This window comes from Armigeres subalbatus, chromosome 1 (assembly GCF_024139115.2).
Source record: "Armigeres subalbatus isolate Guangzhou_Male chromosome 1, GZ_Asu_2, whole genome shotgun sequence".
NCBI lineage: Eukaryota > Metazoa > Arthropoda > Insecta > Diptera > Culicidae > Armigeres > Armigeres subalbatus.
Window position 1 is genome coordinate 146,719,623 of NC_085139.1, and position 137,846 is coordinate 146,857,468.

At 37.9% G+C, this 137,846-nt stretch overlaps 1 protein-coding gene across 3 annotated transcripts; it reads right to left on the reverse strand.

The window, feature by feature from the left end:
- Positions 1 to 3,650: 3,650 nt before the first annotated feature.
- Positions 3,651 to 121,411, reverse strand: LOC134205216 (uncharacterized). Of its 3 annotated transcripts, XM_062680265.1 has the most exons (7): positions 121,127 to 121,411; positions 120,446 to 120,951; positions 36,730 to 37,013; positions 28,551 to 28,840; positions 28,202 to 28,456; positions 15,528 to 18,019; positions 3,651 to 6,551 (listed from the first exon to the last, which is right to left on the reverse strand). In XM_062680265.1, the coding sequence occupies exons 2-7, from the start codon at positions 120,741 to 120,743 to the stop codon at positions 5,014 to 5,016; spliced, it is 5,157 nt and encodes a 1,718-aa protein (XP_062536249.1). In that variant the 5' UTR covers positions 120,744 to 120,951; positions 121,127 to 121,411; the 3' UTR covers positions 3,651 to 5,013. The 3 variants fall into 3 exon arrangements, with proteins under 3 accessions (XP_062536249.1, XP_062536248.1, XP_062536251.1); XM_062680264.1 differs by having other exon boundaries at positions 120,446 to 121,411; XM_062680267.1 differs by lacking the exons at positions 120,446 to 120,951; positions 121,127 to 121,411 and adding an exon at positions 37,097 to 37,343.
- Between the last annotated feature and the right edge of the window lie 16,435 nt (positions 121,412 to 137,846).

Consider the following 137,846-nt stretch of genomic DNA (forward strand, 5'->3'; position numbering starts at 1 on the left):
GAATGATGATACCATAATGTCTGTTAAGTACATTCTCCTATAGTATACAATTATGTGGCACGGCAAATGCTGGGTAAAGCGTACCATTGGTACTTCGCGTACCTGAAGGAACAAAATAGACCCCATCTCGCGGTCCTTAGCCTCTTACCCAGCAACTCCTATCCCTACCTCCCCGCGGTGCTGGCCGGGATACGAGCAACCTTAGGGAAGATCGGGTAACCAACCCCGGTGGGAACTATGGTCGTATGCTGACAGGGAAGGGGGGGTTTGCTCCTCTCCGGAGGTGCAAATCTTATTGAGCGTCTGTTCTCCATGTCAGGATCGGCTCACAACAGCGTCTGTTCTCCATGTTAGGGGCGGCTGATCATCGTTCGAGTGCCAGCGAGGGACTCTAAGTGAAACTGTGCACCATGGTCCACCGGAAATAAGGAGGAATGGTCCTCCGGAAATTTAGGGGGTTTGGTGTCAGGCCCTGCAAGCCAGCCTTTAAAAAATCATAAGCAACGAACAATAAACAAGACAGTACGTTCCGGAACCATCGGCGAAGACCACTGCGACGAAAAGGGACTAGCGATTGGAAACTCGGTTCGTGGAACTGCAAATCTCTCAACTTCATCGGGAGCACAGAGCACACGCATACTCGCCGATGTGCTCAAGGACCGTGGATTCGGCATCGTAGCGCTGCAGGAGGTTTGTTGGAAGGGATCAATGGTGCGAACGTTTAGAGGTAATCATACCATCTACCAGAGCTGCGGCAACACACACGAGCTGGGAACAGCTTTCATAGTGATGGGCGATATGCAAAGGCGCGTGATCGGGTGGTGGCCGATCAATGAAAGAATGTGCAGGTTGAGGATCAAAGGCCGGTTCTTCAACTTCAGCATAATCAACGTCCATAGCCCACACTCCGGAAGCACTGATGATGATAAGGACGCATTCTACGCGCAGCTGGAACGTGAGTACGACAGCTGTCCAAGCCACGACGTCAAAATCATCATAGGAGATTTGAACGCTCAGGTTGGCCAAGAGGAGGAGTTTAGACCGACTATTGGAAAGTTCAGCGCTCACCGGCTGACGAACGAAAACGGCCTACGACTAATTGATTTCGCCGCCTCCAAGAATATGGCCATTCGCAGCACCTACTTCCAACACAGCCTCCCGTATCGGTACACCTGGAGATCACCACTGCAGACAGAATCACAAATCGACCACGTTCTGATTGATGAACGGCACTTCTCCGACATTATCGACGTCAGGACATATCGTGGCGCTAACATCGACTCTGACCACTATCTGGTGATGGTTAAACTGCGCCCAAAACTATCCGTCATCAACAATGTTCGGTACCGACGACCGCCGCGGTACGACCTAGAGCGACTGAAGCAACCTGATGTCGCCACTGCATACGCGCAGCATCTCGAGGCAGCATTGCCGGAAGAGGGTGAGCTCGATGGGGCCCCCTTGAGGACTGCTGGAGTACAGTTAAAGCAGCCATTAACGACGCAGCGGAGAACAACGTCGGGTATATGGGTCGAAGTCGATGGAACGATTGGTTCGACGAAGAGTGCAGACAGATTCTGGAGGAGAAGGACGCAGCGCGGGCGGTCGCGCTGCAGCAAGGCCCGGCAGAACGTGGAACGTTATAAACGGAAGCGGAGACAGCAGACCCGCCTTTTTCAGGAGAAGAAACGCCGCCTGGAAGAAGCGGAGTGCGAGGAGATGGAACAGCTGTGCCGTTCTCAAGATACACGCAAGTTCTATCAGAAGCTCAACGCATCCCGCAAAGGCTTCGTGCCGCGAGCCTAAATGTGCCGGGATAAGGATGGGAGCATCTTGACGGACGAACGTGTGGTGATCGAAAGGTGGAAGCAGCACTACGAGGAACATCTGAATGGCGCTGAGAGTACAGGCAGTGAAAGTCAAGGCAGCGGAGGAGATGACTACGTCAGTTCAGCGGACGATGGAAGCCAACCAGCCCCCACCTTGAGGGAAGTTAAGGATGCCATTCAACAGCTAAAGACCAATAAAGCAGCTGGTAAGGATGGTATCGGAGCTGAGCTCATCAAGATGGGCCCGGAAAAGCTGGCCACTTGCCTGCACAAACTGATAGTCAGAATCTGGGAAACCGAACAGCTACCGGAGGAGTGGAAGGAAGGGATTATATGCCCCATCTACAAGAAAGGCGACAAACTGGTGTGTGAGAACTTTCGAGCGATCACCATCCTTAACGCCGCCTACAAAGTGATATCCCAGATCATCTTCCGTCGTATGTCACCATTAGTGAACGAGTTCGTGGGAAGTTATCAAGCCGGCTTCGTTGACGGCCACTCGACAACGGACCAGATCTTTACTGTACGGCAAATCCTTCAATAATGCCGTGAATACCAGGTCCCAACGCACCATCTGTTCGTTGATTTCAAGGCAGCATACGACAGTATAGACCGCGTAGAGCTATGGAAAATTATGGACGAGAACAGCTTCCCTGGGAAGCTTACCAGACTGATCAAAGCAACGGTGGATGGTGTGCAAAACTGTGTGAAGATTTCGGGCGAACACTCCAGTTCGTTCGAATCGCGCCGGGGACTAAGACAAGGTGATGGACTTTCGTGCCTGTTGTTCAACATTGCGCTAGAAGGTGTTATGCGGAGAGCCGGGTGTAACAGCCGGGGTACGATTTTCAACAGATCCAGTCAATTTATTTGCTTCGCGGATGACATGGACATTGTCGGCCGAACATTTGCAATGGTGGCAGAACTGTACACCCGCCTGAAACGTGAAGCAACAAAAGTTGGACTGGTGGTGAATGCGTCAAAGACAAAGTACATGCTTGTGGGCGGAACCGAGCGCGACAGGGCCCGCCTGGGAAGCAGTGTTACGATAGACGGGGATACCTTCGAGGTGGTCGAGGAATTCGTCTACTTCGGATCCTTGCTAACGGCTGACAACAACGTTAGTCGTGAAATACGAAGGTGCATCATCTGTGGAAGTCGGGCCTTCTACGGGCTCCAGAAGAAACTGCGGTCGAAAAAGATTCGCCACCGCACCAAATGTGTCATGTACAAGACGTTAATAAGACCGGTTGTCCTCTACGGACATGAAACATGGACAATGCTCGAGGAGGACTTGCAAGCACTCGGAGTATTCGAGAGACGGGTGCTTAGGACCATCTTTGGCGGTGTGCAAGAAGACGGTGTGTGGCGGCGAAGAATGAACCATGAGCTCGCCCAACTCTACGGCGAACCCAGTGTCCAGAAGGTAGCTAAAACCAAGCAAGTACAGAGGACTCATCGGCTTTCATCCCAGCGAGAATAATGTCATCAAATTCTTCCCAATCTCGTATTGACCTTCATTCGGATACGACCGACGTCAGTAATCAGTTGCGCTCTCAACATTCGACTCGGCTCAAGAAACCTGCTTTCGCATATCGCTGACTATAGGATCTCTAGGTATGAGTTGCCAGCGGCGGAGTCAAGGTTGGCCAAACATTCTTGAGCGTTGAGTCGTGATTGAAGAAAGTCTTTTTCCCTTTTTTAATTTACAGAAACTTACCTATATAACAAAAAGGATCTGCTGTATTTATGAAGTGAGTGTTGTACATGTCAGATCTTAACATTTTAGGATTTCGGATACAGTAGTTTCAAAAGGACATGTATTATCGCTTGTATTTATTTTTCTTTCGGATCCTAAAGCACAATTCAAGCCTTCTTCTAACAAAAAATATAACATGTTCGATCGAGAATAAATAAATTATGTTGGGATGAAATGCAACTCAATAGATACAGGGGAAACAATATGAGCATAAATAGTGAGAATGAACATTACGTTTAGCGTCTAAATCTGTTCGAAATGAACGAAAACCTGGCCGATCTCTGGCAATTGGACGAAATCTGAATACTAAACTTTATAGGAGTCGATCAGTCATCGATTGTTAGATGTGTTACGAATAACCTAACGAATAAGGGTCGCTTTCTTGATGATAGATTTTCTTATAATATTAACAACACACCTTCATAGAAATCTAGCTTCTTTCCTCCACTACTTTGTATAATATATGTAGTGTAATGATTATTGATATAAATATAATTTAGCAATTTGATAATATATTAAATTATTACTTTCCTGTTTCAATAAATTTTACTTCAATCACTGTCTTTCGTAATGGATGTACTTACAATCCTTAATCAATAAAAATAGGAATTAAATAGAAAATAAATAATAATAATCAACAAAATGAAAAGAGGGATTCTTATTGTCTATAGAAGGATAAAATTGTTGGATGAAGATAATTGATTTGTTAAATATTCCATGGAGTTTTAATTATATTAAACCGCAACTATGTCGTTAGACTGGGCGCAATAGAATTAAAACAACACGGAATTATAGTTACTATTCATCGACTTAAGGCATAATTTTTTTCACAGATTGAAAATGTAGCAATGCTTGATACACCACTTTAAACTCAAATTTGCTAAAATTAAGCTATTCCAGTTGATGCATGTTTGGAAGGCGATGCTTTAACAAATGCTGTAAAATTTTCAAAATGTCCCTTTATTCAGTTTTTTTATGCCAACAAGCGATCATTGGATTACTAAGCGATAGACGTTCGACAACATATAAGATCACCCACAGTACATTTTGGAAAACTGAGTGTAAAACATAGCAAAAATGCTGATAGACACGTTACGATTAATGCCATTAATGCTCAAATCGTTTTCAGACTAGTTTGCTTACTTTTCATTAAATATTATTTGGAACCATAGATTGTTTATAGAAATCTTCTGATACATGTCTGAATAAAATTGATAGTTGGTCTCAGAGTTCTTCATGGATTGAATGTTATATATGTCTCAACTACCAAATAAAGCGTCTTAAGTATTGCATGTCAAATTATACAAATCTTTACGGGTTGCATACGTTTTTCAATGTTCAGAGACATGTTGTTTTGTCCTCCTAACTAATGAAAATAACGTATTGATTGCGCCGTGTTTCAAATTTGGCAATCGAAGGAATAGTTTAAAGAGCAGTTTCTAATGACGGTGCTGCTAGTTTATCTTTCGCTGTGGTTGGCTCGGTATAATTGACATCGTTATTTATCTTCGGTGGAGTGGTTATGTCGAAACTGCTGATTCCCATGTAGCGTCCATCCTTGAAGGTAGCCGAATTGATATGATTGTTATTGCTCAGAAACATTGCTCTTTGAGCTTGCAATTGAGCACGAGTTGTAGCGGGCGATGTGGTTTTCTGTGCAAGCCCCGGTACCTCCCCCTTCATGAAGTTGTTCTCATCCTCCTGCAGGAAAATATTCTCGCGGATATTGGAGAGTTTGTCTTCGATGATTTTATTTTCAACTATCTCCTGTGGGGAACTACCTTCTTTTCTAGTGGCCGTGGGAGTTGTGTTTCGGCTTTGCGAGTGGGAACGACTGACTGAGGCCGAAGTACTGGGACTAGAGTTGTCTTCTTCGCTGTGGACTTCCGGTATTGCAGTGGACATGAGCTCACTTCGCATGTTGTTGTACCGCCTGCCACCCCTCGATGAAAGTTTAGATGGATTTCCAATCTTGGATGGTGAACCGTTTCCAAAGTTTCCTTGACGAATCATGCGCCGCGTAGCGAAGGCCTTTGGAGATCCTGAAAGATCCAAAATGTTCAAACTGCTGTTGGCAGACGTTTTCGCTACCGGGGAAATAGGATTTGGTGGAGCATTGTTTTTTGATTTTTTTAGTAGTTCAACGGCAGAGATTTTGCTGCCACACGTTATGTTGGATTTGGATCCGTGAGCAAGGAGAAGTTTTTTGAAATCCATAAGGCTTGTTTTTGGTGTTCCCAGTCGATCGGAGCATGTCTGTGGAATGTCGGTGCTGTTGGAAGCCCAGCTGTGCCGTCCGCGTGGAGGCTGTGCTTCGAGTACATTTTTTGGCGTTGAACGTCCCGAGCTAACGGGAGAATTTCCGTGTGAACGAACTCCCACCTGTTGCAGTCTTAATTTATATCGTAGCTCATCGGTCAGTGATCGTGTCGGCGAGAGTGATATTTCGTGTGCCTTCGAGGGAGTGGACGTTTTGAACGGAGCCGTGTTGCGTGGATCAATCGGAGAAATCTTAAAGCTACTGTCTGGTTCGTCGCTTAGCTCAACTGCCATGTTACTCTTCGCGATCGGAGAAAAATACGTGGCGAACCCGGTTGGAGTGGTTTTTAGGGCGTTTGATTTGATTTTGTTAGGTGTTGAGTACAGTTCTTCGATTGGTCTCGCATATTGCTGGGGGATCTTCGAATCATCTCGCAAGGCCAGCTGTTCCATTTGATTTGGTCTACGACGAGTTTGTAAGGTCCAATACATGTCGTTAGTCCGTTGGAAAGGACTTGCATTACTGCCCACTTGTTGGCCATAGTCGTAGATATGTTTGGATGCTATTGGAATTTCTGTTGGGATGACATTTCCATGAGAGCGTTCCATAGATTGCTGCACCAATGGGCGCCTAGGAAGTGTGTACGTATGGATTTGGGGCCTGTAAAGCTGGTCATACTCATCAGGGGACGAATGAAGATAACCTGTTGATGAATAGGAGAAAATTTGCTTCTTGAGAAATAAATCTTATTAATTGCTGTTGAAGAAGAATTGAGGATAGTTGTGAAGATATTGTAAGACTAGGACTACAAATTTTGGTAAGCATAGGCACATACAATCACAGAAGAATAAAATGAAGATATAATCTAAATTCATCCAACATGGTTTTTAAAATCAACTTGAAAAAATCCAAAAAGGTGCGAGGAAAGTTATTAAGAAGTTAAAATCAACAGAACATAGCAATAAACCAGAGGTAGATAGTCAATTGAAAGAATGATTCGATACTTACTTTTTCATATTTTAAAAATCAAGACAATTTCCAAATTCCATTGCGAATTGTGAAACCAAAATGTGCACATTTAAAAGAGTGGTAGGTATTTCGAGAATGTAACAAAATGAATGATAACAAAAACATGAGAATTTTCAATTAGGGACATGAAAGCAAATAACATCAATTTTTTTTTCAATTTAAGTTACATCATTTGTCTGGGGTCCACAATCAGCTCAAACATCGGTGCACCATGGTTTAAGATAGGTAAGATAAAGCCTGTCCACGTTAATTTGGTAAATTTTGTCGCCATTTCAACTTGAATGAGAGCTCAAACATATTGGAAGCAGCACATAAAGCAAAGAAATTTAGTTGTCATGTAAATGGATAACTTTTAAAAACCGTTATGGAAGATGAATGTCCGAAATTTAAAGTGGACAGGCTTTAAACTATTCTCATTTTAAAGTTATCACTAATTAGAAAAAAAAACTATATCTTTACTTACCTGTTTTGCAATATCTCAAGTAAAGCTCGATTGTCTGATAAACGATTGTGGTGGTTAATTTTTAGTTGAATCAGACAAATAATTGTGCTACGCATCATTAACAAGGATTGAATTCAAATCGAAATGTTTTTTTTTTTCAATTGTAATCTCTGTACACTCACGATATAGGCTTCACCATTAACTCTGCGAATTGGGCCTTCTACGGTCCTACGGATTACGTAACCAGCTTAGGCCCTGCAACATGCAGACGGAAACGAAACTTGCTCTATAAAAAAAACTCTGATTCCATCAGTGGCCCTTCATGGACATGAAGCATGGACGTTAAAAGAGGCGGAAAGCGACCGGAGACCTTTCGAGGTTTTTGAGCGAAATGTGCTGCTCACAATACTCGAAGGGAAACTAGAAAATGTGGCACATACGCATGAATCATGACCTGTATCAAGTATACAAATATGAAAATATGTATTGTGAATCGTATAAAATACGGCAGACTTCAGTGGGCTGAAACAGGAGGAACATCGTCCTAGACCGACGATTTTGGAGCTCTACAATACGCCAGGCAACAAAGTATCCAGGTAGGTATAACCTACTAGAACGGAACGAAAAGTCATCAAAGGGACTGGTTTTGAAAACGCAGAAGACAAGTGCGGAAAAGGAAGCCAGGACACTTTAAGGTGAGCGCTGGACACCATAACGTAAAGGCAAAGCAGGCGACAAAGATGGAAGAAAGGCGTCTTTTGAGCTGTGATTTACCCAGGAACCAGATATCTTATAATATAAGGATATGAGGCTTTTGTCCATGTTCCAGGCGTTAAGTGTTACACAATGGAAAGCAATGCGAAGCAGCGTATCTTCGTCGGGTACGATAGTGGAGTTAAGGTTTACCGTTTCCTGGAACAGGGAGAATAATAAAATTATTGTCAGTGGGGATGACAAATCTTTGGAGCTAGGGATTGCATGGGTGCTACTTCATCAATATGTTTGTTCAAATATTGACAGGCTCACCTTGTGAACTGCGTACTCGTCCTGAGCACCGTTGTGTTATGAGATGAGGAACTGTTCGATCCAGACGAGATGGACGTGGTTGTGTGAGGCAATTACCACCGCTACAGTTCCACATTGTAATCCAAATAATTCTATGGGTTACACTCCTAGCCCAGAGTAAGCTCAACGACGTTGCCTAACATTCCTTTCCGGTCCGGACCACTTCCAACTTCACGCTGTGCACCTCGCCTTCTTGTTCCCGTCGGATCGTTGTCGAGAACCATTTTCACCAGATTACTGTTCGACATTCCGGCTACGTGCCCGGCCCACCGCAGTCTTCCGATTTTCTCGAAGTGAACGATGGATAGTTCTCCCAAGTACACGAATTCTTCAACCACCTCGATTTCGTTACCAACGATACAAACTCGCGGTGGGTGGCTTGCGTTGTCCTCTATTGAGCCTCTTCCTATCATGTACTTCATCTTCGACGTGTTAATGACTAGTCCAATCCGTTTAGCTTTGCTTTTCAGTCTGATGTAGGCTTCCTCCATCCTCTCAAAGTTACGTGCCATAATATCAATGTCGTCGGTGAAACCAAATAACTGGACGGGCTTCGTGAAATCGTACCACTTGTGTCAATCCCTGCCCTTCGTATTACACCCTCCAAAGCGATGTTGAATAGCAGACACGAAAGACCATCACCTTGCCGTAACCCTCTGCGCGTTTCGGAGGAATTCGAGAATGCCCCTGAAACTCGAACTACGCACATCACCCTATCAGATTATCCGGAAAACCCGTTTTCGTGCATTAGCTGCCATAGCTGGTCCCAATCGATTGTATCATATGCGGCTTTGAAATCGATCAGCGGCATTTCTGCAATACCTGACTTACGGGGAACACCTGATCTGTGATAGAGCGTTCACCCATAAATCCCGCCTTGTACTGCCCCACGAACTCTCTTGCGATTGGTGTTATTCGGCGGCATACACTTCGGGAGAGTACCTTGTGATTGCGCGGTAGTTGTTACAATCCAGCTTATCGTCTTGTAGATGGGCCACACGACACCTTCCATCCACTCCTGCGGCAGATTCTTATCCTCGCAAACCTTGGTAATTACCCAGTGCAGCGCTCTAGCCAGTGCATCACCACCGTATTTAAACAGCTCAATTGGTAGTTGGTCAACTACAGGGGCTTTGTTGTTTTTTAGCCGGCCGATCTCCTGCTTGATTTCCTGGAGATTCGGAGCCGGAAGTCGTATGTCCTGCGCGCGCTCCGGGTTTGTATCGTGCCTCGTTCGCCCTCATGCGGTATTGCGGCAATCTCGCCCATGATGCATTCTTCTCCTCAACTAACTGGTCTCATTCGCCGTCATACCAGTCGTTTCTCTTATCTGGGGGCACCTTTCTTAGTGCAGCGGTTGCAGTGCTTCCAATGACGGATCGTATATCTCTCCAGTTATCTTCAAGAGACGCTGCGCCTAGCTGCTCTTCCGTTGGGAGTGCCACGAAGAAGAATTCACCGTTGATTAGAACGTGGTCGATTTGGTTTTCCGTTTCTTGATTAGGTGATTTCCATGTGGCCTTGTGGATATTCTTGCAGGGGAAGAAAGTGCTTCGGACTACCATTCCGCGGGTGGCTGCAAAGTTTATGCATCGTTGGCCGTGGTCGTTCGATACGGTATGCATTTTCTCCCTTCCTACCTGAGCGTTCATGTCGCCGACGACGATTTTGACGTCCCGCAGTGGGCATCCATCGTATGTCTGCTCCAGCTGTGCATAGAACGCTTCTTTCTTGTCGTCGGGTCTCCCTTCGTGTGAGCAGTGCACGTTGATGATGTTATAGTTAAAAAACGGCCTTTTATCCTCAGCTTGCACATCCTTGCGTTGATCGGCTGCCACACAATCACGCATTGGCATTTTGCCCAAAACTATGAAGTCGGTTCCCAGCTCGTTAGTGGCTCCACAGCTTTGGTAGAAGGTAGCCGCTCGATGCCCGCTTTTCCACACTTTCTGTCCTGTCCAGCAGATTCCTGCAGCGCTACGACGTCGAAGTTGCGGGATGTAATTCATCATTGATTATCCTGACGCATCCTGCGAAGCCTAGCGACTTGCAGTTCCATGTTCCAAGCTTCCAATCATGATGCTTTATTCGTCGCCTAGGTCGTTGCAGATTATATCGAGTCGTATTATCTTCTGTGGCGTTCGTAATGGTTGTTTTAAGGGCAGCTAATTGGGCCTGCGCAAACCTCCTGTCTCGTCGGAAGGCCGTCGTGTCAGGTCTGTTTAGCGTCCCACCCAACACCAGGACTTGGGCTTGTACTCTTTGAGCAGCACACGGTCGCTTTGGTAGAGCCTGCTTGCGGATACATGCAGCTTTTTAAAAAAAAGTTTAACAGAGCCCACTGTCAATCCCCACCACATCCTAGGCAGCCACCACAACTCGCAGATGGCCTGGGCAGGGATCGTCAAGGCCTTGGACATAGTCCCTGCTGCTATACACTAGTGAAACATTATGTGTATCAGTAGAGAACAGGCAATGGCTTCATCTACATTTGCCTGCGGTCCATAATTACTATCAGGTGAGCTCACAATTGGGCCTCAAACTCGGAGCACCATTGTTATTGTTACCATAGAGGCCAATTGGCCTCCTTAGCCGTGCGGTAAGACGCGCGGCTACAAAGCAAGACCATGCTGAGGGTGGCTGGGTTCGATTCCCGGTGCCGGTCTAGGCGATTTTCGGATTGGAAATTGTCTCGACTTCCCTGGGCATAAAAGTATCATCGTGTTAGCCTCACGATATACGAATGCAAAAATGGTAACTTGGCTTAGAAACCTCGCAGTTAATAACTGTGGAAGTGCTTAATGAACACTAATCTGCGAGGCGACTCTGTCCCAGTGCTTGGATGTAATGCCAATAAGAAGAAGAAGATAGAGGCCAATAACGAAATATGTTAACAAGTATTATACTCGAACCCAGCCAAGAACAAGTATTAGACTCGAACTCAGAGGCAGGCCCAGAGGCTTTTGGCGGCGAAGTCTCCATAATGAAATCAAAAAGGCTGACCGAAATCTAACCTGGCAATAGCTGCACAACACCTAGGATGAAGAGCTTTCGTGTTCACCACTCGGGGTGCACAGGACCCATAAATAACTCAACGCAAGAACTTTAAGCAATAAAAACAATATTGTTATCACTGCGTGTGTTTGTGAGGCGCAATTAATTTGCAAATGCTAAAACAAGGAGACTATATCAAGAGTGTTATGATAAATAGAAAACTATTTTAGAACTTGTATAGCGGAATTTCTTCGCTTGCTATTAAGTCTTACAATATTAAGTTTAACCTTTTCGGTGTGCTGTAATTAAATAGAATATGGCATCTTATAATAAACACACTGTTGGTAGAATCATATTCATATCGATTCTGTCTTCAGTACACAAATGTCTTCTATAGAGCAAAGCAATACAAAACTCTGTCTTTAATAGGAGTGTCACACTTTTTGTCATCATCACAATTTCATCAAAACTAGGATCATTTGAGTTCTCAACGTGAACATTCTAGTATTTTTAAAATTATTTTGTACGCCAGAGTCTGACGCACAGCTAACAGATATTGAGGCTGGCATCCGATACGTGTGTAAACATCCGCAACCGTTAATTCAAATTCAAATGTATTTCAACTTGGGACCGCGTTTGGCAATCGATTGGAGATGGCGCAAGGATCATTGTCATTAAAAACGCAGCCCGAATGCGGCTGTCAAATATATTGGCTGCGTTCGCTGGTTGCTTATCAGCTGTGTTCGTATGTACTGCCGCAATCAGTTGAGTAGATGGCAGTAGTGGGCCAACGTATATCAATTCAAAAATTTACACAGGATTTCCAATAAAATTTGTTCTAGCCTTAATATCTGTTATCTGTGGTCTGACGTATAGTTGTTTTTTGCTCAGAGATGTCCTACACAGTGGCAAAAAATCCGGCGTGTATTTACTGTGCGCGCGTCCGCGTGGCTCCAGCGTGTATTATTTTGAAGGGACATTTAGAAAACTCATATAGCCATATTTTATCTCACTGAATAATACTTATTTGATTGTTAAAAATTGTGAAAAATAAAAGAGCAGATTTTTTGCCAACTGTGTAGGACATCTTTGTTTTTGCTAGTGAAGATTAACATCGGAATGAATAACTGGGCTGTCGTCATTACGATATGATGTCAACACATTTTGATTCTGATCAATCCCCATAAATATTACGTCTTCATTTGACACTTTTTAGAGCACAGTAAATCGTTTATGGTTGATAAATGAAAATATAGATTTACACAATTTACTTCTTACAATTAAAATGGAGACAATTGAACTTTCAGTGAAAGTTGAAACAAGCTCTTTGATAACCAATAAAAATTGTCTGGAAACATTTGATATCGAGGTTTAAATAACGTACAACAAAAATTCAAATGGAAGAGATGATCAGGCAAGAAAGCAACAAACAATTGGTTTTCAGTATTCAAAACGTATTATATACGAATAGCATCTACATACAAAAATCGCTATATGTTATTGTTTCAAAGTCCAAATGTTATAATATTATCTAAATATGAGTTCCAGAAAAAAACCAGCATTAAACTTATTTAGATTATGTTTATCGAAAATTAAAAATAAGTCGAAAACAGTATTTTCAAATCACTTTTCATTTGCCGACTGGAATGTTTTTAAAATCTGTTCCTGGGCAATAGTACAAACAATAAAACTTATTTATTTTAATTAAAGTTTACAATATTCTTAGCGATTGTTGAATGAGTTTGCATTACTTACACAAATGAAAATGAGAATTGGTGCAATTAGGAGTAACAGAGAAATAAAACTAAACAACAAAACAAGCGAATTGTTAGAAAATAATACATTTATTTATTTTGTTTTCGGTTTCGAAGCGTAAACGCAAATAATATAAAAATTGAACATTTTAAGACACACACATAGACAATGTTATTTATATACACCGTGGATTGATTAGTATGTGCAATTTTATTAACCGTTCGCATATCCATATGCTGTTAGTTGTTGTCGTCATAATCAGGTCATAAACTTTTTATTTCGTCTCTTTTTTCACTTTGTGTTAGTAATGCTTAGAGCTATTTTTTGTTACAAAAAAGTATTCATTCTCTATGGTTTTGTACATTGTTTGGAATGTTGAAAAAGTGAGTATTCGTTTATCGGTATCGTGCGATATGATGTAATTATTTTAACATATTTGCATAAATAAAATTTGAATAAGAAGGTTGTAATATTTGTACTATACATAAAGCGTCTTAACTAATTGTGCGATTTGTGCAAATAATAGGTGTGAAACAATTGGTGCAAAGAAGGTACCTACCTAAGAAATGATGAAACTGATGCACGGAATACTTAACCATAAAATAAAATGATTTGTACTTTGTTTCTATTCGTATACAACAAAACTTTTGCATTTAAATTGATAGCAACAAGAACACCTTTTTATAACTTGTCAGTTATTACAAGTCAGTCAGCAGAATTCACCCTTCGCATTACATTTAGACTCATTTTTGGTAACCCTTATGTTGGAAAAGTCTATTTCCAATTTTCCAATTGCACCGAAGTATCTACTACTTTTCAATGTTCTACAAGTAAATAGGTTTTAACCGGGGGAAATGATAAACTTTTATTATTCTTGATATTTTTTTTAACATTGTCAAAAAATGTTATTTTATTAATTCTTCGAGAACTCTTTTTTAAGTAATTTTCAATTCATGATTTTAAATGTTCCTAATTCCTATATGTTTGCCTGAAAGGACATCACTCGAAACCAAATTTTACGGAGTGAAAGTCAACATTTCTATCAAATCCCGCCTCTTGACATTGTGGTGATTTCGTTCTCAAATCCTACATTTTATATTTGAAGCAATGTTCTGTTAGACAAAGTTATAGGACCATTCGGTTCATCAATAGTTATGAATCGAGAATCACTTCAATAATATCTGAAACAATCTGTTAAATTGTAAGGCGTTCTAAGATACTGGATTTTCCTTTTTTTACTTTACACTAAATTTATGAAAAGGCTATGGAACCATTTCGAAAACGATGTTTTATAGGAAGCTCAAAATGTTATGGCCAAAATATCGATTTTATAATGCACAAGAAAGCACCATTACCGCTAGGTGAATTAATCAATTCATTTTATCTGAGAAATGGAACACATTAGAATATATCTTAACTTGGATCAATCTTTTGTAGGGTGTTGAACCCAAATATGAAAACTTTGTTTTTCAGATAACTCTAGCCAAAGCCAATAACTCATCCATACAGAAATAGCTTCTAAGAGCATTCTTGAATAAATAATAATTTGTTGTTGAAGGGCCAAAGTTCTGGTATTTAAAAATAACCATTTATGTCACGATACAGCGAATGGTTTCATTTATTACTCCATCTACCAGATATCGGTGGAATTGTCATTGCTGGTGGCACTGAAGCTAAGCACCCTTGCCCGATGTTGCACACCGTCCAATGGGATCGTCAACTTGCTCGGCGTCAACGGAATTGCAAAGCTTCGTCTACAACCGGTCGGAGTGGAAGGCATTAGATCACGTAACACAACTTCCAGCTCCTCGTCATTGCTTTCCACCGTACTGTTATCTAACTCAGCCAAACTGCTTTGCGTCAGTATGCTGGGCTGGGTGCTATTCAGCTTTTGAAGCCCAAACACTTCGTCGGATAGATTGAGTAACCTTTCGAAGGAGCGCGCAATAGATTTGCTATCATCATCCAAGTCTATGTCGCTGTTTTCTTCGTAGCCATCGTCCTTGTCACTGCTTTGGTCAAGGGCCCGACTGTACTTGCTAACAGAATCGCCATCATTATTCATCAGAATAGTGGATAACATTTCATCTGGTTTGTTTACATTTTCTTCCACGAAACCATCTAAGCACGCAGCATCGCTATCGATTTTAAATGAGTTTGCATTTCTATAACTATTCCTACGTTTGACGGTGAGATTGCTATCTGGGTCAATGTTCTGATTAGATCTATCGAGATGAGAGTCATTTGTATTGCGAAAGCCAGAATTCTGCATCTTGATCGAAAGAGGTGAGGGTGTTCGAGTGGAATAGCGTCGTGGAGAGGGAAATATTACGTTCCTAACCTTGGGCGAAGCACCAACTATTCTGGTAATCTTTTGCGATTTGGGATGCTTACCTGTAGGTGGATACTGTAAAGCTGTAGTTTCCATATAATGCATCGATTGTTGAGGCTTCGAAGACGGTGGTTTTGATTCCTGCACATTGACGTATGCACCCTTCAGAACTCCGGAGGACATGATGTGTGATGATGTGGGTTTTTCTATTTCTGGCACTGCGCTGCTATTTGGAAGGACGGTGGCTATTGGAGCCATACGAAGCGATGCTACTCCGTTGTTGTTCTTACTTAATTTACTATTGGTGTTGGCAATTGCTTTCGTTTTCAATGCGGACTGCGATATCACTGGTTTCACTACTATTGGTTTCCTGTTAGCAAGTCCACCACTTAGTAATGGAGATGCAACAACAGCATTTTTAACATTTTCTGTGGATGCTGCTGGTGATGCTGCCCGAGTTGTAGTGTTTGTAGTAGGAATGTTGGACGTCGGAGCTGTATTTACGTCTTTCACAAATGGACCCGGCGCAAAGGTCGTGTGCGCACCCTTTCTCCTCTTCAGACTATCCGAACTGTAGATAACCTTCCCGTGCGCATCCAGTTTGACACGAGCACCCCTCTTCATAGCATGTTCATCGGTTTCTCCTGCAGCAAGCGTTTCCCCTTTCGTACCCGAAACGTTCGCTTTTCCACTTCCGCTAGGAGGGGTGGTATTTTGTGAGAGCACATTGCTCTCGCATCGTATATTGCACGGCAATTCATTCAAGGATACGTATTCGGTTTCCTCGTTGAGATTTCCCGAGAGAACGGTAGCCAAATTGCGTTTTACCACATCGTTTGAATAGTAAACGCCAGCAATGTGTTGAGTCTTTTTTGCATTTTTTACGTCGGCGATGCGAACGTACTCTCCGGTCACATCGTAAACGGGTTCCGCATTGTTTACATTCTCCGACATTGAGGAATCCTTGCTGGGTGATTTTTTCAACACCCCCTTCAACCTACCAAACATGCTGTTCAATGGCTGTAACGCATTTTTCTTACCACTGCTCAAATCCTTTTTCGTTTCAAACGATTCATTCTGCACCATTTCACTTGCCTTGTCTTTCTTTCGTTTTAAGGAACCGTTTTCGTCGTCACTGTTCGTGGGTGTGATAATGCACATCGAAGGTATTCGACTGGTGTTGATTGTCGTCTTTTCTCGGATTCTTTCAATGCGATCAACGCATTCCAGATCCGAGGATTCCGAATATTCAAACTCGGAACAACTTCTTATTCGCTGCGTTGGGCTTGAATTGGCATTCGATTCAATCGGAGACGAGCTTGTATTGTTTCCACTGTCGGGAGATTCAATTCGTGTTTTCTTAGTTTCTTCTTCTTTGTGGATGAGTGCGGCCACCTCCTTCTGCAACAGATGGCCATTTCGTTTGATCGTACCGGTTCTTTCCAGAGTGCTACCAACAGTGCTACTCGAATAACTTCGTTCCAGTGTTCCATTGCTAGCCGAACTATTGCTGCGATTCAGCTTCGTAAGTGAACTTTTTCGTTCTGGTACAGTTGGACCGATTATCGAATTTCGGTGACCATCTGCTAGTACTGTACAAATAGTTCCAGCAGAACTAGTCGTGGTTGACGTTGAACCTCGACCAAACAGTTCGTATTCGTTTTCTGGAGAAATGACGGTTTGATTTCCAGAGCTTTCAAAAGAGGTTGTGCTGGATAGGGCCGTCGTGGAATGCATAGGAGTTACTGGTTCTTCTTCTTTCAATGTCTTCAATCCAGAATCCACGTGGAAAGACGTATAATAGCCTTCAGTATCACAAGAATAGACAGAACTTGTTTCGCCACCTTCGTCGTGGTAGTCGTACATTTGCAGATCAGGCGTAGCGGTGCCTTCACTTGTAACGCTACTCGACGCTGACGTATTCAAGAATCTTCGTCGGCTTATGATGGAACTTGGTGGTCCACTGGAAATTGTGTGATGATTGTGGTTCAGTGATGTACTTGAGGCACTTGATTTCGGGTGAGTGGTGGTGGTTATCTCGCTACCAATAGATGTTCTGCCAGATTCGGAGCTTGCACTCCAATTGCCACTGGACGAGTGCGGTTCATCTTTGTTTCCGAGCGCGGTACGGCGTTGCCTTCGAATTGACGAAGATTCGCGGAGTTTCACAGGGTTTATCGAGGCGGGCATGCTAGTGGTGGCGCCAGTGCTGGAAGCGACGGTTATACTTCTCTCTGATGAAGAATAGGACGGCTTTCGATCGTGCGAAAGTTTTGTATCTTTGTCAGAGATCTTGCGTTTGCTGTTTCTGGTCGTATCAGAGATATTGAAGTCATCAATATCTTGTACTTTGTCTTTTGAGTCGCGGTTTATCATACGTAGTCGGTTGCGGCCCCACTGTTTGAGGGAGTTGAAGTGTGACAATTTTGTCGTGTGTTTGGATGTGTTGTCCGCAGAGCATGCCGTCGGTGAATCTTTCTTGAGTATATCGCTCGATTTGCTTCGAGGCACCAGGTTAGTAGTAGCAGTAGTAGAGGAAGCAGTGACTTCGTCCCTGTTGAAGAGAGTGAGAGAAACGGAAAGGGTGGCATGGATTAGCAAAGAACTCCAGTATAACGATAGTTTGCAGAAATGGAATTACTGTCCTTAATCATAATGCATTCGTGCGTGAAGGAGATAAAGAGATACTGTACATTAAATACTTTAACTAAAAACAAATTATATTCCGCGATAGAAACATTATAAATCACACGAGTTTGAATTTAAGTTCAAGGTCATTTCTACTTGATTGGTTCTTAAAAATGAATTAAAATTACATTTTAATTGTAGTTCGTGCAGAGCACTGTAGCTTATCACTGATATACTAATGCATAGCTGCAAAATGGGCTAATGAAATTAAAAGTAATGCAACAACAACACGAACCATAAACTGATAAGACTTGATATCAATATCAAAAGATATTGGCCATTGAGAACTAGAAGTGAAAGAATCATTCGAATTTTGTAATTTCTATTTGTATTTTTATTTCTAAGTCTTACACATGTAGCCCTCATTTCCACATAGAAGATTGTGGTGAATGTGATTTAGATGGTAAAATAAATTTAGAAGAATAATTTAAAATAATATTTTTTTTATATTTTGTATCTTTTTGATAAATAATACAGTCAATCTTTCATGAGTCGATATTGAAGGGATCGTCGGCTCATGGAAATATCGAGATGTGGAATAGAAAATCATTGAGAAGCATTTTGAAGGGACCATCACAGTAGTTCAGGAAATGTTTTAATGTGGTATAATATGCTGCCATGAGTCGATATCGAGTCATAGAACATCGACTCATGGAGGTTCGAAAGTAAGTAGATTTTGTTCTATATGCAGTGGATTAAACACTTTCATCGAGTGTTGCGAAAAAAATGACAGCTTTTTGTTCGTTTTGTTGGCGAAAGCTCCGGCGAAAACGGAGGAGGCCGACGAGAGCGTGCGGAAAAGTGTCTATCGTTCTCTTTGTGACTGATCTTGACGATGACGGACGTACGTGTGCTGAGAGGTCTTCATTTGGCATAGTTTTCAGTTCGGCCGATTCAATAATATTGTCCAATGCTTGAAAGACGCCATCTTGTTTCCAATCGAACCGTCAAAAGCGGTTCCAATTTCACTTGTTTACTTTTTTCACCCATAAAGCTATCAGTACACTGTTTGTCATAATGACAAATATTTGTCAAGTCATCCTGATATCCATGTCGATTTCTAATCGGTTGGATAGAAGTCCGGATCAACTTGACAAATATTTGTCATTATGACAAGTAGTGGACTGCGGGCTTAAGAGGCCAGCTAAAAGCTCAAGTGATGCCAATATTGTTTTCACGATTTCATACCATTCCATACGTTGCCATTTCGACAGTTTTTCCCGCCGGTCTCTGGTTATAGGGTTGCTAGATCGAATTCGATTCCCATCATTCTCATGTCCATTTGTTGACAAAAAAGAACGGGCAGGACGAGAACAACTTCGAGCTACTTATTGGACAGCCTACACATCGGTCAAGCAGTTTGACCAACATTCACTCCACCTCTTGTTTAGTCAGGCATCTACTATGTTCTACCAACTGCGGCACGAAGACTCATTTTTTTCGATCAACAATATTCTACGTGGATTTCCCTATTGGAACCGACCGTTCAAAATAGTCGCTCCTTGAACAGTCGTTGGAATCGCCGTTTTCACCTTCACACCGGTTTTAATAGTAAAATCTGCCAAAACTGACAAGTCTGCCACGTGCATTTTGCTGTTTCCTTCGGACTTCTCTTTCTTTTTCCAAAAAAACAAGGTAATCTTCCAAACATGTATGTATTGAGTTTGGAAAACCTTGCTGCAAAAGGGAACGTTTGAAATAGGCACGTGTACCGACCCTCGAATCCATTTTGGTCAAGTAAATCCACAATATCGCACACGAACGACCGACGTGCCAACTTAAACACCAACCACCAAAAAATATATGGGGGTTTGTGCGACTTTACTACAAACGCTCAAACATGTTCGGCGAACATTGACTCCGTCCCGGGCAGCTCAAACTAAAATCAAACCGCTTTGATTTTTTTTTTCCATCCGAGCCACCAACTGTCAAATAGTTGTTCAAACAACTTCACACACGATCAAACAAAGTAGCAACCAAAGCATTTTTTCGGGGGCGTAGTTAATGTTGGTCCAACGTGTTTGAGCGTGTATACGCTACTTAATGTGTTGATACAGTTGGTTTAAAATTTTAGTTTTGTTACCACGTGGCGCAGTTGGTAAGTATGAACAAAATAATACTGAAATCTGAAGCGAGATAATAAAATAAATTCCGGAATGATAGGTCACCATGGCGCGATTTTTTTTTAAATTTTATGCTGGAGCAACGGGTCTCAAAAGATAATGCCAGAGCGACAGGTCTTAAAAGCGATTTTTGATTAGTTCGAATTGAGCGATGGTGTTTTTTTTTTTGCTTTATGCCAGAGTGTCAGTTGTCCGAGGATGAATAGCATCTCGAAAGGTCTGCATCCCTACGATTTCTTGATACTTGAAATCAATAAAAAAAAATGAAAAAATGATTTTTTTCTTGTATGTTCATACATTGAGACGACAGATTTGTAGAGCTGTTCACGGAACGTCTGTTTGGGCTGTATTAGGGCTGCATTCTGCGCAAAAAGCCTTTGGAATATATTTGATCGCAAAATAATGATTTCTTAACTTTTTACTAACCTGTATCTTGGGTATGTATTGAGATTTGGATCAAATCTAGATTGGATTGAATTCAGATTCGGTTGTGGTATAATATGCTCAATCTAGTTGAAAACCGGAATCGGGGCTAGCAAAGTTGTATTTTTCTCACAATGCGTACGTTAAACCTAACTTCGGAAGTGGTGCGCTGTTTTCATATCGCAAAGCGCTATTCAATGCACCACTTCCGAAGTTAGGTTTAACGTACGGATTGTGGAAAATTCAACTTCGCTAGCCCCCAATTCCGGGTTTCAACTGGATTAAGTATATAAGACTTATATTGGTTGTGGATTAAAATGACATTGACAATGACAATGAGGGGCATTCTCGAGTCCCTTCGAAACCTGCAGAGGGTTACGGCAAGATGATGGTCTTTCGTGTCTGCTATTCAACATCGCTTTGGAAGGGGTAATACGAAGAGCAGGGATTAACACGAGTGGTACAATTTTCAATAAGTCCGTCCAGCTATTTGGCTTCGCCGACGACACAGATATTATGGCACGTAACTTTGAGAAGATGGAGGAAGCCTACATCTGAAGAGGGAAGCTAAGCGGATCGGACTAGTCATCAACACGTCGAAGACTAAGTACATGATAGGAAGAGGTTCAAGAGACGACAATGTGAGCCACCCACCGCGAGTTTGCATCGGTGGTGACGAAATCGAGGTGGTAGAAGAATTTGTGTACTTGGGCTCACTGGCGACTGCCGAAAATGACACCAGCAGAGAAATTCGGAGACGCATAGTGGCTGGAAATCGTACGTACTTTGGACTCCGCAAGACGCTCCGATCGAATAGAGTTCGCCGCCGTACCAAACTGACAATCTACAAAACGCTCATTATACCGGTAGTCCTCTACGGACACGAGACCTGGACGATGCTCGTGGAGGACCAACGCGCACTTGGAGTTTTCGAAAGGAAAGTGCTGCGTACTATCTATGGTGGGGTGCAGATGGCGGACGGTACGTGGAGGAGGCGAATGAGCCACGAGTTGCATCAGCTGTTGGGAGAATCATCCATCGTTCACACCGCGAAAATCGGACGACTGCGGTGGGCCGGGCACGTAGCCAGAATTTCGGACAGTAACCCGGTGAAAATGGTTCTCGACAGCGATCCGACGGGCACAAGAAGGCGAGGTGCGCAGCGGGCAAGGTGGATCGATCAGGTGGAAGATGACTTGCGGACCCTCCGTAGACTGCGTGGTTGGCGACGTGTAGCCGAATGGAGAAGACTCTTATATACCGCACAGGCCACTTCGGCCTTAGTCTGAATAAATAAATAAAGGATTAAAATGACATGAGCATTTGATTTAAGATTTGGGTCGGATTTTAAATGGTTTCGAATTTGATTTCGAACGAAATTGAGAATTAACAAGCGAGGAGTGAGAGGTGGGAAGTGGAAAGTGAGATGGGAAAAGTGAGAATCGAGAGATAAAAAAAGAAAATGGAAAAATGGAAATAAAGAGTTAGAAAAGAGAAGAGCATAGTGAAAAAAACGAGAATTAAAACTAAAAATCAGAAGTGATGAGTACGAAATGAGCAGGGAAAATGGGAAATGGAAAATTAGGAATAAGGAGTGAGATGTTGGTAGTCAGAAGTAAAGAGTCAGGAATGAGAAGTGTGAGAGAATTCATTTTCCCTTTTTTTCTCTCAATTTTTTTTTCTTCTTATTCCCTTTTATTTCCTCTTGCTTATTTTTTTCCTTTTCTTTTCTTATCTCATCCTTCCTTTATTCTTCTTTTGTTTTCGCTTCATGCTTCTACCTTCATTCTTCTTTCTTCCTTTTTCCTACTACGTTCTTCATTTGTTCTTATTCGATTTTCATTCGTTTTTCATTCTTTTTTTTCCTTTCTTCCTTCCTTCTACCTTATTACTTTTTCCCTCTGCCTTGTCTTTTTGCTTTTTGCCTTCTTGCTTTGTCCTTGGTTACTGCAACATACTTTCATCTTCCTTCTTCTCTATTCTTCTTCTTTTTTTATTCCTAATCCTTTCTTTTTCTTTCATCTTTCTTGCCTATTTTTTTCTCTCTTTTTCCTCTTTTTCGTCTTATCTTATTTCCCGAATTTGCTCCTCTTTTTTCTTCATCCTTCTTAGTTTTGCCTTTTTCGTATACTAAGCCAATATTTTGTAGAGACACTTTTTGGAACTTGGCATTGACTGAATTACTCGCAACAAGTTCCATTCGACGAGAGGAATCTTGCCCCATTATATGTTATCAAAAATTTGCCAGATTGGACTATGGGATCAGAAGTTATGACCAAAATACTTTTTTACGCAAAGTATGCTAAAAACACTCACTCATATTTGGTTTTGCACGAGAAACGCATCAACACCGCTAGGTGGATTAATCAGGATTTTTTTTTCCGTTTTGTTGGTTTTTCATTTTTTATAGTTCCTTGCTCTTTTTTCTACTTTCATTAGGGTGGCTCAAATTAGTATGGAAAAAACTTTGTTCAATTTTTTTGGTGGGCCTGAATGAGTATCATGGTTCTTGATCGTAAATTGTGCCGTCCAACTGCAAATCACTGTTTTTAGATGTTTCTGCATGCATTTTTCCATATAAACTTCCAACGAGTTGAGCACCGCCCAAACGTTGACCGATTTGGCTGAAATTTTGTCCAGAGCATCAGTGCATCAAATAGAACCGAATAAGAGGGCGGCCCATCAAAAAATGTGAAAAAGTGTTTTTTGAGCCACCCTAACTTTCATATTACTTGTGTGTGTATGTGTGCACGCAAAAAAATCTAGTTCACATTTTTGGTAATTATCCTCTACTGCTTTGCCAAAATACTATTTACACGCTTCAGGATTTTTCCTTTAAATTTCCTTCTTCTTTCTTTATTTCTTTCTACTCTCTTTTTGCTTTCTTCGTTTTCACATTTTCATTCTTGCTTCTTCCATCTCTATCTTGTTTCTGTTCAAGCCTTTCTCGTATACTAAGTATACGGGAAGGCTATAGGACCACTCCAAAACTGAACATTTGATTTATTTATTTATTCAAGTATTCACTTTCATCTGACCCATATCTTAATGAAGTAAAAACTGATAGAAGGCTCGGGGACCCATACTGTTATATACCAATCGACTCAGCTCGATGAATTGAGGTTATGTCTGTATCCCGAGCAAAGTTTGAAATCAAATTGAAATCAAAATTTGCTATCATGATGTCACATATTCAATTACTCCAGTTGATCTTGCTTTGTATGGATTAACTATTTGTTGCAGAAATGAGAGCATATTTTTACACTGTGAAATCACACTGAAAAAAAATTTTGCTTCAATGAAATCAACATGATTACTAAATTTAATATAATAAAATTCTTAATTTGATATCAAAATGAGTATTCAATTAGATTATTTTATGAGCATTCATAATAACAACAGCATATTTTGTTTGCAGATTGATTTTAATTTTTGTAAATAACACAGTTTGGATAATCGACAGCATAATTTAATGTAAAGCTGCTATCATTATGATAACTGAGTAATGCATATTGAAAACATGTTGCGATATCAATGTGTATTAATGATCAATTGACAACAATTTTTCTTCAATAAAATCTCAACAGTATTGCTTATTATCAATTTGCTCTCATTTTGTCAACCGACTTTGCTCGGGATGTGTGTATGTATGGGGATTAAACCCACAGAGCACACAAAAAGCTTCCGTTTAGAGGTTGTTGTGATGATTTTGGTGTTTGTAGAGATACTTAGATTTTCTCCAAAATTAAGAATAGCCCAAGAACAGTAAATCAACTTGAGCCACTTCGTAATTTTATCTGAATTAGCTGAAAATTTGACAGGAGGCTCATTTTAGCGTAAGAATTGTGATTCCGGTTTGACTGGTCGAATTTTAGATACTTTTTGAAAACGCCTATTCAGAATAGACATAGGGTAACCGTACCCTTAGTGGAGGTAGCACCAATAGTGGAGGTAGTGGGGTTTTAATGAGATTTATCATATTGATATACGTTACGATGGTTTCAGTTGATGTGTCGTGCTTTAAATATCCTGTTAAATGCAACTTATCTTAAGATTTCGCTTGAAAAACTATTGAAAACAATGATTTTCCTTAACAAAATTAACTCCCTTGCACCTATAGTGGTGCAACTGTACCAATAGTGGCGAGTCTCATAGGAAACCAATGGATAGCACCACTATGGGAACCAAAATTAATTTTTACCGCCACTAAAGGAACAGTGTACCCATAGTGGTGCAACCAATATTTGGTAATTGTTGATGTTAAATGACATCTATCTCATTTTTGTTAGCAAATTTATTAGTTTTTTCATTGAATAAGATATTAAAGCTTTAAATTTCCCATAATTATCAATTTTTAAAAAATATTTTCTTTTGTGGGTCTACTAATACCTCCACTATTGGTACCGTTACCCTATTCAGTCTAATGAGGATGTGTATGTGTACAAAAAATGTAAGGCAAACTTTTTTATTCTTAGCATTATCTGTTTTTCTCGCAACATGTTGCATTCGACGCAGATTGCGGCCTAGTTAGACCCTATTGAAAATTATTTTGATCGGCCATTGCATTCGAGAGTTATTGACAAAACATTGTTTTGCAATGCAATGCATTCAAATGTGTTTTTCTTTCTACATTTTATTATGCGCGAGAAAGGCATCACTATTGCTGGGTGATTTAATCTTGGTTTTTCTTCTTGTTCCTTCTTCCTTTTTCATTCTTCATTCTTTCTTCATTATGCCTCTGTCTGGCTTATCACCACTTACTCGCTTCTCGCTTCTTAATTATCATATCTCACTTCTCACCTTTGCTTCATATTTCTAACTACTCAGTTCTAATTCAATTCACATTTCACACACTTAAAAGGTGTACTGTTTCAAATCCGCACATACTCAAAATGCTCTTTCTTTTGATCCGTTGGGTAAAATTACTTGAAATTTTGCGTAGACATATTTCAATATGTTTTATTTACACTCTGAGAGTTGATGTCATCGGATGCGCCAAAGCTTTCAAAATGGCGACAAAAGAAAAGTGCACTGGATGATCTCGACTGTTTGGATTTAGCACTGGGAATTTTCTGGCTTTGCAGAGCTACATTGACTGCAAAGTCGAAACATCGCCGGCGAAAAAACAATGCAAGCGCGAAAAAGCTTTGCACGAATACTTCGAGAATAAGGATCTGTCGCAATCGGAAAAAAAAAAGTTAGAAATCGCGAATTCCACGGTATCTGGTATCATAAAACGGTTCGAAGAACGTCTGACTGTTGATCGGAAGCAAAGATCCGAAAAAAACCGTCAGGTCAACGAAAATGATTACAATCGCTTGGTTGAGGCCTTCATACGGAACCCGAATGCCTCATTTCGAGATGTGGCTAAAAAGTTGCATGTGAGCAATACTTTCGTGCGGAATACCAAAACTCGAGCTGTACTACGTACGTTTAAGGTTCAGAAGTCACCAAACCGTAATGAGAAATAGTATGCGGTCGGAAAAAGCTGTGCCCGGAAGTTGTGGGACCAGAAGTTACCGAAACCACACTGGCACCGCTGCGTAATGGATGACGAGACATATGTGAAGGCGGACCTCAACCAGATTCCAGGAAACCTGTATGTGCCTGGCAATGATAAGTTTGATGTTCCTGAAAACCTCCGGACACAGATAATGTCGAAGTTCGCCAAGAAGTTCATGATTTGGCAAACGAATTGTACTTGCCGAAAAGGACCTTTCGTTACCGCATTATTTGCATCATTCCACTACATGAAGGACGTGCTAGAGTGATAAAACGAATGTTGTCGATTTCGTGCCGAATGATACGAACCCCTCAAACATTCCGGAACTGTGGAACAAAAATACTAGACTATTATGAAAGAGAAGGAGCACGTCCTAAAACGATTTAATGTGGTGTAGAATGTAGAGGAAATGAAGAAAGAATTGATTAATATGCCATGACGATTCTGAGGTCGTGTAAAACTTCATGGCTGAGGTTAAAGCTAAAGTTCACGCATTTGGATATAAAGGTGAAATAAATTAAATGAGTGATGTCAAAACAAACTTTAATTGTTTCTGTTTACTCCCTGAAAATTTGGTGATGATCGGAATAAAATTACACCCTTTAATAAAGAAACAAACTATTCGGCCAAATGGCGTTCGATCAAACGGACCTTTTGGTCAAATGACTCTAAACCGTGAATATCGAAGAGTACGTTTCGTGGGTTTCTTTGAGTTATTATTGAATCCCCATTGAATGGATTCGTCGAAACACCCATACACAAATTATAACAAGGGGTTTCCTAGTCTAGCAATAAGATGTGCGACTACAACGTAGGACCGTGTTGAAAATGACTGGGTTCGATATCCGTTCCGGTTTAGGAAATGTTCGGGTTGGAAATTTTCTCTCCTTTGGAGCATGAAGTATCGTGTTAGCCTCATGATATACGAATGCAAATAATGTTAACTTGACTTAGAAACTTTGCATTTTATGACTGTAAGGTACTGTAAGGTACAAACAAAGAAGATGATCCTGTACTATATAGAATATTTTTACATATTTGTATGTTTATTATATATGTAGGAACAATTTTTATTTGTTTTACAGTGTTCCATCAATAGACCCAAGAAGAATAACAAAAATGAGAACGAACATTTTCCCACTGTTTTCCATACAACAATCCAGTTAAGAAATGACTACCATAATTCAATCTCACTGTAATGCAAAACACAATCAAACTTACACAACTGAACACTGGAAGTGAAAATACAAATCATTCGAAATACTGGAGTTTTAAAGGCTAACTTATTAAATAGAACGATGCGAACAACATAACGACAAATGCTTATTCATGGCCAATAAACATCGAATATTTATAACATGTCACATGCAATATGAATGAAGTTAAACATACAGGTATATGATTAAGCTCGAACCATGGGAATAAACACAAACGAATGTAGCATATTAAACACGCGCAAACTGCAATGGGTAGTGGTCATGCATTCTTATGGTTTTGGAGACAACACCAAATAACTATAAAGTACGATCTGAACCATCCTGGCATAAATGTTAAAAATGGTTGCCTATCATATAATTTCTCTAAAAAATGGGACTTGAAACTGTGTGAATTTTTCCTTAAATTGATTGCACGTCTTCCTTTAATGAAAAATATCTGACTATAATAGTCAAAATGATAAGTTGAAACCTACACAAGATTTATTCATAGCAATGTTTCATTAGGGATTGATCAATGTTTGATCGAATTGGTCAATTTGATACAGAAACAGAAGCGTGAATCGTCTTAATCGAAATCATGGGAAAGAAAAGGCGATGCGCTGATTTTGATCAAATTATAATCAAATTAAATTTGATCTGCAACGAGCATCGTTCTTCGCTTCAGGCAATGGATAACGTTCAATCATTGCCAAATAGAAAACGAAAGGAGAAAAAACGGGCAACCTAAAGCCATGATTAGACGATTCAAGTGAACCAGGCATTAACGAATGCTTTCGACTTACCCATTGTTAACCACTTCCGCAATTTCCTTCTGGTCCGTTCCAGCGATCGTATTTCTTCGCTTTCCTCGCGATCGTCGTGGTCGAGATCGCCGCCGTATCGTGTCACCATCACTTCCATCTGCCGGCTGACCGCCAGCGGCATTGGCGTCTGCCTGCTCCGACGTTGACACGAAATGGAGTAACGATTTCCTCGTGGCAGACATCCGGTCGAACCTTCTGCCGGAGGTATCCACTTTGACGGTTTCGGCAGGAAATCTGCATTGATTAAAGAAACATAGTTAAGTGATAATAAATACAATTTCGACGTGTGCTGGACATATTGAACGTTATTTAAATCAAAAGATCTTACTTGAGTGCAATCATCTGACACTGCTCCTCCGGTGAAGGTAATCTGTGGTCCAGTGGAGTGTCCTGTTCCCGTACCACGCCTCTCGAGCTGCTGTCCACCATAATGATGTCGTCGGTATCGTCGAACGAAGCACTTGTGCCGGCTTGGTAGGACGGGCTTGCATTTTGGGAAGTATTGCCAAAACTCACAGAACTGTTGCTAGTCAACCGTACCGTGCAGTCGGGAGGAACTGTTGTATCGCCGATGGCTTCAATCGAGGTCCATTTTCTCAAATCCTCAACCGCGGAAGGCTGTAATGAAAGGGAGAAGGGAGCGGTTGTGGTTAATTATAATTCGATCGCAACTCTTTCAATACACTCTGGATAAATATGGCATCCAGTTTAATCTTCATATGTAGACATTTAATTCGCGACTAATCTATAACGTGCGATAATTACTATGAGAGCATGGAATTAAAAACCGAGCACGTCGCCGGTGCTTCAATAATTATCGCACCTTTTTATATGCTGCGTAATAACCGGTTGGTTTTAGCAACACACGTACCAGCCATAAATCGTAACCTATAATGAAATGATTTCCTATTGAGATATTATGTGCAAAACTTTCAGCAGTATGTTTTTAGCTTGCATGTTAAAGCGAAAATTAGATCGAAAGAGAACCGAACATTTTTTTCCTTTTTCGATCTTGGAATAAGACGAGTTAGTACTATTACATTGCATTGCAGCATCTTACTTCTTTTTGTGGATCTAATGTGGATCTAATGTGCTAATAGTAGCTAAAAGTTGAAAAGCAGGCCAAATTCCAGTTGGAATGTAGATCCATTGAAGAAGAAGAATAAGGAGAAGAAGAAGAAGAAGAAGAAGAAGAAGAAGAACGCCATATTCGATTAAGTTTCAGCTAGGAAATACGCCGCACAAGAAAAAGATCCTTTACTGGCGTCGACGATTGTGGTTGGCGACGTGCTGCCATGGACCGAGCTAAATGGAAGAGACTTTCATGTACTACGCCACTCCGAACTTAGTCTGAGTAAACAAATCATAATGAATAGCGTCGACGAAAACGTGCGTATGGCGTGGAAAATAACAACGGGATACGCGAACACGAATCAATCAAATGGGTCGGTATCGGTATCTTCTGATATCATTCGGATTTAGACTTCAACTCCTGTATTAGGATCTTCCTGTGCACCAGGAAAAACTCAGCATTCCAATCGTATCCAACAGTTGCTTCCGACTCGAAGTTGCTTCCAGCAGATACAGCTTTGGCTCTCACGACAGGTCTTCTCTCCTCAGCAGTCGATTGAGTATGTCGATCCTCTGAACGAACCTGAATTTGATGAGACATCTCATCCAAACCGGCGCATGAATCGTAGTGTGCTGCGATTGAGGCCACATGTCAATTATTTTCGCTGCGCGTTTTATTCCTGAATATTTCAATTTTTACGAAATTCGGCTTGATAGTGTGTAATGAATTGTTGTTTGTATTCAGTGACGGGTCATAGATTTTACGAATTTGATGCCGCTCTGGATGGAAGGATTCCGTTTGAAGCAGTGTCAAAATGTGCAAAAACGCGTCGCCGTCTGTTTGGAACTATAATTGGTAACAGAGTTATGCAGAATATGCAGTCATTTGTTGAAATTGTTTCGATTTATTTGTACTCTGATTTCATTTCTAAAACTAAATACGTTTGTTCATGGGTCCATTATTCTATTGATAATGATAGCATGAAGAGGCGAGGCTTATTGTAAGCAAAAATGACCACGGACTGGTCATGGAATACCAGGCAGTTTGAAATGAGTTACTTGAGCTGCAGTAGAGCTAGCACCTTCTATCTCCCGGACTAAATCTGACAGAAAAACAGTCAGCTTTTTTCCATAACATCACTGCCAGCCAGTGTGGGTTAGAATGGACACACACACATCTCCTCCAAACCGGCGTGCAATTCACTTCTCCTATACTCTGAAAACGACCTTAAATGAGATTCTTAGGAGATCCGGTCCTCTGAGGAACATATACGAACTGTTCACGTTTGATTCACCCGGTGTACATCATCTGACTCCAGTAATTGTAAGACGTTGATCTCTGTAAATAACTGTTTCACCGAGTCCTGCAGTGACCGATCAGTTCACACACATGGAAACTGAGGACATGATCGCCATTTTCAGTATATGATCCGTACACCGTCCAACCAAGCCGGGACTTCCCTAGCAGCACCATGTTCCTCATTGGTTTTTGCAACTGATATGTGACCAGATTCAGTCACATTCAAGTTGCTGTAACTATTTTTGTCTGACTTGTGCTGCTCGGGTTCGGTACTCCCCAGACTCCCCAGGTTGTCCTTCAAAGACTTTTAGCATTGTAACATTGTAGTTAAACAGGTACATTGATGTTGCCAATAAGAAACCGGGAAAGAGCGATTTTAAATTCTCTTATCGGCTATCCCTGCAAATACGGGGCTTGTCTGAGATGTGTTTGACAGTGGGCTCTGTTGAACTTCTATGAAATGCTGCAAGTATCCGCAAGCAGGCCCTATCAAAGCGACAGTGTGCCGCTCATAGTGCACTGCTCTAGTCCTGGTGTCGGGTGGGACATTAAACAAGATTGAACCGACTGACCGAGCGTCTGTTTACCAAGCAGGTGCGACTCCAACAGCGTCTATTCTGGAATCCTGCGGCTGTACGAGAAATGCAATTCTCCGGAAGCTTTATCTAATACGGCAGCCTGATCCCGGTGGATAGGGACCTTGGGCCAACAACCTACTGTTCCCGAAACATTAATTTGCTCCAGAATCCGCCAATGAAATAAACAAGGGACACAAATAGGAACATGGTACGTTTTAACCCTAGCCCAGCAGGGTAAATTGGCACAACTTGCCAATGAGGCACGCCATAAAGCTTGAGATCCTTGGACTGAATGAGGTCCGGTGGCCAAATTTCGGAGAACACAGAATGCCATCGAGACAATTTCTGTTATATTCTGGCTCCTCGGCATCGCGGAGTTAACTTCCTACTAAGCACCCAGGCATACTCTGTGCTTATGGTTGTGGTTGGGCTCTTTTTAACCCACCAGCGACGTGAGAAGCTCTTGTTTACCAAAGCAGTTTCGCCCTTTTGAAATGTCGGTGCCGAAATGAGAAGTGAGGAATGGTGAATAAGAAGCACTTATTATTTCTGACCTTTTGCAATCTAGAATAGACTGTTCAACGTTGCTATTAAATTTAAACATTCATATTCCTACTCGAGATCTTCGTTCAAGGTCCTTTATTTTTATCAGGGGAGCCCCAACAAATTACGCCCATAATGAACCCTTCGTAAGCATGTGTCGTATCTTTAATCGATGTTCTACTGCCTTTCCATTTTTTTTTCGTTCTCCACTTCGATAAAAATTGTTTCCTTATATTATCCCCTCCTCGACACACGACACATTGAAAGATAGTGGTTGTATATGATTGTAGTTTGTAAATAGAAGTAGTAATACTAGTTAAGAATAGTAGTACAGTGAACTCTCCCTTACTCGGTATTGAAGGGACCATCGAGTTAGGGAGATATCGAGATAGAGAACACATTTATATTTTTCTTCCAAAATATCAAACACTTTGCATAACATGTAGAAATATGGTTTAAGGTCATTTGACAGAATACCATTTGCCCGAATGCCGTTTGGCCGAATAGTTAAAATTGATTTCCTTATTAAATTAAGTGAGGAGTGAGATGTTCGAAATGAATAGTGAAAAGTGAGAATTGAGAAGTGATAAATGAAATGTTTGAAATCAGCACTTCTCTCTTCTATTTTTTTCCTTTCACTTTTAACCTTTCACTTCTCACTTCGCAGTTCTTACTTCACAAATTTTTCACTTCTCACTTCCCAAGGAAAGCAGGAAGGAAGGAGAAGAATGTAGATTAAGTTAAAAAATGCCAATTTTCACCTCACTTTTCACTTCTCACTACTTGGCCCTCTTACTTCTCAGTTCTCACTTCATTCTTCTCACTTTTCATTTTTCACTTTTCACTACTCACTTTGCACTTCTCTCTTCTCACCGTTAACTTCGCACTTCTCGCTCACTACTTCTCCCTTCTCACTTATCACTTACTTCTTTTTTTAGCTTTCACTTCTCAAACTTTGTACTTCTAACTTCTGACCTCTCACTTTTCATTTTTCACTACTGAATTCTTACTTCTCACTTCACACTTCTTTTTTCTCACTCCTCACTTGAAACGATTTACTTTTCCTTTTTTGTTTTTCTTCCCTCACTTCCCATTTATCAAATCTCAAATCACAATTCTCACTTCTGACTTCTTACTTTTCACTTCTTATTTTTCGCTTTCACTTCCCATTTTTCACTTCTCACTTCTTACATCGCAGTTCTCACTTCTCAAATTTATTAACTTATAACTTCTCACTTTTCAATTCTTGCTTCTCACTACTCTCTTCTCAATTTTTACTTCTAATTTCTCACTTTTTACAATTTACTTTTCACTTTTAACTTTTCTTTTCTCACTTTTCAATTCTCACTTCTCACTTCGAATTTGTCACTTCTTATTTTTCGCTTTTCACTTCTCACTACTCACTTCTCACTTCTTTTCTTTTCACTTCTCATTTTTCAATTTTCACTTCTCACTTCTCAAATTTCTTCCTTCTTACTTCTCACTTTTCACTTCTCACTTGTCTTCTTCTTCTTCTTCTTATTGGCATTACATCCCCACACTGGGACAGAGCCGCCTCGCAGCTTAGTGTTCATTAAGCACTTCCACAGTTATTAACTGCGAGGTTTCTAAGCCATGTTACCATTTTTGCATTTGTATATCATGAGGCTAACACGATGATACTTTTATGCCCAGGAAAGTCGAGACAATTTCCAATCCGAAAATTGTCTAGACCGGCACCGGGAATCGAACCCAGCCACCCTCAGCATGGTCTTGCTTTGTAGCCGCGCGTCTTACCGCATGGCTAAGGAGGGCCCTTCTCACTTTTCACACTTTACTAATTCTGACAACATCGAGTTAACGAAGTGAAAATGCTTTGTGATATTACTTCGAATTAGAGAGTATCGAGTAAGGGAGATATCGACTTACGGAGGTAAAGCATTATGCAAATTCAAGGGACTTTGAATTTCATCGAGTAAGAGAAAATATCGAGTTAGAGAACATCGCGTTAGAGAGAGTTCACTGTATTAAGCTGAATTTGTAAATTATTTTGAAGCATTATTGTATTCTCTGTTGATATGAAAAGAAGAGGAGGTTTTGTGCACATTTGAGAAAGAGCGTAAGGGCTTTACTCAAACGGGCTTTTCCCTGCTCCATACAAATAAACAAATAAACAAATAAACAAAGAAAAGTGCTTGTCATAAGACAAGTTTGTACAATTCTATTTAATTCCACTACTTTATTGTACCTTTGACAGATACGTATTTCAACCTCAACAGTAAGGCCGTCTTCAGTGTCTCGTACTTGACTCGACTGACGACTGACTAAAAGCTTGAAATAATTTTCGTATCAAAGAAAAGTGACTTGCCCTTCTCATTTTTCAATGTGTAACCACACTCATTATTTATATCTTCACACCGCCAAAAGCGAGAAATCAGAAGTAAGAAATGATGAGTGAGAAAGGAGGCGTGAGAAATAAAGAGTGAGAAGTGATAATACGAAGTGAGACGTTTCAGTTCTCACTTCACATTACTTACTTTTCATGAAAAGTGAGAAATGAAGAGTGAGCAGTCCGACGTCTCACTTCTCTCTCCTCACTTATCATTTCTATCTTCTAATTTCTCACTTTGCGTAGTGAATTGAGGCGGCTCGCACTTCTCACTATTCACAGTGAAAAGTGAGGATTGATTCGACTCACTCCTCATTTCTCATTTCGCACTACTCACTTTTCACAGTAAAAAGAGAGATATGAAGTGAGTGAGAAGTGGGGAGTGGGATGTTTCACTTCCTTCTAACTTCCCACTCATCATTTCTAACCTATTGTTTCACACTTCCAATTACTTCTCACTCATTATTTCTTTCTCACACCTCCCCCTCTGGAAAGGCCTCACTCTCGCTCCTTATTCCACACTTTTCACAGTGGTTCTTTTTGCCAAATGGCCATTAAGGCCAAACGGCGTATTCGGTCAAATGACCCATTCAGCCAAACCTATTCGGCTAAATGTCATATAACCAGCCATATGACTTTCGGCCTAATGATCTGTTCGCCTAAACAACATTCAGTTTAGTGTCCTTCGGCTAAACCACCATTTCTCCTCTGGTTTAGGTATTATCAACATCCTGAGAATAAAGCGTTCAAATCTTCAGATGCAAGAACCTCAAAACTGGAAGAAGGTAGAAATGCTGACGGTGATCAAACGCAATAGAAAACTGGATGTACGAGGTCAGATTGCAGCTGGCCCATCATTAAACTAAGTAAGTAATACTAGTTCCAGTTAGCAATTGCAAAGCAGATCAACAGATGAAGACTCCCGTTGGAGGGTACGCAATCAGATCTAAGCGTACATCGAATCCCCGGGGTTGGTGGTTGATGATCGACGATCAGCTGAATTTCAATAGTCACGTGGACTACGCTTGTTAGAAAGCGACAAAGATAATCAGCAAGACATTGAATGTTACCAACGAAGGATCGTAGCGTAGGTAAGTCTTACACTTTTTGCAAAATAAATCTATGTTTTGATTTTTTACCATAATCTCCATTAAGTATGTATGTAAACTGAACTTCTAATAAAATGATTTTTGAATTTTCAAAATTTCATTTTATTCTGCTAAAATATACGCACACCGCACCGGAGCCACGCGGATTCGCGCACATAAAAAACACTGGCGTGACTACACACCCGTGCCATTACTTTCGCATGGATGCATTCCCAAATTGACCAACTCCGTATCATAAAACACCAACTTATATAGCAGTGGATAGACAATTACAAAGCTTGAATTGTCACGCGGTCAGAAGACAATAATTCCTGTACGCCTGGAATGCCGAGTTTCGGCACATGGGTGTGTTCTCTGTGGGTAGTATGAAGGGATGCTGCATTAACAAAAGTAACACCACGCGCCTCTACGGCATTGCTGTTATTCTTGTTGTTAACGATGTTCATTCAGGTTTTGTTTGGGCAAGCTACATGTTCGCTATGGCAAATAAACTCCCCTTTATTGTTGGAAGCAAATTAGTGTTGTTCGTGTTATTGCGTGAACGTGTATACCCAAGTTTACGCATATGAGGCGTTTTGTATTCTTCCGACCGATGTGGTTTTTTCTCCTTGCGTAACAAGTTTCGTGCCAGTGTTCATGGTCTGACATTTTTCATTAATCTCGTTGGCTAGCCGAGCAGTAGGTATCCGTTCTTTTATCAAGGAAACAGTGCGCTTGCCAATTGCTGGCTAAACCAATCTTGTTGGTTACGAGATGAAAAAAAAAGTGACCAGCAAAGTTTTTGGATAATGACAGTGGGAAAATGGCAAGCCCTTCGAGAGTCAGTGATAATTACAATAAGTGGTTTGCTCCTTTCATACACAATTTAATTGCTGGGGAAAAGTAAGATCAGAGAGTTTTTAGTGGACTGCTTTTCTGGGTTCATAACCCGTGTTCATGAGATATGAACTAGTTTCATTTAAAACTATGACATAGGCTAGACGATATCATTTTTTGCGCTGACTCGACGTAAAAATATGAGGTTTCTTATTGATGAGGATTTATTAATGAATAAATTTGAGTTGTAATTATTTCAAAGCTGAGATAAATGATGATCACCTAATTTAATTTTTTTTTGAACAGATTAAGAATCCATTCAAATATCTGCTACGACGATCTAAAATATCCCGTGAATAATTCGTAACGCACAATTGGGGAACAGTCGGTGTGAGTTGTATCCCGTTCACTAAGTGCCATCTATTACCAATGGAAAATTAAACAGATTTTGATATATTAATAAAGTACCCAAATATAATTTAATTTTACTCTCGATTTTTTCAAGGACTTTACATGTGAATATGATCTATTATTTACAAATTAACACCATCAAAATTTTGATGCTGAATGGATGTTGGTACTACCTACGCGTTGTCTTTGCGATGAGAATAAAAATAGGAACGATAGATACTTCAGACGATTTGAAATATTGCATGAAATAATATGCATCTGTTATATGACGCAACGTAACATACACAACACGTGTTTATAACACCACTTACCAGTCTCGTTTCGATGTCCATGTCGACCTTGGCTCGGAGTTTCCGTCGCGTTTGACCCAGAACCGGCGTGCAGAGGAAAGCGTCTGAGCCCCGTCGCTCGTACTCGCTGTAACCGGCGATACGGTCCATTTCGGCGATGGCCGACACCGGCGTCTTGGCCGCTGCATCGTACAGCTCCTGTAGCGTGTCCGAGCGCGTTTCGGCAGTGAACAGGCAGGTATCGATGTGGTACTTTGTACTGTGGTGGTTTTTAATCTGAGCGAAGGCCACCAGATCGCTTTCGGCTGCAAAAGAAAGAAAATAGAGGAGGAAATAGATATTAGCCGTTGTGGAACTAAACTTTTCTATAAACACATTAGTTTCATACGGTCGACATCGTTAATTTTCCTGTTCAACGTCAAGAAAAACCAGCTAAGCATCGGTAGACCAATTTGTATTAGCAGCGTTTACACTCTGCATCTATGGATGCTGACTGAATGTTGGAACGTGGTCTCCAGTCTTTTTAGATTAATTTCACGATGCAGGTTGGCTGACGTGCGAGTTTGCGCTTTCTAGATAGAATAGTTTGGGTTTGACTATTAAAGAAATGGGGAAAATGCGCTAGTAAAAATGTGCAACGATCTTTCCAACTTGAGCCTATGTAGACGAATATACGAATAACAGTTTTGCCATTCTTGCCGTAAAAGTGAACAGTGAATGTAATTGTGAAAAATATTCAATGAGTTATATTTTAAGTAGTTTTAAGTGATATACAAATATTTTGTTCACACGTGCAATCGTTGTTAGTACAGTGTGATCACATTGCGACTTAAAGTTGATTGCAATCATATTGATAAGTTCACTATCAGCGTTTCTGAAGCATATCGTTCAGCGCTGGATTTCGTGGCTATCACTTGAAATTTGTTCCGGTGCAAGTGCAACTGATAGTGAGTGAGCACTATTTAATATATCAGTGGCTCACAACGATGACAATTTATGGGTAAGAGTGATCTCATGATAGACTTATAATTCTTTTGCAAGCATCATGACAGTCTGATCCAAATCATTTTCAAGTTCGATCTAAATCATTTTTTTACTCCACCCATAGTAAGAATTGTTTTCCAACAATTTTATTCTGAGTGATGCTTCAGAAAATACAATGACAAAAAAATGATACAAAGCACGTTGGAAATTGTAAATTGAGAATCTCTGTTTGCTTGTACACGATCGATGGGGGAGAATGGAAAACCGAAAACAACGTGCACTGTTTGTTGTTTTGTCTATTTTGCCGTTGCGCACATTATATGGTGTAACGTGACACCTATCTATCAATATGTAGGACCATTTTTTCTCGGGGAGTTTCTTCGTATTCGGCTGGTTTTCCAAAGAAATGGTCGATGTTATCGCACCGAAGGAGGTGTCTAGAGTGTAAACAAATTATTTTTCTAGATTATGGTGGATTTTGAGTGGTAACAGATTAGAAGACAGCTTTGACGTATGACATGTGATTAATATGCGTAGCATGAATTCAATTCCTACGTACATGAACCCTTTCTTAAAAATGTATGATTAGGACGAAGTTTCTTGCGCTGTAATTCACGCTATTTTTGGATACGTAATGGCACTAATTGAGGGCTCATTAAGGCAGACTAGCGTTGCACTATATGAGCGTTGACGCATCACGAATAGAAGATGTCGTTGGCCTATTTACGGACTTGAATCGCGATAGTTCCTCACTCGATTCCATGATATGATCGCGAGAATGACGTTTTCGATAGCAAAGACGTATGCAGTTTTTTACAGCGACTAGGGTCACATGTTCATCCCAGACTTGACTTTTTATGCTTACTTGTGAAATAAAGGTAAGCACAAATAATAACAATAAATTAATCATGCTTTGGAATGCCTTCTATTTTCGAATGGAAGAAAATTCTGATGAGATCTGATCGGCTGGAAACAACATGCAATCGATTAATCGTCTAGAAAAACCACATAATAGTGGTATTGCTTTTCTCGCATTTAGCCAAGACAGCAATCTTTTTGGTATTGTTCACTACTTTCTTTTGAACGCAATGACCGATTGTTATCAAATTCAATAGCGATCACATTTCAAGAAAATTGGTTAAGTTGGTAAACAAGAGCTTTTCACGTCGCTGTTGGGCTAATTTGAGCCCACCTACGCAATCCTACACCACTGATGGAAGCAGTTATCGTTAAATAGCGCTGGATTGCGTCGGTGGTACTTCCTTCTAGGATTTTTTTTTCATATTACTATTGCGAATTTTTATGCAATAATGAAGTAGAAAACATGCTAGAAAAATCAATAAACAACTTTTCATAAGAGTCCTCAAAATCCTAAGAAAATCCGAGTGGCATTCGGCAGAAGTCAAAGACTAGTTGATCACTATTGGATTTAAAACGGCCGTCCATTGCATTCAACAATAATAAAGAAAATGTTGATTCGAACCGAAAAAGTTCGTGCCTTGGTTATGTGCGAGAAATACACTACCACTTCATTAATTTAGATTTTCATCTCCACAATGGCATAAAAACTCGCAATAGTTATCAGAAAAAATCTGAAAAGTTGTGTACAAGTCACGACCGCTCAACTTAAACTAAGAAAAAGCTTTTGTTGCAATGATAATTGTAGCGTCATGTAAGTATCAGTTTTTTAACGCTTCAGACACCATTCATACGAATACATTTGTTGCAGCGTCCAACGCACGCTTGTTTGTACTATAGCCAAGCAATTATGTTTTTTTACTTTGATCCAACCCTCTTCTGTATAAAATCCTGTTGTCAACCATTTTTTTTTTTTCAATAGTCCAATTTAATTTCAATAAAACGCATTTCCAATCACTAACTTACCAACAAAACAAAAGTCAGAACCTTGCGAGTAAATTTCGCCGCCACTCTTGCGAGAAAATTTCAGTTGATGCCAATAATGTTATACATCCTTTACCATTCTTTCGAATATAATAGTGGTCCTGACAAGCGACGATTTATTTTCAATAATGTGCTTTATCAATCATTATCAGCAACCACTCAATAGTTTGAATCTAGCGATTAAATCTGACTTGAGAGCTGCTTCCTCTTGCAGATGGTACTGCATGGAACCGAACTCCTTGAAATCTCGAACGAAAATGACGTACTTGCGCGAAACACGGCTCTTTTTATGCACACATGAAATTAAGCGGTGGGTCATTATAGCCCCGCCCCAACAGTGAATGTGGAAACGCATAGTCAAAGTGTGCACCAATATCGTTTACCAAAGGGGCGGGGCTTATTATACTTCATTAGATACACTCGCACGTTATTTTGTACGAGTTTTCGTGGCGAGCAGTTTTATCGGTGTGGCGATGTTATGGTGGCGCTCCGGTAGTCTTGCCGTTTAGCGGTAAATCATCGAGAGGTCGGCCAGCAGCATCAATCGAGACGGACGCAATTCTATTGATACGGTAAAATCGAACGCGAACGAAAGTAGTGGCAAAAGAAACAGTCGGTCGTAAAATGTCACAACGGCGAAAAAAGACGGCATCTGCCGATCAATCTGCCAACACCACGGCCAGCACGCCAGACCTCAAATTGCGAAGATCTTTTCGTCCTCGACTCAATCCTGTCTAAAAACCGGTACTCTACCGGGGGCGCAGCAATTAACGACTGCGATCTGGGTGATTTTGATGATGTGCCGGAAAACGAAGAAGAAGGGCAACAGCAGCAGCAACGCTTGACTCTAGAAAAATCCCCCTGCTGATGGTGAAATCTGTCCGCCTGGACAAATTCCAAGCAACAATGAAAGCAATCAGTGTGAGTGCGGTTTACACACTCTGCAGAGACGGCATCAAGGTGGTCCTTGCCTCCAAAAAGGACTATCAGAAAGCCAAAAGTTACCTGAAAAAATGCAAAGCGGAATTTTACATCTTTGACATCCGATCAGAGAAGCCCTTCAAGGCAGTGGTTCGCGGCTGCCCATAATTGACAAGGAAAGCATCAAGGCGGACTTGGAATACCGCTACAAGCTACGGCCGCTGGCAATATTTCCTATGGCTTGACACAATCAGGATGCAGAATACCGCGACTGCCTTTATCTCGTTCACTTTCCCAAAGGCTCAGTGACACTAGGTGCACTCAAGGCTGCTCGTGTGATTCTAGACGTTATCGTCTCATGGGACGCATATCGTGGGGCGAATAAGGATGTCACGAAATGCATACGGGGCCTGAACTACAGACACGGCACACGCAACTGTCGCCTCAGAGCTAGGTGCAACCTATGTTCGCTAGACCACCAGACGGGCTCCTGTCCCTTCAAGGACACTGTGGACTTTGAAGCCAAATGCATCAACTGCGGTGGCAAACATCAGATTGCACTTGCCTGAAGTGTGTAGAGTACAAAACAAATCAGACAACACGCCTCCTCCTCCAACCAACCCGGCAGAAGAAGAGAAAGGACTGCACTCCCCATCTGGAAGACTTCCCTGCTCTACTTCGAAACAGTAGACAGCCGACCCCACCGGCTGTTTGGCAAACGCTTTCATCCAGACACTACACGGCTGCTGATCTGCAGCATATACTGAATGAGATGTGCGACAAGTTTCAGCAATATTCCACCCGATTGGAACAAGTTCGCTTGATTGGTAATCTTGTCCTGACCTATGACTACTAATTATTTGAAGACACTCCTTTGGAACGCCCGTGCTATTGCGCGGAAAAACACCGAGGTGCTAAACTTGATGACAGGTCACAACATTAACATCTTAGTAGCTACTGAAACCCACCTCAAACCGGGCAAAACATTTTACCTACCCGGGTACATCACCATCCGGTTGGACCGCACTCATTCAAACAGGGGGTGGAGTGCTGATCTCTGTTAAACACAACATCAAGTTTACCATCGGGGCGCATTTCAGGACCACCATCATCGAGGCGCTGGGAGTTGAAATCACAACGGACAACGGAGAACTACTCATCGTTGCAGTCTATTGTCCAAAACAGTGTTTATAACTCCAACGGGACTAGCAAACAATTCAAAGAAGAGCTAGTTAAACTAACAAGGATAAGGAAGAAGTTCATCATCGGTTGTGATTTGAATGCCCGCCATGAGGCTTGGTGGAACCACAGGCGTAACAAAAACGGGGAACTACTCTTCAATGATTCACAACTGGGACTCTACATTGTCAATGCACCCCAAAACCCAACATTCTTCTCGCCAGCCGGCGTGCCATCTACATTTGATATTTTCCTGACGAATGATTCCCGCATCGGTGACCCAGTTACCATCCACGAATTGAATTCGGACCACTACCCGGTTGAACTCCAAATCGGTTCTTCATCGACACTCCGGTCAAGCGCAAGCAGAAAAGATTATCACAACGTAAACTGGATCGAGTTTCAACGCAGTGTCGACCATTGCATCGATGCGCAGCCCCGTCTAGAAAGCATCGAAGACGTCGATCGAGTACTAGCGAATCTAAAAGCAGCCATCTCATCTGCCGAAGAAAGATGCATCCGCCAAGTTTCAGCGCATGTAAGTAACTCCTTCAAAATTGACGCAGTAACGAAGATCCTTATTTCCAAACGAAACACAATCAGAAGAAGATGCCAACGGGCAGGTAAACTAAACGACAAAATTCTCGCAGCTCAGTTGTCTGATTTGGTACGTTATACTATCACGTCTAAAAAACCAAAATTTCCAACAAGATTTATATAAATTAGAATCTTGCTCCAAACCATTCTGAAACTTACAAAAATCCTAAAATCCAAACTCTAACAAATTCCTCCGCTTAAAGTGAAAAATCGTTTTCCAATAACTACACTAAGGAATACATCGTGCTATCAATAATAAAAAAAATAACTTTAGACGAATTCAGGTTAGTTCTCAAAAATAGTAAAAATATGAAGGCAATCGGATTCGATTCCATATTTAACCTTGTTTTGAAAAACCTCAGCATCCGTACCCTGCCCCACCTGACTAGCATTCTAAGTAAATGTATGGATCTACAGTACTTCCCGTCCATTTGGAAATGCGCCAAGGTTATTCCTATACAAAAACCAGAAAAAGATCCCACTTCGCCTTCCAGTTACAGACTAATCAGCCTCTTATCGTCAATCAGTAAACTATTTGAATAGCTCATTCTAAATCGGATACTAGAACACATTAGTAATAATAGAATAATCCCAGACCAGCGATTCGGCTTTAGAAAATCCCACTCCACCACGCATCAATTACAATGTGTTGCTCAGTTCAACAAAAAAAAGTGGTGGATCTAAATGGGATTGTACAAACTCGTATGGCAAGTGAAGACATTCCACTAAAAAGCTCAAAATATTTTTTTTAACAAAAAGCTCAAAATAATGTTCTTAAAAAAATAAGACCGAAGCCAAATCAACGTTCATGGTACTACTCGACATTAAGGAGGCCTTTGACAATGCGTGGCACGAAGGCCTTCTTTATAAGCTACACCGTATGAAAATGTTACAGCATATATGATGTAACAAAAAGGCTCCATTCGATTCGACTTATTTTTCCATCATATTTAAAATATAGCTTGTATTCAATATTGCATACAAGAAAAAGTTGGATGTAAAATTGAGGTTATTAGACACAAAAATATCGGTTCAAATATTTCTATGGCGTGTAATATTCAAAATTTTAACCGTGTATATAGATATAATTTTCCAATATACCTCACAAACATTATACAAAATTACCTTGCCGATAGGAGCTTGAGGGTTGTGATAAACAATGTCTCCTCACAGACTCTTTCAATTCCAGCAGGAGTTCCACAAAGAAGCTCATTAGGTCCTGTTTACAATATCTATACATCTGATGTTCCACAACCCCCAGATGATTGCCAAATAGAATTTTATACTGTGTAGGACTCACTTTTCATGAGAAACTTATCTTCCGCTCGCATATAAATAAAATAAGAACAAAATGTCACGTTTTACTTAAAAAATTGTATCCTCTGATAAACAGAAATTCAAAACTCTAAATTATTAACAAGACAGCAGTTTATATACAGATTGTATTACCGGTCATAATGTACGATTCTCCTGTATGGGATGGCTGTGCTAAAACACACAAAAGGAAACTTCAGTTGATTCAAAACAAATTTTTGAGAATAATCTATAATGTATCAAGATTAACCAGAATAACAGTTATTCATGAGATGGCAGAAGCTAAAACAATTGAAGAGCAACTCTTAAGAAAAATTTCACACGAAACAAAAATTTATAGACAAATCCCAAACCGATTTGGCTGTCGGTATCGAAAATTAACATTTTCTTACAAGATTCTGACTTTGGTTTTGATGCTATGAGTGATTTTAAATTTCTGTAGCAAGAGTTTCCAAATCGATCGATAATAAAATGAAAGATAAAGGTACTTTTAGCTTTTGAAATCTCTCCTAATTTCGTGACAGTCTCGTATTTGGAAATTTCCGTTCTACACCCTATATCCGAGCCTTCTCGTTAGACGTCAGTTTACGTCAAAAGTGATGGGAAGCACTCATTTTTTTCCAAAAGATTTTGACGCGAGATGAAATGCGCCGGAGACATTTCACAAAATTAATAAACGATTCGAGTCATCGGTTCGAATTATGGCAGGATTTTTTGTGTTTTCCTTTGTTTAAAACAGATAAAGTGCGAACACAAATGTACCATTTGAAAGAGATGGTGCCACACATTTGTAGAAAAATCAGGCTCGAACATCATTTCTTGCATAACAAACCAAACCTCAACGCCACCCACGTCGACATTCCAAATCACAAACCCGACAACACGATACCGCTGGTAATACTCCTTGAGCTTAACCACGTACACGATCGAGGAACGCATTGCATGAGGCCCGCTGGTGCTCATGTGTCATTTTACCAGATGCCACCAGATGTCGCTTCAGAGCTTGCACAAAAAACAGTTTTAGGCAGACACGGCCTCCACCATATTCCAGACAGTGAAATTCCGGCGAACTCACGGACCGCTCGCAGCTTGAAATGAACCTTAAAAACTTCTTAGTTGGGTTTTCTTCACTTTTTGAGCCGACGTCTAATCCTGTCGTAAGACCCAACTCCTGGTAAATTACGACGAAACCACGGTTTGACGATGTTTTGTAGAACTAGATCCCAATACGTATTTTGTATTATATTATTTTACTCACTTATGTAGCAGTTCAATTGCCAGACACTGTATCTACTCGTAGTTAACTCGTCCTGAGAATCTCCGTAGATTGTGTAGTCAAGTGGCACCACTGCTGTGGGAACAATCATGATCCTTCGCAAGACATGCCAGAACAAGAGCTAACCACAATGGAGGATGGTACTCGGATTCTGATGGCTTTTCCGCCAACATGACTTTTAAGTGGTCTTGTTGTGTATCACGCCTATCTAGAGAGTAGGACGTTGAGGGTTCAAGTCCCTCCAAGACACGTAGATATTTTTTCGCAAATTTCATATCAATTTGACCATTTCGAAACATGTGCTGTGCATATGCACAGGCAAGATATTTATCAAAAAAAATTATTTTCGTACGGCCGAGAACGAGAACGATTTTTTTCGGCTGAGGTGTCGGCTCAGGGCTAAGAACTCATCGACAAAGAAAAAATCCTCTAACTGTACGGAACTAAGTAGAGCAGTGTGAACTAAATTCGAATCTCGAATTTCTTCGCAGAAAATTAATTCTGCATGGAAAGTGTATTGCCATCGTTCTGAGGCTTCATGAATACTTCAAGATAATTGTGACAGAGCCGGAATCTTCGATCGCAGGCCGAAGCAGAAAGGTAGTGGCGGAAAACCGATCTACGACGAAAAAAGAATGTATTCGGGACGCCCATAAAGAAAAGAAAATAGAATCCAGGAGAAAAGGAAATCCAAAAATAAGGTAGGAAGGCAATGAAAACATGAGGACAAACCTCTTAATACCTTTATGTAGAAAATCAAATTTTTGGCTTTTTATTATTTTTGGTGCATTGGTCCCCCAGTTGTATGTGACTTTTCCAGATGTTTGGAAAACATCCTACATCTTTCCAGTCTATAAAAAGGGAGACAAACGCGAAGTTTCAAATTACCGTGGGATCGCTTCTCTCTGCGCAATGGCGAAACTGCTCGAGGTTATTATTCTAGCATTTTTATCACACAGCTGCAGTAATTATATTACTGAATCTCAACATGGATTCATCCCTAAAAGGTCCATATCCACAAACCTCGTATCATACGTATCGTTTATAGCTCGCTCGCTACAGAATCGTCTTCAAGTTGACGCAGTATACACTGATCTATCAGCTGCCTTTGATAAAATTAATCATCAGATTGCGGTGTTCACTTGGTTTTCAGGAAAACATCTTAGATTGGCTCAGTTCCTATCTAGTTGGTCGTAAAATGTCTGTCAAAATCGGAAATAATATATCAACATCTTTCAACGTTACATCAGGCGTACCTCAAGGAAGCCATCTCTGACCATAACTTTTCTTATTATATCTAAATGATGTAAACTTCTCCATCGACTGCTTAAAAGTTTCGTATGTAGATGATTTCAAACTCTATTGTGTAATGCATACCGTAACCGATGCTTTATACCTGCAATCTCAGTTGAACCCATTTGCCGAATGGTGTGTTGCCAACCGGATGGTTTTGAATGCCTCTAAATGTTCTGTTATAAGTTTTGCTCGCAAGCATTCAATCATAAATTTTGACTACAAAATCTTTGACATAACTTTAAGGAAGGATACAACCGTGAAAGACTTAGGGGTTATGCCTGACTGTAAGCTCTCATTCAAGGACCACATAGCGTACATTTCTTCAAAAGTGTCGAAAAGTCTTGGATTTCTATTTCGAGTTACAAAAAATTTCACAAGTGTGTACAGTTTAAAAGCGCTATACTGCTCCTTAGTTAGACCAATATTGGAATATGCAGCTGTAGTGTGGTCCCCGTATTATCAAAATGGCATCCAACGCATTGAGTCTATCCAGCGCAAGTTTGTGCGTTTTGCGCTTCGTCTCTTGCCTTGGGATGATCCTCAAAACCTCCCAAGATACGAGGATCGTTGCCAACTCATTGGACTTGAACCGCTGTATTTACGACGTGATGTCGCTAAAGCTTCATTTATATCTGACCTTCTGCTCTCAAACATTGACTGTGGTTGTTTAGTCCGTCTTATAGATATTGATATTCGTCGTCGTGATCTTCGTTCCCACAATTTTATTCGTCTTCCCGTACAAATTATGGCCAAAATGAACCGATTAGTAGTATTTGTAGAATTTTCAATCAATGTTATAGAGTATTCGATTTTAATTTGTCGCGTTCTACATTGAAAAAAAAAATTGTCGATATTTGTCTAACACTATGTAAGTCAAGTTTTTTGTTATGTTAGTCGTAGTGAAAATGTTCCAATATTGTATCGTTAAAGTTAAGTTTAAAAAAAAACACCAAGAATGTATCATTTGGTTTGTAAACTGTTGATATGAAAAAACAAGAGGTTTTATGCCTACGGGAGAAGGAGTGAAATTCATTCATAACTCCACTCCCGCTGGCTTTTCCCTCTCAATAAAAGATAAAAGACTTAAGTCCGCTTTGGTAATTTGATAATCTGTGACATTTCACCCATATTTGAACAACTGTCCAATTAACTTTGGTAATCGGACCACGTTTTGGGCTCCTGGTTTATTGATTGGAGATTGTCGACTAGAGTGTGGTAGGAATTCGGGAATACGTTGGATCAAAACCGAATAACACGAATTCTGAGCTTTGGATTCCATCGCTAACACTTCAAGTGGCTCATCTACCTACTATATTGGCGGCGACAGAATAGATCTTGAAGTTGGTGTTATGGACATCGGTAAGCAGATGGATCACAAGAACTCATTTTTTAGAGATTGTTTTTCAGCCTTTTCCTGATCATTTTGTATTTTTGTCACGTTTTTTTGAGTTATTCTTATTTTTTTCGATATGCCGGAGTTAACTGCGTTCAAAACTCTGGTTTCGTAGTCGTAGAGTTCGTAGAGTTTTAGACATGATTAACTCCGGCCCGTACGAAGAGTATAAATTCAAAAATGGTAAGCCGCGAGACCCGCTGAACATGATGGTTGAGGAGGCTAATTGCACTAGGCAAAATGTTGCTCGTTTGATGGGAGAAGATACGCTTGAAAGAAGGTTGCATGTCCCTAATTCAAAAGTAGCGTCTTTGTATTGTCTGCCGAAAATACATAAAAATCCGGTAGCAATGCGGCCCATATCTTCAAACATCTGCACCCCAACGGAAAAAATGGCAGCCTGGTTGATAGACGAAATGAGGAAGTATCCGGTTATCCACGGTTTAAACGTCAAAAATTCCGTAGAACTTGTGGACAAATTGAAGAATGTCGAGATGCGACGAGGAGAAATAATGGTTTCATTTGATGTAACTGCGCTGTTTCCAAATGTACCCGTGGCTGAAGCTATTATAAGCTTGCGCAGACACCTAGAGAGAAAACGAGCACCCCCCAATCACATCGCCGCTTACCTAACTGTGGCAGAAGTATGTATGAAGCAAAATTTCTTCATATTCAGGGGTAAGTTTTACAAACAAACGTTTGGTCTCAGCATGGGCAGCAAACTATCACCACTTTTGGCGGATGTGTTCTTGAGTGATTTTGAAGTAGATCTGACAAAAGAAAAACTCTCCCCTCGAATCTGGAGGCGTTACGTGGACGACGTCTTTGCGATAATTAAAGAGCGCTACCTCCCACAAACACTTGATCTGCTGAACTCCAAACATGAAACAATCAAGTTTACGGTTGAGAAGGAACAGAACAGCACCCTCCCTTTCTTGGATCTTCTGATCATCAGAAAAGAGGACAATACGCTGAAGTTTGGTATCTATCGTAAACCAACGTCCACCGATCGATACATAATATCAGAATCCAACCATTTTGGTGCCCAAAAGCAAGCTGCCTTTCATTCGATGGCGCACCGACTATTCAATATTCCAATGGAGGAGATGGAGTTCGAAGCGGAAAAAATGAAGATCCATGAAGCAGCGAAATTGAACGGTTATGATGAAAACTTTATTCGAAAAATTCTTAGAAAACATGAAAGAAAAAAACACCGTCAAAACGCCACTACACTGCAACCTGGAGAAGGAGGAGGTTCGAAGGATAAGTCTACCTTTCTACCCGAAGGTAACAAACGCCGTTCAGCATATCCTCAAGGAACATGGATTTCAAACAGTCTATAAAAGTGGAATACCCTAAAAGATTGTTTATGTGCTTTGAAAGATAAAATCTGAAAGAAGATATGTCAGGCATTTATGAAATTCCTGTAAAATTGCCCTGCAGTGTACATTGGCCAAACGCGCCGGAAATTTAAGGTCCGTCTAAGGGAGCATAGAAACGCAGCGGAGAATGGCTGTTTCACGACTCGAGTGTGGCAGCGCACACCGTCGAACTTGACCACACTATAGATTGGGAACAGGCAAAGTTAAAAAAGTGCGTAAGGAAGTATTCCCAATTAAACGCTTGGGAATCTCTATACATCGCCACTGCCGAACAGCCGCTAATGAATGAAGATGAAGCCCCAATATCATCTTCCCTCTTCCACTTGACGAAACAAAAATAATGTGAAGCTATCTCTTTTCGACGTGTACTGTGCCAAGTACAAAATGTAATCGTCCCTCTTTGTAACCAGTTGGACCACGTCCTGTAGATGGGCAGCATCGAGCCCGAAACCGGTCGACAAAAAGGTAATTTTTAAAAAAATCCTTTTTTCGTTTGTAAGAACCATAAGTGTTGTGTCCAGTCTCGCGTCGCGTTTTATGTATGGATCACAAGAAATTCGCAGTTTTGTGCTTTGTGCGACGTTCAACACTAGCCTCGTCTGTGTGGGCTCCATACCCTAGTTGTCCGAAGGCTCGCGATGTTCGCGTTCTATTAGAAGGTTTGTGGCCCACAGTTTCTCGGTAGTTATTTTTTCGGCATTGCAGCGTCGCACGCACGTAACACTACCGCAGTTAATTTGTACCTATTCAGGTCTAGGGTGTCGGCTTGATGGATATTGGTCCACTTAACGCTGTGACCGCTATGGCCAACCTTATAGTGGACTTCCAAGTGGTTGCTATGTGTGTAACCTTTGCTACATAACGTAACAACGTCAATGATGGACTCCACGTTGTTTCTACGAAATGTACTAAAAAAAGCCAAAGACGAAAAAATAAAAGGTTTAAAGAACAAAAGGTCGAAGGGACATAAGTCTAAAGAGAGCTTTGTAAAATTACGAGTGCAACGAATAAAACAAAGCAAAACTGTAATTTCGTAGAAATATGATTAGATAAACAGAAAACCTTTTTTTCAAGAATGAAATGAAACTACAGCAAGAACTAGAACGATTGTTGGACCTAAACTAACTGCCAGAGGACAGTGACACAGACATTATTTTACTCATGCTTGGTCTACCGAAATAAGGCTCTAAGCTTCTTTCCAAATTAAAAAGAATTTATTTAACTGGTAAGTCCCGGATGTAACCTGCTGGTTTGAAATCCAATTAAACCAAAATGCAAGAAAAATTTTCTTCGACATGTGAGGAAGTCTCAACAATATTTACATTGTAGTCGCTAGATGCAAACATATTATCATATTTATCACTTTAATTTACATGTTGAAAACAAAAGTGAAAGACATGTTTGATGATTCCGTGTAGGATTAAATAGACGTTATTGATAACCATCGCATTATACTAAATTCATGCCTGATCAAAGTGTTTATCTTAAACAACACGATGCCCCCTGATCGCTATCCGCGGGCACGTCAGTGTGCAGCATTGGAAGCTGAAACTGTCCGATGCTGTGAAGCGCACCGAAACGGGACACATTCCGGCATATGCGCGTCTCATGAGAAAGTTACGCGTCGGTGACACATGATTTATCCCGGACCATTATTTTCTCTGCCCTGAAGGTGATATTTTTAGAGAGAAACCCATAGCAGCTAGAAGGCACAAATAATGCTACGCAAAGGCGAGTGGATAACAGCAGATAGGCGAAGTCTTGGGTTTAGTCAAGGAAAAGTGAAATATTGTTTTATCGGGCAGTTGGGGACGCGAATTCAATTCGATTTGGGAATGCTGCGTACTGAATTATTCAGTTGCTAATTTTGACATTGGTATTATCGATCATTACAATTCAGAGAACGTACAAAATTAAACAAAACAAACATTAAAAAAGGTTTGTCGTGCTCTGTTAGTAGTTCGATGGTATCATTATGCCATCTTTGGTCGGTAGAACAGGTTTTCGAAAGGAACCGTAATCTACACATAACTATTTAATTGTGATCTGCCGCTTTGATGCAAGGTAAAAGATAAAACGAAGGCATGAAAATTGAGCACAAACAACAAACAGCAACGAAAAAGACGCACTCTGCCGCCTTATGGTGCCCGAATCGAGCGGCCCTCGGAGCTTGTGGTGCGCCTATATACGGTCAAACCAGCAGTGGAAACCGGCTGGTCGTAGCATAAAAATGGGAATACTTCTTCTCTGCGGCTGCCAGCCTGAGTGAATCGATAATGTTGCAATAGCGTCAGCAAACTGTCAGCCGCAGCCTCAGCCAGGACTGGTCTGGAACCGCACATGAACCAATATGTCGGCTGTCGTTAAATGCGCGAGTACCGACGTGTATTTCTCGCGACATGTATGGTGTAGCACCTTAAAAGTGGGACAATCGGGGCAAAAAATTAGCGGTTCTTTAGTACGAACGAGACTTGTTGTTGCTTGGCATTTTTCTGCCATACATACTTTTAAAATAAAATAAAGAAGTCTTTGAAAAATTTTGTTCGATTTAAAAAATTCAGATAAGTTGTTATATTGTTAAAATATTGTAATAATACCAACAAAAACATTCTGAGGTCGTTATGATCATAACTCATGATTTTGAACTGAACATTCTCGTGTCATCCGCAAACGCGTACGAAAATGACACTACATGTAGAACATGGTATCGGCAGAATGGATCCCGTTCAATGTTTTTTTTTGTGGTGTGCCTCGCATGCCATTATTTCGCCTGTTTGTTATGTTTTCACGCTGTCAATGTGTATCTGGTGCGCCAATGCATGCATGCAGCAATCCCAATCGAGCAGCCCCATAAACAGATTCCTCGTACAACAAGTGCTACGTTACTTCTCATGAAGTTAACGACCTCGTTTGGTTTCGTGATATGGCCACATTCAGGCTATGTTATGTATGAAACAAGCGGGCCGGACATGTCGATGACGGCAACAAGAGCGGTGCGTAGAAAAGAATGATTTACCATCTGATCCTCAAAACTAAATTAACCCATGACTAGGCTAGTGTTTATTTATCTTTACGGTTTGGATTCACTTTAGATAATTCGGAAGAGTGAACGTATGCGCGCCATAGAGAGGCGTATTTGTTTTATTTTTTCATATTCATCCATTCGAACTGAATTTTTGGTCTTATGCTTCCACCCAATCCACAACTTAAAACCAGTGTTCCGCTCTGATGCAACGACACAGGCGACGTTGCTCATTAATTTTACAAATTATGACTTTTTCCTTAAATTTATGACCAATCTTTTTATACTTTCTGTGTTCTTTTTTGTGAATGTAGACTTAGACTTGAGCAGTTAGTTTTTCATGGTTTCGGAAGTTTTACGATACAAAATTGATGGTTATACGCAATCTCTGGATGATTGTCCGTTGTTGCAGGCTAAAAAATCTAGGTTTGACAATTTTTAACAATGATTAACGATCATGATTAATGAATAAAACGTTTGGAGTATGAATAACGATTACCAATCCTGAATAAATATTGACACAATATGTGTATGATTAATGATTGACGATCGATATGATCAATGGTTAATGGTTATGAATAGACAAATTGAATGATTTGCGATGCATAGTGATCAATAATCAATTATTTTTTCTCTAAGGATCTCTATTGGATTATTAAAAGGTATAAAAGTTATATGATTATGTTTAAGGATTAATTAATAAAAGCGTAAGCGATGTATGCAATGATTAATATTGATGATTAATGAATATACTCAAAACAATTATGAGTATGATGAGTGATGAACATGTGAACGTAAATAGAAAATTAAAATCGGTTATAGCAAAAATTAATGAAACTAGAAAAGGATTTTCATCGAGTGGAACTTGTTGCATGTCAACTAGTTGAGCACTGCAAACTTAAAAAACCCTGATTAATCCGCCTAGCGGTGATGGTGCCTTTCTCGTGCATTATGAAAATAGTATTTTGGCCATTACTCTTGAGCCCATAGTCCGATCTGGCCAATTTTCAATAGGAAACAATGATATTCTGTATTCTGTGTCGAATGCTACTTGTTGCGAGTAAATCGGTTAAGGATAAGTGCCTGAAAAATGAGTGACATTTTTTTACTCAATTTTTCTATGAAAAAGTGGTATTTTGGCCATAACTTCCGAGCCCATAGTCCGATTTGACTAATTTTCAATAGGAAACAATGGTAGAGTATCCTGCGTCGAATGCAACTTATTGCGAATAAATTGATTAAGGATAAGTGCCTGAAAAATGAGTGACATTTTTTTACTCATTTTTTCTATAAAAAAAGTGGTATTTTGGCCATAACTTCCGAGCTCATAGTCCGATCCGACCAATTTTCAATAGGAAACAATGGTAGAATACCCTGCGTCGAATGCAACTTGTTGCGAGTAAATCGGTTAAGGATAAGTACCTGAAAAATGAGTGACATTTTTTTTTGTGTGGGTGCGCACAGACACACACACATACACACACACACACACACATACACACAGACATCACCTCAATTCGTCGAGCTGAGTCGATCGGTATATAACACTATGGGTCTCCGGGCCTTCTATAAAAAGTTTGTTTTTGGAGCGATCATATAGCCTTTACGTATACTTAGTATACGAGAAAGGCAAAAAGGTCGGCTTTTTGCGTGAGTGGCAGTATCACTAGTAGGTGAATTAATTTGTTTTTTTTTATCGTCTTTCGATAGTATGCGACGCACGCCATAGCCCTAAATTTTTGCCCCCGTGTTTGACACCTTGTCAAAAGTACACCAATTTTTCCAACATTAATTAATTTGTGCAAATCTCGACCCCTTTCGAGCTGCTCATTACAGCCACAGCCTTGAACCTAATCCCAAGACTATCATTTAAAAGTCAAACTGCATGCGTTCAACCCCGTAGTTCCTGCGCATACATTTTCGTGCTGCCGATCCCACAATCATCACTAATCCTAGGGTGTTTGCTGGCCGCTTTCCCATGGTTGTGGCGTGGTTTGGCATCGAGCACGGGGATGAGCTGAGCAAAGCCGCTTAAAATCAGAGTATATACCCCTTCAACCATTCCCATCCATGTAGAGTTCGCTTTTCTATGCCATCCTACTGTGGAAGAAGGCGATTGGTACCTGTTTAAAATGCTGACACTATCCTAGGTCGCAAATCTTCAAAACCCTGATAGCACTTAACGTCTTCCACTAGATTGAAAAAAGATGCAACTTCATATTATTTGTCTATTTTCTTCACTTCGCAATTCCTCTGCACCATGGGAATAGACGGAATTTCGTTGCAACCCGTATTGAAGCATGTTCCCGAGCAAGATGGTAGTCACAGTGATTTGCTCTTATGTTGTATTTTCTTCGGATGAGTTTTTTTGCCTATTGTACACGTTTCGCAGATTTTTCTTTGGGTTTAGTTTCTCACTGGGTAAGAAAATTGCGGTTATTTTTCTTTCCTGTTAACTCATCATCCAATCTGCACCCCGTCCAGCCGCTATGCTTCAGTCAGTCAACGAGGAGTGATGGTGACTGCGAAAAGTAATCAAGAACCGTCACTTGAGCACACGTTCCGATACCTTCCACCTTCCTGCCACGGGTAGAGGTGGTGGTGGTGGTTGTCGAAGATGTACAGAAAACAAAAGATGGGCACGATGAAATTCCTCTGTTGGTTGGATCAGTGTTTACCCATGGGGGATCGAGTGCCAGAACATGGAATGTTAGACGAGATAATTTTATCCCATTCGTACAGCAATTTTCTCCAAAACGCTACTTTTTAACTGATGAGATAGGAAATTCAATTCGCATTCGTATGACATGATTTGGAAATATCAGAGAGTATACAAAGTATTTAACATTTGGAAACCACTGAATCAAATGGCATCGAGGACTGGGAAGCAATTTTCTGCTGGAAGCGGCACGGTTACGAGGAGCAATTTTTCGTCCATGCATAAGTGACGTTGAATAATTTATTCTCGGAGGAAAAAGAAATTCGGTATTCGCGGTTGTTTTTGTGTCCCTTTTTTCTGATTATCACAGTATGATATTGGCCTCTGGCAGCCAACCTGTTGTTGGTAAACTGTGTTTTATTCATTAAATTTCTGACCCGTACCCGTTAGTTGACTTTGTAGTTGAAAACGGTTTGCCTCAGTTAGGAAGAAACTTCCTCGTCTTGAGAGCTTACTTTCCGGGCACCATAAAAGATTTAATACGAGCACAGCCTTATAAGCCAGCTGGCTATGGCTATAGCCTGCTTCGGAATGTATGAGCATTATCAACCACTTATGACATCAAAGTTTCACAAAGCTAGGTTAGCCAATCGCTTTGGAAAACATGTTTAATATTCAATCCACCATTACAAGGTAGCAGGTGGCTGATGTTAGTCACCTTCATGCGGATGTGTTATTTTCATGTAAACCAAACAATTGGTCGTAAACATTTCGAAGGTTGGTCTGCTCGTAAAATTTTCCTTCAGTAGTCAACCCACAGAGTGTGAGAAAATGAGCAAAATGCTGAATTGTTTACCTTCAGAAGCATTACCAAAGCTGAACCTATGAGGTCTCCAATTTGATATAATAACCTTCATAAATGATTATTGAAAGCTAAAGTGCATGTTTAAAATTGGATTCTTACATTTTTAGCATCCAATAAAGAGCTAAAACCGTTGAATGTTTCGCATAGAACAAACTCAAATACTTTTCCACTGCTTGTGTCAAACTAATAAATCTTCGAAGCGTCTGTTGAAGCTAAAACAGCGTTTGATGCTTTTGGATAATCGTTCATCTCTCATCAGCTATCATCAAATGTTTTGGCAGCTGAAACATAACGTTGTATCGTTCAACAAAGGACTGCATTTTGAATTACTAATTGTTATCGCTTTGTTTCTCACCAACCCCCATATGGGCATTTGTTCGAATTTGACTCCTATCCAGGTCAAAACAGAAATAAACATTAATTTGCAATTCAATTTCACATCACCAGTAGACCGATGTTTCCGTCATTGTACAATGTACTATGGGCGGACGCGCCTGGTGGATATGCCGGCGAATGGTTAAATGTAAGACTAAACTGGAGAAGAGACCGCGTTCTCTCAAGTAGCAGGTCGAGTAGAACGAGTATGCATGATGTAATTATGTTTTCTAAGCAAATGCTCCTGATGGTTGAATAATACTAAACGGAACATTTGTTTGAAACATTGGCCCATCTAATTTGCGGATACCTACCATGAAAGAATGGTGAGATCATCGGTTGGCGGTTTTAATTAACAAATAATTTTAATTAACAAGATGCGCGACTATAAAGCAAGACCATGCTGAGGGCCGCTGGGTTCGATTGGCAATTTTTGGTTTGGAAATTGTCTCGACTTCCCTGGGCATAAAAGTAACATCGTGTTAGCCTCATGATATACGAATGCAAAAATGGTAGCTTGATTTTGAATATTAAAATTTTGAAATTATGAAATTTTGAAATTTTAAAATTTTAAAATTATGAAATATTGAAATTTTTAAATTTTTAAATTTTTAAATTTTTAAATTTTTAAATTTTTAAATTTTTTAAATTTTTAAATTTTTAAATTTTGTAATTTTGAAATTTTGAAATTTTGAAACTTTGAAATTTTGAAACTATGAAACTTTGAAATTTTAAAATTTATAAATTTTGAAATTTTTAAATTTTTGAATCTTTAAATTTTTAATTTTTAAATTTTTCAACTCTTAATTTTTTAAAATTTTAAATTTTTTAAATTTTTAAATTTTTAAATTTTTAAATTTTTCAATTTTTAAATTTTTAAATTTTAAAATTTTAAAATTTTTGAATTTTTAAATTTTCAAATTTAAATTTTTATTTTTTAAATGTTTTAATTCCTAAATTTTTAAATTTTTAAATTTTCAAATTTTTAAATTTTTAAATTTTTAAATTTTTAAATTTTTAAATTTTTAAATTTTTAAATTTTTAAATTTAAATTTTTATTTTTTAAATGTTTTAATTCCTAAATTTAAAAATTTAAAAATTTTAAGATTTAAAAATTGAAAAATTTAAAAATTGAAAGATTTAAAAATTTAAAAATTTAAAAATTTAAAAATTTAAGAGTTTAAAAATTTAAAAATTTAAAAATTTAAAAATTTAAAGATTTAAAAATTTAAAAATTTAAAAATTTAAATCTTTAAAAATTTAAAAATTTAAAAATTTAGAAATTTAAAAATTTAAAAATTTAAAAACTTAGGAATTAAAACATTTAAAAAATAAAAATTTAAATTTGAAAAAAAAATTTAAAAATTCAAAAATTTTAAAATTTAGAAATTTGAAAATTTAAAAATTTAAAAATTTAGGAATTAAAACATTTAAAAAAAATAAAAATTTAAATTTGGAAATTTAAAAATTCAAAAATTTTAAAATTTTAAAATTTAAAAATTTAAAAATTGAAAGATTTAAAAATTTAAAAATCTAAAAATTTAAAAATTTAAAAATTTAAAAATTTAAAAATTTAAAAATTTAAAAATTCAAGAACTTAAAAATTTAAAAATTTAAAAATTTAAAAATTTAAAAATTTTAAAATTTAAAAGTTTAAAAATTTTAAAATTTAAAAATTTAAAAATTCAAAAATTTAAAATTTAAAATTTAAAATTTAAAATTTAAAATTTAAAATTTAAAAATTTAAAATTTAAAAATTTAAAATTTAAAATTTAAAAATTTTAAATTTTTAAATTTTTAAATTTTAAAATTTTTAATTTTAAAATTTTAAATTTTTAAATTTTTAATTTTTAAATTTTAAAATTTTAAAATTTTTAAATTTTTAAATTTTTAAATTTTTAAATCTATAAATTTTTAAATTTTTAAATTTTTAAATTTTTAAATTTTTAAATTTTTAAATCTTAAAATTTTTGAATTTTTAAATTTTTAAATTTTTAAATCTTCAAATTTTCAAATTTTTAAATTTTCAAATTTTTAAATTTTCAAATTTTTAAATTTTAAATTTTTAGATTTCTAGATTTTTAAATTTTTAAATTTTTAGATCTTAAAATTTTAAAATTTTTAAATTTTTAAATTTTTAAATCTTCAAATTTTCAAATTTTTAAATTTTCAAATTTTTAAATTTTCAAATTTTTAAATTTTCAAATTTTTAAATTTTTAAATTTTTAAATTTTTAAATTTTTAAATTTTTAAATTTTTAAATTTTTAAATTTTTAAATTTTTAAATTTTAAAATTTTAAATTTTTAAATTTTTAAATTTTAAATTTTTAAAATTTTAAAATTTTAAAATTCTAAATTTTTAAATTTTTAAAATTTGAGGTTTTTAAATTTTTAAATTTTTAAATGTTATTGCCCGTTATTGCCCGTTATAAATTCGAATCGTCATCGCCAGCAAGGGCTGCCTGGTTTTGCCGAACTGGAACAAGCCGTCAGTGATGGGCGATTTTTCACAGCACTAATCGGCAATATATCAGTGATAAGCAAATTTTATTGTGCTCATGGTGAAGCGTTTATTGTCATTGACTGGATTTTCTGTTTTGGATTTTAAGGAATTCAACAAATCGATTCGTTCACACTTTAAGCGATTTCAATAATTCTGTAACTCAACGATTTAATTATCACCTATTTATGTGATCCATTCCAATCGTTACACGAATCGGAAATAGGCTATTCACTTCTGTTTTAAAAGCCCAGGCACATGTAACACTTCTCAGAACCGAAATAAAGTGCTGAGGGTTTGAATCAAAAGGAGAATCAATTTTTTCACTTATCATGCATGTATACACTATCGATACGTAGCATACCGTGAGAGAAGTTTTTCGGAAGCTGTTACGATAATTAACTGATTCGGGAGGCTATAATCCATGATAAATTTCTTCTAAACATAAACAGCTTCTAAACAGCGAGCGAGAACGGAGCGTTTTATCAAACCCTCCTCTGTGGGGGCTGCCTATCCAAATCAGTTTTTTTTTCAAAAATTGTATACTGCCGTCATACGCATATTTGTCCCATGTTTGCTGGGTTTCCCTATATACATGGGACAGTTATGCGTATAACGGCAGTATACAAGTGTGATAAAACGTCCTATCGTTGTGGTATGTCCTAATGTTGCGGTAATGTTTAAATAGCCCATCTTAGATATAATAGCATCAAAAACAATTGTGGATGCACAAAAACTCTTCGAATCAACCACTAGAACACCTTTTGTTTGACGAAATTATGTTCAAAATGATGAAAAATCAATATTTTTCATTTAAAAATGGCGTCGTTAAAATTTTAAAATTTAAAAAAATTTTAATTTTAAAATTTAAAAATTTTAAAATTTTAAAATTAAAAAATTTTAATATTTTAAAATTTATAAATTTTTTAATTTTTAAATCTTGAAAATTTGAAAATTTTAAAATTTAAAAAAAATCAAAAATTAAAAATATAAAAATTAGAACATTTAAAAATTTAAAAATTTAAAAACCTCAAATTTTAAAAATTTAAAAATTTAGAATTTTTAAATTTTAAAATTTTAAAAATTTAAAATTTAAAAATTTAAAAATTTAAAATTTAAAAATTTAAAAATTTAAAATTTTAAAATTTTAAAATTTTAAAATTTTAAAATTTAAAAATTTAAAAATTTAAAAATTTAAAAATTTAAAAATTTAAAATTTTAAAAATTTGAAAATTTAAAAATTTGAAAATAAAAATTTGAAAATTTGAAGATTTAAAAATTTAAAAATTTAAAAATTTTAAAATTTTAAGATTTAAAAATTTAAAAATCTAGAAATTTAAAAATTTAAAATTTTAAAATTTAAAAATCTGAAAATTTAAAAATTTGAAAATTTAAAAATTTGAAAATTTGAAGATTTAAAAATTTAAAAATTTAAAAATTCAAAAATTTTAAGATTTAAATTTTAAAAATTTAAAATTTTTAAATTTTAAATTTTTAAAATCTTAAATTTTTAAATTTTTAAATTTTTAAATTTTCAAATTTTTAAAATTTTAAATTTTTAAATTTTTAAATTTTTAAATTTTTAAATTTTTAAATTTTTAAATTTTTAAATTTTTAAATTTTTAAATTTTTAAATTTTTAAATTTTTAAATTTTAAAATTTTTAAATCTTAAAATTTTTCAATTTTTAAATTTTTATATTTTAAAATCTTCAAATTTTCAAATTTTTAAATTTTCAAATTTTTAAATTTTCAATTTTTTAAATTTTAAAATTTTAAATTTTTAAATTTCTAGATTTTTAAATTTTTAAATTTTTAAATCTTAAAATTTTAAAATTTTTAAATTTTTAAATTTTCAAATTTTCAAATTTTTAAATTTTCAAATTTTTAAATTTTCAAATTTTTAAATTTTCAAATTTTTAAATTTTTAAATTTTTAAATTTTAAAATTTTAAAATTTTAAAATTTTAAAATTTTAAATTTTTAAATTTTCAAATTTTAAATTTTTAAAATTTTAAAATTTTAAAATTCTAAATTTTTAAATTTTTAAAATTTGAGGTTTTTAAATTTTTAAATTTTTAAATGTTCTAATTTTTATATTTTTAATTTTTAATTTTTTTTAAATTTTAAAATTTTCAAATTTTCAAGATTTAAAAATTAAAAAATTTATAAATTTTAAAATATTAAAATTTTTAAATTTTAAAATTTTTTAATTTTAAAATTTTAAAATTTTTAAATTTTAAAATTCTTAAATTTTAAAATTTTAAAATTTTCAAATTTTAAAATTTTAACGACGCCATTTTTAAATGAAAAATATTGATTTTTCATCATTTTGAACATAATTTCGTCAAGCAAAAGGTGTTCTAGTGGTTGATTCGAAGAGTTTTTGTGCATCCACAATTGTTTTTGATGCCTCCCGAATCAGTTAATTATCGTAACAGCTTCCGAAAAACTTCTCTCACGGTATGCTACGTATCGATAGTGTATACAGGCATGATAAGTGAAAAAATTGATTCTCCTTTTGATTCAAACCCTCAGCACTTTATTTCGGTTCTGAGAAGTGTTACATGTGCCTGGGCTTACAAAACAGAAGTGAATAGCCTATTTCCGATTCGTGTAACGATTGGAATGGATCACATAAATAGGTGATAATTAAATCGTTGAGTTACAGAATTATTGAAATCGCTTAAAGTGTGAACGAATCGATTTGTTGAATTCCTTAAAATCCAAAACAGAAAATCCAGTCAATGACAATAAACGCTTCACCATGAGCACAATAAAATTTGCTTATCACTGATATATTGGCGATTAGTGCTGTGAAAAATCGCCCATCACTGACGGCTTGTTCCAGTTCGGCAAAACCAGGCAGCCCTTGCTGGCGATGACGATTTGAATTTATAACGGGCAATAACGTTCAGTAAAAGCAATTCAATTGCTTTCGGACAGCAGCATCAACCGCTTGGTCGGCGGACAGTGGAAAAAGGTGAAGATGAGTGGCGACAACGAGTCGCGTTTGGAACCGCTTAGGCAGTGCAATGTGGCACTGACGACGGACGATCATCTTTACTTCCCACTAGCCGGCGTGGAAGTTGGAGATAAAAGTGCACGAGAGACACGAATCCCGCCAACGATGTTGTGCTTCTTTTGGATACGGTGAACATTGAAGCTTGGTAGTAGCTTAATCTGTAAGCCTTTGATTATTGCATCGGCAATGGAAGGGTGAATTTTTAATGAACCAAATTTTGAGTTATTTATTTTTGTGAAAGCATGGCAAAATTTTAAGGTTTGAAAAAGTTCCAAAAAATATAAAGACTTGTTTTGAAAGAGTTTAGGAACTGTCTGCTGCTTATAGAAAAAGGCTGTTACAATTTAGTCAAATGCAGTTATTGATGGAGCAGCAAATTGCACAAATTTCGAGCGCTTCCATCAAAACCGCCAGCCAGTGTCATCTCGACAATGATGATGCCTGGCTCCACTTGGGAGGGCATGCCGTGCAAAGCGCCTTTGCCGCGATGTGTAGACATGAACCAAAGCAGCATACTATACATAAGACGTTCAATGGTGCATTCAGTGGAATAACTATAAAATGCTACCTCGGCCATCAACGGTGCTCAAAACCTGTTTCCGATCTCACCAAGACCTCTAACCGAACCAGTCAATGGGGGATCGCGCTCCATCTCCAGCCGTGTGCTCATTCGAAGAATCGTTTCACAAACCTTTCTTGTGTTAGTCGAACGCTCGGAGTAAACTCAGTGCTTGGCTCCGTGACTTGCGATGTAATGACAACAGAAAAAAACAACATTGGCAAGGAAATTATTTCATTAGCGCTTCAATTGCCAAACCATATGGTTCCTTTAGAAAACGAACACGGCGCTGTTTTATTTGCTCTCTAAACTACCACCGGTTGTTGTTACATTATGGACTTTCCGTGCACTAGACCAAAGGTTCACGAACACATCCATCAGCTCGGGCAATTTAAACAAAAAATGTATCGTGCAGCACATATATAAAGCAACTAGTGGACGGCCGACCGAACGATCAAACATTGAGTCAAGTGAAGAGGAAGGAAGAAAAAAAAAACCTTACTTCACTCTCCAAAACGCAAACCTTTCGGTGTTTTGTGTGGGCAGAATTCATTGATGCCACACTTTCGAAGCGTTTCCCATATCTCCTTGACTCGAGCTATAGCTGGGCTGGATGTTGAAGGTGTGTGCACTGAAGTGGGCATACGAAATGTTTGTACTGTGGCTACGGTGACCCGAGCGGTGTGATATACTTAGCAGTGATAAAAAAAATGTGACGAGTTTCACGAGCACTGTTTATTATACATTTTGCATTGAAATACAAAAAATGACAAAAATGTTGAATGGTCTGTGTTTACATATTTTAATACAGTTCAAGATTTTATGCAATAATTGTAAGACTTGTTAGAAAAATGTATAATACCTACAAGGCAATATAGATGCTCAATCGTAAAACCCAACCGAAAACATCCTAGATCGGACAGAGTTTCGAACTCGCCATCTCCGGATCGGCAATCCTACACCTTTGTTCGCAATCCTATTCCTTTTTTGTTGGCTACTGGAGACTCCAACAAGTTGGTTAAATAATTCATTAAATAAACCACGTGACGTGGTATCTTTTATTTGTCCAACCATGAATTTTCCATCTGTCACCGCTGGGCTACCCTTTGTATTCCTCAGAAATAGCGGGTGCTTCAATCCTCAATCAAATCGCAATAATCTTTTCCACCGCTTTCATCCACCAAAACTCGGGAACCATTGCGCCATCGACTGCGTTGGTTGTAAACTGCAAAGCAATAGCTCTAACGCAGCTATAATCATCCTCCGTAAACCCCAGAAACGAACAGACGGACGGACTCACAGAAGTATGTACAGAAATAATAAATTTCTTTCTTCATCTGCCTCTGAATCTAACGTGCGAGCCCACCGACGACCACCGCATACAGTTTTACCGACTGCGTATTATTGGTCTACCTCACTATCATTTTGGCTGGTCGTAAACTAAGCCTACCAATGGCACGCAACACAAGATCGGAACCTGAAGCGGTGCTGTGGCGGTGGAACTCCGGTATGTTTCCTTTATGGTTTACTTTGAAGTATACTTCATATGGCGGCAAACATGCACGATTCCATAAAAATCGTTTCAATCGTCGGCCTTACGATCAAGTATTAAAAATCAATTACCATAAAATCCCAGTCATCGCCACTGGCACTGGTCAACATAATCGCCTATGGGGAAACCGTTGATAAGATTTTGGTAGAAGGGAATGTGGAAATTTACTCGACGTGGCGTCAAGATAAAATGTGGCATCAATCGATCATTTAGTCGATTTCATTGATTCATATACCGCTGCATGGACAAACGGATTGTATAGAAATTTGTACGTCTTCGTGACATCCGACTTATACCTCAATCGAACCAATTTTCACATCAATTTTCAGGATGTAGGAAAACGCAAAAACCGATGTTCACCTCCTGCCTTGATTTCCTCACACCATCTACCAAGCCTCAAGCTTGACCGGAGAGGTAAGCTTACTTTATTTTATGTGTACCGACAGCATCAGAAAACCGGGTGTCTGGTATCATATTTCATTTCTACGCTCGTTTGTGGTTTTGAAGTCGCTCCAAACGTATTCCTCCAGCACGTTGCCTACACCTACGGTTATCATCATTAGAAGGAAACTGAAGGCAAACATTCCTTTCGCTTGATTGCCATTCGATTGCCGCTATGATTATACATCGTTGAAGGAAGACGTATTTGATGAAGCAGTAGATATTTTTTGATCATCGCTCACATCAACTGGAAAAATGTGTTGAAAATATAATCAAGATTTGAGAAACACATTAACAGTGAATAAATTAGAAAGTTATAAATTAAGAGCATTCAATATTAACAATGTTTTTCATTTTCGTTATCTCATAACCAGAAATGGTTATCAGCAATTTTACTTTAGGAAATTTTAGGAATTTGAGATTTTTTTCTCAAAACCTGAAATTTTCTCAAAATTTAAATCTTGCATAGTTTTAAAAATTAAAATTTTTGAAATTTAAAAGCTTGCTCCTAATTGTTTCGAAAAAAAATTCCAGATTTTTAAATTTTATAACAGAAAATATTGAATTATTTGAGAAATATTTGAAATATTTCAAATTTTGAACTGAATTTCCAAATAAAAAAAAATCCAAAGTTTTAAAAACTTAAGTAACTAAAAAGTTCTAAAAATTTTGATTGAACTAAAAAATTTATTTTTTTTACAGCAGGTGTTTTAAAATTGTTTAACAAAAATTAAATTAAAAAAAAATCCCAATTAAATTGTTTTTCAAGTTTTAAACGTTTTATTGATTTCAAAAATCTTAAAATTTTAAGAAAAAATTAATTTAAAACACGTTTGGTATTTGAGATTTTTCAAATAATTAAAATTTTAATGACTTGGCTATTAAAAAACTTTAAGGCTTTTAAGGCTTTTCATATTTTTTTGAAATTAAAACGTTCTCAAAAATATTTGGCCGCTACAAATATTTAATACAAGTTATTGCCCTACTGCTCTTCGAAAGGTCAAGGGTAAACATCTATCTATATGTATTGAAATGAAATGGTCGTGCGGTAAGATGTGCGGATACAAAGCAAAACCATGCGTAGGGTTGCTGGGTTCGATTCCATGTCAGAGATAATTTTTTTTATATTTTTTTTTAAAAGAGGTCTTCAAATTATTTTTATTTAGATTTTTTAAAATTAGAAAAATATTTGAAAAATTCAAAAAAATTATAATTATAAAAAAATGTTGAAAGAATTATAAATTGCAGAAGTTCTCAAAATTTCTGAAGTGTCGAATATTTCTAAAATTTATATAATGTCTGGAATTTTCAAAATGTAGAAAATCTTTAAGTTTGCTAAAACTTTCTAGAATTCCTTAAATTTTTAATTTTTAAAAGTGTTAAAATTTCCCAAATTTATAATACGTCGGATTTTTTTTTAAATTAGGAATATTTTTTAATGAAAATTAAACTAATATTTTTGAATTAAAATTTTCCCTTTTTTAAATTTAGGAAATTTTTTAGATAATAGTATCAACTATCAAGGGTACGCAAAAAAAGAAATTTAAAAAAATTTCAAAGGTTTTCAAAATTTAAAATTGTAATTTTTAGATTTTTAACAAATTTAATGGGGTGCGTAACGTACTATTTTACTACGTAGATCCAACCGATGTTGAGGTCGAATACAAGGATATCGCCAGAATTGGATGTTCCTCCGCCATTTGAAAAGGCTGTCAAGATCAAAAGCTAAGTGATATTTGGGGAGGAAAGTGTGAAGCGCGTCGTTTTCCTGCAGCTTATCTTCATGTGAAAACGTTGGATTGCCAACCTCAAAGCACTTCATTCCTACAACAGGTAAACGAAAGTGGACGGCGGTAGCAGCAGCCTTAAAACTAACGCTTTATCGGTGACAAATGGGAATTGTGATTATGGTTTCAATGGAAGCGAAAGCAAGAGAAGATGAGCAATTCAAAGCTTTGGAAACATTCTGAGAACTTATCGGATATCCTGTTCAAGATTGGCAGTTACATTTTATTTCTTAATCATTTTATCAATTCATAAAAAGTATAACTAAATACGCACATGGCATTGTTTGCTGCTAATGCTGCGGATATTGTGGGAGTCCGGTATCCGGTTCACGCTTTAGTTAGCAACGGTGGCTCTTCTCCACCTTCTACCTTCTTTCTAAAATTTCTAAAATTTCTAAAATTTCTAAAATTTCTAAAATTTCTAAAATTTCTAAAATTTCTAAAATTTCTAAAATTTCTAAAATTTCTAAAATTTCTAAAATTTCTAAAATTTCTAAAATTTCTAAAATTTCTAAAATTTCTAAAATTTCTAAAATTTCTAAAATTTCTAAAATTTTTAAAATTTCTAAAATTTCTAAAATTTCTAAAATTTCTGAAATTTCTAAAATTATAAAATTTCTAAAATTTCTAAGATTTCTAAAATTTCTAAAATTTCTAAAATTTCTAAAGTTTTTAAAATTTCTAAAATTTCTAAAATTTTTAAAATTTATAAAATTTTTAAAATTTCAAAAATTTCAAAAATTTCAAGATTTTTAAAAATTTCAAAAATTTCAAAAATTTCAAAAATTTCTAAAATTTTCAAAATTTCTAAAATTTCTAAAATTTCTAAAATTTCTAAAATTTCTAAAATTTCTAAAATTTCTAAAATTTCTAAAATTTCTAAAATTTCTAAAATTTCTAAAATTTCTAAAATTTCTAAAATTTCTAGAATTTTTAAAATTTCTAAAAAATTTTAAAATTTCTAAAATTTCTAAAATTTCTAAAATTTCTAAAATTTCAAAAATTTCAAAAATTTCAAAACTTTCTAAAATTTTTAAAATTTATAAGATTTCTAAAATTTCTAAAATTTCTAAAATTTCTAAAATTTCTTAAATTTCTAAAATTTCTAAAATTTCTAAAATTTCTAAAATTTCTAAAAATTTTAAAATTTTTAAAATTTCTAAACTTTCTAAACTTTCTAAAATTTCCAAAATTTCTAAAATTTCTAAAATTACAGTTACCGCTCAGCTTCTGAGACGTGCAGACGTGTTTCCGATTGCGCTCAGTGAGCTAAAAATTTTAAAATTTTTAAAATTTCAAAAATTTCTAGAATTTCTAAAAATTTTAAATTTTTTAAAATTTCTAAAATTTCTAGAATTTCTAAAATTTCTAGAATTTCTAAAATTTCTAAAATTTCTAAAATTTTCAAAATTTCTAAAATTTCTAAAATTTTCCTAGAAAAGTTAACAATTTCTAGAATTTCTGAACAAAAATGTGTTTCCAAAACTTCTGAAATTGCTGAATAATTTGAATATTATTTGAAAAAAATTATTTTATAACCTTAAAAAAATAATTTATTCAAAAATTTCCAAAATTTATTTTTTGTCCAAAGTTTTCTTATTTTTTCGATATTTTTAAATTTTCTTACGTCCTAAAATTTTAAAAATTTGCAAAATTTTTAGAACTTAAATTTTTTTGAAATTTTCTAGTTTTTAAAATAGCATTTATTTTTAAATTTAAACTTAAAAAATACAACAATTCTGCTACTAAAAAATATAAAAACTTTCAATTACTGTGAGAAAAACTACGCTGCCCATAACTGATTACCATACTGATCAAAGGTTGATGGATAGAAGTGGTTTTATTAATGACCGCAGATGTACTCTCAAGACTGACTACATTCGATTGCGAAAGTGCATTAGAAGCCGTATTATTTATGTCGTCGTCGAATGATATGATGCAAATGAACAACTCGAGCATTAGAGGTATGCAACCGCGCGCGATTGCATCCGTCTTACGTTACCCAGCTTGACGATTTTTGTCAAGAGGCAGTTGAAGGGGCATGACTGTAAAAAAAATCAATTTAGTTGTAAGAGGGAAGTGTTTTGTAGCACAATTCGGTAAGTTAATACTTTGGCAGGAGCTCAGATGTGGGATTACCACGTATACCAAATAAAAACTCTCTCCGAAGCCATTGGACTTTGTACGAAGTCGATCGCCTTGGTAAAGTTTGGTGTATTTCAAAATAAACAAAATGCGTTCACAAAAATCAACTGCAGGGTTACCTCCCATCATCGGCGGTCAGTACATCAGTTTACTGTACTTTTGTTTGTGTAATTGTATATCGTGCTACGTTTTAAGCTGATTTCTTCCATACTCGTTAAGCCCTTCTTCCATTAGTCCAGTCGGTGTATAGTGCCCTGAACTGCTTGCGTGTGCTCGCACGTTCGTTGCTGGGTGTCATTTAATCTTCTTCATTATGACTCATTGGCTTTGAACGCGAAAAAGTAATTAAGTGGAGCTTTGTACTTTGATATGGAGAAAGAAAAAACGCCTTTTTCTTCGACACGACCAATACATGAGAAGTAGGGTTATGACTTATACCTTTACGGTGGTGTCGAATTTGATGTGAGGGGCATGCTATAATAGTTTTATTTCAACAAATTCATTACAGCAAACAAAATGAGCTGTTTTACTAGTACCTACATTGACTAAGCTATTCAAATGTGATTTATTAATTCAATATGTACCTCATTAGTATTTGAAACGTATTTGCAGCATGAAATATAGGATAACAACATTTGTTCCAACGCTGCTTACATTGTAATTAGAGTGGAACCAAAACTGTGCTACCGTTCATTCGAACAGAAAATATTTACATTGAACGCACGAATCTACTCTACAACTCCCATAAAGAAGTAAAGAGGAAAAAAGGAAGTTTTTCTAGCGCATCTGCTGTAACCAGCGAGTGCTCAAATAATGAAAATCAGAATTAAAACATCTGCACCTTCCATGCTTGTCGGTCTTTGTTGGCTGCCATCCATTTGGGTGAAATTCATAACTCCGACAGGGAAGCCATGTGCAATAAAACTGAACAACTCCCTGGCAACCGACAATGGCCACATTCAACAATAACAAACAGTCCCGACCTTACAGTGGCACATCATCTATCGTCATGCTCCGTGTCGGATCCACATCTGTTCGTAGTTTGTTTCGCAATAATTATGCTCGAACCTGTTGCTCAATTTGTTTTTATAGGTCAGGAATGTGTCCATCGAATCGTTTTATCGTCAGTTTTTATGTCCTGTCTACAGCACTAGAGTCTTTGAACGTATGTACAACTCGGGTTAGGAATGTTATTTGATGATATTGCTAGTATATTCAAAACAAGTTTACATTTATTTTTCATATTTTTAATGCAAGGTTACATACGAAAATCGCTGTTAAGAAGGCTGTTAAATAACTTAACATTAGAGTAATATTCAATAAAACTTTCAGAGTAGCATATATTTCTGGATTATGTAGAAAATGTATGGCACGGTTAATCTGTTTCTTTCCGTAAATATATCCGATGTGGCATGGATGTGTGAATAATAATATCCGCTCTATACATGGTGAAGCAGTGACCGTATGGGAATAAATGCGGCGCTCCATCTAACACGTTCCGAATGGCAAAGGCAGATCAATTTACAGCTCAACATTCGCTTCGCTGGGTAGACGAAACAAATCAGAATGGCATAAGAATTACAAATCTGGCGAGTCAGCAAAAAAGAGAGGCCAGCCGCGAAGTGTTTATTGCAACCACGTGATGAAGATTTCTGCTTCAACGCATCTTATTAGCAGATGGGATTCTGTAGCACAAAAATACAAATAAAAATATGAATGAACGATGACTTTCACTACAAATTCACACATATTTTATATATAGTAATTTAATCTAATCTTCCTTCTGATATTATTTTCTGTCTTTTGCTCAACGCAATGTGTATTTTACCTTAATATTACCTTCAGCATTCAGATTTCTGTTTTTTAGTTCTCTTCAAAAAAATTTAAAAAAAACTCATCGGACTTCTTAAGGACAGGGCTCCTGGAATCCAAATTCAAATCTACTCGTGTTTTAAAGGACACACCACTCAATATGGAAGGAACGCACAACTGTTATTTTTATTATTTTGACTGTGCTACGTCGCAGCATGCGTGAAATAATAAAAATGGAAACTGTGCGTTGCTGGTGCATTGAGTGGTGTGCCCTTCAAAACGCGAGTAGATTTGAATTTCGGGAGGCTTGTCTTTGAAAAATTTAATTGGAAATCAATTAATTTGTCTGAAATTGACAATTTTGACCTGAAAAATCGAGGGAGACAAAATTTAAAAAAAAATGTTTATGTCTGCCTAATTTTGTTTTGTTTGGCCTATCCCAAATTTTGACAGTAGATCAAAAGATTTGGTCTATACTACTGTCGAAATTTGGAATAGTTCGCGACCAGTAAAAACGATCTAACAGCTATCGAATTGTTGATCAGATTAGTAACCAAAGCAAAAACCTAAACATCAACCATGATGATGAAAGTAGCTTTGAACAACTATTTGTCTCATGCCTACATGATGTGAACCATTTTACTGCATCCAGAGTGTCAGCCATGAAACAAATTTCCTGAATTGATTGCTGTTTAATTACGCCCCATTTGACTTCGTTAGCACAAAAGTACATTCACACCAGGGTCGCGATGACGATGGCTACGGCGACCCCAGCATGTTATGCTTCTGCCGCTTCCACGATCGCCACAGATAGTGTCGAGTTCTAAATCGTCTGACAGCCATGGATGGGAAGGCCTGCTGGCTACAATGATGCTGACAAAATACCAAGAAATCGTCAACAGTCTTTTCGGTTTGAATGCCTGACGAAGAATGCTAGGGGTTCTGCGCTACATGGGGTAATAAGGAAATGTCCTAACGTAGTGGATAAGGAACACCATCCATCGGCACTGGGCAGATGATGAAAATGGAGTGTGACGATGTAGTGCGGTAGGCACACGATTTCCAAAAATTTCTAGTGAATAATCTTGGTTTTTATTTTCATTATATAGGTATATAGATGACACGCGAGAATTAAGGAAGAAAACTTGATGTTTTGATTTTGAGTATTAGATTAATTAATTTCGCGAACGATCCTGAATAACTGTTAAATATTTATAATAATTGGTACATCAACCCTGTAGAATACGGAATAAATAAGCTAATAAATAATTCGATAATCACTTACCGAGTAAATAAATGACTTGTGATGGAAATCACTACGCTTGCTTTCTTGCGACTTGCCTGTTACTATAGTTACTATAGTTACTATAGGGTTTCACAACAAACGACACAAAAAGGTGACAGTTAGTATATAAAGCGAATATGGCTTAGAAGGAATTGAGTAAAGTATATAAAAAAGTTCAGCTGACGTTTCTCGCCCCACTGAAAAAATAATGCACGCACGCATGAAATATGTCTTGGTAGGTTTGAGCAGTGAGCTGAGCATTAAAGCTCAACGTATGAAAAGGGACAATATGGAAACTGGGCGTAAAATACGAGACAGGCAAAAAAAGCTTGGAAAAAAAGGAGACTTCCGGTAGACGGTTTTTTTGAGGAGATGAGCAAGAGACAGAAGATCAAGGGATAGTATGGAGAAGGAGTAAAACAGAGACCACTAGTGAAACTATGGGATTCAGTTTTTTCTTGATAGAGGAAGTGATTCATTCTTGTGACGATTTTCGTGGCGATCGGTCTGCATTGATTTTGCGAGCGAAATAATGGCGGAATCAGCGGATGGAAGTTCGGCCGTCGGATACGACATTGGCGCGGATTACGCTCCTAAAGGGTAAGTATAGCAGAGAATTTGATTTGCAAATGGTTCAGTAGGCTTTTCATCAAATGTATGGAAAGTAGGCTAAAACGATATGTACTGATTATATCAGTAGGCTCAACCAATATTGGTAGCGAGTAGGCTGAATAAAATAAAGAGATTTCAAACAAAATGGCTGTCTTGTTTCAGTAGGCTCATTCTTTGAAAGTGTGAGTAGGCTGTACATTGAGGACTAAACCATTATTTTCTGAAAAGCAGTAGGCTCGTTGCTGAAATGTCAATGAGTAGGCTGAGAACATATTTCATTATTAGAGGCTCAGTAAGCTCAACCAATAAGTGGTATGAGAAGACTGAAGCTCCAGATGCTTTTAGTAGGCTCGACCAATGAGGGTATCGAGTAGGCTAAAGCAAATAATAAGGAAAAGGTTCGGTAGACTCAATCAATGAGTGGTATGAGTAGGCTGAAATCAAAGAAAATCTTCGACAAATGCTACGAATAAGTTGAATATATGGAGATATTGAATCAAAGAACTCGAACAATTCGAGTAAACGTAGCATAATGTTTAGTACAGACAATTCAAAATAAATAAACCGAGCGTTCTGGATCTCGTTGGGAAGCATTTTTACTCAGTTCAAGGTAGTGATTTGTCGCTCGAAAATATAATGATCGCATAGCTAGAAATAGAGATATAGAACAAACAACCAGTGATTCGAAAATTCATAATTTACCTAGAAGCAAAAATGTTATTTTAATTAAGACTTGTATTTCCGACATTGAATTTACAGAGGCACTCCCACATTGAAGAGGAAGCGATTAACTGTATGTCAAAACTCAAAATCCGGAAAGCAGAAAAAGAAACTACTGATTCGGGAAACTAAAACAAGTAGCGATAAAATCAAGAAGCAGACGTTGCGCACTGGTCTGTTGAAACGAAATCGGTTTGCTAAATTGGAGAAGGACTTGGCTGAAGAAAGGACTCGGAATGCTTTACTTGTTGAAGAAATGCAGAAGATGCGAAGCACAATGGAATCGAGTATTGAGACCGGAAGCGAAAGGCCACCGTCTGAGACTGGAAGGATAGAAGAACAGAGCACTATCGACTTCGATGGAATCGGACCTTCAAGCACTCAACGTCCTCGGATACTACCATTGTTGAAGAGTCGAAATTTATGAGCTCCATCAACCAGCTATCAGTGTCGTCTATCAGCGTTCCTGAATGTAAGCCGTTAAGCGAGGGTGGTGAAATCGACCGTCATACATTCGAACAGTGGCGTGATCTTCTTGTCGATTCTATGCAGCTAGCGGGAATCACAGATGAAGTCACGAAATTCACGCTATTTAAAGTAAAGGCAGGACCCCGTCTGTTAGACATTTATCGAAATGCCAAGGCCGATTCTGGAGCTCCTGATGAAGATTTATTGCCATTTTCCCACGCGTTGTATCGACTTAAAGCATACTATGGATCAGGTAACATAAAAGTTTGGGTAGTAGTAGACATGTACATGATCATGTTTCGTTTTGAATAGGTTCCGACATAATGCTTCAACGCCGCCGTCTTGCACTGATGGTACAGAAATCAGATGAGCCCGATTTAGCCTTTGTGACTCGCATCGGATCGGCTGCTAGACTCTGTGACTTCGACAAAGAGAAAGAATTCGAGGAGATTGTCGGAGCAGTCGCAGAGCATGCTCTAAGGAAAGAAGTTCGCACCATGGCTTTAAAACTCCTGAGCAGAAAAGGAACCTTTTCTGACTTAGTTGATAAGATCAGGGAAATTGAAGCCATACGATTGAACGAGCAGTTTTTCACTCAGAAACATGGCTCGAAGAAAGAAGTAGTAGTCGCACCGGTCAGAGCAGACTTCCCTGTAAGAGGCGGTTATAACAGATACCAAGAGAGAGTCATAATCCAACGTGGACATCGCGGAAATTCATCAAGGCCCAGAGGACGAGGCCCATCGCGAGGCTCAAGCATGAGAACTTTTGGTCCACAACGAAACATGTCACAAATGAGCAGATGCTGGAGATGCAACAGCGTTTACCACACACCTGATAGATGCCACGCCATCAATAAGGATTGCAGAAACTGTGGACGCTTTGGTCATATACAGATGGCATGCACTGCACCTGCGAGGACGAATTTTAGGGAAGCGGAAACTCAGGAAAGAAAGGAGTCCTTTCAGAATAAGGTTGCATTAGTAGAGAAACGGGAAGAAACAGCTGAGCCAACGGAAGTAAGTGAGAATTCCATACAATCATCCGACGAATAACCTAATTATGTGCCCTTCCTTTCTCAATTCTAATGTCATATGAAGTTAAGCAATCTTTCCTCATCAATTCCCTGAAATGTTTTTTTCCTACTATTAAACTATATACACAAAAAACTTATTTGAATTAAAAGGGCGACGTTGATTTTTTTTTACTATCCTACGATAAGTTTACTACTGAAAATAAACGCCGAATAACGACTACTCATTTTTGTTATTCTGACAGATTTTGAAAATGAATCAAAACGTTACCACGGTTGCTTCGATTTCTTCGGCCAACGACAATGGCTTCATAATGGCAAGTGTGGCGGGTATGCGGTGCCGATTCCTTATTGATTCAGGGCACAGGTCAACACTTTTACCCAACACATGTTTGACGCTCTGATGATGGATACTGAATACAGTAGAGGTGTACATAATATCAAACAGGGGTCTGATCGCAAGCTCAAGGGTTACGCCTCAAAAGGTACAATTCAGGTGTCAGCTACCTTTGAGGCTCATATGTTTATATCGGAAGATAGGCCCAACTTCTTGGAAAAATTCTATGTGGTCGATGAGAAACAAGCGCTGCTGGGTAGGTTCACTGCCTCACGATACAGTATCTTGATGCTAGGAACAAAAGTACCGATCACAGCAGATTCGTTCAGCGATTACTCTTGGTTTCCTGGAGAGGTGGCTGTTATCGACATGGCCGAAAAGTTTCCGAAATTTAACCTACCACCAGTCCGCATAGAGTACAACAAATCTCTACCTCCTTGCCGTAATGTGTATATGAATATACCTCAAGCAGTTAAACCAATCGTTGAAGAGCGACTACGGCGACTGGAATTGACGGACATAATCGAACGTGTGACCAACGACATGGATACATCGTTCTGTTCTTCAATGCTGGTGGTTCCGAAAGGAAAAGAGGATATTCGCTTAGTGGTGGACTTAAGGGGCCCTAATCGATACGTGTACAGAACTCCCTTCGCAATGCCAACACTGGAAGGAATATTATCCGACTTGCACGGAGCGAAATGGTTCTCAACTATCGATTTGAGCAACGCATTCTTCCACATTGAGTTGGACTTGGAATCTCGGCACTTGACAAACTTTTGTACCGAATTTGGTATGTTCAGGTTTGTCCGGCTTCCGTTCGGACTTTGCAACGCTCCGGACGTGTTCCAGGAAACACTCCAGCGAAAAATTCTCGGCGGTTGCAACGGTGTCCGGAACTACCAAGATGACGTGCTCGTCTTTGGAGCAACCAAGGAGGAGCATGATGAGAACTTGAAGACTGTCCTTGATAGATTGCAAAACCACAATGTTAGGTTGAACGAGAAGAAATGCGTCTTTGGAAGCCAAAAGTTACATTCTTGGGTTTCACGTTAACTCCAGATGGCTGGGAAATAAACGAAGAAAAATGAGCGCTATCGCAAATTGTAGGCAACCCGAAACGTGCTCCGAGGTCAAAAGCTTCCTAGGCCTTGTAACATTCGTTGATCGCTTTATCCCCAATCGAGCTAATCTGACTGAATACCTAAGGGCATTAGCGAATTCCAATACCTTCTACTGGACGAAGAATGAAGAACAGGAATTCCATCACCTTAAAACTAGAGCGTTGAAGGCTATCAAAACGCTCGGATACTATAGTCAAACTGATCCGATAGAGCTTTATGTGGACGCATCTCCAGCAGGGTTAGGAGCTGTATTGGTTCAGCAAAACGACGATAATTCAGTGCGTATTATTGCATGTGCTTCAAAATCGCTAACACCTACTGAAAAGAGGTACCCACAAAGTCACAAAGAAGCACTTGCTGTTGTGTGGGGGGTAGAGCGCTTTTCTACATATCTCCTCAGTAGGTCTTTCGTTATCAGAACAGACGCTGAAGCGAATGAATTTATATTCAATGGCACGCATCGTTTGGGTAAACGCGCTTTGTCAAGAGCGGACGCATGGGCACTCCGCCTGCAAGCGTTTGATTTCACCATCGAAAGAGTTCCCGGCAAGGAGAATGTTGCCGACGCTTTGTCAAGACTTATCTGCAAGACACAGGAGCCTGTCCCGGTCGAAGAGGATGATGACCAACATTATTTGTATACTCTTGATGTAGGACACATGAACATAACGTGGGGAGAAATTGAAAAACAAACTGAGGATGACAAAGTGCTGAAAAGTGTAAGAGCAGCGCTACAATACAACGTTTGGCCAAAGGATTTACAAATGTACGAAGCCCAAAGGAAGAATCTGCGTTTCATCGGTTTTCTGATTTTTAAGGATGATCGTGCCGTGTTACCAGAATCACTTCGGCAGAAGGCCTTGCTGTCAGCACACAGCGGGCACGTTGGTATAGTCGCCATGAAGAAAATCATGAGGGAGTTTTTCTGGTGGCCGGGCATGTCAGTATCCGTGGAAAACTTTGTTAAAGAATGCGAAGTATGTAAGCAACTGTCGAGAAAGAATCCACCCGTTCCGTTATCTAGCAGAGTACTTCCGGAGGGACCCTGGGAGGTGCTTCAAATAGATTTTTTGAAAGTACCGGGTTTTGGAACGGGGGAGTTCTTGGTAGTCGTTGACACGTACTCCAGATATCTGAACGTAGTTGAGATGAAGCAGACAGATGCAGAGAGAACGAACGCCGCACTTTGTGCAATCTTCAAGCAATGGGGATGCCCGCTTAGGATCCAAAGCGATAATGGACCTCCGTTCCAAAGCGTTGGTTTTACAAAGTACTGGGAGGATAAAGGAGTCAAGATATGTAAATCGATACCATTATGCCCTCAGACCAACGGTGCCGTGGAAAGGCAAAATCCGGGCATAATAAAAGCACTGGCAGCTTCTAAGTTGGAAGGTTCTAATTGGCGTCATGCATTGGATCAGTACGTTCATCATCGGAATACATTAGTTCCTCACTCCAGACTGGGCATCACCCCCTTTGAGCTGATGGTAGGTTGGCGGTACAGAGGGACTTTCACTAGTCTATGGAATCCATCCAAACCAGTACTCGACCGTCTCGATGTTCGCGAACGGGACGATTTATCCAAACTGATTAGCACGCGTAACGCAGATCGGTCCCGAGGGTCTAAGGAATCCGACATCGAAGTTGGAGATGACGTGTTGCTTGCACAATATCGGAGGAACAAAACTGATGCCGTTTTCTCTAGTGAACGCTACCGGGTAATAGCAAAACACGGTGCAAAAGTTGTCGTAATGAGTGGAAACGGAATCCAGTATGCACGAAATGTAAATGACGTCAAGAAAGTCCAACCGCAACAAAGTTTTGCTACAAGCTCTTCTGCTTTAGTTGAAAATCGCGAGCAAAACAATTGTGAACCGTCCACTTCTCTTGAAGAATACTCGAACTTCGGTACTACTGAAGGAAATGATGGAAAAACTTCTAGATCCCTGCGACGACGAAATGACATTCAGCGGCCATCTCGGTTCGATGAAAATTTTGTTTACAAAATTTATTCTTAAGTTCCTGTAAGAGTACAGAAGAAGGGTAATGTAGAATACGGAATAAATAAGCTAATAAATAATTCGATAATCACTTACCGAGTAAATAAATGACTTGTGATGGAAATCACTACGCTTGCTTTCTTGCGACTTGCCTGTTACTATAGTTACTATAGTTACTATAGGGTTTCACAACAAACGACACAAAAAGGTGACAGTTAGTATATAAAGCGAATATGGCTTAGAAGGAATTGAGTAAAGTATATAAAAAAGTTCAGCTGACGTTTCTCGCCCCACTGAAAAAAATAATGCACGCACGCATGAAATATTTCTTGGTAGGTTTGAGCAGTGAGCTGAGCATTAAAGCTCAACGTATGAAAAGGGACAATATGGAAACTGGGCGTAAAATACGAGACAGGCAAAAAAGCTTGGAAAAAAAGGAGACTTCCGGTAGACGGTTTTTTTGAGGAGATGAGCAAGAGACAGAAGATCAAGGGATAGTATGGAGAAGGAGTAAAACAGAGACCACTAGTGAAACTATGGGATTCAGTTTTTTCTTGATAGAGGAAGTGATTCATTCTTGTGACGATTTTCGTGGCGATCGGTCTGCATTGATTTTGCGAGCGAAATAATGGCGGAATCAGCGGATGGAAGTTCGGCCGTCGGATACGACAAATCCTAATATGTTTTGGAAGCACAACATAATTTTTAAAAATACTGCGACGATAATATGGAGAAGAGACTGATCTCTCTAAATAAGCTCAATCAATTGGATTGAAGTGTGCAAATGTCATACATACTAGAATAACAACGTATGATAAGTGTTCGAAAAACAGAAGACGAATCAATGATGTGTTTCATATATCAAATTGGTGTCACCAATTAATTGATTCTAATTTTATGTGTCGATCAATTTTTCTTGTTGTTCTTTTTGACACTTCACATTAAAATATTTCATTTTAATAAGATATTCATATTATTGCGTTTGTCATAATTTCATAATCATAGTTTAATTATATTGTGTTATAATAAAATTATGATTCCCAGTAATACCACCAGCTTAATTTTTGATTAAAGAATCTGGAAGAAGCGCCCACGATAAATAGAAATTATGAAACAAAAAGCTACCTTTGATGGGATTCTTGGAAGGTAAAAACTTGAATCATGCAGTATTTCAAAACGTCACGGCACCGGTGGCTTTCATCCCACAGCAAAATAGAAAATTTCATTTACAACTCGGGACTTCTTGTTTTCATAATGATGGAATCAGAGTATGGCTTCAGGCTTTACGTCTTCTTGCGCGTTATGGAGCTACTTTCGTACTGGAATTTGGATTCTTTTGAACGGATTTTTTGATATGTTTCTACAGCTATTACGTTTACTGTGATGGTATGAATTTGTTTTTGTGCAAAATGTGCAAAAAGTCGATGAAATTGTCACAAATAATAGTCGAACCCAATGTCTCTCACAGATCACCTCACGCCTTTTCTCTTTACGCTAGCTGGAAAGCTTAGCAACTCACGAAGGGTGAAACAGTAATGAAACTGCTTATCCAATAATCATGCCGGAACCAACACTTAGAGCCCTTTCGTGTCGCGGAGATTTGATGGCCGAGTCCGTGAAAACATGCCGATGGCTAAAACAAACCAATTTTCCTGAATAAATTAGAACGTTCCGTCCCCACCCGGCTTTCGATTTGCGGCTGTCGCGCTTGTCAGTTTCATCACCAATGGCCCCTTGGTGAAATTAATATTTGGATTAAATTAATCCACCTGAACGAAGCAAACTAATTGAAATCCTAATGAACCGGTAGGTGGGCATTTTGTTACGGGATGATAAAAAAAATCCTTCTGCATTACTAGGAAATGTAAAATAACACAGACTCTTTCCATGGTGAACACTTTTGTAGCATAGAGCTGTGAAGCAGATTTATTAAATTGATCGGAACGAGGCAAGCTTCGACCTATATACGCTTCATCATTCAAGACGCTAAAAAACTTCACCCGTAAGGTCACGTCTGGCAGACAGCAACCGTGGTCTGCTGGTGCACGACATAGTAGTGGAGCTCGAGCTCTACACGTAGGGATGAAGGCGGCCCCAGCAGGAAAGAACCGCGCTGCGTGTTTATTTAGAAAACCACGAGCATCCGAGTGGGAAAACAAAGAGAGAAAGTGTTATCTCAACTCACATGACTCAACCGTATTAATTTGCTTAACTTAAATTAAGTTCTTTTCCCAGCTCAACGCATCCGTCGGCTTGCGGGAAGATGGTAGGAACAGTCAGCAGCCAGCGGCGTCGCCACGGCAGTCGTTCCGGACTTTGTTTGCTCTTGTGCAACTAATGGCCGTTGGACTCACAGGAAAAGCAGACATTAATGGGGAAAAGAGCTAGCCAGTAGAAAAAAAATCTGGTCTGACATCCATAAACAAAGAGCTACAGCAGCGGTCGAGATGTGTAGAGGAAAAATTGAAAACCTATGATGAGATTCCACACTTTTTTCTCACTGGTTAGTGTTAAGTGGCTATACCAACTTGACACGTAAAGCCATTAAAATACACATATCAGTATGTAGTGGAAAATCCTCCACGTGTAATTCGCTGCCTTCGCTTTGTCTTTGTACTTTCCGATGCTTTACATTCCTATAATAAATCTGCTCAAGCAAGCATTCTTAGAATTTCAAGAAACTTTAAACTGAAGTGATTGATTACCTTGGTCGTGTACTTTAGGAGATGAGAGATCACGAAAAATTCACAACAAAGACAAACATTCTTATTAAACAAATGCGGTGTTTTTTTTTTGTTCAATCGAATGAACCAGTGCTGGTAAACTTCGTCTCATTCATTTGAACGCTGAAAAGTAAGTCTAATCAGCCATTTTCTTCCCTGTTGTTTTCCATGTTATATCAATTGAATATTGTTTCAATTGAAAAATTTTATTATGTCAATTGAGAAACGGCTCATTCAAATTATAGGTGGCGGTAATGACTAAAAATTGCAGACAATATATATTTGAAGCTTTCTGTTTGATATGGATTTCTTCATATCTTTATAAACGTGAAATTTGTTGTATCAAGCTCTTCACTAGTTGGACAAGGGGCTAGAAAAGCAACCGCTCTCAGGTCTAACGTAGAGACCTTCTATGGAAAAAATTTGAAAATCACGAGATAATACAAGTTAAATAAACATTAACATTAACAGAGATAACAGAATTTATATCTAGACAAACTTAAATTGGAAATAAATTTTTCATTTGTAAAAGCTGGTCGAATGAAACGGGCCGTGGATAAGTAGGACCAATTCTTCAGAAGAGAGCCAGCCGTTAGTCGTCGGATCAGGACGTCTGATTCAGACGACTAAAATAATCTTGACGAAAGGGTGACCCAGCTTATCATGTCGAAATTAAATAATGTTGGAGCTGAAGAAAGGGACGCTTAGGCTGCTCGCTCTACAGTGCTGAAACTACGCTGCATGAATCGGTCAGGATTTGGACCGGTTTATTTGATGGGTACGTAAGGGTCTGTTCACAGCATTGTGAAGCATTGAGTTTTGGTATTTATTGAACACTGTTATAAGAAACGGCTCATGATTAAAACCAAGGATATCAAGAATGCAGCTAGTAAAAAAGAAAATAGAATTTGCGACCATTGCCATTCATATTTTAGTTTAGCGTGACTGATCTGTCGAGAAATACAATATTCGCTTGGTGTTTTTACGCATAACTGTCTCGTTATGTGCTTGAATTGACTAAAACGGTAATGACTAAAACGATAACGAAAGACAAATTATTTTTAAATTGAACTGTTTAATCTGGTTGAAGTGGTTGAGCCAAATTGAAAACTTTCCGGGTTGCCTTTATTAACTTTGGCTTGGTTTGGGAGATCTAATCATGAAATACAATACCAATAAAAGCGTAATTCCCCAGATCGTTCCATAAAAAATAAAGAAATCTTGAATATTCATCGTGAGACAGAAAATCCTCAATATTTAGCAAATTTTGAACAAAACTCAACTTTGAGATAAAAAGTAAAAATTTACAAATACTAGCGTGGGACAATTATGGGTAGTATGGAAAGATTGATACATATTCATCGTCTTGATCAAGACATATCAGCAAATTAATTCAATCAGTGATTACAAAAATCTTTGACATTAATTTTTATTCGCGTTATGCGTAACATTTGGTAGTATCACCCCCTCCCCCACCTTTTAGTGTAACAAAGTATAACGCAAGTTGGGCCTCCCCCCTCCCCCCAAAAGCGTTACGTAATTTGTGAACAGACCCTAACGGCGATGAAGGCCGTAGCAACTTCAGCAGAAAAAATATTGCAGATATCCGGGAAGTTGTGCGATATTGTTAAGGTCACTCCTTACGGAATCCAAGTTTCAAAGTGCTCGCGTTTTCGGGGACACACTACTCGATATGGAAGCAACGCACAACTGTCATTTTTATTTTTTCACGCATGCTGCGACGCAGCAAAGCTAAATCAACAAAAATGACAGTTGTGTGCCGCCTTCGTATCGAGTGGTGTGCCCCCGAAAACGCGAGCACTTTGAAACTTGGATTCCGTGAGGAATGTCCTTAAGATTGTTGCAGTAACCCCGGCATCGACACCACGGCCTGAAACCAACCCATCCGTAAACCTATGTTCATGGTTTCTGAACTCTCCATGGAGAACCCCAGTGAAGTAGCCCAGCAGAAGACAGAGCTAAGAGAGCATTGGGCTCTTATCAGTTTCCGTGCGGTGTTGTAACCGACGACAACCAATAACATGTCGTCAGCGTAAATAAAACTATAAATGTGTGGTGGTAGAAAGTGATACACTCCGGTAAAAGCGTGACTACCAAGACAGAACATTGGGGTACGCCGGTTTCCTTCTGGCAAGCCTACGAAGCCTGTATTTCAGAGAACACTTGGATGGAGCGTCCGGTGAGACAATTGCGGACGAAAGGCCTGGATGTTGCCGGAAAATTCCCACTCGCAGCTGGAGAACAAAAGGCGTCCATTTATTCTTGAATGCCTTCAATATGTCGAGGCACACAAGATCCGCGTATTTGCTCTCCTAGGAAGCGCCCTGTAGGACGTCTCCTAGATCAGTAAAATAGGAGCCCGTCCCATAGGGGTAGAAAGCATGATGCCAAACATAAAATCTGCCGTTTTTATAGTTTCCCCTATAGGCAGCGGCTCACTAGCCTTTGCGTTGGCCATCTCGGGGGGGATCAAAGCTGGTACGGTCTGTCGTAGTGAGAGCGTTGACTTCCTCTCATAGTTCAACGGTAGATTGGACCGGGTTGACGGAGAAGAACTGAGGAGAACCGGGTTTGCTGACTCGGAAACTTTGCTACTGGATTGCCGAATTTCGGGAAACTTGTTAATTGAACTCGTTCAGTAGAAGCTAGAGATTAACGGGATCAGGTGGTAGAAAGGGGAGGTACGGATTAACGGATCTCGTGGTAGAAAGGGGAACTTCATTGATCGACAAATATTTTGTGGCGGAACTGTGGTGAAACAAGAAGTAAGTTGCTGTAGATATTATTAAAAAACTGCTGTTAAAGATAAGCTGATGAGATGCGATGATGCCTTTTCCGAGAAGTTGTATGTGGGAAGGGATTCGAATACGTAAATGGATGAGCAGTTTTCCACGCCACTCCAACCCGAACAAAATAACTGGCGGAGACACAGGTGGGCAAGGATGTTATCGATCATTTAGTAATTTGCGTTCGATCATTTAGTAGTTTGTCAATAACTCATTCCAGAAGCTGAATTTCAAAATGTGTTGTATGATGGACTCCTAGTGCGAAGGTTTTTCTACAACTCTGCCAAATGGTTCGTTGTTTGAATTCCACTACTAACCGAGTTATAGCTATACTATCAGTAACTTAGACTAAATGATAACAAAATTCCAATCATTGATTTAAAGCTACTGCAACTAGCGCCATAACTTCGTTATTAGTGGAATTCTAGCAACAATCCATTAGGCAGAGTTGTAGAAAAACCTTCGCACTAGAAGTCCACCATACAACACATTTTGAAATTCAGCTTCTGTAATGAATTATTCACAAATTACTAAATGATCGAACGCAAATTACTAAATGATCGATAACATCCTTGCAGGTGGGGCACCACACGATGTCAAGTTTAATCTCTTAATTGCATTTGGATATCGTCGAAAACGTCTGATTGCTAAATTGTCCTTCTAGAGAATTGATAGATCTAACATCAGCCAAAATGTCTAGCGAGAAAACATAGTTGACATACTTGAATCCCTCAATACATTTATGTTGAGCCTGGTGTAACTATCGATTATTAGGAATTCAAAGATTGGACTACAACTATCATTGAAAACTTATCCATAACGTATTGTGCGCCGCATCCCAGCCGCTGCTATCCGATTTCCAACCCGGAATATGTGCGTTTTATTTCAAAAGAGATCGAAACTCTACATAAAGTAGACATGCTATATTTCGACTGCTCTAAGGTCTTTGTCAATGTCTCCCACGAACTCACATCAGAAAGTCAAATATCTATGTATTTCCGATTGGATAACCTAATGGCTGCACGCACAACTTAGCAGAAAATAAATAAATAAGTACCGCCATCAGAGGTGACAATGGGTCTGGGGTGAGAATGGGTCATCGCTCTCACCGGTAGTCTGGAGGTCGTACAACAGAATCGTTCAAAAAATTCTCTTATATTTTAGACATCTTGCCCTCAGATACATTCAATCTATTCTACAAGCATTCTAAGTAGTTGAAACAGTGACCCATTCTCACCCCCATTTGACCCATTGTCACCCCCGATGACGGTAAATAAAGAACCTTCCTTAGCCTAGCGGTAAGACGCACGGCTATAAAGCAAGACCACGCTGAGGGTGGCTAGGTTCGATTCCCGGTGCCGGTATAGGCAATTTTCGGTTTGGAAAATGTCTCGATAAAAATATCATCGTGATATACGAATGCAAAAATGGTAACTTGGCTTAGAAACCTCGCGGGTAATAACTGTGGAAGTGCTGAATGAACACTAAGCAGCAAGGCGGCAATGTCCCAGTGGGGGATGTAATGCCAATAAGAAGAAGAAGAAGAAATAAATAAATAAATAAATAAATAATTAAATAAATAAATAAAAAAATAAATAAATAAATAAATAAATAAATAAATAAATAAATAAATAAATAAATAAATAAATAAATAAATAAATAAATAAATAAATAAATAAATAAATAAATAAATAAATAAATAAATAAATAAATAAATAAAATGGTGTCATTTTGTTTGGTGTCATGGTGTGATTTTGTTTATTCTTTCGCGAATCGGAAACACTTTTAAAGTGCTATGGAGTGAAACAGTTGAAAATAGATCACAGTTCTACGTGGTGGGACACTCGCATTCGAAAACTTCTTCCTCAACGCTGATGGGACAGCCGTAAAAGGAATTGTATTATTTTGGATAGCAATGATTACAATTCTTTAAGATGGGACGCCCGCATTCAGGTTTTTCTCATCTGCATAGGGTTGCCACTCGCAAGAAGAATGGTATTATTTTGTTTCAGATTGATCACAATTATGCGTGGTGGGACGCCGGCTTTCAAGAGCTTTACTCTCTGTGTTCGTGGGACGCCCGCAATTAAGAATTTCGATTGATCGGATTGATCGCAATTCTGCATGGAGGGACGCCCGAATTCAAGAATTGATAGGACACGCGCAAGAAGAGTTTTATTATCATGTAGATCGAAATGTTCACAATTTTGTAAGGTGGGATGCCCGCATTCAAGTGATTCTCCTTATGCGTTCGTGGAACGTCCGCAAGATGAATGTATTTTTTTCGATTGATCACAATTATCATGTTTTGAGACGCCCGCATTCAAGATTTATATTCTATGCGTTGGTGGATCGCCCGAAGAGTTTCTTCTTCTGCGTGAATGCGTGCCTTCAAAAAGTAATATATTTTTGTGGATGGAAAGGTCACAAGTGCTGGAGATGTTTAATATCATAGATAATAGATATTCTCTCATAATCGAGAGCTGTTTATCGATACTTTCCGGTTACAGCTTCCAATTTTTTTTAGTTGCTGTTTTTTTGAAAACTACAAATAAGGGAAATGTTCCAATCTCCATCTCACTAAACATATAATTCATCTCATCGTGAAACAAAGAAATACGGCACCGATTTCTTCGCTTCTTTTTGTAAACATACTCACTGCTGAAAAATCAAGTATCTTTCCATGGCTTTGTTTTTGATGAGATGAACATCGGAGCCACGAGATGAAATCCAGGAGTATAATAGTCGAGTAGCGGACTCAATTTTAGACCGACAGGTTTGACCGTGAGCATTATTGACGTAAGAATGTACAAAGTAAAGCGTTTTTGCCTTTCTCGTACACTAAGTGTACGTAAAGGCTATAATACTGCTTCAAAAACAAAATTTTGATAGGAGGCCCGGAGGGCCGATTTTTATATACCGATCGACTCAGCTCGACGAATTGAGGTGATGTCTTTATGTGTGGATGTATGTGTGTGTGTGTATGTGTGTATGTGTGTATGTGTGTATGTGTACAAATTTTGTAGACACACTTTTTTGAACTTCCCATTGTCCGATTTGCTCGCAACAAGTTGCAGTCGACGCGGAATTCAGTCCCATTGTTTGCTATTGAAAATTAGATCAATAGCTCATCGCAATCGGGAGTTATGGCCAAAAAACTGTTTTTGCGTATAAAAAAATAGCAAAATGTTCTACATTAGATTTTCCTAGATTCGAACTGCTGACATTTTGGGTGGAAAGCGCTTGCTATACCACAACACCATCGGGATACACATGGTATGCATAAATATAAGTTGTACAGTATTCATCAAATTGGTATACGTTCATTTATTTTCAAAGCCACAGAGTTCACTCTGCTAGGGTAACGGTACCAATATTGGAAGTATTATTGAATCAATGAAAGAAAATATATTTGATAAAATCAATAGTGGTTCTAAATTGATAGTTTTAATTCAATAACTGATAGACAAACTTTGAATTTGCTAGAAATGAAATTGGATTCATTTCGCCTTGATAGTTAATCTAAATTTCTTGGAGGTAAAATGAGATCCACTATACTGCCGTCGCAAGCATAATCGTCCAATATTGATTTTGCACGGAAGAAAATATGGAACAGTTACGCTTGTGGCGGCAGTATATAGGTAGGAAAGCCAATTTGTTGGGGAAATTATTGCTTTCAATTAGTATTCATAATGGCATAATTACAACGTGTCGCTCCAAGTAAAGCAAACATTAAGAAATGCAATGATGAACAATATTATTAAGAACCCATTGTCTTCACTGAAGGCATGATCGCCCTATAAGTGTTTATTTGGGTAACCTCTAACGAAGAGAAAACTGTTCAATAATTAATAACGTTTCTCTTTGCTAAACGTAATCAGGCCCATTTTTTCTATTATTTTGCTATCATGCGCTCGCATACCCTATATACGAGTGAACTTCTCACGTGGCAGCTATTTTTGTGGCGTTCAATCAGCGTATGGGAGCGCAGCTGGTGTACGTGAGGACGCTATGCAAGCACATTTTGGCGGGAGCGAACGGCATTGCATTCGCATCAGTCGCTTGCCGTCGGATGAATATCGCAGAAGGAAGCATCACCAACACACCGCTTTGGCCCTGACGGAAGCGAGTAAACAAAATGGGGGCTGGGTGATGCTTTTTCATTTCACCCGGTAAAGGATATAAGGCATCAATTTTAAAATAATTGTAAAAACGTTAAAACACATTTTAACCGCAAATAGTTAGATTTTTCGGGTTCGAAATTTAATTTACTTTTAGATTGGCAACATGAAAGTCTAATTATTTCGATTAAAAACATGTGTAAATATGTAGCCTAACATATAGGTGAAGATTTCGGCTACCTGTTGGTGGTGTTGGATTGCGTGGGAGTGCTCTCGCCTCTCAGATTTGACGAATCGATGTTTTAATCTTTGTTTACAAACGCAGAGAAGTCGTTTTAAAAATTTGGTATTGAGTTATAGAAAATTAAAATTGTTTATAAATATGTTTTTGAAAAAAATGAGAGCCGAACGAGCGTCGAACACAGATTCTCTGAGTGAGAGGCTAGAACGTTACCCCTCAGCTATCGTTACTTCTCGGATGAGTGGTGATCGAAGTATATCAGGTTATATGCAATTTGCACTTATCATCGGCTGCTTGTGCATTTGTGCGGCAACGCACCTAGTGCTGTGTTTTTAGGTTCCGTGGCATATTTAAATCATCTGACGTTGAAAAACATATACGATTGAGTCTACGTCATGTGCTTTTGTGTCAATTCATTCAGATATGTCACCTAATATTCATAGTGTTTTGATGTGCAGGGAAGCAACATCAATTTCAACGTTTAATTTGAATCCTCTGTGATGCATTCTTCCTGGCGGTACAGCAAATAATCTATATTGGCACAGTATATGTAAAACATGGCTTTTCTAACAATTAGTTTGTAAATAAAACAATTTATTTTGGTAAATGGTTTTGATATTCTACAAATATTAACTTACTATATTCCTACCTTTTCGCTTGCATATCTTCTGTGTGCTTTTGATAGTTAATTAATTTATGCTATACATAAGTCCTAAATCTTGGACTTCGCTAGACCAATTGGAACCCCATTCATAGTGACAACACATCTGTTTGAAGATTTCAAATAGCACTCGGATTATGTGGGAGAAGTTTCGGAAGGATTCGGAGAAAATGTTCCATTCTTGCAAGTCAACGGAAAATGTATTGAAACTTTTCTACAATCCAAGCATGTTTTAGATCATGTAGTACCTAATCTCAGTTCGATCATTTAGTTTGTCGATGACTCATCCCGGAGGTTAAATTTCAAAACGTGTTTTATGGTGGACTTCTGGTGCGAAAATTTTTCGACAGCTCTGCCCTACAGTTTGTTGTTTTAATTTAACTAATAATCGATTTAAAGCACTAGTTTGTAATAACTTATACTGAATGATAACAAACAATTTTTTTATTAGTTATTATTAGTCACATTATTGGCCCAAGTATGCTGATTTAGGTAACACCAGCTCTGTCACGAGTAATCTATCAGATTGTGTACATGGATAGTTTAACTGTATGGAGTGAACTGATAAATCATTTTGGATCTTTTGGATTTTGGATACAAAAGAAAATTAAAATTAATTAGTTCTAATCCAACCTTTGTACCATCACTGTGAAATGCTCTCCATATGAAAAAAAAAAACCATAGTAGAATTATCTTCAGATTTTATAAGGTCGGATCTAATTCGCTAATTTTAGTTGAATGTCAATGACAAAAACGAAGCTGCTATCAGCAAAAAATGCATTCTTATCAATATGAAGAATCATACTATTCAAAACAATAATTTTAAAAAGACTAGCTTATTGATTGGGTGACAGAAGCCTAAGCTGGATTCTGACTTCAAACTGGGAAGCACTCGAATGTTTGCCAACTGGAAACATTTTTTGTTCTATATCCCGGGATTTTTTTGTAATACTAAAATAAATGCTAATACTAAAATAAAACGTCACTGCATTCGCTTCAGTCGCTTGCCGTTGGATGAATATTGCAGAAGGAAGCATCACCAACACGCCCCATTGGCCCATCACCCGGCAATGGTGAAGGGCGTGAAGGGCGTCAATTTTAAAATAATTGTTGAAATGTTGTAACAAATTTTAGCCGAAAATAGTTTGATTTTTCGGGTTTGAAATTTAATTTTCTTTTAGATTGGCAACATGAAAGTCTAATCATTTCGATTAAAAGACATGTGTAGATATGTAGTCTAACATATAATTATATGTTATATTTCGGCTACCTGTTGGTGGTGTTGGATTGCGTGGGAGTGCTCTCGCCTCTCAGATTTGACGAATCGATGTTTTAATCTTTGTTTACAAACGCAGAGAAGTCGTTTTAAAAATTTGGTATTGAGTTATAGAAAATAAAAATTGTTTATAAATATGTTTTTGAAAAAAAATGAGAACCGAACGAGCGTCGAACACAGCTCCTCGGAGTGAGAGACTAGAATGTTACCCCTCAGCTACCTTTACTTCTTGGATGAGTGGTGATCGAAGTATATCAGGCTATATGCAATTTGCACTTATCATCGGCTGCTTGTGCATTCGTGCGGCAACGCACCTAGTGCTGTGTTTTTAGGTTCCGTGGCATATTTAAATCATCTGACATTGAAAAACATATACGATTGAGTTTACGTCATGTGCTTTTGTGTCAATTCATTCAAATATGTCACCTAATATTCATCATGTTTTGTTGTGCAGGGAAGCAACTTCAGAATCAATTTCAACATTTATTTTGAATCCTCTGTAAGGCATTCTTCCTGGCGTTTCAGCAAATAATTCATATTGGCACAGTATATGTAAAACATGGCTGCGGTCTAACAATTAGTTTGTAAATACAACAATTTATTTGAGTAAATGGTTTTGATTTTCTATAACTACTTACTATATTCCTTACCTTTTCGCTTGCATACCTTCGGTGTGGTTTTTGATAGTTAATTAATTCATGCTATACATAAGTCCTAAATCTTGGACTTCTCTAGACCAATTGGAACCCCATTCATAGTGACAACACATCTGTTTGAAGATTTCAAATAGCACTCGGATTACGTGGGAGAAGCTGAGATTCGGTAGTATTTGAAGAAAATTTTTCTTTTTAGAAAGTCAATGGAAAATGTATCCAAACTTTTCTACAATCCAAGCATGTTTTGGATCATGTAGTAATCTAAGTTCGATCATTTAGTTTGTCGATTACTCATACCAGAAATTAAATTTTAAACGTGTTTTATGGTGCATTTCTGGTGCGAATATTTTTCGACATTTATCCTCTGGAATGAGTTATTGAAAAACTACTAAATTATCGAACCTATATTACTAAATGATCGAAAACATCCTTGCTATAATCCATAACAAATTACTCTAAGGCAATCAACGATTTTTGATTTCCTGATAGAATAATATCAGGTATGCAATCAGTATGATATAAAGTATTAGACATTATTGGCCCAAGTATGCTGATTTCCGTAACACCAACTCTGTCACGAGTAATCTATCAGATTTTGTACAGTGATAGTTTACCTGTACAGAGTGATCTGATAAATAATTTTAGATCAGTTCATTATAATATATACAAAAACAAATTAATATGAATCAATTTTAATAAAACCTTCGGTTAATCACTCCGAAATGCTCTCCATATTAAGAAAAGCAACCATAGTAGAATTCCCTTCAAATTTTATTAAGTCGGATCAAATTCGTAAATCTTAGTTAAAAGTGGTTGAATGTCAATGACAAAAACGGAACTGCTATCAGCAAAAAATGAATTCTTATCTATATGAAGAATCATACTATTCAAAACAATAATTTTAAAAAGGCTAACTTATTGATGGGTGCCAGAAGCCTAAGCTGGATTCTGACTTCAAAACAAGAAACACTCGAAAGTTTCTCAAATGACCAACATTATGGATCATATATCCAAAACTATGGATCATATTACCGAAGTTAGGGGTCATAATCACCAATAAAATTTCGCAAAATTGTATTTTTATGGATCAAAATGTAGTTTTCTAAATTTTCCAATTTCCAAATGGATGATGGGAAAATAGCAGGAATGATATTGTTTTTCTTGATCATGTTCAAAGGTACATACTTATTTTTCAATTATTTGGTTTATTTTTTTAGCTTAGTTATGCTTAGTTATGGATTTTAAAAATTAATCATTATGGATACGCCTGAGCTATTTTTTGGATTTAAGGTAGCGTTTTATGGAACATTCAGATGTTATTTATGGATCGTTTTTCATTTTTTATGGATCGTTTTTGTGCATTTAACGGTACAAAGTAAGGCTGCCCTATTGAGCCAATAAAAATGCCAATCAATATTGATCTTTTACGTAACATTATTGAATTGACGAATACATGAAAAAAAAACTTGTTCGAAATAGTTAGATCCGTTATGCTGACCATTTTTCTTTTTATTTTTATGACCACCCATTTTTATAAAGTTCAACATTCCGGTTGTTTGAACAAAAGGCCGGGTTTCGGGGAAACATTGAGCACACGTTTATTATGAATTAATGATAATTCATTGAATGCGTTCTGCTCAATGTTATAGGACACATTAGTTTTAACATTTAACAACAAATTGTGGGGATAACCATGATAGAGTTTGGTGAGATTAAAATCTCCATTAAACATCATTTTCACTGATGTCAATATTGCATATTTAACTTTGATATTATTATTAACTAACGATTGTTATTCTACTGAATGTTTCAAACTCTTATGCATTTCCGTCTAACATTTGAAAAGGAAAAAACGTCTTAAAGCTCACTCAAGCAGATGTTCATCTAATTATGTTTAAACCACTCATTATATAGCCCGAATGTTTTTTAATCGAATGGTTATTTATCATTTAGTAGCATTCCAATAGCATGATAAAACTCTATCTTCCCACCCTTGAACCCATTCAGAGACTATCGAAAAACGAAATAAATTGGCCAAGAATACAATAGCCAAAAACCGCAATCAAATGCCGACAAAAGAGTTCCATTTGAAACACATTGTCCGAAAATGAGTACAATCAATATCAACAAAACCCAAATGAAGGCTGAACATAGTTGACGCAAGGCGCGCTTTGCGTCGAACTAAACACAACTGAATATATTTTCTACACTCGCTTTGTCTCCTAGTTGGCCGGTCGCTATCAATCGGTGCTAACTTATCAGGGCCTGATAGCTTGAACGAGTGTCGTCGGCTCGGGGCTAGGTGAGTGTTTGCAGAGCTGGGCGTAATTCTATGAGGCCACTTACCTCCTCCACAACAGGGGGTAGTGCCGATACACGCACTTGAACGGAAAAAATGTTTGAAGTGAAGTGTGGTCGGATGTTCCACATGGGAACAATACGTTCAATTTGTCCGACATTTTCGTGTGAACTTTTGTGGAAGGCCCGTCCAGCAGGCAGTGCTGTTGAGGAAGGATCCTTGGAGAGAAGCTAGAGGAGCAAATACTTTGTACCCGAAGCGACGCACATGTGAAGTTTTCTCTTTTATTAGTATTTCAAGTGGTTCACGATCCCATAGGAACCAGAGTGCCTGTTCTGGAGTGTGGCGCTGCAGTAGTGGTGTAACATCTTTGGTTTCAAACCAGTGATGTGAACAGACAGACGGATAAAATACTGTCAGATACCTTTGAAACTTTAGTTGCCTTATAATCACGGATTTGTTGTGTTTGAATTCATTCGATTACAGAGTACTTAATTTATAGATAAGAGTTTTTATAACTAATGAAACATTAAACAAAATCGAAATCTTTTTCGAACACGGTGCTAAACCGAACATGTCGCTACGCCTATGCAGAGGATCATGTAAACTTTCCTCTGCCTAGACGCCCTTGAAATTTGAAACCAATAACTCACGATACGGGAGAGACGAAACGAGGGTGCTGTCGTCATTTGCTTTTCACGTATTCCTCCAATCGATGTTTGCGCTATTGCTTGCTTACAGGAAAAAAGTACTTGCAGCGGAAGTTTTGTCACGTTTTTTTAGTGCCAGTGGAACCGGAAACACCTAAGGATAATAAAATTTATCAATAAGAGGATTGGTTCTTCCTCAAATAATGATACTGGGTGCGCGTCTGAGGATATCCGTTGTGGTTTGGGGTGATTTGATATTTTTAAATCGTTAGGATATACCAACATGAAACAATTGCAGTCGTCGTGATCAATTCCATTTAACTTGCAATTTATTATCCTAGTGGTTTGAGTGTTTCTGTACCCAATGTAAATATTTTATTACTAGCAGACATGTACAAATGTCTGGCACGACAATGCACTCACCATATAGGGGGACTTTCTATGTATAGTTTTGGGACTACGATATTGACTTCCAAGTTATACCGCATTAGAGCAGTTATTTTCGTTGTGCATACGCAGCAGTTCACACAGTTGTTTGACTCCCTTTCTTTAATTTCCATCAGCGGTCTCAAGTCGTAAGGATATAATTAGAAACAAAGTCTAACGAAAATAGCACGTTCTGTTGCTCATCTGTCTCTGCGTTAGTTTGGAAACTTCTCGAACCCATATTAGTTCTCGAATGTGGCTGTTGCAAGATACAACCCTTCCGGAATGATTGGCGCTTAGTACCTTGAACCCATTACAATATGTCTGCCGAAACAAGTTCTTTGCTTCTCGGGCTTCGTTTTCAATTCCTTTCTCTGGTTTCGTTAGACCGCCAAAACATGAAAATCGTGATGTACGTCTTCTTGCAGAGTTCCTTCGTCGGCTGGGTTGCCGCTATTAAAATGACTGTTATGCTTTTCTGGTTTCGTTCTCGTCTCAATAAACGTTCCTCAATCATGCTGCGACTCAACGGTACGGACCGAAAAGAAAGGAATGTAAATTCGTTTATTGTCTTCCGTCTAGTGTCCGAGAAAATATCAAAGTTGGTTGAGACCAATTTTGAAGCTCGCTCCCTGGAAGATGTAATTTGAAAAACGAAATACAGTCGAGATTCATCATAGTGGATGATGGTGTGGCATGACAGATACCTAACGTTATTTTTCAACTGTCTCACATAAAATGCTGCTTATTTTTGTCTTCAGTACATATGATACTAGGACTAATGAATTTTTTGAAGTTTTTCGGCACATGAATCCAGTATGCACAGTTTCTGTTTGCCTCCTTCACATACGAACACTGTTTCCAGAAAGATGGCATGGTGTCTGTCCCATTCAACAGCTGAATGCCTCTCTGAATCTGTCGTCAGCAGGGCCATGCATCGTGAAAGTTTATTCAAGCATAGCTGAACGAGGTCACAATTCGCAGCAAGATAAAATAAATTCAGAAAAAAACAGCAGGCAGTAGCTTCGACACGCATAATGTAAAGCTTATTTTTGCAAACGAGGGAGAGAGTTACGCCTCGGTAAATTTGGCTATATGTTCATGACCGACGTTGAGTTACTACAACGCCAACGCAGCGGTATTTGACATGCCATTTAACCAACTAAACCGTTGGAACAGCAGCATAAACTTTTAAATACAACTGCGTAGCCCAAACCCATCGATCCAGAAATAGATTCTATCCAGTTCGATGCAAAACTCATCAGCTCATTTCATTGAAGTTTACAATGTCTAGTAATGAACAGTAAATAGTTATCTTATACTAAAAATTTCAACTGAACCAACCACCATAAATTGGGAAACTAAAAAGTGATTCTCAATTACTCATGGATGCACCCATCTGACTACAAGAAGATATCCCTGTTCGATACAAATGAAATGCACGTGGGTAGACGAGCATTTCTTTAAAAAAATATAAAATCGACATACACTATATTCACACGTGAACATGAAAATCGACTTTTGGAACGGAGCGTAGCGCTGGCTGTTGGCGTGGGATTCCTAATGGAGGTACTTGCCAAGGGAATGGGCTCTCGGTGGTTCAACGTGTTGGCGTCTTGCTGAGCTGCAATTCGGCACACACAGGTATGGCTAGACTGCTTTTTATGAATCGCAATTTTGCAGTGATTCTTTACACTTGCGTTCCTCCGGTTCCTTTTGGTATATTTGCGATTCGAATGGTAGCACGTTTTTATGGAGGTTACGAGGATGCAGAGTTTCCCTCTTTCTTGTGTGGTGTGTACTCGCAAGCACCCAGTGGTGATGCTCAAGGTGCAGGATTCAATAAAAATATAAAGGCGCGTTGTGTTCTCTCACCTTTCTTATTTTCTTACACCATCATGCTCGCTCACAGGAGGGGAGAGTCCAATTCCAATATGCCATTGCCCCGGTAAATATTATCAGGAAAAGGTTCAGCTCACCTTCGCACACAGGAAGGCATTGTTTCAGCGTGGCAGGGTGAAATATAAAATATTTCCGGTGTATGGCGGAACAAGCAAAAGTGGAATTCAAAACACCGGAGATAGCGGAACGGATGAGCAGTGCTTTATGGTGTGTATTGAGAATGGAACATCCAATGGCAAAAGTTTACCTGTCTTATCTTAATATCGAGATTGTTGTTGCGATAGTACCAATCGGTTTTTCATCTTAGTAAGTGGTATAATATTTTTTGTCTCCATAGTAAATTGGAAATCTAGCGTTAAGAATTCGTGCGTTACGAAATGGTAGGAGGTGATGTCTTCAGAATTAGATTTACTCATCCATATGGTAGGGGGAGGCCTTCCTAAGTCTATAGAAGAAGAAAAACTGACATATTGGCTTGTTTAGTCTGTTAGACTAATTCGTCTTCTGTTATAAGGAAACTCAAGAAAAAAATGGAATCAAGTGGGAACCGTAGCGTTCAAATTATTTTAAAAATAAAAATAATCCTGTACTGTTAAAGTGGTTTACATGCATTTGCTATCTTCGGGGAGCTCCAAAAAACAGAAAGAAAGCTTTAGAGATAATTTTCGAAAACAAAGATTGAATTTCTGGGAAAAAATCTTTAGAAAATTGTACGAGATATGTAGCTTCAGTACGTCAGATTATTTTTTTTTTGTGAAAATTCCAAGACCTTTTGAAAAACATTTAGACAAATGTAACAGTGATTTTTTTAAATAAGCTTCTGTATGGTACGAGATGAACCAGCATCGGACTGAAAATCTCGATATTGAAGATAAAAAAGCCTCTGAATATAAGAGTTCCTTGGCCAATATTTTGGAAGGTTATTTTTGAAAGAATTCTTAAGGGGGGAAATATTGCGAAGAATTAAAGCAACTTCACATATCGAGTATTTGCTCATGGATCGTTCCCAGACAACCAGAATGCATGCATAATAGAATTGGTTTTCGATATTGCTATGCCTATGCACACTATTTTCATCGCATACTAGTAGCGAAAACGCTTTTTACGTGCAAAAGTGGAGGCGATATATGTGTATTTCTTATCCGACGTTGCACGGTAGTGTATGCGATGTGCACGTTTTTTATGCGAGTTCGTTTGTTATACATTGCGATGTAGCTTGTGATCTTTTGGGATAACAAACTCTGTTTGACAGATAATCCGATTTCATTTGAGTTTGTTTGCAGGAGTATGCGATGACAACAAATGAAGCTGGAATTAACTCGTAAAATAGCCTACTATGCGGGAAAATTCATAAATAAACTGATGAGCTGCGCACCACAATGCGATTTTGATGAAATTTAGATCGGTAAACGATGTTATTCGTGCATTCTTATTCGATGTGTGGTTTTTTGGGTTATCTTGAAAAGCTTATGATTCGCAGAATACCATCCCAAATCAATGGACATTTTCTGAAGTCTGAAGTCTGAATTTACTTTTAACTGAAGAAACTGGTAGATATTCTGAAAAAAGTAGCGAGGTGAATTAATTCTTTTGTTGAATTCTTAAATGATTTTCTTCGAAGCAATTCATGAAAAAGGTGTGTTCGTGATAAAATTGCAATAAAATAAAAGTTTTTCCACACACAAAATTTGGAATTTTTTAGTTACATCTACAGGAAGTTTGAAAACTGAAATTCTAGAACAACATTTGAAAAGGGTGTAACAGCCAAAATATTTCATGTTTTTAGTTTACATCTAAACAGATAACACTGAATCAACAATTTAACGCCACAATACATGGTTCGATGCCGCATCTCTCCATCCCCGAAGGTGCCCTACGCTCGCCAAGTCGTTTTGTACCTGGTCTACCTCGTTCGTTGCGCTCCACAAACCAAAATATATTATGTACCGCCAAACTTATTAACAGTTCGACTGCTCATGATTGCTTATATGTAACACTCCATTTTTTGGCTGTCGCTACCGATTTCAGATTTAGAGCAATGACCAGGGATTGAATCCTAAAGGGATAGAACAAGTCTCTCATTTATCATCTCTTTATACTTTTTTCGCAAGTTGTCATGATAAAAAACTGATTCGGGATGCTATAGGGGAAGAGGTGGTAAAATGAACAGTTGGCTATATTTATATTAAAACACTATTTAGGCGTATGTTAATCATGCACACGTTTTCCTCGAAATAAAATAAGGTACCTGAACTAAAATTTTGGTTTTGAGACCGAACGAACAGCTATTACTATCCAAAATATCAAACGAGGCCGTAAAAATAGGGTTTGATGTAATTTTTAACCATTTTTCCGCAAGCTTTAATTCTTAAAAAATCATAAAAAACATTGATTCAAACCTGTTCTAACCACAGCGGCAAATAGGACAGCCTTCACAAAGATGCTGCAGGGGTAAATAGTAAAATTATTGGTTTGCATAGTTGGAGGAAGAGTTATTTATCACAAGGCACGTATGGGGGTAAAATGAACACTTGTATCAAACTTTCACAAATTTTATGATAAAATTTGTGCAATTGTGAAGCGGAAGTTCAAGAAACAAACCATAGCAAATAACCAAGATAAAACTTTGAATATGTAAATTTAATTTAAAAATAACTGATATTCCAAAAAAAATCTTCTTTTTATTATATTAATTATTAAGAGCTTTTCAAAAGTTATACCAGATTTTTCAAAAGGCTCCCATAATCTTAAATAGTTATATATACAGTGCTAGAGTCAAAAAAAGAAAATTAAATGTTTCAAAAAGGTTTTAGAAGCGATGTTCATTTTACCACCAGGCAGTGTTCATTTTACCCGCACTATTTTTGTACATACGAAATTTCGATGTTTTTTATTTCGATGAAAAACTATATAAAACAATGTTTATTAGCGAAAAAATTGTTCAGTGCAATAAGAATATGAGTTAAATTGCTGAACCAAGTGGTAAAACTAGCAAATTGCCCTCGTTTTATGAGTGAATTCAACGCAAGTTCTTAACGTGTTCATTTTACCACCTGTTCCCCTACCCCATGATAAATTTCTTCTAGAAAGCTCCAAATGCGGAGAGCACTGGCTCTGATGATGCATTTCAACTTGTTCTACACAGCTGTGCAATAACCAACACGAAAGGAGCGAAAACAAAGCGAGAATCACCATTTTTATGTGGGGGCTGCCTATCCGATTCTGTTTTTTCGCACTTGTATACAAGTTTGATAAATTTGTTATCATTACTTGTTATGATTCGGAACAGTCTTTGCCTCTCCTTTATCGTTGTTCGTTCTCTATTGAGAGCAATTTCTGCAAACCCTGGCAATGACTTTTTAAACAAAGTTATGGGATTCTGCAAAAGTTACAAATTCAAGAAAAATCTCGACATATTTAGCCAATTTAGGGCCGGTAGGGTCTTAGTCATTGAGCAATGGCAGCAGTGCTAGCCATTCACTTCGAGAACAGAGCCAGAGGCAATCATTGGGACTTAGTGGCTAAGAGTTACCCTTTTCTAGGATAGAACCAAAGAGGCAATCATCCGGTTGGAACTTAATGACTGAGCGTCATCCTATCCGAAGGCAGAGCAAGAGGTAACCGTCCGGTTGGGATTTAGTGGCTAAAATTAATTCTATTTGAGGGTAGAGCAAAAGAGGCAGTTGTTCAGTTGGGACTTAATATATATAATATAATTAGATCTCCACGTTTTGGGTCTAGTTTCTCACAAAACGTTAAATGTGTATCCACTTCAAACTTTACATCAATAAAATAACTAAAATGAAAAATATAATCAGATTTTAATCCATAATACAAAAACAATGAAGCAAGTCTAAGACTACCTGTAGGTTAAGTTTGACAAGTATGTTAATGGTAACTTTTTTAACTGTAACTAGCTTTTCGATATTTGATTGTTGTTGAAACTTTTACAGTTGAGCGATTCCAAGCAACAGCATCAAAATTTAAGAAAATTTTTAATTCATGATTTTCTATTGAGTTGAAACTTTGCACAGTTTTTCAATTTCATCTAAATCGTCATTTTTCGATATCAAATCTTCATATTGAGTCACGACTAACTTTTCAAAAGGGTGTATGTGAAAATGGTTCAAAAATATTTAAAAAGCTGCACAGCAAAAACGGAATGTTCGATTGTTATGATTTTTTCAGCAAAGTTAGACAACTAAATGGTGATTCTTAAGAAAATGTGCACAGTAAAAAAAAATTAAATTGCCTTTAAAAATATCATTTTGTCACAAAACTCAAATATCTCAAAACCCTATCTTTTTTCGAACGTAATTTTTTAGGAAAACGGTCCATTATATTAGCTATCTACCATAAAAATTTGGTGATGGTAAACTAATAAACAAAAAAGTTATGACATTTCAAACATTTCACAATTTTCACATATAGTAAACAAAAAAAATTTCCGTGTATTTTTTTTCAAGAATCGCAGATTTGATGCTGATTTTATTGTTAAGGGCCTTGCGTGAGTTAAACAAGTTGTTTGTATGATATTCCATATTTATGTATTCATCGATATTATGTATATTATATGTATAAATATTATATGTATAAATAAATAAAATGAATTAATATTATCCTAAGTATTAAATTAAATGTGGCAGTTACACAATGTTGTTATAGAAACTCTAAGAGTTTTGGGTTTGAATTTTGGTATGGGTTATGATATCATGAAAACAGTTTATTAATACTTATTTTTATTTATTTTTATTCAAATTTTTAAAATATCGAACACTTTTGAATTATTATCAGCACAGTTTGAGTATAGTTTTGCTTTAATTTTATTTTCCGACAATGGAATGAAACAGTGAAATTTTTGGGTTCCTTGGATCGTTTTCGCGTTATTAAATTGCTCGCTGAGCTCTGAAGCCTTTATTTCGTACTCTTCAGTAGTAGTAAAACAAAATGATAATTTGGTTAAATCTTTTTCTTTTCTACGATTTGCCCAATCAAAAAGTTCTTTCGCAGTTTTAATTGGATGCTCACGTTCTTTGGCTAAACTTGCTCTTGTGGCCATGCGCTTTATTGTTCCTCCAATAGCATCACAAGGACCTTTGCCATGTGATGTAGCAAAAAAATGCCATTCTGCATCAATTCCGTATATTGATTTAAATTGACATAGGCTCGAAAAATTATTACGATTTTTGTACTGCGACGCTGCTCCATCAGACATGAAATATATCTTTTTGACTTCTTTATGCTTATCAACGCGTAAAAGTTAATCATTTTTCAATGAACAAGTTTACGGATACTGATTCGTGTCTTAATTCGTCCTAAATTATAATAAAACTTATGTGTTCAATTTGCGTTCTTCCATTAAAATAACTAACGAATGGATTAATTGTAGCTTGTTGTACGTTCCAGTGATGGGACTGCACTTCATCTTGCAATACAAAGCTGTAATTTTCAAAAATCACAAATGACTAAAATTCACCATTTTGTAATGTATTTTTCGTATTTTTAAAAAGCTGGATTGTTCTGTTTTAATGAAATCGTGAGGGATTAAACTTTCTAATTTCAAGCAAAAATATGACACAAACTCATCTACAGGTTTTACAATAGTTTCTATGTCACACCTATCCGTGGTCACCCATTGCTCAAATGATAACTGATCAATATATTTTTCTTCAAACTCAGCGAATAAAGTATTTTCCAATGATGAAGAATCTGGACAATCCGAACAAGATCGTAGATAGCAATTTGATGTTGTATTTTCACACAAAAGACTACCAGTTAACATTTTAATATCCTTTGTTAAATTGATTCTTTTCAAACTATGTAAAATAAGATTAATATTCTCATGGGTTGTGCACACACACATTATGTGTTCCTGAATTGGAAAGAAGCTTACATTGCCTTGGCCGAAGGCTTGCAAATGAGGAAAAACCTATTTTAATATTATCGTGAATTTCGTTGAAGCGTGTGTACGCTTCTTTCAAAGTCGTCATCATTAATCGTTTTTGGATTGCTTGACGCTTTCCATCTTTTTACTGATACATAATCTTTTTGACCAGGCATAGCTCGACTTACTTCATCATCTTCAAAATATTGAACTACTATTTCTTTTGTCTCATCTGTTAATGCAGTACTAGACCTAGTATTTTTGGTTGAAAGACAGTTATTCTTCAATTGTTTTGCCTCTTTTACTGTATTTCTATTGGTTTTGAAGTCATCAATGGCATCCTGAATAGACCACGAACTTGGCAGCATCGACAAAATCAATAATTTTTCTTTCCTTGTCGTGGCTGCATTCGAGAACCTTTCCTTCATATTTATAATTACCTCATCGTAGTCTGTATTTTCCACATCATCAGGTCCTAATTTGAAGAGGTTTCTTCGTACAGCTTCGTTTATTTCACGGTATTTTTCTCCGGGTAATAAACGTAGTCCATCTTACTCCATTTAATCAGAGTCACTTTTATCCCAGCTATGCCCTCGTTAAAGCGTTCGATGTTGACCTTTTGGATACACTCATCTTCCGATTGATTTGTTGAAACAGATTTCGCTGATGGTACGGTGGCAAGGCTCTCAGCACTTAATACTTCTGGTAATTCCTCAGTTGTTGTCGATACATCTGGCAATTCCTCAGTTGCTGTCGTTTTCGAACTTCCTGCGCTCTGCTCAACCGATGATATACAGATTGCTCTTTTGTCAACGTTTAGACGGCAGGACGTGCAAATGCGTAAATTTGTATTCAATGTGGACATTGGAGCATAACCAGTCGCTTTCAGTTTATCTATGGTGCTTTCGGTGAGATTTCGTAACTCTTTTGAACACTTTTTTCCATCAAACGGCCTACAACAGTTGAGAAAGCGGCTACTCATGTTGTTCGTAATATTTCAATAAACAAAATCACTTTTAAGTTTTTACTGACTAGTTTGGTGTCATTTGCTTGACTGAAGAAAAAATTACTATAAGATCTTTAACAACCTTAGTAGTAGTAATTTTTTGCTTTTTCGTGAGCATTGTCATGGTATGTACCTATCATGCATTTGTTGTTGTTGAAGATACCCGTTTCCTCCCGATCATAAAGTCTATTCTCTAAGAGGTATATTTTTTGCAGGTAAACTATAGACGTACACGTGTATATAAATCTTTGATTTTGCAGCTTTTGTCTTAAAATAACATTTCTGATATGTTTCTATCAACGTTATTATCAACAGGTTTCAACACTATTAAAAGAATTTTTCGCCAGTCACGTGCAATGAAAATTATGACACTATCAATACTTTTGATCACAACACTGGATCGTGTCTAAGTTTCTTATAGATGCTATGAATAATTAAATCAAAATATCATGAAAACAACTTGTTTAAATCACGTCCCTTAACAATAAAATCTGCATCAAACTGCAATTCTCGAAATAACTTACACAGAAAAAAATTTTTTTACTAAATGTGAAAATTGTGAAATGTTTGAAATGTCATAACTTTTTTGTTTATTAGTTTACCATCACCAAATTTTTATGGTAGATAGCTAATATAATGGACCGTTTTCCCTAAAAAATTACGTTCGAAAAAAGATAGGGTTTTGAGATATTTGAGTTTTGTGACAAAAATGATATTTTAAAGGCAAAAAATTTTTTTTACTGTGCACATTTTCTTAAGAATCACCATTTAGTTGTCTAACTTTGCTGAAAAAATCATAACAATCGAACATTCCGTTTTTGCTGTGCAGCTTTTTAAATATTTTTGAACCATTTTCACATACACCCTTTTGAAAAGTTAGTCGTGACTCAATATGAAGATTTGATATCGAAAAATGACGATTTAGATGAAATTGAAAAACTGTGCAGAGTTTCAAATATTTTCGATATGGTCGCTCAGGATCGACTGACATGCCCCCGTGGAATGCCTCAGTTGCATTCATTACAATTGTAATTGCATTCAAAACAATGTGTGTATTAAATGTTCTTCCGACGAGTGCAATTAGCACCTTTTTCAAGGGATCCATTTGTTTTAGTTTGTTCATCATATCACATAAAGTTCCTGTGTAACGTCCTTTCTTATGAATCTGCAAAATTCCTTGTCTCCAGACCAGATTTTTGCGCGTTAAGGTAACCTCACGCATCGGGAAAATTTTCAGCCGGATTTTGATCCCCATGCATTTTAAATTGCCACAGGATTTCGCGTGTTGAAATTCCGTCAATCCTGCCAATTTGAAATAACACGGGAACAAAATTCGTGGACAAGATTCCCTAGGTGTGAGGTTGCCTCTACAAATATTTTTCATCGTACTGGGGCGGGAGAGGGAATCACGAAGCGTTCGAAAGCTTACACAATATAAATAATATAAATCAGTTAGAACTCACCGAATAAATCTTTATAATAGACATACATTGATGACGCTTCTCTGCGGGTTTATGGAAAGCTTCACTTTTAAACCGAAAAAGCATATTCTGCATGGGTTACATCATGAGCAACTTCGAAAGTGTTGTCACATGCGGATATGTCTCCACTTCCGAACGAATGTATGACCCGTCGTCGTTTCAACCACGTAAAGCGATTACCGGTTCCAGATAGCTCACGAAAATGCCATTCGATATTTAAATTATCCCAGTTCAGCCAGTCATGCACGACTTGCTTATACTATTTCTTACGCATAAATGGTCGCCACATGAATCTAATTCCGCAATGTCCCGTTCTACCACCGGTCACAATGCCGACCACCTTTCGGCATTTTCTTTGCAATGTCACTTTCAGTATCACTTAGCGGACGAGGGACTATCGGAAATCAAATTTGGATGATATGGCACCATTGACTGAATCAATATTCTATCGACCGAATTAGGAAATAGCAAACATATTGCTTATGCTATCAATATTTAGACCTCTGTGAAATTTTTTGATAGCGGGTCATAATTCCTCATCAAAGCAATCTGTCAAATACCGTTGGTCACACAAATTCGAGAATTTGACATCCCACAAATGCTTATCAGCGTAGGTGAGCAGTTGGTGTTAGATGAGCAGAGATCCTTGTGAGCCTTCCTTGGATAGCTTTCAAAAGGGTAGTACTATTAGCAATAATTCGCTAGCTATCAGCAGTATTCAATACTCACTAACTTTAGGTATCTTGTGCGTGTCCACAATAGCCTTTGTGTTGTGCTTTGAGTCTTGGCACAAAGTATCCTAACTTTTATTAAATTCTACACATTCGAATTGTGGTGCTTAAGTAACGTCAAAGAATGGCTTACACGCATTCACTTTGATTACCGAACCGAATCAAATTCAGTTCTACAAATAATCTATGTTTTTATCAAATCATTATTAAAGAGTTTTATTTCACATGTTGTACATATGCATAATCAAGTTTCAGACATAGTAATTAATTTCCACTCCGGGTGGCTTAATACCCGGCATATAGGCAATTAACTTTGAATGTACTGTTAATTTTAAATGTTTAACTAATGTCAGCTTCAAATAAACTGTTCTCTGTTCCATCAACTCCATCCTCACAAATGATCGAATGAATACCACAAGCAGGGGTCCTAATTGATGATGATGATGATGATGATGATACTACCATCTATTGTAGCATGGCACCTGCCGATAGCACTGGCCATATCTGACAAACGATTTGATCATGATTATACTATTGTATGTATTTCATCAAACTCCTGTATGAAGGGCCAAAAATGGGTGGGTGGTTCCATAAGCAAAGACACTTATGCGAATCCACCGGATAAATAGAGAATCTCCTTCCAGAAGAAAGTTCGTACATACAATAATATAATCTAGCCCTCGTTACCCAGATTGACCCAATAGATGGGAAGAAGAGCCCGCCCTTCATCCACGAGATGTTAACAATAGGAAGTTGGCGATTCCACTCTTCCTATCCAAATCGCTTCAATCGGGTGCCCTGATGGTTTTTTTTTGTGAATAATCATATAATTTGGTAAATATTTATGTGTATATATATATCATGTATAAAGGAATTCTCTCACCAAATTTTAAATCGCATGACCTTTCTTCAACATCAGCTAATTTTAGATTTGTGCTGTCTTCAGAGATGGAAAACCAATAGTTGGGAATATTCCTTGGAATATTCTTTGTTCTTGTTTATTGTTCATGTTTGTTCTTGAAAAATAGACTTCTTGATTTCTGAAAAGATGAAATAAAAGGACAGATGGCAGTATCATAGATAATAACATTAGCGTCTTGATTAAAATGAATATGAAATCTGATTTTTTTTCACAAACATTTCTTTTTTTTTATCATGGTAATCAGATTATTTATGGTTTATGGTTCATCTTGATGACAATGAAGGACCAAAAATAAGGGTGACGGAACCGTAGACAGAGACACTTACACAAAACCCACGGGATAGAGAGAATCCCCTTCCAACAGTGTAATAATTGGATTCGCTATACTGCCGTGAATCGCATATCTGTCCCATATTTGCTGGGTTTCCTATTCATATGGGACAGATATGCGATTTACGGCAGTATACTTTTAGGACAAACATTTTGTCGAAATCCATATTAGCATATTTTTGCTTGAAATAATCCGATTTTTATAGAAATTGGAGAAGGGCTTCTGCCATGCAGTTTGTGAAGAATTTTCTTTGGAAATGTAAAAGAATTTCCAGCGTTGATAAAAAAAACTACTCTACAGAATAATAAGAATAATAAGAATAATCTGCGAAAACTCAAAAAATTGCTCGTGGAAATTCACGCGAAATTGGAAATTTCATGTGAAAATTTGAAAGATTATCACCATCTAAATTTAAGTTATTTAAGAAAAAGATATATAAAGATGAAAGATAACAGATGCAATGATTTATTGTAGTGGGAGCTTGGGGAAATATAATGTTACCTATCAGGAAGAATGTAAATGGAAGAGCTAATTATTAATATGCAAAAATCACTTTTAGAATGAATGTGACTAAAACCCGATAGGCGTCAGTAACAATATGTGATTCTAGTACCAAAATCAACACAACAATAAGGATCATCTCTTTAACGACCGATTGCATATGCGCGTATCACGATAAGACCAAATATAATGAAGGAAAATAGATTAAAATTATACTTAATGATCTGCAACTTCTTATTCCAACGGCCATCGGCGGCCGATAATCAGGTCCACGCTCGACATTCAGGTCATGATTCATAGAAGCTCGCATACATTTATACACCAGTATCTCCCAAAGCTTCACTTGGATATGGGATGCACAGCATGAATCTCATCGTATCTTTCTCATTGGTGATTGCCTCTGGTGACGTTGTGGGTTACTAATTCACTTGAATGTTCCGGTTCGACTGAAGCTTCAGCAATAGTACATTCAACATTCAGCCATATTCAATCGGAATTCAAACTTTTGTCCTATGAGCCCATTATTTAAACGGCACTACCAATTACAAAAGGCTCTCTGGAATATAGTTCTTCGTGCATAGATCACCACCACCATCCGAAATTTGGACCCGTGAAAAAAAATGCTTCTACTGTCAAAAAAAAAACACACAAGCAGGGGTCCAAAATCTGCTGCATTTCTCGTTGATATTTAGAGGATTTCTGAGCGAGTTCAAAAAAGAACAGCTGTGAAATAGGTATTTGGTTAGAAAAGCTATCAAACGTACCAATCGCTTATTATGGCCTACCTCCGTTTAACTATAGTATTTATAGAAATTGCTTTCAGAAATGGCCAATACACCTCATTACGACAACAAATCAACAAGCATTTTACGAAATTTGACGTACGAATAATCCGAAGATGATCAAAACAACCCTAGAAAAATCCAAGCAATCACGCGTTTCATATTGAGCTGAGGGATCGTAACTGAGCAAATAATTTCCGCTCAGGAGTCCAATAAAGTGCAAAGTACTCAATAATAGACGAATGTCACTTGCGAGCAAAATTTAAAAACAGCCTTCCGCGGCGATGCCTACTCAGTTTGTTCAACAGTTCTATCTAGAAGTACACTTATTTAAATGTAACTAAATTTTGTTGCATAAGGATCACAGAAACTTGTGCGCAACATGCGTGCTGCTCGGGTTTGTACCAGTAAGAGAACTTTGTTCTATGTCAAGCGCCCATAGGAGTTCGTTCAAGAAGAATTAAGCGTTGTATTCTTTGTTAGAGTTTTCTAATGGATGAGAGTAATTGTGTTCCTCTTTTTCTTAAGAAATTAAAAATGCGCTTGAATAGCCTGCTGTCTACAGATAGTGTTGTGCCAATATTTCCGGAACTTATTCAGGATCGTTGATTGAATCAGTGGCTGCCCTTATAGCTAACGACACCTCAATTTAGGCTTAATAATTTTGTTTATAGTTAATAGTTAATCAGTTTGTGCTTTCTGGAAGTCCTGGCGGGCTTTTCCGGATCGTCGTCACTGAGGCGCCGTAGTAGTGGGTTGGATTTGGATTGAATTTAGATTAGATTTGAATTGGATTAAGATAGGATTTGAATTGAATTTGAAATGAATTTGGATTTGAATTGAATTTGAAATGAATTTGGATTTGATTTGGATTTGGATTGGATTTACTTTCAGTTTGGATTTGATTTGGGTTTGGATTGAATTTGAATTGGAATTGGATGGATTTGAATTGGTTTTGGATTAGATTCGGATTGAATTTGGATTAGAATTGGTTTTGGATTAGATTTGGATTGGATTTGAATTGAATTTGGATTTAATTTGGATTGGATTAAGATTGAATTTGGATTGAATTTGAATTGGTTTTGGATTGGATTTGAATTGGTTTTGAGTTGGATTTGAATTGGATTTAGATTAGATTTGGATTGAATTAAGATAGGATTTCAATTGAATTTGAAATGAATTTGGATTTGGATTGGGTTGGATTTGGATTGGATTTGCATTCGGTTTGGATTTGAATTGGAATTGGTTTTGGATTGGATTTGAATTTGATTTGAATTGAATTTGGATTGCATTTGGATTGGATTTACATTCGATTTGGATTGAATTTGAATTGGGTTTGGATTAGATTCGGATTGGATTTGGATTATAATTAGATTTGATTTGAATTGGTTTTGGATTAGATTTGGATTGGATTTGAAATGAATTTGGATTGGATTAAGATTGTATTTGGATTGAATTTGAATTGGTTTTGGATTGGACTTGAATTGGTTCTGGGTTGGATTTGGTTTGGATTTGGATTTTATTTGGATTGGATTAAAATTGTATTTGGAGTGGATTTAGATTGGATTTGGATTGAATTTGAATTGGTTTTTGATTGGACTTGAATTGGTTTTGGATTGGATTTGAATTGAATTTGGATTGGGTTTGGATTAGATTCGGATTGGATTTGGATTATAATTAGAATGGATTTGAATTGGTTTTGGATTAGATTTTTATTGGACTTGAAATGAATTTGGATTGGATTTAGATTGCATTTGGAGTGGATTTAGATTGGATTTGGATTGGATTTACATTCGGTTTGGATTGAACTTGAATTTGTTTTGGATTGGATTTCAATTGGTTTTGAATTGGATTAAGATTGTGTTACATTCGATTTGAATTGAATTTGAATTGGATTTGGATGGGTTTGAATTGGTTTTGGATTAGATTTGGATTGGATTTAAATTGGTTTTGAATTGTATTTGAATTCGATTTTAATTGGATTTGGGTTGAATTTGGATTCGATTTATCTGGATTGTAGTTGGATTAGATTTTGATTGAATTTGAATTAGATTCTGATTGTATTGGACTCCATTATATCTACAAAGATCTCTGCAATTTTTTATTCTATTTCTGAGTGTTTGTCTCTGTTCAGCATTCATATTTTTCGGATAGCAAAAGAAGGTCATTGACTTCGTAGAATTTGTTGTTCTCTCATTCAGTCAATCATTCATTACTTAGATCCATATCTAATTCCTGGAAAAAAATGTAAAAAAATGTGGTAAAAATAGGGTTAAAGTATGAATCAAAATTAGTCTTTCGCGACCCACCATTGATCAATCCACGACCCCCCTGGGGGTCGCGACCCACAGTTTGGGAACCCATGCTCTAGACACCAAATTGAATTCCATTAGAACGTATTTACATGTTGCCAATTGTCCCCGGTATGTCACTAGGGTCAGTTTCCGTCAAGGGTTATGTAGGATGGTATCGATTTGGTGAGCTTCATTCGGAGTATTCGAAAATCGTTCGGGACTCCGGGAAAGAAAAGTTTCTGAAGGTTTCTTCGCGGATGGAAAGAGGTTGTCCGCATTTCTTCACCCGCTACACTATCTGTTGATTGTTGAATGTGAGTCTCAAGTCATGGATCCTAATTTCAAAAGTGCCGCCTTCCATGGATAATGGTATGACGTAAATCTTTCCATCGTATTCCACTGGGGTGCTTCATGTTAGTTTTCTGAATCATGTTCTGTGCGGTGATTCGGTTCCTAAGTAAACACGGTCGTTAGTTATCTGAAGATTCTTGATGTGCGACAGTTCGAAGAACAGTTTTTGGACGATGACTTCTCTGGGTATAAATGTATTATCGTGATAGCCTTATGATATACGAATGCAAAAATATTAACTCGGCTTAGAAACCTCGCAGTTAACTACTGTGGAAGTGTTAAATGAACAGTGGGGATGTTATGCCGATAAGAAGAAGAAGGAGGAGGTCGAAGTTTGTTGCTTTTTCCCCTGCGTCTAAGTTAATGTCATTTTATTTTGGATTCGGCTAATGAATTTGAAAACATGTTATTTTTTTTAACCAAATACTGTGGAATATAATGAACAGAAGACACGGAGCAATTTAGACTGTTTGAAAAGTTTATATACTGTTAATCAAAAAATGACATCACCATGGCATTTCAACCATTGTTTACATTACGTAATTATTCAATCAAAAAAGTTCTTTTCGATATTTAAATGCAAGAATTACCGTGTCAGTACGCATTTGAAAATTTGAGGTGGAACAAAAGACGACTTAAAAACCATTGTTAAACCTTTATTTATTTATTATTTTATTAATCAAAGATCAAGCACAATAGTTGAAGAATCAAAACTTTTTTTCTCTTGTTCCATTCCGTTTTTCTGTTCCGTGTACCACGAAGCCCTGGCCATCCGGAAGATGCTCCCTGCTGAATCAAAATCGAGCACGACGCCATGCAAAACCGTCTTCAACGCAAACTCCCGGATGAGCAGCTGGAATAACCTAAATCCAAATCCTTACCCCGTCCATCCTGAATTAAGTAAAATATAACCTTGAGTCACCACGAGTATTATGGTCTATGTCCCTTCCCTACTAACTGTTAATGATAAGATGATACAAATTATAAAGATACCATACTTAAGAATTGCGGCTCCGCAAAGTGTCACACACGACTGAGCCTACCAAATAAATGAAATGGTTAAAAAAAAAAGAATCAAAACTTTTACGCAATATTGTTCAAAATTTCCCTCTATTTACCACTAGCAAACCCGACAAACTTCGTCTCGCCTTCTTGTCTTCAAATCTGATCGGGTCAGTACTCAGTAGTTTTCGAGTCTATAAGGGTCAGACAGATAGACATTCATTTTTATGTATATAGATAATCGTTCATATATCAAATACAAAGCTATACGAAAAAATACATTTTTTTAAATTCTATCTAACTTTTTAAGCCTTAAAGATTTAATGTCGATTCCAAATCTTGAAATGCAGTGAAAAGTCAGTCATGACATGCGTTTTGCGAAATGTACTGACTTATTCCATTCAGGAAATCTATAGTCTGAACGAATCGAAAAAAAGAGTCACCACCAATTTAACCCGTTATCTAAACCATCCACTTGAGCATTAATTCATAAGGTAAATTACATTTAGAAAAACCTTCAATCATTTGAAACGATTCATAAATAGTAACACATCAAAGCCTTCGCTTAAAATATGGTATATGAAAAATTATAGCAAAAACGAAACTTAATCCATTATGACTGTGATCGACAGGCAACGAACCGTGTTTCCGAAAGTAAGAAGAGGGAGCTAACCAGCAAGGGCCAATAGTACAAAAATACGATACCACGATATGAAAAAAAAACTAACCGGTGAAAGTGGCAAGTGATACAAAACAGCTGGAAGTTTCCTCAACCGTCATCCGAGTCAGTTCCCGGTTTCACGTGTGCCCATTCATACCATCATATCAAAGACAGTCCCAATAGAGAAACACCATTTAGTAATTTTGTTAGTTTGATATTCCACCGATCTAGATCGGCAGATAGCATCGAAATGTTCGGGTTTTCAATCTCACCTCACCAACTACTGACTGGGGGAAAACTAAAACTGCCTACATATGTATAATCGTTACGTATGACCGCGTTTCGTTTGGTCGCCTGCACTTCTTTTCTCCTGCCTTTATAACATGCCTTTGTCATTTAATTACTGCACCATTCAAGGGTTTCAGTTCACAGTGTCGTTCGGTTGGAATGATGTTACAGTGCTGCTTGCTAGTTGACCTTGCCTAGGTGTTACCACGAAGGGGAAAACTGTGTGGAATGTACCGATATGATATATGAAAATAAATCAGTTGGTTTCCTATTCGATTCCAAATTTTTGGAATTCCAAATTACCATAAGTTATTGATTTGAAAAAAGTCCTCCTGGAGATTTAAAAACCTATTTAACAAAGTAATTTCAGGGTTGCCAGTATAGTTTTTTTTTTCTGTTTAAATATCAATCGAAATATTTGTTTCATGTTCTTGAACGCAATTGCCAAAATTATGTTCAGATTTACTTAGATTCAGAATTTCCACACTTACTATTGCAATCAATGATTTTTCTAGGCGCTAATATCAGCTAAAGATAACCCGTCAAAAACTTGTTAAGAAAATTTCATTAAAAATCTTGGTTATTTACTATATTCTTGGAAAAGCGTTTAATGTAGTAAAATTCCACTTAAGCTGCTTTAAGATTTGAAGGCTTGAACTTGCTTTAATATTAAAAATATACTCAAAGTAAACGGGATAAGCGGCAAAGTCTGTTATTTTTGTAGCCACCACATCATGCTGAAGTTAACGCTGGATTAGTGAACTCAAAGAGATGGAGTTTAAATATGGTTTAAAATATGAGTGGGTATGACAACAATACTTCAACAAATTATTAAAAATTAATAAAATATAGCAATATTCTTCTCTTGTGAGTAACGTTCTTATAATTCATATTCAAATTTCTACAAATGTAAATGAATATGTGTTGTGCCTTTTATTGTATAAATCACAAGTTGTATGCACTATATTGATGAAATCGAGAGTTCTATCCACCAGAAGTTAATGAAAAAATCCGGTTAGGAATTATTTTTTCATAACATTACTTCCTTACTCGAACAACCGCTGTAGTACTCCATACCATTTCCCCCAAAACTGTCTCGCTGCACCGCCGTTGACGATAGTTTTAACCTCAAAATGCAGTTTTTTTTTATTGAAAACTAGGGGAACACAATAAGGGTGAAACCACTCATGTGCTAACACCACCCTGCAACAACACCCGGCTTACGACGGAACGGACGGTACAACCGCGACGACAGCAGCCATCAGAGCCGTCCTACGCCCATGCCGTGATGCCGTTACGCGGCAGTCGGTTGTTGTTGGCTTCATAGTCGAGGCACAATTTGATGTTATGTATTCTAGATTTTGATTGTTACATACCCACCGCTTCCACGTAAATATGTTTGCTTTTGCCGGTGAATATGGGCTGATGTGCCGGCAAGTTAATGAGTGAGAGGGAGCTTCAAGGTTCTAAAAATAATTGCACGCTTACTGTTATTATCACTGCGCTAGGTTAATCAGCTATATTGAAATTATTTAACATATTTGGTTTATATAAATAAAACAGCGGCGTAATTCATGTTTTATTGTGTAGGTATGTGTTGTGTCTGTTTGTTTATTAAATTTCGGAAATACGCTCTTTATGAAGCTTTGTATTCACAGCTTTGCACGCAATAATTTGCAATTGACGAGACCTCATAATCTAGTTTGTAGCAGCATCACATTATCAAGCTGCAGTATGTTTACTGAATGTAGCCAAAGTTGAGATCTATTCTCTTAACAGTGACACTTTTAACCTTTTATGCACTTTTTTAACTAACTTTTTAAAATGCAAGAAAAGGCAACATCACCACAGGGTTTTCATTATAAATATAATAGCCCTGTTTGTCTGTCCGGTGACTAGCCAACCAGACGCAGCACGCGGGGAAATTCTCACAAAAATAAAATATTTGACACTTCAATTCTTTTTTACTATCAGATGCAGAAAACAAAACCAGTGACAACCTTAGACAACCAGACACAGCATTTGATGAAAAAAATCACAGACAACAGACGTTGAAGATTTTGATTTTTTTAATGCTATTATATTAGATATACTTAAAAAAAAAACACTTGCCACGGGCGCTACTGCGTCCACAAATAAACTAGTTATCAATAATGACTCCTTCTAAGTGTCTGTAGTCGACAGAGTTGACGATATTCATGAACGATTTTGAGATGGTGTTGAGAGCTAATAAAGATGTAAGAGTGTTTTCTCTATTTCGAAAATTAATTTTAAAGGCTGGATCCATGGAATGCCCGAGGCTCAATCGCCGAGAGGGGAGTGGTTTTACAACCCAGGTTCGGTTGCCCGGGAGATTCGTACTGGTGGTTTACTTGACTCCAATCTCTCCCTAATGACGCATATCAATGCTGCTATTTCGAAGGAGTCGTTTAACAGGGGAAAATCCGTTTAACTGCGGGAAATCCCATATTTGTAGCGGTGGATCATATTTTGAGCAACTACAATCCTGGCTAACTATCTTGGAAACCGATCTGGATATATACACTCTGGAAGTGGATCGACGAACTTAACGAACGTCGACTAAGAGGATCGTAGTGTGCCACGAAATAAAACGGACGTCAACATTTTTCGCTCACGAATTTTGTCGGCCTTTTACCTCTTGAAAGTATTTTTTTTTTACTAATCAATGTTTTCGACCATTTTAGATCAAAGTGTTTATGAAAAGAAATTAACGTAATCGAAATACCTATATAAACAAAATTCGAGGAAAGTATTCAATTTGGTAAGTCACGTCCTCTTCGTGCGCCAGTTTAATTCCACCTGTGATTATCAATATGGGCCGAAGTTTTTTTTCAGAACAATTTTGCCTTAATACGGAGGAAAATATCTTATTATCAAAAGTGACTATCAAAATGGGCAGAAGTTTCTTTTTAAGAACAATGGCGCATAAGCCTAGGCTTCGTCCCATCCCAGGAAAAACATCAATGGCGTGACAAAGAAATTATTAGCATGTTCACTCCCAACGTGTGTTCAAATTTATTAGGGGAACGGTTTGGCACTTCATCTCATAGCTCCCATTTCCATCCCATCAAAAACAAAGCAATGAAAAGGTATTTGATTTGTTATTTATTGTTGTGCTTTTTTTCAGCGACAAGATTGGTGCTGTATTTCTCTGTTTTGCGATGAGATGAATATATGTTCAGTGAGATGGAAAACGAAACAATTCCCCTATATCATTTGCTTATGATGATATTCCTAACTATATTCCTCACTCACACCCCAACTCCTTGGTATCTATGAGGGCGTCGGTGAGTCGCTGAACTTTAGTCAGGTAGTTCCTTTCTTTCCCTAGTAACGGATAAGATGGGCGTGGCCGGCAATGGTAGCTTTCATGCTTTATCGTTTTGGACTTCCAATTGGGTTGCTATTAAACCTCAAATAGTAATCCATAAGCAGTTGCACTATAGGATTTCGGGCGGTCATTAATCGAAAATGTCATGTCTTCCGAATTATTTTAAAATATTTTCTCTCCATTGTCAATACTCTAATTAAGAGAAATTCTGAATTTGAAGTCTCTAGGTGCACTAGTTCCAAAGATATAAGGTGGCAAAGTCAGAAATGGGTAAAAAAGTTAGCAAATTTTCTGAAAAAATATTTTATTTTCTACTATTTATTGAAATATTTTTTAAATGTTTTTTTTCAATGTTAATACATCATTACAAAGGTTATTGTATAAGCTTTTAAATGGTGTGCAAAACTAATGGTTACACTGTGAAAAAATTGAAAAAAATGCGGAAGCAATATTTTTTCCAAAACGACGCTATTTTCAACTTTGATAGTGAAGAACTTTTTTTCCTCAGGAATCCCCGGGTTCTTTTATGATACACATCAAGGACAAAGCTTCGACTAAAATGTCCTGAAAGAATTTCTTGCCAGTATTTGCAATTAACAGAGTTAAGTCACTCTGATTTTTTTTCATTTGTTTTTTACCGTGTTTTGCCTCTCTCGTACTCCAAGGTTAATGCTCATTCCAAAACGAATGTTTGATAGAAGGCCCGAGACCCCTAGTGGTATATATCAACTAACTCAGCTCGACGAACTGAGGTGATGTCTGTATGTGTGCATGCGCGTCTGTATGTATGTGCGCAAAAGAACGCAATCGCCATTTAGACACTTATTTGTGTCCGATTTTCTCGCAACAAGTTTCATTCGACGGGAAATCTAGTCCCATCGTTTCCTATTGAAAATGGGTCAGACTGAACTATGCGCTCAAAGGGTATGGTCAAAATACATTTATTGGTAATAACTTCGACTTTATTTATAACCATTTGAGCTCATTTAATTAACTTTTCAAAGGAGTAAATGAATAAAACCCCCAATGCAATGCAGCACAACGGTAACGGAAGGATTTAACAGTTCGCTCATATATTTCCTGTCAAATTTTACCGTTTCCGTCGCCATTCCGCTGAAATGCGTTTGGGGCTTGAGTGGTTTGAGTCATTCTCTAAACCTAATTTTCTGAGCTATTCATTAGCTACTGATGGAGAACTAAATATGAGATTTCATAATATGTAAATATTTATAAATCTCCTGGAATCAATAATTCCTGACATGTTTATTGCAAAAGTAAAGACGAACAATATCTTAGTTAGAACGGAGCGTATGAAATTCCTGCTAGTGTTCATGAATGTCTGGCTAATGGTAGGGAAATATTTATTCACTCATCTACACTTTGAGGTTCACTGGCTGAACAACCAGCGGAAAGTCAATATAAACAGTTGAAGAAATTTAGAACTCATAATGCAAGAAAATGATCAAGAGAGGCAAATGTTGACATTTTCCTTCGTGCCTTACATGAATCAGATCCATTTTAAGCTCGATTTGGATAACGAGGAGACGTTGGAAAAAAATGTTTCACTTAGTTATTCTTATGCCATGCGTAATTTTGTAATATTTGAAGATTTTCAAAAGTTCTTTATCTTCTAATACTTTAGATGAATTTATCTCATCTTCCATCGTTGATGGAATTGAAGAAAATATCATTGAAGACTTAAACCTTGACACAGAAAAAGAATGATGCTGTATATAACTTGTAGAAATCATGAAAACAAATCAAAAGTAATTCAAATAGTGTTGTTATTTAAATTAAAAGAATTTTGCTTTTCGGAAGAATGGAGCATTCTTACATTCCACAATGAATGTCCACATTTTTTGAGAATATATTAATCTCATTTTGAATAACTTGTACACGTAAAAATGTCATGGGATTGCGATTTCTAATTTGCTAATACCCTTTTTCAAAAGTTATTTTCAATTCTGATTATTTGATTAACATTTAATGCTTTATGATCCTTCAGATCCTAGTACTTTGTCAAACAAATTGTTCTAAATACAAATTGTGAGGCATGAGAGTGAGAACAAAAAATATCACGGAATGTCATGAAATTAATGTCATTTAACATGATCGCCGCCATAATGTCCATAAATTGCTGAACTTAGTTTTTGTACAGCCCCTTCCTTCTCCTTAAGAAAACGCACGAAATTTCAACTTCCCAAATAGGTTTGCTTTGTCACGTTAATCGAACCTATGAAAAAAATAATTACGTAATTCATAGACGATCCCCAAAGGGGGGGGGGTTGGAAATTGTATATTCATGCTATTTCGACCATACACAGCTAAAACTAAGTGGAAAATCACTTTAAAAGTCCAATTTTATTTTTGACCGCTCGCTTGTATGGGGATCCCCCATAGTGAGTTGGAGTAAGAAAGTTAAATAATATACATGACAGCTAGCAGTATGTAATCTACTTTATTACAACCCAACGAAACGAACTTAACAAACGTCTGCAAATGTCTTAGCAATGACGCTCGCGCAGACTTCAGACGGGAAATGTCAAAAAATGTCGTTTGGTTGCAATTACTAATTTGCTAATAACTTTTTTCAGAAGGTATTAACAATTCGAATTTTTTAATCGCTATTTGATGCTTAAAGGATCCTAGAACTTTGTCGAACAGATCATTGTTCTTAATACAAAGTCTAAGCCATGAGGGCGAAATAAAAAAAGGTCACGGAATGTCATGACATTTTATTTATTTATTTTTTTTTTATTTATTTATTTATTGGGAGCAGGGAAAAGCCCGCTTGAGTTGAACAGTTAGAAATTCATTAGCTCTCACTCAAGCGGGCGCAAAACCTATGACATTAATGTCATTTGACACTAATTCGGCTCTCACGCCGCCAATATCAGATTAAGAGAAATGACCTACTAGGAAAAGTTATAGGGTCCTTTGAAGGCTACACGTTTATATAAAAATCATAATTGTAAATATTGTGTGCAAAAAGTTATACTTAAGCAAGTTAGTCCCATGACATCGAAATGACATTCCCCGTTACTTCTTTCGAGAATCCAGAGTGAAAGTGAGGCAGGAAAGTTAGATCCCGATCAGCTTTTCATTCATGGTTGACTGTTCGTTCAGTTTGAGCGTGTCCCCTCACACATTTGCTGATTTCTGATGGCAATCTGGACATAGATTTCAAAAGAAACATGAGTATTAAGTACTAGTACTATCTTCACTATTTTAAGTATTATAGGTTATTCGAGATCTCCGTGGAGTTTGAACCTCAGATCTACCAACTCAGTTGAAGTTTTTTTTTTGCAATTTCATAAGTGATCTGGCCCCACATGTTCATTAGCTCTTCTTTATTTTTTGATAATCTGAGTCATCCAAGAACTTCTTGGAAATTGGATCTCAGATCACCCAGCTCAACTGATGGCTTTTCCCAATACGCCGGAAATACTGCAAATAAATGTTGATATGTTGACGCACATTAAGCATTTTTTCTCCATTTTCAAGTATTTACATTTCTTTGAGAACTCCTTGAACTTCGGACCTGCCTTTTGTGGTACATAGAAATCCTTAGAGTAAGACCTTGAGGTCTACACGCGAAGCCAAGAACCTATCGGCCTGTTTCAAATATGGTACATACCTTTTGTGGTACAAAGTGAAATGTGTTCGTGGCGTATGTTAATGGTCATCCAAGAAATTCCTGGAGTAAGGCTTTAAGATCTACACGCGTAATCAATGATTGGCCTGTATTAAATGTGCCACAAGCTCTTTGGGGTACATAGAATAGATTGCGTTCATGGTATGGTCGAGATCTATCTGCTGGCTTCATATGGGATGTATTATTTTAATGGGATACATAGAATAGATTGCAAACATAGCTTATGTCCTGGTCATCCCAAAAATCCCTGAAGTAAAGCTTTAAGGTCCACAATGGAATACAAACATATACCAAGATGGGGTAATACAACTTGTCAACTCTTCAACAACTGCCTCCGTTACGAAGGTTGTTTTAAGATCTTGACTTTATGGAGTTCATAGAATACCTAGAACCCACGCAAACAATAAGAATGACTTGGAATAAAAACATTTGTCAAGATGGAGTTTTCAATTCTTCTTCTCAATAACTGCCTCTAAAACGGGAGTTAATCTGCTGATCTTGTATTTATGGCACTCACAGGCTACATAGAACCAATGACAAAAACGAGAGCTGCTTGGAATTCAAACATATACTAAGAACTAAGATAAGGTCACACAGTATGTTACCTCATTAAAAACTGCCTCCGACATGAACGTGAATTAACAGATCTTGACTTTATACAGATCGAAAACCTTCTGGAACCCAAGACAACAAAAAGAACCTCTTAGTATGTACAGTTGTTACTGAAACCTTTCTCCGCTACTAAGGCATAAAAAGAGTGATCATTATTTCGAATTATGAGATTCATTGCTAATTTGCGAAATTGCTTTTAAAGGTCTTATTTGATGATATGTTAAGTATCAAACAGCATACATTCTGATGTTCAAGCTCAAGTAAAATAATGAAAAACTTATAACTTTGCGATTACATATCATTATGGACTCGATTCGTTTTGTTTTCCATCTGAATCATTACGAGAATCATTGTTTTGTTTATAAAATCACAAAAATAAGTAGTGAGAAATGTATCAATTTTGAAAACTGTCACCCCAAACGAAGCAACTAAATAAATGATTTTTGACTACTTCACATAAACACAACACTCAGGCTGCGAAATGACACGTTCCCGAATTTTGGGTGCCATAGTGCCTCATCGTTGTTTCTTTGGCCGGCATTCGGTAAGATCGAGACTAATATGAACAGGAAATACAAACATCAACCGCCGGAAATTCATCAATTCGATTTTACAGAGAATATTACTCGGCTTTGAGTTCATTACGGTTCCTTCAACTCGGCCGCGGCGATGGTGGATGGCGGTGGTGCAGTGTATGCCTTGATTTAGAAGGGAAGATGCAGTGGAGAAACCAGAGTGGGTGTATAGATAGAAAGCAGACGGAAAAAAGCATCATCACGTATAATGGAAGAGGAGAGGAGAAAAAGGCCATAGATAGAGGTGCCGAGCCTGGCAGTAGCGTAGTGAGTCGTAGGATTATTATTTGATGCACAACGCATGACAACACTAAGTCGTATATGATACTGCATTAAAAGCTAAGGGCGATATCTGTACAAGCCGTATTGGACAGCGGGTATATTGTTGCTAGTTGTGCATATTATGTTTCCTTACGATTTTGTTTTAACTGGGACGATTAGCAAATGAAAATAAAAAGTACGAGGTGAATTTCCGTGCAAATTTCATTATCGCTATCCTGGATAACTGGATCAGAGAAATCAGAAATCTATTTTAGTTCGATCCCGAGGTCAAAAACACCCGGCCCAATGGTATCGGTGAACAAATGTTAGTAATACAAACAAATGAATAAAAGAAGATAAATCTACTTTTTGAATAATAAATTTGCAAGTAGAATGTCCAAAGAACTTTAAAAACAGAAAATATGCTATTTTAGAAGGTGCATGTTTGAATCAAATCTCAACAACAAAAAGGTAAAATCAATCTTCCGAAACAAAACTGGTATAATCATCAGCAGTGAAGGCCTTCATCAATCAATTCTACAAAATTTATCATGGGAGTGTAGAAATGACGCAAACATATTTCGCTAATTATCATGCCTCACTACATCGCTGAACCACGGCACCATACCTCCAGAAAACAGATACACGAAAAAGAAGCGAAGAAGCTGCCCAAATGACTCTGGAAATCCGGAGAGTAGTATCGTGAAGAGGGAAGGGTACTTACGGACTGCGACTTGCTTTGGGTCAAATTCCTCCACTCGCTTGGAAAGATTGTCGATTCGCTGTTTTATCCCGAGTGATCGCTCACTAACACTAGCCAGTTCCTTGTTCAGCTCGGTGAAAATCTGGTTCGAGATGAGCACCAGCGAGGCCAGCTGGCGGAGGGCATTGCTCAGCGTTAGGTTCGTAATCGCTTCCAACTCATAGTCTTGGACCGGTAGCGCTGCTGTTCCGCGTGAATGGGACGGTTTGGTCGACCGTGCAACATACTTCGGGGTCACAACACGCTGCACGAAAGGCATCTTGGCATCGTGTTGTGCACTGGATGGCGGTAAAGTCTCGGACGATGACCAAAACCGCTACTACAACTTCAGTTTCGCGCTCCGTTTGCACCACTACTAGACGTTCCGCACGACGAGCTCACTCATCCACTCAGCAATATATTTTATATTCGTTGGCTTTACCTCACTTTTTCCCAACTCATCAGCAGGTCATGTTTCATTAATTCTTCTATACAAATCAAAAAGCATCAAGATCACGGTAGATTATTCATTCAACACGCTAAACTAAGTTTAGATCACAGATACCAGCACATTCAACTTAAACTGGACAACCTTTCCCCAACGTACTATCAGCGCCATGTGCACCTTATTTCACTAATCACCAACATTTCATTAGCACACACCTATAAACTATACAGTAACTGAGGTTTTTATAGCCGTTGACTGCATCTGCCACAGATCCTCCTCAACGGTCGACATCTCTCCGTACTTCTACAGCCCTACGGGGCCCGATTATTCAAATTAAGCTTTAGGCACAAACATTACACTGCTGAAGAACACCTGAGCTGACTGCGACGGGTTGATCAGCTATGCCGGATCGGAACGGAACGAAAAACCGGCATCACAGCAGGTCGACCGACGAAACTGAACTAACGGGCGGGTGAGCGAACCAGCTTGCTTCAAGCATTATTTCGAACCTCGCTCGCGCGCGTTTATGTTGCATGTTGAGCAGCAACGGAGAAGCTGTGGAAATGGAACAGTCGGGAATGCATAAAAGAGAGACCGGTTGGTGCGAGAGTTCAAGAGAAACGCTGAGCATGGACACATTTTCATTATGATGTTGGTTCATATTCAGTGATGCCGTTTTACTGACATCTTTTGAATTCGAATAAATGTCTGAAGAAATTTTAGAAAAGGTGTTTGAATCATTTGAACTTGATTTTGAAGGATATTTATGGCTTGGACTCTTGGACTCTCTAAACTTTGCTGAACCAATTTTTAAAATCGTGTAGCAGATCAAATTGATCAAAAATTGTACCAGATATCCATTGAATGCATTTCAAATTCCCTTCTACTTACGTACAAAATATCACAAGTCAACGTAAAATGCGCTTGGAGCGGTGTTGCAGAACTTCGACCATATGAGACGAAAATAAAATATAAGCTCATTTTATTCTGATTTTTTTCTAACCTTTCCTAAACCAAAAAATATACTTTCTAAAATATTCGCTAATAATTAGAATGCAGAGGACAATAGATTATGGAAATTAATAGTGGGTGTTATTCGCTTTTATTTAATTCTTTGTACTTGTTGTAACCTGAGGGTGAATTCTTCAGTAGGGTAAATGTTATCCTTTTGCTGTTCATCATTTTTATGTTTTTCCAATTGTCTTTTTTCTTCTTTACTTCTTTTTTTCCTGTTTTATCCATTTTCCTTTGATCTTCCTCATTTTTTAGTTTTTATAAGGCCGATACAAATATTAAATTTATTTTATGTCCGACAGCTCTTGGAAAACACGAGGGAGGGGAATAAAAAAATAACAAGGAAACAAAAAAAAAATTAAAAATGGGAATAATTGCATGAAAAATTTGTAATTTTAATGGATGATAGCAAAGAATGTTTCATTTTTTTCATTTATCCAGTAATGAACTTAGCACAAACTTTGTTATAATTTAAAAAAAATACTGGAAGTTATTTCCTTAGAAATTTTAGTTTTTCTTTTTGGGAAAGATTTTGCTGATGGACTCTAAACTGTTGAATGCATAACACCAAAATTTTTAAAGTACGGCTAGAACTATAAGCTTTTGTTCAAGTTAACGATGAAGCTCAAATTGGTTGTACGGGGGCAATAGTCAGGTTTACTTTTGAAATCAGAGATGTGTTGTCTGAACATGGATTTTTTTTATGAAGGTTCGGAATTGCAGACTTCGCGGACTATACTGAATAGATAAGTGAAGTTTGAAGTAGAATCGGTGAAGAACGTCATAACAGCTCGTCATATCATGCTCACGTTCCTAAAATCATTGAAATGCCATGCTACTTGTTAGCGGCATATATACGGCCTCGGATCAACCAGTAGGATGTAACGGACGTTGAACTTACAAATGCAAGAAATATGCGTGGATCAGTTGCGGGGCTTTCTGTACAGTTGTAAGGAGGCCATTTCGGCTCATGCATGGCGATTGCAGCATGGACGCTTCTCAATCCTTACACGATCTGAGATGTCTTATCAGGTGTCTGGTTGCAGATTTTGGCTTATCTTACTCCAAGATGCAATACACTGAATTATTTATTATTATTTATTATTTGTTTTATGGAAAATGAAAGATTCTTCCAAAAAAGTTCTAAAATAAATCTCTATTACTTAGCTAATCATAGTTACACAATCCATAGGCTATAGGGCACTAGGATTGGTTTATTTCTCAGCACCTATGTACATGTGGCATTCATTAAGTGGGATCCAATTCTCATTCTTGTATTCTGAGCACCTTTTAGGGTACATAGGGCCAACGTTAAGGATCTCCATCCTTGGCTTGAGCCCAAGTATAATTCCCATCGACTTTGTTTATTTCTCTGTTAGGGGTTTGCCGCCAGGCGATCCTGGGTCTGCCTCTGCTGCGATGCCCTGCTGGTTTCCAGCGCTCGATTGCAAATTTTGTCCCTGCTCTTACGTTGTCTGTGGCCGGCCTACGCCCATTCACACTGTGGAGTTGCCGTTGATATTGGATCGTCGATGGGGCTCAGTATTCTGGATCCAGTTGTGAGCCCACCAAGCCCATGCTGTAAAACATAGACATCGGGTGATGAATACTTGCAAATCTATGTGATCTCTGCCAATACGCACCAAGTCTCACTGGTGTATAACATCACAGATTTCATGTCTGAGCTGAGTATTCGAGGTTTGGTGCATTGCCTGGACAAATTGGATCTCCATGTTCTATGTTGATCTCGGTCCGCCGTCTGACGTTGGCTGGCTTTGGTTTCGACCTTCTCCACTGTTTGCCCGGCTACCGTGGAGTTGGAGTTTGTTGAGTGGGAGCATACGACCAGGTCATTCAGTTTACACCCGATTCTTTTTTTACACGGGGGATGCGTTCCGTGTTAAAAAAGTGTTCAGTTCAAAATTTGAAAATCCGTGTAAAAAAAGTTTTATGATTTCTCGACAAATCATGCAAAAGGCAGCAACTTTGCAAAAATTTTGTATGGGATTTTTTTTACACGGCCGTGTAAAATCAGAATCGGGTGTACTCAACTTGGTAGAGTGCTGTGACGTTAGTAGACCAGTATCATCATTTCATTCGATTGTTCTATGGAGGTAGACTGCTAGAGAGGTCCATGATTTCGTCTACGATGGGAAATAGCAACAGAGGTATAATATATGCACCTTGTCTCACTCTTGTACTCACTCACGATCCCGTGGTCAATCAGTACCAAATGGAGGGACTCTCGAAATTAAATGGCCTGCTCCAGCATGATTCAAAGCGTGACATAAGGTTCTCACATGATCGTCTGATGCGGAATCCTGCCTGCTGCCGTTGGAGAATTGTCAAGCTTTCCCTATATCTGAATTAGGAGAGGTTGTCAAAACATGAAGAAGTTGTTGTAAATTTTTGAGCCAACGTTTCAGCTGATCAGCTAGATCGATGAGTGACTGACATGTCGTGTCTTTATCTATCATCCACGGATTAGTCCTTGCTCCATTCAGGCGTCGTGAAATATCGAAGAGGAAATGAATATCGCCGGTTGTTGCGAGTCTCCTACCATCGTCGGCCGGGAAGTCCTCCTGCGCCTGCTTCTCATGTCTGCAGGCAGCAGCTTTCGACTTACTTCCCAGACTAGCTTTTAGTTGGCAGTAGTATTTAGCTCCTCTGGAAATGGATCAGCTGAAAACGGATACGATGCCTTATTGAATCCGTAATAAACGCAGCGCATTGCTCGGATTCAACGTTGTCAGGAGAGGCTCGGGCGACGAATTAAAATAGATTGTCCAGAGGATCCAGCTGTGAATATATCGTTCGTTGAGGATCTTAGAACTCGGGTAATGGATGTTCTGGAAGGTGGCAGCGTAGAAGATAAGTGGGCAGTAAAGAATGCTTTTATCGAAATCGGCGAGAAAAACTTGGGTGAGCTGCTCACTCTGCGAAAAGAATGGATTACAGATGTAACCCGACGGAAGATTGAGGAGCGTAGAGAGCAAACGGTGAGGAAAGTGAAGAATCAGATAAGTAGAGTCCGTCAACGGTATGTATTCCTGTAAGTGGGAGTCAGGCGCTGCTGCAGACAAGATAGGCAGGCATAGGTGGACTTCCTGACCGATGAAGAAAGGATGGATGCAGCAACCGGAGGTTATTGCTTCAATTGCTCTTTGACTTGTACAGCTGAAGTGTTGGTTCAAGAACTTCGAACGGCGTCTTCAAGTCTCAGCCAGTGTTCTTAAAAAACCACCAAGTATTTGCTAATGATCAAGAAAGCTATATTAAAGCCTGTCCACGTTAAGTTTCGGACACTTAGGTGCTGTCCAATTGATTTGTCGCCAATTTTTCAATTTGGGCGTGTTCAAAACATCTGAAACATAAAGCACATAAAGCAGACAGATTCAGCTGTCATGTAAATTGATCGTTTCAGTGATTTGTGAAAATTTTTAAAAATTGCCTAATGAGATGGGTGTCTGAAATTTAACGTGGACAGGCTTTAGTACTGCGACTCCCATTTATGCTGAGGGCTGACCGTTTGCTTTTATTTGTGGCGTCTCACCATCAGTCAGCAGGACCAGGTGGTTGAGTGTCAACGGGAACAGCCCCCCAAACTTTGCAGTAGCCGGACGATCGGAGGATTTTAATATCTTGACAGTCTGATATCAGCAGATAGCAAAATTGGGATCGACATGGAACACGGGATAACTTTGCGTTTTATCGAAATATTTGGAAACCATACCGGATTGATCCACTCACCAAAGTTCGAGTGTACCACTTGATCTTGAAATGTTTTGAGTATATAGGTAAAGATAACGCAGATGATGCTTAAAATTTACAATTCGGACGACCATTCAGCTGGATAGCGTGTGCCGACCAACATAAAAGCCATCAAATACCGATAACAATATGTAGATGTTCGAGAACATTGGTGGAAATGGGTAGGCCACATATTGCAAGGGAGCTCAGACGAAATCTGTAAGCAAGAGTCCCCTCAATATGCGTGACCTGATAGGATATATAATATTTATGCTGTTATTTTCATTTGAAATATTCTTGGTGACAAATGTATGGTCTATAAATGACATATTTCTCACCAAGATAAAAACAGTGATGCACATGCTCAAAAATAAAAAAAAATTAAAATCGCCAAAAAAAATTTTTTTTTCGCCTCCTCAATATTTTTGGAAAGTTGAAGGGGGGGTGACATAAAATAAATTTAATATTTGTATCGGCCTAATTGTCCTTTTTTATTTCTTCTTTTTTTTACCTTTTGCATTCATTCCCCTTCCTTTTTCATTCCTCCCTTTTCTATTTTCCTTCTTTTGTTTTTCATTTTTCCTACTTCTATTTTCCCTTTTTTACTTATTTATTGCTAGCTTATTTTTTTCCTTCTTACTCATTCTTCCTTCTTTTTCGGGTTTATTCATCTCTCTTCTCCACTCTTTTATATTCCTTATTATTAATTCCTTTGCTTCACATTGATATAGGTCGAAATCGAATTTCGTTTTTCTTCTATAGATTTTTTAGCCGTCCTCTTTCTTTCTTGACTATTCCAACCTCTTCCTTCTGTTTTAGCTTTTATTTTTCAAATTTATTTCTTCATTCTTTCTGATCTCTCTATCTTGTTGGGGAAAACGACATTCAACCTGTCGTGAAGCCTCCCAATTTCCACCTCCAGCGTTCGACTTCGACGCGTGTTCATTACCATTGAGAGCTTTGAGCATAATTGTAGTAAGAAAGGCTAACGACTAGACTATATATTTGCACCGCAGTTGGGACAGTGTTGAGAAATGTCACCGAAATGTCATGATAATTTTATAATAACTTTTTTGAAGGGATTTTTGTATGTTTAGATTTTTGATAAATATGTGCCGCTTAACCCTTTATGTCTAAATTTGTCTAAGCGATATCACCCAGCAAATTTGATGTGTTTAATTTGTTTTCGTGTTTAATAATCAAGAAATGATAAAACAACTTAAAACATATTTTTTTTTGGAATTTGCTAGATCATGCAAACTGCCCTTGAGTCCAGAACTTACAATCTACAGCCATGACACTAGCTTTTCTCGTCATTCCAAACTTGAATATGTATTCAACTATGTTCATAACTCATTCGTGAAGATCCAGAGACATGGTAAGGTGGTTTCGCTATATACTTGGCCATTCAAACTGTCCTTGAGTTCAGAATTTGCGATCTACAGTTACCATGCTAGCTTTGTTAGTCACTCCAAACTTGGAATATTATTCAACCATGTTCATTAAATATTGCAGAAGACCAGGAGATATGGTAAGATTGGGTTGGGATAACCTGGGTCATCCAAGCTCTCCTTGAGTCTAGAACTTGTGATCTATAGCCACGACACTAGCTTTTTTCGTTGCTAGAAGCTTGAATATGTATTCAGCCATGACTTACTTTACTTATGGATCTTGTACACCTCCGGTGGTGCAAAGGGCCGACTTGAAAGATATCCATCCTGAGCGTTGCTCCGCTATCTGTTTATTTGTTTATTTTTGTTTATTTTTTAGGAAAAGGGAAAAGCCCGTTTGAGTTGAACTCTTTTTGTTCTCTCTCAAATGGGCGCAAAACCTCTTCGTCTTTTCGTACCAACAGAATACAATTTTACTCCAAATGATACACAATACTTAATTTCTTACAACTATTTACAATGATTAACTTAGTCTAGATCTAGTATCAACAATTTAAACTAACCTTTCTAAAAGTGCGACAGGGTGAGGGAAAACCTTTTCCGAAGAGTGTTACGACTCAAGTAAAAATCGAATTCATTTGAGCAGCGATTGAAAATTCTGCACATGCTCAGAAATGGTTCGTTGTGCCCGTAATTCGTTCGGGCACCGCGGAGGAAAAAGAATTGTCTAGAACGAAGGTTTTGTTGGCTGACGTTGAAATTCAGCTGGGACAAAAGAGGAGGCGAGTCAATGTTCAGAAGCAAAAGGTCTGCTACAAATAACGCACGGGCAGTATCACGGCGGACGCTTAGTAAATCTAGCTCAATTAACCTACAGCGGTTCTCATAACTATGCAAAATGTCAGGGTTTCTCCACGGGAGGTGACGTAGAGCGAACCGTACGAATTTACGCTGAACTGATTCAATACGGGAAATATTATTCTGATAGTAAGGTGCCCAAACTACAGATGAATATTCTAAAGTGGATCTTACTAAAGAACAATATAGAGCCTTTAAACAGTGGACATCATTGAAATTCCTTGCCTTAGAGACTATGAAAGCAACATGTTCATTAAACGTCAGCTTAGTGTCTAATAATACACCTAGATCCTTGACAACAGTCTCCCTACGTAGTGTGGTGGATCCAATAGTATAGTCAAAGGCAATTGCTGAATGTTTACGAGAAAACGAAATGAAGGAGCATTTATCTGGATTGAGAACCATACAATTCAGCTGACACCAGTCAGTGAAGAGATCCAACTGCGATTGCAAAAATAGTGTATCTTGTACACCGTTTACGATCCAAAATAATTTGAAGTCGTCGGCAAATGATAGTTTAAAGCACTTGAGTAGCAAGTTAATGTCGTTCAGGTAAACTATAAAAATTAAAGGACCAAGATGGCTGCCTTGGGGAACTCCTGAAGTCACAGGGAAAAACGAAGAAACATAGTCGCCAATTTTTATCGCCATTTTACGGTTTCCTAAATAAGAACTGAGCCAACAGAGAATGGAACCAGAGAATCCAAGTCGTTCAAATTTGGCGACAGCGATTTGGTGATTGATTTTGTCAAAAGCTGATGAGAAGTCAGTATATATTGAATCGATTTGTTGTCCTTTCTGAAGAGCTTGCATAATAATCGAGGAGTAGATGATCAAGTTAGTATTTGTAGATCGCTTTGGAACAAAACCGTGTTGATCCTCAGAAATGTAGTTCAGGCAATTGTAGGATAGGAACTTTAGAACAACTAGTTCGAACAATTTAGACATGGCACATAGCGCTGCTATACCACGATAGTTTTTACCTCTTGCTTATTACCTTTCTTGAAGACAGGAAAAGTGTATGATTTTTTCCAAAAATCCGGAAAAATTCCTGAACGTTACGATGAGTTGTATAGGATTGACAAGGGTAACGACAAACTTCTAGAACATTTTTTGAGAATAGTTGAAGGAATACCATCCGGGCCCGAACTGGTAGATGATTTTAGCGACGAGCAGCATTCATCGACGTATTCTGCCGTGACTAAAGGATGTTGACCGACTGGAGGACGGAGGGGTACGCTGGCAGCAGCTTGCTGTACTAGTTGCTCAGTAACCGAATGATTAGAAAATACGCCGGAGAATTGCTTTAGGAAAAGGTCACATATTCCCTCCGTGGATGTTTGTTCTATGAGTCCATTCGTCATGACTGTTGGAAGGCCAGATTCTTTTCGCTGTTTGTTCACATAGTTCCAAAATCCTTTTGGGTTGCGACGAAGTTTTTGCTGGATTTTTCGTTGATACGATTTGAAAAGTCTATTGTTTACACGCTTATATCGTTGGTTGGCGGAGAGATAAACTGCTTTGCTAAACCGAGATTTGTACTTGGAGTATTTCCTCAAGGCGGACTTTTTGATATTCTTCAAACGTTTCAAATAACTGTTGCCCCAGGGTGGGCTTATAGGAGTGGATGATAAGCATTTGGGGACGAATTGGTCAATAGAATACAGAACAATATTTGATACTAATGTAACGGCTGAGTTGACATCAAAGTCTGCAAGGATCTCATGCCAATTAATGTTTTCTAAAAAACGATTCATGCCACAGTAGTCGCCATTTTTGAAGTCGTAGTAGATGCTTTGTACTGGATCGGAGAAGATGCAAGACGTGGTGCTATTTAGTGTAATTAGCAGTGGTGGATGATGAATAGATGACGTTACAACGCTATCGCTATCGCTTTAACCTGTTGCCAGGTTAGATTTCGGTCGACTTCTTTTATTTCTTTATTGAGGCTTCGCCGCCATGAGCCTCTGGGTCTGCCTCTGCTGCGATGTCCCGCTGGGTTCCAGTCTAATGCTTGTTTACAGATTTCGTTTCCGCCCCTACGTAGAGTGTGGCCGACCCAGCTCCACTTCTGATCCCGAATTTCTGTTGCTATCGGCCTCTGGTGACAACGACGATGGAGCCATGGTTGTAATATATTCCAGAAGACCAGGAGATTATGTCAGGGAAAAAATTCAACGGTTTGAATGTCATTCAACGACATTCAACCTAATGACACTAAAACTCTAAAGTTAGCGTACTGTCGTGGAGCATCCCAATTTTCAGCTCCAGCTTTCGACTTCGACGCGTGTTGATCATTATCGAGAGCTTTGAGCTTAAGTGTAGTAAAAGATGCTAACGATAGGACTATATATTTGCACCGCAGCTAGGACAATGTTGAGAAATGTCACCGAAATGTTATAATAATGCAATTACTATCTCTACAATAACATTTTTTAATTGATTTCTACATTTTTAAAGTTTTGATAAACATGTACCGATTAAATGAGCCTATAATTTGAAGTGTAGGACATAAGAAAGAAATTATAAAAATATCATGATTATCATTTAGGGTCACTCCTGACGGAATCCAAGTTTCAAAGTGCTCGCCTTTTCGGGGACACACCACTCGATACGGAAGCAACGCACAACTGTCATTTTTATTGATTTAGTTTTGCTGCGTCGCAGCATGCGTGAAAAAAATAAAAATGACAGTTGTGCGCTGCTTCCGTATCGAGTGGTGTGACCCCGAAAACGCCCCGAGCACTTTAAAACTTGGATTCCGTCAGGAGTGAGCTTAATGCTCTTACAATCGTCAAATTTAGATATAGAGCAGATAACGCTTCAGAAAAAGTTATAGGCTCCCTTAGGCATTACAAATTCATGAAATTGCAAAATTGAATAGTTAAAAAAACTTTTGAAAACACTGTTAGCAAATTTGTTACATGACACTAAATTGACGTTTCCTAACATAGAGCTGTATGGCTGCTTTTAGCTATCGTTCCGTAGGAGCCTGCAAAGTCTATGTTTCTTTTAGACAAGGCACGTTTGGCTGAAAAAGCCAATTGCCGCTAGTCCGAAAGTTATTTGGCAGGTTTAGCCGAATATATCAGTTGACCAAAAATGCTGTTTAGTGCGAAAGAACGTTTAGTTATACAAATCATGTAGCCGAAAATTCCGAACAGATCATACTTTTTCAAGGGGTCCCGTAGCGCAGTTGGCTACACGTTCGCCTTATTAGCTGACAGTCATGGGTTCGATTCCCTGCCCCTCCACCAAGCCCTGTCAGTTGCCGGTGGCGCAGCACGACTGACGATGCCCGATGACGACTGACAAATTGCTCTTATCGGAGGCATTCCTCCAACGTATCCGGATAAATGGAAACCGGAACAATGCAATGAGATCAATTGGATTCACGATATGGACAAATGGATACAATGGACTCACGATAAGATGGACCTGGCAATGATAACAATAACGAATGTCCAAAAATAGAATCTGTGTAAATTCTGCACATTAGAATACCGCAGTAGATCACGGCACAGTAGCGGTTATAAAACACAGAGTGTCTATCAAATAAAGAAAGTAATAAAAAAACATGCTTTTTCCTATCATTTGGTCAAAAAATAGTTGTGAAGTGTTAATGATGTGTTGAGAAGCTAGATGTAAGGAACAATTTTTTTTTTAACCCTTGTAGAAGTGTTCTTTAAATTATTATTGAGTTCAACACTAAAAAAATGAGCAATACGAAGTGTAATTGGTTAGTTAGTTAGTAAAAAGTTTTACTTTTTGTAACCCGTCAAAAAGTTACATTCATATTTTTTATAACTATTGTACATAAATCTAGTCTAACTACAACCTGGGAATAAATGAATTGAGCTTAGCTACGTACATGAAAATAGATTAAAACCTAATTAGAATCTATACAAAAAACCCAGATTAATCCACCTAGCGGTGATGATGCCTTTCTCGTGCGGTAAAAAAATAGTATTTTTGGCATTACTTCTGCGCCAATCGTCTGATCGGGCCAATATTCAATGGGAAATAATGAGACAAGATTCTGCGTCGAATGCAACCTGTTGCGAGGAAATCGGTTCAGGGTAAGTGCATTAAAAGTGAGCTAGATTTTTTTACGCGCTTTTTTATGAGAAAAAGTATTTTGGCCATAACTACCAAGCCCATTGTCCGATCCGTCCAATTTTCAATAGGAAACAATGGGACAGGATACTGCGTCGAATGCAGCCTCTTGTGAGGGAATCCGTTTAGGGTAAGTGCGTTAAAAGTGAGCGAGACTTTTTTACGCGCTTTTTTATGAGAAAAAGTATTTTGGCCATAACTCTCAAGCCCATAGTCCGATCCGGCCAATTTTCAATAGGAAATAATAGGGCAGAATACTGCGTCAAATGCAACCTGTTGCGAAGAAATCGGTCAAGGGGAAGTACAAAAAAAGTGAGCGAGACTTTTTTACGCGCTTTTTTATGAGAAAAAGTATTTTGGCCATAACTCCCAAGCCCATTGTCCGATCCGGCCAATTTTCAATAGGAAACAATGGGGCAGAATACTGCGTCGAATGCAGCCTCTTGTGAGGGAATCCGTTTAGGGTAAGTGCGTTAAAAGTGAGCGAGACTTTTTTACGCGCTTTTTTATGAGGAAAAGTATTTTGGCCATAACTCTCAATCCCATAGTCCGATCCGGCCAATTTTCAATAGGAAACGATGGGACAGGATACTGCGTCGAATGCAGCCTCTTGTGAGGGAATCCGTTTAGGGTAAGTGCGTTAAAAGTGAGCGAGACTTTTTTACGCGCTTTTTTATGAGGAAAAGTATTTTGGCCATAACTCTCAATCCCATAGTCCGATCCGGCCAATTTTCAATAGGAAACAATGGGGCAGAATACTGCGTCAAATGCAACCTGTTGCGAAGAAATCGGTCAAGGGGAAGTACAAAAAAGTGAGCGAGACTTTTTTACGCGCTTTTTTATGAGAAAAAGTATTTTGGCCATAACTCCCAAGCCCATAGTCCGAATCGGCCAATTTTCAATAGGAAACAATGGGGCAGAATACTGCGTCGAATGCAGCCTCTTGTGAGGGAATCCGTTTAGGGTAAGTGCATTAAAAATGAGCTAAACTTTTTTACGCGCTTTTTTATGAGAAAAAGTATTTTGGCCATAACTACCAAGCCCATAGTCCGATCCGTCCAATTTTCAATAGGAAACGATGGGACAGGATACTGCGTCGAATGCAGCCTCTTGTGAGGGAATCCGTTTAGGGTAAGTGCGTTAAAAGTAAGCGAGACTTTTTTACGCGCTTTTTTATGAGGAAAAGTATTTTGGCCATAACTCTCAATCCCATAGTCCGATCCGGCCAATTTTCAATAGGAAACAATAGGGCAGAATACTGCGTCAAATGCAATCTGTTGTGAAGAAATCGGTCAAGGGGTAGTACAAAAAAAGTGAGCGAGACTTTTTTACGCGCTTTTTTATGAGGAAAAGTATTTTGGCCATAACTCTCAAGCCCATAGTCCGATCCGGCCAATTTTCAATAGGAAATAATAGAGCAGAATACTGCGTCAAATGCAATCTGTTGTGAAGAAATCGGTCAAGGGGTAGTACAAAAAAAGTGAGCGAGACTTTTTTACGCGCTTTTTTATGAGAAAAAGTATTTTGGCCATAACTCCCAAGCCCATAGTCCGATCCGGCCAATTTTCAATAGGAAACAATGGGGCAGAATACTGCGTCAAATGCAACCTGTTGCGAAGAAATCGGTCAAGGGGAAGTTCAAAAAAGGTGTGCGAGACTTTTTGCTCTTTTGGTGCGCACATACACACACACATACACACACACACACACGCACACACACACAGACATCACCTCAATTCGTCGAGCTGAGTTGATTGGTATATAACACTATGGGTCTCCGAGCCTTCTATAAAAAGTTTGTTTTTGGAGTGAACATATAGCCTTTACGTATACTTACTATACGAGAAAGGCAAAAAGAAACAATAAAAAAAATATCGAAAAACTACCACCCTGCACATCCTTACCCGCCGTTACCAAAGCCACAGTACACCATAAACATCACGGTCGGTGAACATGGCGATCGTCCTCTATCAGGTGAACGGACTGACCACCTACAGTTGTGCTTGAAAGTCTTTAATTCGATTTTTTCATCCGTGCAGTGTGAACCGTGTGCAGTGTGGGTTCGCCCACTTTTCGCAGAAAGTAACAGTGGAACTGGAACAGTGTCGCCTCGCAGCTCGCAGTTCCGGCCAATCCCTGAGGTCCGAGAACAGTTGAGGGAGAGACAAAAGCGTCCCCCAGATGGAGAATCTCTAACATTCTCCCTTCTCAGTCCTCATTTCTCACATCTTACTTCTCGCTGTGAAAAATGAGAAGTGCGAAGTGAGATGTGAGAAATGAGAAGTCAAAAGTGAGAAGTGAGACAAAAGAGCTCTCTAGCTTCTCATTCCTCGCTTTTAATTTCTTACTTCCGAGTTCTCATTGTTAAAAATGAGAAGTGCGAAATACGAAGTGAGAAATGAAGTGTGAGAAGTGAGACTCTTCAATTCATTGTCCTATTCTGTTACAGTTTGAGACAATCGCTTATTGCTAGTTGAGTTTGTCTTGATATGTACAAGAGAGGACAATGCTATTATCATTTACAATGCTTCGGTGTGGTTCAGTTTCACATTCGCTGGTCGAAACTCTTTCCTGAATTTTGGATTGGGGTAGTTGTTGAGCAACTTGATCTTGTTAATGTGCTTAGGAGAACAATTACAACAAAACGATTTTCATTTGCTTGACGTACATACTCCTTCGTTTCGGCAATCTTCACACATTATTCGTTTCGCAGATTTTTATTATGTTGTTGCTTATAAAATGCCTAAAAGTATCATCATAATAGCACTCAGTGTACAAAACAGTAAAAAGGCAACGCTGCCAGTCCGAACATCTCCGGAGAATTTAAGAGAGAAATAGAGAAGATGTATATTGCGATCTCCTCAAGAATGTCTCCCTGAATCGTACACTTCAGTGATAGTTTCTTGCGTCCCACCCAATCCTGTTTCTTAATTAGATGATACTTCTTGGAATATATAAATCACCGGTTGGGGTTGCTATATTTCTTTGATTGCTTTATTTCCGCGACTTTTTGGTCCACAGAAATAAATTAAAAGGTAATACATCGCTTTGATACTGAATATTGCGCCACTTCAACGCTAGGGAGATCGCAATTCAAGAGTAAAACTAGCAGCTGCAGCATAAGTGCAACGACATTAATGCTGCACTTCATGTTGGCAAACCAACCGGTCTTCAGGTGAGAGTGGATGTGATCACTACTGGTACGGTCCATTTATGTTCAAAAGTTGTCACAAACACACATGTCTGCGCGGAAACGGTGGTGCTTGCATCGAATGAAGGGCTGTACCCTTCCGATAGTGTTGCCACACATGTTTCGGCTTCAAGGCACTTAAAAAACTACCCTTCCTGAAAAGTGTTCTCTCGAGAAAGAACTGCATACGCCGTGTGTGACATAATTTATGCTCTTGAATGGAAACCAATTGAAGAGAGAAGGGAGCACGAGACTGCAGAACAACAACAGGAGCATTAAAATAAAATAACCGCCAATTTCTCTGACAATGCGTTTATTACCGTATGATTATTGCTGATGCAACAGGTGGTTGATGGTTTTGTAGTGGAACCTTACTGGCCTATTGAACAAATCGGGAAGATAATGTTGAATATGCAATTAATCATTTTCAATATACATATTGTTTGATTTTAAAATCATTAACTAGATGAAAGTAATTAAATTGCACCTTTTATGATCGGTATCCAACCGGTATAAAATGGGGGCATTAGAAGAGCAAGGCCCATGAGAATCATCACTTAAATCATAAGAAACAACAAAATAACAATATTCACTTGACTGAAGAAACCTGGAAAAATAATTAATAAAGCATATTATAACGGCTCACTAATGGTGTTTAGAAGATTGATTTAATTGTATATTGTATATATATTCATTTTTTTTGCATCAGCTTGTGTACTTACTATACTCACTCCTTTCTTTGGAATAATAGAGATCTATAAGAAAAATCTTATCTAAAGTGCGATTTTTGAGAAAAAGGTTATATTAGCAACGCTGTGTAACATAACAACTAGGGTAAAGTGCCCAATAGTGGACCCCCAACCAATAGTGGACCCTCCAGCAATTTTTGCATTATTACAGCACAATGTAAACATTTTGCTATGAAATTCCATCTAGAGAACCCACCCTACAGTCCTATGATTTGACCCAGGGGGTCTACTATAGGGCGAATTCAGTCAGACTTTAAAATGTTAATTTCAACGATTAACGTCGAGTATTTGAGTGTTTTATGTATGCATCGTGAAGAGGAGATGCAGAGCTTGATATTAGATATAACGGAAAATTATTATTTTGAAAATTTCCACTCCTTATGCCAGGAAGAGCAAAATTTCGCTACTAGGGGGTCCACTATTGGGAATTTTACCCTAAATGGTCAGTTTTCAATAGTACACAATGGGAATGAAATCTGATGTCTGCTTTATTTATATCATGTGCCGTCCAGAGTGCGAGCTATATCACTTGATATAGAGTAAATAGCTTGATATCAATGTTCGTACATTAAGTTTCCACTGGAAATAATGCATATGACTTCTCGAGTGATACAGCTCGTAGTCTGGCTGAACGGCACATTGGTGTACGAGGAGGGCAAATTTAAAAAGCTTTGTAGCTAATTCAGTTTCAATGTGTTCCTTCAGAAGCTTCTTACTGTTTCACGAGCTTCAGTTTCTGAAGCTCGTCACGTTACTGCTTGTGTCGCCTGTTACGAAAGGCTTTATTGCCGTTTGCTATAAAAAAGCTTCACTAGAAATCAGTTTTATTATGTGGCAATGCTTTCAATTAACATAGGGTAACCTACTTAATTTAGATCTTCATATATTTTTGACTCTTCGGCAACATTTTCTTGAATGTTGATCTAGAATGAATAGAGTGAAGAACTTAAAATTATTAAAAATTGACGTCATTAAATATATAAATAAAAAAACAGAATCGATTCCATCTTACGACCAAAGGCGTAGGATTTCAATCCGAAGATGGCGAGTTCGAGTCTCGGTCCTGTCTTGAATGGATTGTACCCCGTTTGATATAAAGTAGTTTTGATAATACCGTTTGGTATTATGTCGTTTGGCATATAGTCTGTTGGCATAATGACCGTTTGGCATAATGGACATTTGTCATAATTGTTATTAGAGCTGTGTGATTGATGGATAAGATTAAGCCATCCAGCTTCGTTGTTCCTACCATGTGGATAATACATGATATAAGGGACCCATGGTTGAACCACAGACATACAGACATAACACATTTAACATTTACTCATCAAATACATCGTCGTTGAAACACTAACGACATCTGTTAGTTGGGCAAATCACGAACCAGATGGCGGTAGTGAACAAATGTCAAACTCGAGCAAACCCGATGCGCGCGCCACGAGTGATCGATTGGCTAACTAATGATTATTTGAATCGACCAGTAAATCAGTGAACGATGGAAATTTGACCAGTGTTATGTCTGTTTGTCTGTGGTTGAACGACACAGTAAAGGTAGCATAAAGAAGGTTCCTGTAAAAACGGAAGCAAGCAACTTAGTTGGACAGTAAATTCATGGTGCAATCTCGAGTTCATTAAACTCGCTGAGCTATCAAACATGATCCATCGAGGAATTTGATGAGAAGTCGATAGAAACCCTTCCTGTCAGTAATGGATTGGGTGTGTCGATTGGAATCTACTACGATAGGAACTTGTGGGGACCAAGGCTCTGTTGGGCGCTCCTTCCTTGATGTCAACCCACCATTTCGCAGCCCCCTGGTATACGATATTGTGCTACATTTGGCCACACAAAGTTCGAGAAGGTTACGCT

Bases quoted from the DNA above. Each gene is read 5' to 3' on its own strand.
- LOC134205216 (XM_062680265.1), bottom strand. From the start codon at position 120,743: ATGCCTTTCGTGCAGCGTGTTGTGACCCCGAAGTATGTTGCACGGTCG. The intron at 37,014-120,445 runs GTAAGTACCCTT...TTTCTTTTGCAG, and splicing joins CCCAAAGCAAGTCGCAGTCC to CCGAAAGCGATCTGGTGGCC. The intron at 28,841-36,729 runs GTAAGTGGTGTT...CTTTCATTACAG, and splicing joins TGGACATCGAAACGAGACTG to CCTTCCGCGGTTGAGGATTT.